The 131,101-nt window shown below is 46.2% G+C and overlaps 3 protein-coding genes and 1 non-coding gene across 20 annotated transcripts; 3 read left to right on the top strand and 1 right to left on the bottom strand.

Moving 5' to 3' along the window:
- Positions 1 to 17,277: 17,277 nt before the first annotated feature.
- LOC145529311 (cytochrome P450 1A1) lies at positions 17,278 to 23,706 on the top strand. 3 transcript variants are annotated; one of them, XM_081549462.1, is made up of 7 exons: positions 17,278 to 17,770; positions 20,170 to 21,032; positions 21,564 to 21,690; positions 21,779 to 21,868; positions 21,961 to 22,084; positions 22,230 to 22,316; positions 22,479 to 23,706. In XM_081549462.1, exons 2-7 carry the CDS (start codon positions 20,196 to 20,198, stop codon positions 22,762 to 22,764), a joined length of 1,551 nt encoding a protein of 516 aa, XP_081405588.1. In that variant the 5' UTR covers positions 17,278 to 17,770; positions 20,170 to 20,195; the 3' UTR covers positions 22,765 to 23,706. The 3 variants fall into 3 exon arrangements, with proteins under 3 accessions (XP_081405588.1, XP_081405589.1, XP_081405590.1); XM_081549463.1 differs by having other exon boundaries at positions 17,669 to 17,770; positions 20,106 to 21,032; XM_081549464.1 differs by having other exon boundaries at positions 17,670 to 17,770; positions 20,051 to 21,032.
- A 22,356-nt stretch (positions 23,707 to 46,062) lies between these two features.
- Positions 46,063 to 96,563, top strand: EDC3 (enhancer of mRNA decapping 3). 2 transcript variants are annotated; one of them, XM_081549461.1, is made up of 8 exons: positions 46,063 to 46,201; positions 56,278 to 56,395; positions 62,403 to 62,612; positions 65,229 to 65,548; positions 75,158 to 75,493; positions 87,005 to 87,158; positions 91,502 to 91,719; positions 94,097 to 96,563. In XM_081549461.1, the coding sequence occupies exons 3-8, from the start codon at positions 62,449 to 62,451 to the stop codon at positions 94,429 to 94,431; spliced, it is 1,527 nt and encodes a 508-aa protein (XP_081405587.1). In that variant the 5' UTR covers positions 46,063 to 46,201; positions 56,278 to 56,395; positions 62,403 to 62,448; the 3' UTR covers positions 94,432 to 96,563. The 2 variants fall into 2 exon arrangements, with proteins under 2 accessions (XP_081405587.1, XP_081405586.1); XM_081549460.1 differs by lacking the exon at positions 56,278 to 56,395.
- LOC145530678 (small nucleolar RNA SNORA70) lies at positions 79,486 to 79,626 on the top strand. The gene has a single exon (XR_014071990.1). It is a non-coding gene; the product is annotated as a small nucleolar RNA SNORA70 (small nucleolar RNA).
- Positions 96,564 to 97,013: 450 nt separating the features above from the next.
- Positions 97,014 to 128,892, bottom strand: CLK3 (CDC like kinase 3). Of its 14 annotated transcripts, XM_081549435.1 has the most exons (14): positions 110,508 to 110,548; positions 108,451 to 108,507; positions 107,161 to 107,312; positions 106,274 to 106,490; positions 104,335 to 104,431; positions 103,996 to 104,062; positions 101,603 to 101,719; positions 100,824 to 100,990; positions 99,510 to 99,604; positions 99,284 to 99,413; positions 98,954 to 99,036; positions 98,334 to 98,413; positions 98,070 to 98,160; positions 97,014 to 97,423 (listed from the first exon to the last, which is right to left on the bottom strand). In XM_081549435.1, the coding sequence occupies exons 2-14, from the start codon at positions 108,496 to 108,498 to the stop codon at positions 97,247 to 97,249; spliced, it is 1,521 nt and encodes a 506-aa protein (XP_081405561.1). In that variant the 5' UTR covers positions 108,499 to 108,507; positions 110,508 to 110,548; the 3' UTR covers positions 97,014 to 97,246. The 14 variants fall into 14 exon arrangements, with proteins under 14 accessions (XP_081405561.1, XP_081405567.1, XP_081405573.1 ...); XM_081549441.1 differs by lacking the exons at positions 108,451 to 108,507; positions 110,508 to 110,548 and adding an exon at positions 128,671 to 128,892; XM_081549447.1 differs by lacking the exons at positions 108,451 to 108,507; positions 110,508 to 110,548 and adding an exon at positions 128,671 to 128,876 and having other exon boundaries at positions 97,014 to 97,783.
- Positions 128,893 to 131,101: the final 2,209 nt, after the last annotated feature.

Raw genomic sequence — 131,101 nt, 5'->3', positions numbered from 1 at the left:
TTGTCCCAGAGGGTGCCTGCCTGGGGACCCTTCTTGCTAATACCTCCTCATACCCTGGGAACAGGGAGCTGCTCCCCTCTTCGCAACACTGATGGGATCAAGGTACCTGGGCTCATGCAAATGGCTTTTGATGCCCTCTTCCCTAGGGCATTCTTTATCAAGACCCAAAAGAGAGGACAAATCCTCATTCTCTCAATCTTTCTTTTTTTTTTTTCGACTGTGCAGCTCATTATGTGGGAATCTCAGTTCCCAGACTAGGGATTGAACTGTGTCCCCTGGAGCGGAAATGCAGGGTCCTAACCCCTGGACCACCAGGCAAGTCTCTCACATCTCTCACTGCTTTTAAATATTTATTTATTTGGCTGCTTTGGGTCTTAGTTGCAGTGTGTGGACTTTGTTGCTCTGTAGTATGTGGGATCTTACCTCCCTGACCAGGGATTGAACCTGCATGCCCTACATTGCAAGGAGGATTCTTAACCACTGGACCACCAGGGAAAGCCTCCTCTCACAGTCTTGAAGGCTGAGGTTGGGCTGCAGCCAGGCCAGGGCTATTCTCATGCCAGTTGGGGAACCCTACCCACCTCTCCACTCCAGTCACACTAAGGGTCCCTAGAGGAGGCCTAATCTAAGCTTCTCATTTAAAATTGGGGAAACTGAAGTCTGGAACTGGGCAGCAAGAACTAGAACTCAGGCTTCCTACACCTAACCCAGGATCCCCACATCCCTCCATCTCCAGTGATTCCCCAGATATATATTGGGGGATCCCAAGGGCTAAGAAAGGGGCCCAAGAAAGGTACCTGTAGAGGCAGGTGCTGGAGGTCAGCAGGATTGTGTGGGCTGATCCAGAGCTTCTGGCCCCAGCTGAGGGGACCTTTATAAACAGCACCCCTATCAGATTGGTCCTGCTGTCCTGGTCACCTGAGAGCAAAGTGGCCAAAAAATGTTGAAAGGATTAGCTCTTGGCCTTGGGCCACAAAACCCAGCTCCACCTACCTCCCAGGGCCAAGGGGCAGCTCTTCCAGGGATAGGTGTTATGTCCCTGGGGAGTAGGATCCAGCTCCTTTCAGGATCCAGAGTCAGGAGGGAATGCTTCCTTCTCACACAGGCAGGGCAGGATGCTGGGAGTGAAAGCCCTCTGGGCTAGTCCAGACCACTTTCCCATTGTCCCCATGAGGAGGGACCCTGCCTGGGCACTCCATCCAGGCTGATCAGGAGGGTAGGTACCTGTAATGCCCCTCCGACAACCTGTAAAACCAAATAAGGAATAGGCATGTTCTGGCCATCACTTCATGGCAAACAGATAGGGAAACAATGGAAACTGGCAGATTTTATTTTCTTGGGCTCTAAAATCACTGCGGATGGTGACTGCAGCCGTGAAATTAAAAGATGCTTGCTCCTTGGAAGAAAAGCTGTGACAAACCTGGACAGCATATTAAAAAGCAGAGACATCACTTTGCCAACAAAAGTCCATACAGTCGAAGCTATGGTTTTTCCAGTCATCATGTACGGATGTGAGAGTTGGACCATAATGAAGGCTGAGTGCCAAAGAATTGATGCTTTTGAACTGTGGTGTTGGAGAAGACTCTTGGGAGTCCCTTGGACTACAAGGAGATCAAACCAGTCAATCCTAAAGGAAATCAACTCTGAATATTCATTGGAAGACTGATGCTGAAGCTGAAGCTGCAATACTTGGCCACCTGATGCGAAGAGCCAACTCATTGGAAAAGACCCTGATGCTGGGAAAGATTGAGGGCAGAGAAGGGGACAACAGGATGAGATGGTTGGATGGCATCATCGGCTCAATGGACATGAGTTTGAGCAAGCTCCAGGAGACAGTGAAGGACAGGGAAGCCTGGCAGGCTGCAGTCCATGGGTTCACAACGAGTCAGACATGACTTACAACTGAACAACAATGTTCTGGCCACCTCTGAATTCCAGCCTGGGTCCTTAATCTGAAAACAAGAGATGATGAGGATCATATATTCTAAAGAGAGGCTCCCTCAGCCTCCTCCCTCTTGGTGAGAGATGGCAACAGTGTATGAAGAAAATTCATGCTGTGGACTCTTCTTCACAGCAACTAGGTTGGAATCTTCAAAGTGGTGGGTTTTATTAAGAAAAGAGAAAAAGAAGACAAGGGCGTTTTCTAGAGCAAAGAGACTAAAGAGACACAACTACCAAATGCAATATGTGAAACTTGGTTGGACCCTGGATTTTAAAAAATGTTTTTTTAAAGCTGCAAAGGACTTTGGGGGGAGAACTGAAGACATATGAACAAGGATTGGAGATTAGATGATATTATGGAATTAATGTTAATTTTCTTAGATACAAGCCTAGTATCATGATTAGGTGGGAGAATATTTTAGAAAATATTCTTAGGAGATTAATATTCTTAGGAAACGAATATCGTAAGGCTTTTTTGGAGGTGGTGTTTGTTGTTTCATTTTGTTTTTGGCTTGCCATGTGCCCGCACCAGACTGCCAGGGACGTTCTCAATACCATAATGTTTAGGGGATGAAGTGTCAGCATGATTTCTGCAATTTACTTTTAAATGGTTTTATTCAAAATTATACAACTATCTGTTTATAGAGAGGAGAGAGTAGACTTAAGAGCAGGATACCTGTGAGAAGGGAATGCCTCTGCTGTAAGTGCAGATGGGCAGGTGTGGGGTGAGGAAAACTGTGGCCTTTGTGTGTCTATCACACACTTTACAGCACTCCATGCTTACAGGCCCAGTGTTGTTATAAGAGCTTTCTATTTGTTAAAAAACATTCCCAGTAATCCAATGGAATGGAAATTAATACTACTGTCAGATTACAATGGAAAGAGAGGCACAAAGAAGTTATACAATTTTTTGTAGGTCACATAACTTCCCTGGTGGCTCAGATGGTAAAGAATCTGCTGGCAATGTGGGAGACCCGGGTTCGATCCCTGGGTTAGGAAGATCCCCTGGAGAAGGGCATGGCAACCCATTCCGGTATTCTTGCCTGGAGAATCCCCATGGTCAGAGGAGCCTGGCGGGCTACAGTCCACGGGGTCACAGAGTCGGACATGACTGAGTGACTAAACACAGCCCACAGCAGTGCCTTAGAGTTGAGACTCTAACCTTCAGGAGATTGTGCCCCAGACCACAGCATGCACCTGCTTGACACGTGTCCCTGGATCTGGGGGAGACTTGTGGACGTGGAGGCTGAGCAGAGCAGCCTGTGATGACAGGGGTAGCAGAGGGCAGCCTGCATAGCCCAAGCAGGGTACCTTAACAGGATGTGAGTCTCCGAAGGGCTGGGTGGACATGCTGAAGGGAGCTGGACTTGAACAGCATGGATGAGACCTGGCTACAGAGGGGAGGGGACCCCAGCAGTGACAGGCTACAGGGAGTACCTTGTGGGAATCAGCTGAGGGTGAGCAAGAGGTCAGCCAGAGTCCAGCAGCTGTGCTAGGAACTCTTTGGTGTGGAGGACTCGTTGGGGCTAAAAGGCACTTGATGAAAAGCTGGCAGTGGAATGTCTGCTACACACAAGGGCATTCGGAGCTAAGAGAGAAGATAAACAGCACCAGCCAAACAGAAAGAGATTGGCTCATCTTCCAGCATCCTGTCTCTTTCCTCTCCCTAGTGGGGGGTGAGGAGGGTGTGAGGTGGGATGATGTGGGGGGTCGGGACATGGTGGGGATGGGGGTGGGAGAGTGGGGAAAGAAAGTACAGAAAGAGACTGTCTCTCCCCTTCCCACAAACCAGAAATTTCAAGTGAGAAGCACATTTTGATTTACTTAGGACTGACTGGGCTTTTTAATTCCTAAGAACGAGAAAGCTGTGAGATCAACCTGTGATGATGTCAAAGGGCAAGGCTGGGAAATCTGACAAAGGCACAAGGCCTGTTGGAGGATTGTGGCTGAGAGGAAAGGAAAGCTGTTTTATCTTTGTATCTTCATCAGGTTTAGCTCAGTCTTATGAAAAAGATTGAGATTTGAGGTTAGGGTAGGTTTTGTAGAAATGGACTATTTCTGTCTCTCTCCCCTCCTGTCTTTTCCTTCCTCTCTCTCTCTAATGATCTAAAGTCATACTTTATTCAAATTTTTGTGGTTTTTCCTAATGTCCTTTTGTCCCTTCCTGTTCTCAGATCTCATCAAGGAGGACAATACGTTACACAAAGTCATTGTTTCTCTAGGCTTCCCTTGGTTGAGATGTTTTTCAGACTGTCTTTGTTTTTTCAGGAGAACTGGACAGATATTTGGTAGAATGTCCAGCTTTTGGGATTTATCTGATGCTTTCTTCAGGGTAAGACTGGGGTTATGGGCTATTGGTAGGAGGACCACAGGAGAAAAGTGCCATTTTCATCACATCACATCTTATCAATGGTACATACTGTCAACCTGACAGAAAGGTTGATGTTTGTAGTGATCCGCTGACTGAAGTAGAGTTTACCAGATTTCTCCACAGGAGCATCACTCATCCTCGCTCTCCATATTGTGCTGTTTGGAAGGAAGTCATGTGCACAGTCCACATCTAAGGATGGGGGTTCTGCTCCCCTCCCTGAGGATGGAATCTCTATGTAAATTATTTGGACTTCCCTGGTAGCTCAGTTGGTAAAGAATCTGCCTGCAGTGCAAGAGACCTGGGTTTGATCCCTGGGTTGGGAAGATGCCCTGGAGAAGGAAATGGCAGCTCACTCCAGTATTCTTGCTTGGAAAGTCCAATGGACAGAGGAGCCTGGTGGGCTACAGTCCATGGGGTCACAAGAGTCGGACATGACTTAGTGACTAAACCACCACCACTGCATAAGAGATGATTTATCTTTTTAAGTAATTTCTTAAAACTTGTTATTGAATTACAAGATACAGAAAAGTGCAAATAATCTGTACAACTCAAGGAATATTTTACAGACTTCACAAAAATCATGTAGTCAGTTTTCGCATTAAACGAATGTTAGGAGCACCTAGAATCTGTCCCCATGTTCCTTCTCCAAGGGGATCAATGACCCTAATTTCTAATGTCATAAATTAGTTGTGTCTGTTTTTGTTTTTCATGTAAATTAAATCATGCTGTGTACTTTTTTAGCATGGAATTTTTACAAAAACATAGATTTCATTTTTTGGTTGTTGATTGAGTTTATTGGTTATTTTTGTTTGTTGATTGAGGTATAATTTACCTATAATAAGATACAAGGATGATAAGTGAACGTTCAGTGAGGTTTTGATATAGGGTACACTCATGTATCCAATCCAATATATAAAGCAAAATAAAGAGTGTTTTCATTACAACAAAAACTTTCCTTGTGCCCCTTTGCTATCAGCTGCCCTCCCCACCCCTACAAGCAACCACTTTATGAATTTTTTAAATCATAGAATAGTTTTACCTTTGTTCAACATAAAATTTTTGAGATTTATCAAGGTTGCATGTTAGATTTCATTTTTTATAGCAGTTTTAGGTTTATGGAAAAGTTGGGTGAAAGAACAGAGAGCTCCAATATGCCTCTTCCTCCTCCAATCAGTTTCCTCAATTATTAACTTCTTGCATTAGTATGATACATTTGTTGCAATTGGTGAATGAATATTAATACAATATTATCAACTAAGTCCAGAATTTACATTAAGATGCACTCTTTATGTTGTACAATTCTATGAATTTTTTTCACTTTTAAAAACTGTGATAAAATATAAAACATAAAATTTATGATTTCAAACATTTTTAAAGTGTATGATTCGGCAGACTGTACTCTTTGGTTTCTGGCTTCTGTCACTTATTCTTTTTTAGATGACTCATCCACAATGTTGGGTGTAATTCTCATTGCTGTATGGTGTTCTAATATGAATACACATAATGCGGTCTCATATAGATACACAATGAATGTATCCATCCATTCAACTGTCGATTGACATTTGGCTTGTTTTCCATATTGGGCTATGATGCGCCCTGCTGTTGTGAACATTCTTGCACAAAATTTTGTATGTATTTCTGCTGTCTATGGACCTACGAGTGGAAATGCTAGATGACAGGCTAGGCTAACTCAGGCTAGCGCTAGAGTTCAGTGCTAGTAGATCCTAGCACTGAACAATCTTCTGAAATAGTTGAACCAATTTTATTTCCACTGGTTGTGACTGAGGGTTCAATTTACTTCTCATGCTCACCACTACTGGATTGCTTTTAATATTTTTGACTCTAGCCTTTCTTCTCTCTGGGTTATCACCCTAGCCAGAAACCTGGGAGCCTGCAAAGACTCCTTCTCTTATTCACCTCCTACCAAACTCTGAAGATTCTACCGACTGAACATCCCTTCTCTCCATCACTGTGGCTCTGTCTGGAGGTGACTCTCAGCGCCACTTCCTGCCTGCACTTTTGGTTCCCACTGTCTTTAACTGGTCTCACTGTCTCTAGGCCAGTGTTGTCCAGTAGAACTTTTGGTGATAATGGAAATGTTCTATGTTTGTGCTATCCAGTAAGGTAGCCACCAGCCACATGTGGCTGCTGAGCACTTGAAATGGCTGGTACAACTGAAATACTAAGTTTTTAATTCTATTTAATTTGAAGTGCAAGTGGCGAGTGACTACTGTATTGGAGGGCATAGTTCTAGGCTCCTCCCATCCCATCCCTACTATCCAGGCTGCATACTGCCCCCCAAATGAACTTTCTGAAATTGCACATCTGTGCAATCCATATGTGTGCTCAGTTATGTCCAACTCTTTGCAGCCCCATGGACTGTAGTTCGCCAGGCTCCTCTGCCCACGGAATACTGGAACGGGGTGGAGTGGGGTGCCATTTCCTACTTCAGGTGATCTTCCTGACTCAGGGATCAAGTTTGCATCTCTTGTATCTCCTGCACAGGTGGATTCTTTATCACTAGCACCATATGTAAAATCCCTTAGTACTGATATCTTAAGACATTCAGAAACCAAACTCAAATTCCTAAGCTCAGCATGTGAGTCATTTCTTACTCACTTCTTTCACCTCGTTTCTCACTACACTTTTCCTCTTGTGTATCTTTCCCGCCAGTCAGAAGGAACTCTTAGAATTCTAATTTTCTGTCTCTGTGCATTGTTCCCTCTGCCTGGAATGCCCTACCCTCCTCCCAACCACTTCTTCTCCATCCAACAAACACTCTCATGGAAATTAATTGCTTCCAGGTTAGAAATGCTCATTTATATTGCAGTACTATGATGCATACATGACAAAGTATTCTCATCTCTCCATTGAAGCAAATCCTCCAAAACTCAGTTCCAGGTCCACCTCCTGCAGGGTGTCCTGAACCCTACTCTGGGTAAGATCCTCCTCCATTGGGCATAGCTCTCTCGTGGCACAAACACCACCGTGCCGTATTACTTTGGTTTCATTTGCTCTCTCTAGACTAGGAACAACTTGAGGCAAACTGTGTTCTTATTCACTCTATTTTTAGTACAGTGCCTGTTACATAGTGGATGTCCAACTGTAGTCTTTGAGAATAAATTATGTTGCCAGCCACTGTTCTAGGAGGATACTTATAGCAGTGAATAAGACAGACCTTGTCTTCGTAGAGGAGAATGACAAGAGAACGAACAGATGAACAAGATTATTGCGGACCCCACTTGTGCTGAAAATCCTCTTTTTCCTCCACATTCACTACCCCCACCCCTTCTCTGCCCTGCTCTAAGCACTAAGAGGCTGATCTCTGCAGACTACGTCAATAGGCTCCCCATCTTCTGGCTTCTTGTTGGGTTCTGTCAATGGGAGGCATTGACATGAAATGGGAGGGTGGGAGGAGGGTGAAGTTGGGGTATTTTTTTCTCCAGATCCTCCTGCAAAGTCACCACACTAGGCCACAGCTCCTGCCAGGTAACTCTCCTTTACTTACAGTCTCTCCCTCTGGATTCCAGAAACAGATCCTTCCTCTTGCCCCTTCAGGCCCAAGATAGTAAGGGCTCCTCTCTGCTACAAGCCATATGGTACCATAATATCCTATGTTAGTTTCTCTATACCCTGTTCACACCTTTGTAAATAATCCCATTATTAAACTCTTCTCAGCGATCTAGTTTGAATGGATTCTGTTCTTGCAAGGAACTTGAATAATAAAATGATTCTTTGCAAATTTCTTTTCCACCATCCCTGGAATATCAGCCTTTCCCCAAACTGTCTCCCTTAGGGTCACAAGATGGCTGCTAAAGTTCCGGCCCTCATATCCAGACAGGACAAGGGTCAGAGGGAGAAGAGCGTGTCTCTCGTCATGTATCCCTTTTAAGAGTGAGGAAATCTTCCATCAATTTAGCCCCACCAGATCTCTACTATATAACATTGGCCAGAATCATGTCACAGATTCATCCAAGGCAGCTGGGCCACAATGACTGGTTCAGACCAGCCAAGACCCATTCCCTGGGGCCCACTTCCCAAGAAGCACATAACCCTGCAAAGAAAGATGGCAGATACTTGGATAAAATTGGGGTGGGGAGGGTGCTGGGAAGGAGGAAAAATAAAAGTGGAGGGAATGGCTCTTGGGTGTCCACAAATTGAGAAACAGTTGGGAAAGGATTCTAAAGTTAACTGAATGGCCTGCACGGGCTGGTAGGACAGCCAGGCTTTTCACCGATAGGTCTGAATAGGGCCACCTCCTTGGCAGAGACTGTGTGAACACGTCCAGGAGCACTTGGATGACGAAGCAGGGTCCTTGGAGAACTTGCTTTGATGAGAGGACTAGAACATTCATTATCAGCAAACCTCTGTGTTTATACATAAAAGGGCATCTCTAACTTGGAAACAGAACAGTCCCCTGAGCTGCTGAACTTCCCCTTCAGTACAGCAGTGCAAACATTTCCCTGCAAGGCTGGTTCACAATTCGTTGGCTCAGCAAGCATTTCTCCAACAATAAAAGCAACTGCCAACCAGAGCAGAATTAGTCAAATTATGATATCTAATGTGGGTCTAAATTAATCATATTTGATATTATTGAAGGAAGAAGTGAAAAAGGAAAAAGAAGGCCTGCCTTTATCTCCATTATTTTGTATCTGGAGAACCTGAGGGATATCCCTTAGCCCCTTCTCTGGGCAGTGTTCCAGGGTCTCCACCGTTGCAACCCTTCCCCACCCATCAAAATATGGAGCCCTCTTGTCCCAACCCTGCAGCGCTCTCTCTGCTGAGGGTAGCTACAGTGCCTGCTCTCTTCTGATTTTTGTGGTGGAGCCGGATTGTGGAGAGAGGAACCGAGACCTGTTGAGAGGAAACAGGCGGCTCTGAAACTGAAAGCAGTCGAGGACTCCTGGTGATCATGGCCATGTGGTCAACAGTGAGACACAGTCCAGAGGCCCTGGGCTAATGTGAAGGTGGCATGAGGCAGATGCCTTAGCTGGGCCAGGCTGAGATGAACTTCTTAAGACAGGACCATGCCTGATCACGTGTCTCCCGGCAGCAGGATGACTAGCACTCATCTGGCAGGTGCTGAAGAAAGGACCCGGATTTGGAGAGGGGTTCCATTCAGCTGGCCATCTTGGACTTGGTGCCCTGCCTACCAAGACCCAGAATCTCCCCAGGCCACTACCATTTCAAATCTGATATATTTTCCTATTTGGAGGTTTGACATTTTCCACTTGCTCCTTGGAAGAAAAGCTATGACAAACCTAGACAGCATATTAAAAAGCAGAGACATCACTTTGCTGACAAATGTCCATGTAGTTAAAGCTATGGTTTTTCCAGTAGTCATGTATGGATGTGAGAGTTGGATCATAAAGAAGGTTGAATGCCAAAGAATTGATGCTTTCGAACTGTGGTGCTTGGAGAAAACTCTTGAGAGTCCCTTGGACAGCAAGGAGATCAAACCTGTCAATCCTAAAGGAAATCAACCCTGAATATTCATTGGAAGGACTGATGTTGAAGCTGAAGCTCCAACACTTTGGCCACCTGATGCGAAGTGCCAACTCACTGGAAAAGACCCTGATGCTGGGAAAGATTGAGGGCAGGAGGAGAAGGGGGCAACAGAGGATAAGATGGTTGGATGGCATCACCAACTCAATGAACATGAGTTTGAGCAAGCTCCAGGAGATAGTGAAGGACAGGGAAGCCTGGTGTGCTGCAGTCCATGGGGTCACAAAGAGTCAGACATGACTTAGCGACTGAACAACCACAACAATTCATTTATTTAACAAATATTTATTTAGCATCCACAATGTACCAGTTTGCTGTTGATGAAGCATTGGGCACAACAGACAAAAGTGCCCGCTCTGCAGGCATTTACATTCTAGTTGAGGAATATAGGCCGTACAGAGCATTGAGAAGTAAAATACATAGCATGTCTGAAATTTTCAGCAGCCACATGTGGGGAGCAGCTACTGTATTTTTAAAAATTTGTTATTTATTTATTTGTCTGCACCGGGTTTTAGTTGTGGTACTCAGGATCTTTCAGCATTTGGGATCTTTAGTTGAGGCATGTGAACTCTTCTTTGCGCAGCATGTGGGATCTAGTTCCCTGACCAGGGATCAAACCTGGTCCCCCTGAATTGAAAGAATGGAGTCTCAGCCCCTGGACCACCAGGGAAGCCTTACATGGTATGTTCAAAGTTTGTTCAGTGCCGCAAACCTGTCAAACAAGTGCTACAAATAAATATCAAGTTAAGAAGAGGGATGGAGACTATGATTCAGGGTAACAGTTTTACATAGGATGGCCAAGGAAGGCATACTGAGAATGATATTCAGGGAAGTAAGATATGAGGATCCGGGGAGAAAGCATCTCCAGATGGCAGGAACGGCAGAAGCAAAGGCTGGATGTCGAACACATTGGTCGATATCGTCCACTTGCCTTTCCAAACCACTCTCCACCCTTCTACTCTCAGTCCCAGAGGACTGACTTCCATGGGCTACAGAAATGGACCTTCTGCTTTTTGGCTTCTAGCTAGGTTCAGTCTGTAGAAGGTACCAGTGGGACATCAGAGGGTGTGAATGGAATGAGGCCAGAGTATTTAGGCTCTCTCCCTGTAGGGTCTTGGCACACTATCTACAACTCTCTCTCAAAGACTCCAGCTCCTCTCTATAGCCTTACCACAGCCATCTTCTCTGGGTTCTGTTTTCTGCTCCTTCCCCCCATCACTTCTGGCCTTGCTGTTGCTTGCCCTGGGCTGCTGCATTGTCCTACTGATTTCCCTAAACCTCGAACCTTTGTGAGTGGTGCCTTTATTAAATTCTCCGCAATGACTCAGTTTGAGGGGATCCTCTGTTTCCTGAAAGGACTGGCCTTGACAGATATGGGGAGGGACTTGCCTGGAGTGTCTTAGGAAACTCAGGCTGCTCTGGTGCCTGGAGAGGAGAGAGCTGGGGAAGGGGGAGGGATAGGAGAGGAGGTCACAGAGGTCACGGGAGCCACAGCTGGAAAGGTCTTGCAGGCCATTATAAGGACTATTTCCTCTGAGATTCTTCAAAAACTTAAATTTGGGAAAAGGATGGTATATCTTTCTCAGCTAGCAGCTGGGAGAGCAAATAGGGCACCTTCCTTCCCAGGGTGTCTCCCAGCCAGGGAGGGTGTCCGCCAGCCAGCAGGGCTTGAACTCTGCTCCTAGTGCAGTGAGATGGCACAGACTCATCTGATGGTCTCTGCCTTGAGTGTGGGTTCTTTCCAGACACTCCCCAGCCAACACCTCCTCAACTCCATCATGGGGCCTTCTGGAGATAAAACTAGCCTCTCACAATGGTTCTGATGGTGGCATTGTTGGCACAGGGGCAGACCCATTGGCACAGAAGCTGTTAGATAAGAGTAACTTCTTAGGATTCTGTCCAACCTGCCCAGGACTTCTTGGATCTTCCTCAAGTGTTGAGGTTTAATCACTCAGAGAGCACTGTTGGGTAAGCCTCTCTGGCCTGCAGGTTTTGGCTCTAATCCTTTCAGTTGCAAGCCCCCAAACCCAACTCCTAGTAGAAGAGAAAGATGAAGAGGGGGAGGAGAAGGAGGAGAAAGAAGAGGAAATGGTAAAGAAGAAGGAAAAGGGGAGAAAGGAGAAGATGGGAGCGGTGGTGATGCTATCAATTCACGTAACAGAGAAGTTCTATGGTGAACTTCCCTGGCTTCAGGAATAACTGGATCTCGTTGCTCAGTGTCATCAATTCTTTCCCTCCCTCCCCTCAACCCTCAGTTCTGCTTTCCTCTAATGGGCTTCTTAAAAACAGCCACTGGTAGGTCCAGAATTGTTTTCTAACCAGCTTAGCTACTTCTGGCAGAAAGAGAACCTTGCTTTTCCAACAATTTCATTAAAACTCCCATAAAGGGTTCTCAGTGGCTTGGCCTGAGTCATGTGTTAGCCTGGGGGCCTGGGATGGGTTAGCTCCACCAAGCCTATCAGCTAAGAGTAGGGGTGGGGTGGTCCCCAAAGGACAAATGGAGTGACAGTTCCAGATGAAGAGAGGATGGATGCTGGGCACACAAAACCCCTCACAGGTCTTCTACTATCAACTTGGGTAACCACATAATGTATGTCCAAGCTAAGACTGTTTTTTTATAAAAATTTATTTATTTGGCTGTGCTGGGTCTTAGTTGTGGCACACTGGATCTTTGATCTTCATTGCAGCATGCAGGGTCTTGTTGGATCTAGTTCCCTGACCAAAGATTGAATCAGGGCCCACTGCATTGGGAGCCTGGAGTCTTAGCCACTGGACCACCAGGGAAGTCCCAAGCCAAGTCTTTTGAGAATGAAAGAGAGAACTTTTAATAGATAAGACAACAGGCTTAGACCAAGACTATCCTGAGAAAGTATCATTAGCCTGATTAGAGCAGCCAAGAGCCAGAGAGCCAGGGGCTGCCCCATTTGAGCCTTGGATCCTGCAGACTGAATCTCTCTGTCTTTCTGGTAGGAGAAAGATAGGAGAGAGGAAGGTGCTCAGGGCTCAGATCCCAGGCGGGGTGGTGGGTGGCTTGGTGGGGTGAGGGCACATTGCAAGACAAGTCCTATTTCTCCATATTCACTTAAACTCCACTCTTCTCAAACTGTCTCACGCCAACCTTCCACTCCCATGCTTTGTTCAATTATGGCCCTGCCTTGTGCCAGGGGTGCCCTTCCTATACTCCTCATACTCCAGGACTCTTCCTAGTCCTCTGCTCACCCCTAGGGCCCTCAGCCTTCTCACAGCTCCAGTAGCGTTTCCAGAGTTAGCCTAGTCTCTGTTCAGGTGTGAGTCCTGCTTCCACCGCTGGGGAGGGAAGTGTGTTCTGGGTCCAGTTGTCTCCTCATCCCCTGACCACAGAGCCCTCAGCAGTGCTGACTGAAGACTCTAGGCTAGGCTGGGCCAAAAACCCTCAACTGTGTCTGGCCCAGAGCCCTCTCCTTTCTGCACTGCCCACCCTTTCCTCTGTGTTCCTGGTATCGATTGCTAGGGAATTCTAGCCAAAGGGCTTCTCACGCAAAGGTATATAAACTTTGACCCAGGATTGGCTGTTCAACTCCAGGTCAAGGTCCTCTAACCTCCCGCCTGTCTCCCTCTTTGTCTGCCCCGTGCTCTGAGGGCCCCCTTCCGTCTTGTGAGCTGTTCCCCAAGACAGGCTTGGTGATGAGGGGTGCAGGGCCTCCCATAACCCCAGGGCATTAGACTCTTATCCAGGAAGATGGGGACAAGAGGGCACCCTAACCGAGGTGCTGAACCTGTCTACCTTTGGGCCCTGGGGTTTTGCTGGTAGTCTGGGACAATAAATCATGGTGGGAAGAGCTCTGGCCTGGAAGCAAGGGCCTGGGCTCTGCTTTGATTTGTCATTTGTCCTTCAGCTTTCTTTGTTCTGGTTTTGGTCTCTCCAGCTGAGAAGTGGGACAGGAATCGGCTTACTTAGCTAAAATTTCTTTGGAATCAAGAGTTCCTTGGAGGACTTCCCTGGTGGACCCTGGTGGTCCACTGGTTAAGAATCTGCCTACCAATGCAAGGGACACAGGTTCGATCCCTGGTCTGGGAAGATCCCACATGCTGAGGTGCAACAAAGCCTGTGTGCCACAACTACTGAGCATATGGGCCACAACAACTGAAGCCCATGTGCCCCAGAGCCCATGCTCCTCAACAAGAGAAGCCACGGCAGTGAGAAGCCAGAGCACCACAACTAGAGAGTATTCCAGGATTGCCACATCAGAAGAAAGCCTGTGCACAGCAAGGAAGACCCAGCATGGCCACAAAAAAAAAAAAAAAAAAAAAAGCCCTTGGAAAATGTGAGGAAAGCAATGTATCTTTTACCAAGAGAAGAGTTTTTGTCATGAGTCTTCTTTTATTTTTTAAATTTTATTTGTTTATTTATTTTGGCTATTCTGGGTCTTTGTTGCTGTACAGGCTTTTCTCTAGTTGGGGAGAGAGGACTAACCTCTAGTTGCAGTGCATGGGCTTCTCACTATGGTGGCTCCTCTTGTTGTGGAGCATGGGCTCTAGGGCTCCTGGGCTTCAATAGTTGAGGCACACAGGCTCAGTAGTTGTGGTTCCTGGGCTAGAGTACACAGGCTCCACCACATGTGGGATCTCCCTGAACCAGGGATCATACCTGTGTCTCCTGCACTGGGAGGTGGATTATTTACCCCTGAGCCACCAGGGAAGCTCTGCCATGATTCTTTAGAGCTAGGGCATTGCTGGGGACTTTGAGAGCCAAAGGAGAGATTGGGCTACAGAGCAGGGTGATGGATTTGGAAGTGCCTTGCTTTCTTGCCACGGCTTCCACATAAATTCTTTCCACTCTCTGTGGCTCTAGCTCCTACTTGGTATAAAGGATAGACCTTTCTTGAGTACTGCAAAAATTCTCAGACTGAGCCTGAGATGTAAAGGTGAAATGAATAGAAGGATGTTGGTCAGAATGGAAGCCCAGCAATACCTCCCTGTCTCCTGCCTGTTCTGATATCTAAATTCCACCATTATAACATTAGCACTATGGGCTCAACACCCTGGTCATGTGACTTATCACAGCTAGACTTAACCCCTTTATCTGTTATTAATATATTGCAAGGTCTTGGCTTATCAGATCAATTTCCCAAGGCTGATTTTCTGTGTTAGAGCATGGAGGATGGAGTGACAGTTTGGGTCCATGTCCTGGCAAGAATCAAATGTCCTGAGAATTACCATGAAGCCATGCTGGAAATAGACCAAGAGAAATCTAACTTGCGGTGGAAAGGATCCAGGAAGTGTTCTCAGAGGAAGAGATGTCTTAACTGAGGCTTTAAGTAGGAAAGATTCAAAGTAGAAGTGGGCATGCCTGTTAGGCTCTGCGAAAGATTCTGGTTTCTATCCAGATGGGAGCTACTGAAGGAGCAAGGTGGTGATGGAATGAGATTTTGCATCTTTGAAAAGACACTTGGGATGCCACAGGGTGGAGAAGTCAGATGAAAGTCAGATGGTACCCAGGTTGGAGGTTATTAGTACTCTGGGGAGCAATGATGAGGGCCTGGATGAGGATGGACAGAAATCAAAGTGGAGAATGGGTCCTTTACTCCTCAGTCTGTTCTCAGCACTGTTAGCCAGTGATCTTCCTTGACTCAGACCTCACAGTGTCTCTATCTCACACAAAGGAAGTCCCTTCTCAGCAGGGTGCTCCCAGCATCTAGGGCAAGGCTGTTCCCCACCCTCAGCATCCTCACTCCCAGCAAATTCCAGGAGAACTCCCCAGTCACAGGACATTGCACATTTCCAGTGCCCCTGGTACTGCTCCTTCTCTCAAGGACCACTGTGCAGGGCGTTGAACTTGCTGTTCCTTCTGCCAGTTGCACCCTTCTTCCAGAGATCTGTGTGTCTTGATTCTTGGCTGGGTGTCTGCCCTTCCTGCCTGGGCTGGGTGTCCTTCCCTCAATGTCCTTTGAATTGACAATCTGCCCCTACATGATTCCTACCCCTTTTCTGTCTTGTTTTTCTCCGTAGCACTTTTCATCCACTGAGACTCTCTAGGCATTTTCTGGCCTCACCTCTCACCGCCCCCCCGTGCCCCACAACATAAGCTACAGGCAAGCAGGAGGTTGTCAGTTTTGGTCACTTCTGTATTAGTCGCTGGCATCCGGACAGTGTCTGGTACATAGTAGGCGTTGGGTAAATATTTGTTTGTGCAGTGCCCGAGGTGGCATCTGACTGCAGTGGGAGGTGAGGGGGTAGGATGAGGCTGTTTTCTGGCATGGGCCAGCGGATGGCAGTGCCATTCCTAGGGCTGGGGAGCGCGGTTGAGTTCGGAGGGCGGGTGATGTAGTTAGTTGGAGACACATTGAGCTAAACAAGCTTTTTTTTTTTTTTTGGCCTTGACATCCTACATTGGGAAGGCTCGGCAGGGGCGGGGACAGACCAGCCGACCCAGGCGGTGCTGGGGCTGCGTGTCCCGCCACAGGCGTGGGCCAAAACTATGGACACACTCAGGCGCCCGCTTGTTTGCAAAAGCTCAGCTCTGCACGCAAACCTAGGCCCTTTGCACCGCCCCACCACCCATCCAGTCACGCACCCACGAGGGTTCGGTGGCTTGTCTTGCTCCACCTCTACCCCCACGCTCCGCTAGAGACTGGCCCTTTAAGAGCCCCGCCCCCGACTCCCCCACACACCCCCGCTCCCTGGTTCCCCCCCACCCCACCCCCCGCTCCCTGGTTCCCCCCCAACCCCCCCGCGCTCGCGTGACTGTGCCAGGACCCGAGCCGGGCCAGGGAGTTGGGCTGCTGGGTGGCTGCGCCGGCCTCCGGGTCCTTCTCACGCAACTCCTGGGCACCGCGCCCCCGGCCAGGTGGGGCTGGGATGGGCCGCGTGACCTCTGCCCCCTGGAGGGATGTACCAGACACAGGCACGCTAGCCTGGGGAGGCATCTACGCCCGCCACCACCCACCCCCCGCCCCCTTTAGTAGTCCCTGAGCTCCCTTTCTTGCTCCCCACTCCCACCCAAAGCCTCCTTCTAACCCTTTCCTCGGCCGCTGGGAGATCCGCTCGCCGCACGATTCCTCTGCCAAAGCGCTAGTAGCCCCAGGAACCTCAAGGGCTCTTGGGGCCTGGCTGGAAGTACCCTTGGTTTGCAGAGCGGTCCTAGGGGCGGCTCAACGCGGCCAGCTAGTGCGCGCTCAGCAAGGCTGCACATTCTCCATCCCTTCCCGCATTCCCGCCCTTCCATCAGGGAGCGCCGACTTCTAGTCGTCCGGGTTCTAGGGGCTCTGGGGGCTCTGGGGGTGGGGGAGGCTCTGGGGAAAGGTGCCAGCCCATCGGCGCCTCTGGCCTTCCGGCCCTAGTGACCTCGGGGCTGGGGTCGCTGTGCTTCTCACGCGAGCCTGGACTCAATAACAGGGGTTAGGAGGTCATCACCGGGCAGTTCTGCCCCTGCCTGCCGCTTGGTTCCTATCTGCTGGTAGAGAGGAGAAAGCACTCCCAGTGTTCAGTGCGTGCAAAAATGAGGGTGACTGGTCCCCGTGCCCCGGGATGGAGCACCCCTATACCCTCTTTAGGGCTATCATGGGATTTCTTCCCCAAACTCCTCCCCAACTGGGCTCTGCGCTTGTCCAGGGGTACCTTGGAACTGAGGGTCCCAAGTGTCCCTAGCCTTCACCCCTTTAAGAGCCAGCACTTGATCGAGGCATCCCCAGAGTTGGTTCTTACCTATCCCCCAGCGTCCTCTCTCGCCCCTCCCTCTCCGTCCCAGAGCTTCCAAAAGCGACCAGTTCTCCTCCCCAACCCGCCCCTCCCGCTTCCCCATCCCCGCTCTCCGGGAGGCGTGGCCACACGCCCAAGCCGCCTATAAAGGTGGCATTGCTTTCACCCTCACTCTGAAGGTGACAATTCCTTGGAGCCTTCCCTGATCTTCTTTGGGGTCCCTGGCTCCAGAGACCACTCTTCCTAGCCCAGCTCTGCACCCCCTCACAGCCGCAGGTGAGTTTGCTAGGGGTTTCTGGGTGGTCGCTTCCCTCCGCCAAAAGGAAAATTTTGATGCCCCCATGTCTTTCTGGTCTAGTACCTCAAAAAAAAAAAAAAAAAAAAGAGGAGGCTATGAGTGTCCTTAGTAAGGAGGCAGTCCAGCTTCCCTCACTAAGTGGGAAAGCTGAAGCCAGGGGAAGGGCTGGACTTGCCCAAGATTCCATGGCTAGTACCAGAACTGCTCCCTTCTCAGCATTCCAGGACCTAGGCTCCAGCTCATCCCCTACTGACTCCTGGAATGCCTGGGGGCTTCCCCATGGAGGTCACCTGGAAGGTTGGAATAGGACACAGGTGTGAGAGGCTGGGAGCCAATACAGCACTCCTTCAGGCTCTGTGAGGAGGAGGCTTCTCCATGGTCAGGGTGGATGAGGGGGCAAGTTGGGATCTTACCAGCTATACCCTGCTTTATCCAAAAGCTACTCCTGGCTGGAGCCACCCTCCCAAGGCATAGCTTGTCAGTGCTGAGAGGTGTTGGTTGGACAAGGGAGGGTGATCTGAGAGGGAGTCCTGGGCATTGTCCAGGGGCCTTCCCTGTTCCACTGTCTTCTCTGGCCTCTGCTAGGGGCTGATCAGTATAAGAGACTGCCCTCTGCAAAAAACTTGACTCTGAAAACTCAGCAATCACACCTCTCTTGGCCTCCGACCATCTTACTAAGGCTAGGGGTAAGCACCCACTGTGCAGAAGGGAACCCCATGGCATGCCAAGGCCTAGCAGTGTCTCCAGTTCACTCAAGGAGTCTGGACTCAAATGTGCTTTGGGGTTCAGCTCCTTTAGGAAGCCTCCCTAGACAGACAGCTATAGTAGTTCAGGTAGGAACTATACAACCTCCTCATCTTGGGTGGCTCTTCTGTAGGGAAACTTCACTAGTCAGACTATGCTTAACCTCATAGGAAAGATCTGAGTTTTCTCTTATCTGAGATCAGCTGGGCACCCTGAATCAGAGATCATGCCCCATCCTTTCTTGGAGGTGATGTGACTGAAGCCCAGAAGGGTAAAATGAACTGACTAATCCAAGGCCATGTCATAAAGCCTGGAACCCTTGTGTCCTGACCTCCAGTCCAGGGCATCAGTAAGATGCCCCTGTCATAGCCCCACGCCTCGAAAAGAGGAGTCGATGAATTTGCACACCCTTTCTAGACTGAACCTAGAGAGAGAAAGTATTGTGTCAGTGTCAGTTAAATTCAGCTCCATTCCTAGTTTCCCCCGATTCCAGTCCAGAGTTTTCTTACAGCCTTTGCCTGGTAGGATCCTTCCATTTATTCACAGCTCTAGAGTGACTGGCAAATGGGGGAGGTCCAGACTATTCATTCATTGAGAATTGAGCCCAGTGAAAACCTTGGCCTGGAACTTTGTGACCGGGAGCCCCAATCTAGTTGGCCTCCAGCTGCTTTTAAACTGTGAGTCAGCTGAGCTCAGAGAGCTGAGGCTAAGGCTTAGACAGTAAGGAAAGGGGGCAGCCCCCTGACCCCTCCCCACTGTGTCCTGGTGTCTGGCCAGATTCCCTAGATCCTGGGTTTGAACAGTAGAGAACTGAGGGTCCTGAGAAGATTCCTTTTCATCAGCTGATCTGACCACTCTTCAAAGAGAGGTAACTATGACCGGAACATAGGAACAGGGAAGACTGGGCCATGAATCTTCCCGGCGAACTTTCCCTGAGAGGTCTGAGTCCTGGCTCTGTCTGAGAGCTGGGTGCCTTTAGCCAAGTCAGTGCCTCCTCTGGAGGTCAGTTTCCCCAAATGTGAAATGAGGCTGAAGAAGAGGGGATCCTTAGTTCTTTGGTAGTGTTTTCCCAAGTTGGGTGGGTAATACTCAAGGGGAATTGGGTAATACACATCGATTATGTGCTTATTTTAATGTATGTTAGGGGAAAAAACAAACCTGTATTTTCACACAGATGTTATTGTGTGAAACGGTGCTAAGTGGGTGGATTTAAAGTTGATTTAGAAAAACATGAAATAAATAATAGTATAGGTGTTCTATGGAAATCACAGACTGACATTGAGATTGGTGTGGCAGTTAAGGTGTTCTGGAATTAGACAAATTTGGATTGGGATTTGGATTCTATTGTTGCTGGCTGTGTGACCTTGGGCAAGTTATGTACTTTTTCTCAGCCTCAGTGCCACCTAACACAAAGGCTGTGGCCAGGACTGAATGATGAATGACTGAAATTCTTGGTATGGAGTTGGCAGCTCAACAAACAGCTTCACCTATCTCCTCTCCCATTTCATGCCCAGTGAACAGTTCTGGATAAAGTTTTTCCTTTTCTTGACTGGTGTGCTGACATTTTAGGACACTGGCTGCTTCCATCTCCCCGTCAGATCTTTTGATCTTTTCCTCCCATCTCACCTCTCAGCAACCACCTTGGAATCTACGTGGATCATGTTTTCTGTGTTTGGACTCCCCATCCCCATCTCGGCCACAGAACTTCTCCTGGCCTCTGCCGTCTTCTGCTTGGTATTCTGGGTGGTCAGGACATGGCGACCTCGGATCCCTCAAGGCCTGAAGAGTCCACCAGAGCCCTGGGGCTGGCCCCTGCTCGGGCACGTGCTGACCTTGGGGAAGAACCCACACGTGGTCCTGTCGCAGCTGAGCCAGCGCTATGGGGACGTGCTGCAGATCCGCATCGGCCGCACACCCGTGCTGGTGCTCAGCGGCCTGGACACCATCCGGCAGGCCCTGGTGCGGCAGGGTGATGATTTCAAGGGCCGGCCCGACCTCTACAGCTTCACCTTGATCTCTGATGGCCAGAGCATGACCTTCAATCCAGACTCTGGACCGGTGTGGGCTGCCCGGCGACGCCTGGCCCAGAATGCTCTGAAGAGTTTCTCCACTGCCTCAGACCCATCATCCTCATCCTCCTGCTACCTGGAAGAGCATGTGAGCAAGGAGGCTGAGTACCTTCTGGGCAAGTTCCAGGAGCTGATGTCAGGGCCTGGGCGCTTCGACCCCTTCAGGTATGTAGTGGTGTCAGTGGCCAATGTCATCTGTGCCATATGCTTTGGCCGGCGCTATGACCACGACGACCAAGAGTTTCTTAGCCTCGTCAACCTGAGTAATGAGTTCGGGGAGATAACTGCCTCTGGGAACCCAGCTGACTTCATCCCTGTCCTCCGTTACCTGCCCAACACTGCCCTGGACCTCTTCAAGGACCTGAATCAGAGGTTCTTCGTCTTTGTACAGAAGATAGTCAAGGAACACTATAAAACGTTTGAGAAGGTATAGACTAGGGAAAGGCAGGTGGGTGGTAGGGAGCAGGAGTCAGAGATAGCTGGAGCAGAGTGGAGTTTGGCAGGCTCTCACAGGCCTTCAGCCTGGGATTTTGAAGCCAGTAGTGGAGGGGATGCCATCCTTGGCAGGAAAATAGAATTTTTATTCACCAGCTCTTCTAACTTTCCATCAGACAGCAGTATCTACTGTAGAGCCAGTCCATGCAGGACCCTAAGCTAGCTGTGGTAGGAACCAAGAAGAGTTAAAGAGTTGGTCTTCTGGCCTCATGGGAGAGAAAGGTGTAGAGGGCATGTGCAGATGATAATGTTACTAGACTCTGTGTCAAATGTCCTTTGAGTTGGGGCTGCAAATATTCTGGGTCAGGAGAGAGCCTTGGAGAGACAAGAGAAGCTGGGGTGGGGTGGGGTGGGTGTGGTCACCTCTTGGACGAAGATGCTAGGGATGGGAAGGGACCAGGTCTGGATGGAGAGGCAGGTCTGGGTTTGGGATCTTCCTTACCTGTGGACCTTCCCTACCCAGGGTCACATCCGGGACATCACAGACAGCCTGATTGAGCACTGTCAGGACAAGAGGCTGGACGAGAATGCCAATATCCAGCTGTCGGATGAGAAGATCATTAATGTTGTCATAGACCTCTTTGGAGCCGGTATGAATTACCCCATTGTGCCATTCCTATGGCCAGCTGCCCTGACCCACCCAGTACCTAACTTCTCCCTCTGTTCTCCCCTGGCCAGGGTTTGACACAGTCACAACTGCCATCTCCTGGAGCCTCCTGTACCTGGTGACAAGCCCCAGGGTGCAAAAAAAGATTCAGAAGGAGCTGGGTAGGTGGTGGCTTCCCTCAGAGTGCTCAAGGCAGGAGGCCCAGCCAAGGTCTGAGTGGCCCCTGACCTGTCTGGTCCTCTGTGCTCTGCAGACACAGTGATTGGCAGGGCGCGGCGGCCCCGGCTCTCTGACAGACTCCAGCTGCCCTATTTGGAGGCCTTCATCCTGGAGACCTTCCGACACTCTTCCTTCGTCCCCTTCACCATCCCCCACAGGTGAGGCCCCATGGATCTGCTGCTGTCTGGTGCTGGGCCTTACTTCAGTTCATGTACCTGATCAGAGTGGTAGGAGGGACAGGGTATGGGAGGCAGGGAGATCTCCTTGTGGCCCTGAGCCTGACTGAGCTTCCTCTCTCCCCAGTACCACAAGAGACACCAATCTGAATGGTTTTTACATCCCCAAGGGGCGCTGTGTCTTTGTGAACCAATGGCAGATCAACCATGACCAGTAAGTTGAGAGGGGGCAGGGAAAGCTCCCCGGCTCCTGAGCTTCACACTTTGCTGTCTCTGGGCCACTTGCCTGAACCCTATTCTTTTCAGCTGGGGCTCAACCCGCTTGATGGTTCCGAGTCCCCAGGCTGCCTCTTCAGCTGCTTCTCTCCGATTACAGGAAGCTATGGGAGGATCCATCTGAGTTCCGGCCAGAACGGTTTCTCACTACTGATGGCACCATCAACAAAGTACTGAGTGAGAAGGTGATTCTTTTCGGCTTGGGCAAGCGGAAGTGCATCGGTGAGACCATTGCCCGCTTGGAGGTCTTTCTCTTCTTGGCCATCCTGCTGCATCAGGTGGAATTCCGCGTGACCCCGGGTGTGAAGGTGGACATGACCCCCCTGTATGGGCTGACCATGAAGTACGCCCACTGTGAGCACTTTCAGGTGCACATGCGCTCTTAGGGGACAGAGAGCCCTGCAGCCTAGACTCTCTACTGGCCTGTCTGGGCAGCCAGGCCAGGGGCCTAACCCAGGGGAGCCTAAATCTTGACCTAAAACCTACAGATATTATCAGGCTGATTTTTTGCTGTCTGAGCTCTGGGCAAGCCTGAGAGATCATACCTGCCCCCCACCCTGGACTTGTCCTTCTGCACACTGACCACAGATAGCGGATACAGCAGGGGCCACACAGGAGCCAATGGAGCCCTTCTGAAGTTGTGCTGGAAGGGCTAGAGGGTCCTCAGGCCTCCAGAAACCTCTAAAGAGCTTTTGGAAAGCCCTTGGGCCCGGCCCACCAGCTGGCTAGCTTTCCACAGAGGCTGACTGGCTTGAGAAACATTCAGAGCAGTTCACACCAGGACCTGACCAATCTCTTTGACAATTGGGAGCCGTCAAGACTGAAGGGGAGAGGCAGTCTAGGATACTAACGTGGAGGTGGTCTCCCTGCTTAAATAAGGCTGAGCAATCTTACCACCAGGGTCTGGGACACTGTGCCGGGGAGATGACCTTCCTCTCTGCAGGCAGGGGTGGGGCTGCCACCTGGCCTTCCAAGGCCCCTGTTCCTGTCCAGGGAGGGCTGAGGACTTGTGTCTAACAGCAGCACAGAGCAGAGGGAGGGCCCAAATCCAGGCACCAGGACTGGATCAGGAGGGAGGGGGTGGTAATCGCGTCATCTTCTGCTGCATCTCCTTTCAATATACCCTGTGTTAAAAAGTCTTTTAAAAATGTTTGTGTGCAAGGACCTTTTCATTTTAGCCTGTGTTGTACTTGCATGTTTGTATTTACCATATACGAGAGCTTAAGAAAGCTTATTGAGAGCCGTGAAGAAAATTCTAACCCAGGTATCCAGAAATGTGTAGGAAATATCTATCTGCTTGAGCTAAATAAAGATATTATTCAGAAGTCCTTATTGGTGGAGATTTTTAAAATCTTGAATGAAGGCATCTGTGTGCCCAGTCTGAGCCTGGGCTCGTGGTGGGTTTTGCTGTGGGAGGACACAGAGGGGGAGGAGGAGGCGGTGCTCTCAGGAGCTCTCAGAAGCCACTGCTCTTAGGCAGCTCGCAGTCTGGTTTGGGCACAAGACTCTGTCATTTCACTGCCTTCCTCCTTCCCTAACTGATCACACACTGATGAAGAACATTCTCTGAAGCAAGCATTGGGGGAGATAAAGTGAATGAAAATGGTGCCTTCAAGAGCCTCCTAAGCTGGTTGGGGGAACTAACTCATTACCACATCATCCAATTCATTGTCCGTGCATGCATGCTAAGTCGCTTCAGTCATATCCGACTCTTTGTGACCCTATTGACTATAGCTCACCAGGCTCCTCTGTCCATGGGATTCTCTAAGCAAGAATACTGGAGTGGGTTGCCATGCCCTCCTCCAGAGGATTTTCCCAATCCAAGAATTGAACCCACATCTCTTATGTCTCCTGCATTGGCAGGTGGATTCTTTACCACTAGAGCCAACTGAGAAGACCCCAATTCATTGTGACCAGGTCTCTAATAGCCAGATACACAACAGGAGGGTGAAGCCCAGAGCCAGAGCGGGCTGGGTGGGCAGGGGAGTGGGTGCTGGGAAAGGTGACCAGGTCTTGGGGATATATGCACAGGGCCCTCCTTGAAAGATGGGAGGCAGACTCACTTGGGTCTCACAGCAGTAGATCTCAAGTCCAAGAAGTAGACTATGGTCACTGTATTGGGAGGGGGGAGGTTCTCAGCTCAGACGTCACAGTCTGCTTGCTCTTCATTAGCCATACCAGGCTCAGGTCCTGCACTATATTAGATCCCATGGCTGGTCACAGATGGAGAACAAGGTGTTTGATCGTTGGGTCCCATAAGCTAACTTTGGCCCAGCAAGAGGCCCATGCACCACAAGCAGAGAGTAGCTCCCACTTGTCACAACTAGAGAAAGTCCGTGTGCAGCAATGAAGACCTAGCGCAGCCAAAAATCAATAAAAAAATCAATAAAATAAAAAGCCTATATGATATAACATAAATGAGCCTTCGATTAATGGTGCTAAGTGAAGAAGCCAGAGACAGCAGGCTACATATTGCATGTTTCCATTTATATGAAATGTCTAAAACATGCAAATGTGGAGAGACAGAAAGTTTTGAATAGATTAGTGGTTGCCAAGGGATAGGGGGTGGGGAGAGTGAAAGGTACAGGATTCTTTTTTAGGTTTGGTGGAAATATTCTGAAATTAGATAGTGATGATGGTTGTATAAATTTGTGAATATACTCAAACCCACCAAATTATGCAGTTTAAAATAGTTGAAACAGTGAAAAAAAGAACATCTATACCAATCTTTATTCTAAAGAAGGGGAGGAATGGAGACAGCATATGCACGACAATTTATGGAACTGTTCTCACTAATCATATTGGTAATGGTAATATTAGTATTTTTTATTTTGAGACTATAGAGTGTTGTGGGTTAAGGAGGTACACATGTAACATACAAAAGATTAATTTTAAAAATATATTGCATATATGTAATATGTATTATACATTATTATATTATATATCATAGCTCAGTTGGTAAAGAATCTGCCTGCAATGCAGGAGACCCCGGTTTGATTCCTGGGTCGGGAAGATCCCCTGGAAAGGGATAGGCTACCCACTCCAGTATTCTTGGGCTTCCCTTGTGGCTCAGCTGGTAAAGAAACTGCCTGCAATGTGGGAAACCTGGGTTCGATCCCTGGGTTGGTAAGATCTCCTGGATAAGGGAAAGGCTATCCACTCCAGTATTCTGGCCTGGAGAATTCCATGGACTGTATAGTCCATGGGGTTGCAAAGAGTCAGACACGACTGAGCGACTTTCACTTCACTTCACTTCATATTGTATATAATATACCTTATGTATATATATTTCTAAATGTTAGAAACAATGACCAACTCAACAGTGAGCATCCTGAATGCCTAAATTACCATCCAAGGCTTCTTGGAGAAATGCTGGTTACAGAACCAGGGCAGAAAATGTAAAAGATGACCTGAAACAGTTGTTCATATCAGATAGCAAAGAAGCCACAAATACTATCGAGTCAATCAAGCCATTCAGGGGCCCAACAGAAGAACCGCCAGGTCAAAGATTGGACAACTTGACTGTCAAAAATAAAACTGCCATGGATGAAAACCTATCAAATATCTTTGAATCCATGAGTCTACAATGATATATATACATGCACATATACACATATATATTTAGACTAGTTGTTCATCTTCAGAAAAACCAATTCATTACCTTAAAAAATGAAAAACAAAAAGCAGAATCAAGCATTAATCCTATCTTTCCTATGTGAACTATACCTGCAGATAACCAAATAGTACATAAGAAGAAGCATCTCTTTTTTTTAATTTATTTATTTTTAATTGGAGGATAATTGCCTTACAATATTTTGTTGGTTTCTGCCATATTTCAACATAAATCAGCCATAGGTAAACATATGTCCCCTCCCTCTTAAATCTCTCTTCCACCTTTCACCCCAAGAAGAAACATCTCTTAATGAAAGTATTCCAATTAATAATTGAAAAAGGATTAATAGAATTGGATTATCACAACATTGTTAATTAGCTATACTCCAATATAAAATAAAATGCTAAAAAAAAGAAACAATGGAATTGGAATGTCACTATTTTGCATCCACCACTGCTTCCAACAAATGCCAGCATCATAAAAGGAGAGAAAACCAGATATGTGCCTCCTGGTAAAAGGAGCCAGTACTGCCCATGGTCTTTCCCAAGGGACTGAACCAGAGTCTGGTCAACTCTCGGCATCCAGCTGCCAATTTGCAATTAATATAGGAGATGAAGAAACACGCTGAATGGAAACATCAGGGAATAATCAATAAAATTCAGACTTTGGGAAAATCTACAGTTCAAAACCCCTGGGGTCTTCAACTGAAAAACAGTAAGGAAAAGAAGCAAATGGAAGGAAAACTTGTCAACTTAAAAGACATATCAATTTTTTTTTGGCTGCATTAGGTCTTAGGTGCAGCATGTGGGATCTAGTTCCCTAATGAGGGATCGAATCTAGGCCTCCTGCATTGTGAGCACAGAGTCTTAACCACTGGACCACCAGGGAAGGGTCAACAGATTGGATTTTAAGAAATGAACAATGCTAAACTATGGTGTCTAGGAATTACACACTTGGCTGTAAGCCTTGTAAGAATGAGGAAATAATTACTATGATAGTTTGGAAAATGGTTACTTTCACAGGAAGAGAATGAGTTATAATTGAAATAGGATGTATAGAAGGCTTTTTATGTTGCTCAGTCGCTAAGTTGTGTCTGACTCTTTGAGACCTCCATGGATGGCAGCATGCCAGGCTTCCTTGTCCTTCACTAAAGTTTTACTTCTTAACCTGGGTGTAGTTCAAGAGTGCTTGTTTTATAAAAATGAAAGAAATAATATAAATAATTTGTATTTCTCATTGCTTTTTAGAAATAGAATTTTTAACGTTTTTAAATTTTATTTTTTAATGAAGGATAATTACTTTACTGTATTGTGTTGGTTTCTACCAAACAGAAATATAATTTATATATGTTGTCAATGGCCTTCAGTCAAAGGCCACCAAGAACACACCTACTTAAGCAAGCTGGGTTTCTTATTCATCACAGTGAGAGAGAAAACACATCATGAAGAACTGGAGGACTCAGTAAAAGGATGTTAGGAAAGAATTTATATGATTTGGGCTTTGTGGAGTGATTTAGGGGAGGGTTATCTCTAGACTGGATGTTGTCAGAAAGTGGGGACAACAGGGTATTTGGCGGGTAGCATTGTGACCTTGCTTTTTTTTGTGCTTAGACAAAATTATAAAGTAGCTTTGTTTTTTTCCATTAAAAATGTTGGTAAAATATACATAGCATAACATTTACCATCTTGAACATTTTTTTTTCAGAGAGTAGAAGGCAATTTATTGTGAATTTGATCCTGGCTAAGTTCAGTGATCTGGAAGGCAGCAGAAGTGAGCATCACTGAGTTACTGATCCGTAATATATTTATGGAGGAACTAAAGAGCTTCTTGATGAAAGTGAAAGAGGAGAGTGAAAAAGCTGGCTTAAAACTCAACGTTCAAAAAACGAAGATCATGGCATCCAGTCCCATTACTTCATGGCAAATAGATGGGGAAACAATGGAAACAGTGACAGACTTTATTTTCTTGGGCTCCAAAATGCAGGTGATGACTGCAGCCATGCAATTAAAAGATGCTTGCTCCTTGGAAGAAAAGCTATGACAAACCTAGACAGCATATTAAAAAGCAGAGACATTATTTTACTGACAAAGTTCTGTCTAGTCAAAGCTATGGTTTTTCCAGTAGTCATGTATGGATGTAAGAGATGCACCATAAAGAAAGCTGAGCACCAAAGAATTGATGCTTTTAAACTATGACATTAAAGAAGACTCTTTAGAGTCCCTTGGACAGCAAGAAGATCAACCAGTCAATCCTAAAGGAAATCAGTCCTGAATATTCATTGGAAGGACTGATGCTGAAGTTGAAGCTCCAATACTTTGGCCACCTGATGGGAAGAACTGACTCATTGGAAAAGACCGTGATGCTGAGAAAGATTGAAGGCAGGAGGAGAAGGGGACGACAGAGGGTGAGATGGTTGGATGGAATCATCAACTCCATGGACATGAGTTTGAGCAAACTCCAGGAGATCGTGAAGGACAGGGAAGCCTGGTGTGCTGCAGCCCATGGGGTTGCAAAGAGTCAGACACAACTGAGCGACTGAACTGAACTGAACTAAATGCATTTATGGCCACACCTTCATGTCTCTTACACTCAAATCAACCGTCTTAACCAGTTTAAGTGTTTAAATTCATTCATAATGTTAGGCAATCATCAGCATCATCCATATCCATAGTATCAGAACCCTGAAACTCTATACCCATTAAGCAATAACTCCCTATTCTTTCCTTCCTGAAGTCATTCTACTTCTGTGTCTATGAAGAATTCATTTTATATGTTCTCAGAATAACCTGTATGGGACTGGTGTTCTGTGAGGAAAGAACCAGAGAAGGGGAGAACAAAATGGCCTAGGAGCACCAGAACAGCCTGTAATAATACTGTGTGGTCCAGCTGTGAGCATTGCATCAGTTCCAGCTGTCAGGAGCTGCTCTTTCTTCATCTTCCTTTTTGGTCAAGAAGAGACAAAGTTAGGCCTCAGGACACAGCTACATTATATTCAGATTTTCATCATTGCCAAGGTTTTGCTGATTAAGGTCAATTTGCTAATTAAGAAGGACAGCCACTGAATGCAATCAATCATTGAAATGGACCATCTGATACGACAATGGCTGCCCTACTAGCAGTGCCTCAGTGGTACTTAGATTCTGGTTAGGCTGTTTTGTTATGTATGGAACATAGGCAATTATCAGGATCAAGGTGACTATAAGTTTTTTGATAGGTCTGGAAGCCAAGGACCTAGATTATTAACTACTTGTAATCAAAACATGTCCCAGAATTCAACTGGATCTATTTCAGAGAATCAGGTTGCTCTCTCTGTTTGCCCTGTAGTATTTTTGGAGAAGGAAATGGCAACCCACTCCAGTATTCTTGCCTGGAGAATCCCAGGGACAAGGGAGCCTGGTGGGCTACAGTCCACGGGGTCACAAAGAGTCGGACACGACTGAGTGACTAACACACACACAGCAGTGTTGACTTGGTGGAGTAGAGAAAACCATGGGCTATATGATTGTCCATGATAACTCCTGTTAATTGATTTAGAGTATTTTGTGGGCTTTCAGAGCAGAAGTGGGGTCCCATATGATTTCTGGCACATCAGAGACAAGTTTTAAACATTTTTTAGCTGTGCTATTCCCACTCAAGGAACTGTAACTGGCAGAGTATGTATGAAGAGGGAATCAGTTATTCCTTTTGGGAATTCTCCTGAGTAATCTGTGCTTGCCTCATTATGGAGGCTTGTGTCCATATATCTTAGTATTCGTAAAAAGAAACACTCATATATCACTGTGAAAATGTACAATGATGTAGCTGCTTTGGAAAACAGTTCTTCAAAAGATTAAACATAGAATTACCATATGACCCAGAAATTCCATTTTTAGTTGTGCCTAATATTCTTAAAATTTTTCACATGATTGTTGTCAAAATACTACACAAAATATCACACAAAAATCTGCACATAAATGTTCATAGCAGTGTTATTCATAGTAAGTAAAAAAGTGGAAACAATTCACACGTTTGTCATTGATGAAAGGATAAGAGAATATGATACATCCATATTATTCACCATAAAAAGGAATGAAGCACTAATTTGTGAGATAACATGAATGTGCCTTGAAAACATTACGCTTAGTGAAAGAAGCCAGACCACACGTTATGTGCAGGTCACATATTATTTGACACAATTCATGTGAAATATCCAGAATAGGCAAATCCTTGGAGACAGAAAGTAGACTAGCAGTTGCCTGGGTAGAGGGAGGAATGGAGAGTGACTGCTAATGCATACAGGGTTTCTTTGGGGGTAAGGAAAGCACTCTGGAATTAGCAGTGATGGCTGCACATCTTTCTGAATATAGTATTGTAAAAGCCACTGAATTGCACACGTTAAAGGGGTAGAAACAAGACCTCCTATATAGCACAAGGAACTCTGCTCAGTGTTATGTGGCAGTCTGGATGGGAGCAGAGTTTGGGGGAGAATGGATACATGTATTTGTATGGCTCCATTGCTCTGCTGTGCACATGAAACTATCACAACATGGTTAATTGGCTATACTTCAATGTAACAGAAAAAAGCCTATACTACCTCATCCAAATAAATAAAGGGATGACTATTACAGTATACATATTACATATATCTTAATTTAACAAATCAGTGACCAGGAGGCCAGAATCAACAACCTTACAGAATGTTGAAGCTGTTCATATCCAGTGCAAGAGCCGATCAGAATTCTCTCTGCATATTCAGGGTAATATAAACAGTTAGAGGCCTGGCTGAAAGGTTTGTGAAAGATGGTATTTCGAAATGAATGCACAACTCTATTGCTTGGTAAGTTAAATAAATTCAACTTTATCTTTCTGCTGATCTGCTTATTTTAACAGGAAATTTCATCAAAATGAATGTCCTCACATTGTGGCAACCCCACAGGACCTTCCGTCTTTAAGCGCTCTATTCTATCTGAATACCCTTCATTGATTATTTTCCAATTTGTTGCTGGGTATGTCTTGAGGACAACATTGAGCTTCAAGTATTTCTGTTGAGTTCTCATTGCTGTATTCTGTTATCCTAGGATATTCTAGGCTCCTTTGTGGTTCTCTCTGCGGTTAATACCTTGGAGAGCATTAGGCAATCTTTTACTAAACCTGTTTGTCTTCTGTTACTTTTACTTGATTTGTCAAATGATTTTTTCCCCATTCCTTGGTAATTTTGCTCTGACTGTTATAAGGGAGCATTTTTTTTAGGGAATAGAGGCACAGACCTAGTAAGTCCCTTTCCACACTGGTGTCCGAGAGGTCTAATAACTTTGGGGACACACTTATACTTTAAAAAAATGTATTGTTTACAGCAGTCTAAATTCAGCTGGGCATTCTATGTTTTTATTTGCTGAATCTAGCAATCTTACTGAGTGTAGCTTCATCAGACTCATGGATAAACAGTGCTGGGCATTCTATGTCTTGTCTGGAGAAAAGCAGTGCCTTGGTGGTAGGAATGTGGTATTTCCTCCTCCACAGCCTTGCTACAGGATAACATGGTGGCTGTTGGAAGTGAAGTCAGAGATCTCTGCAACAGTATGGTACTTCCCAGCTGTGTGCTGGGTTCAAACCTCCCTATTTTGTTCTAATCATGCTATTTTCTTCCCTTATCTATTTGGGTTTGTCAGCATCTTACCTCAAACTCCTTTGGGTTAAATTCTTGCTTCATGCTCTTTCTCTTTGTAACCCTAATTCCTGAGCCCGTTTGGTTAAAATAGCAATTTTTCATTAAAGATAGTTTGAATCAGGGATTTCCCTGGTGGTTTAGTGGCTAAGACTCTGCACTCCCAATGTAGCGGGCCTGGGTTCGATCCCTGATCAAGGAACTAGATCCTATGTGTTACAACTAAAAAATCCTGCACACTGAAGATCGAAGATCCCATGTGCTGAAACTAAGACCCAATGCAGCCAAATAAATTAATTAATTAAAAAAAGATTGTTTGAATCACAGTGGTCATTTTTAGGGAACTTTTGTGGATTTTAAAAAATTACTTATTTATTTATCTGTTTTTGGCTGTGCCAAGTCTTCATTGCTTTGCGAGGGTTTTCTCTAGTTGTGGCGAGTGGAAGCTACTCTTCGCTGTGTGCGTGGGCTTTTCATTGAGGTGGCTTCTCTTGTTGTGGAGCACAGGCTCCAGCCGCAGGGGCTTCCGTAGTTGCAGCACATGGGCTTCAATAGTTGTGACCTGTGGGCTCTAGACCCTGGGCTCCGTGGCATATGGGATCTTCCTGGACTAGGGATTAAGCCCGTGTCTCCTGCATTGGCAGGTGGATTCTTATTTTATAAGTATCTTCCTCAAAACAAAAAGGAAAATAACTCAGTTTTTAAAGTCTTTTTGTTGGAAAGGCTTTCATTTAATGTACACTTTAGGAATATCTAATCCATTTAGGCAAATCTAACATTTAAAAAAAAAGAGAGAAAACTACTAAATCAGATTATAAGGTCCCTTAGAATCTGTAAGAGCTCCGTGTTATCTGTTAAGGACTCGTGTGAATGTATAATAAGAAAACTCAAAGAATTTCTAAAAGAAAGAGAAGATTTTAATGTACAGCATTTTAAATACGTTAATTCTTTAAAGACTTTAAAAAAGTTTGTCTTTCTAGCTGAAGCTGAACTCCGAAGGGGAAAAAAGGGAATAATTAAATTAAGTTAATGGCCTTGGTTAATAAGTTGTAGTCAGTCAGTTTAGTCGCTCAGTTGTGTCTGACTCTTTGCAACCCCATAGACTGCAGTACACAAGGCTTCCCTGTCCATCCTCAACTCTCAGAGCTTGCACAAAATCATGTCCATCGAGTCAGTGATGCCATCCAACCATCTCATCCTCTGTCATCCCCTTCTCCTCCTGCCTTCAATCTTTCCCAGCATCAGGGTCTTTTCCAAGGAGTCAGTTCTTTGCGTCAGGTGGCCCAAGTATTGGAGTTTCAGCTTTAACATCAGTCCTTCCAATGAATATTTAGGACTGGTTTCCTTCAGGATTGACTGGTTGGATCCAAGGGACTCTCAAGAGTCTCTTCCAACACCACAGTTCAAAAGTATCAATTCTTTGGTGCTCAGCTTTTTTTATGGTCCAACTCTCACATCCATACATGACTACTGGAAAAACCATAGCTTTGACAAAACGGACCTTTGTTGGCAAAGTAATGTCTCTGCTTTTTAATATGCTGTCTAGGGTTAAATACAGGTCACTCATTTACCACATCATTCTACTTAACTCCCCAAATTGTGTGTAATTATTTTATATTGTTAGGTTAATCATGTTCCCATTATGGCTTGCAATTGTAATGACCTTTTATTTTTTGTCTGGTTATTGATTGTGAAAACTGATGAATATCTTTTACTATTGTGATTATGCAACTATCATTCACTTTAATACTATCGTATCATGATTGGTCAACAGAAAACAATAGAATTGTGCATCACTAAAACTACCATTTAATAGAAAAACTTGTAATCACTTTTTAAAATCCAGATGCATAGCAGATTATCTTGGAATTCTTTGAAAACTACAAATGCCCAGGTATTGCTATTCTTCTCCAAAGCTCCAGATGTATTTCTAATGAGCAGCCATGTTTAAAAACAACTGGACTATCTGATGACCTTTTACTTTTATCTATTTGTTTCACTTCTAAAATTTCATATTCAGAGCTCCCATTTCATTTAGCTTGTTTTCCTATTTCTCCATCTCTTTGTTGTTGTTGTTCTTTCTTAAGTCTTTATCAAGAATAGTAAAAAGCTTTTGTACACACATACGTATATATATATATTATGTATAATATAATATATTATAGAAAGTTTATGAATTTTTCCCTAGCTAAAAAAAACTGTGACATTTTGATTCCACTTGCTTGACTTAGTATGAATAGAATGCTAGATCTCTAATTTATATTCACTCAAAACTTTGATATAGTTCCATAGATTTTGGCATCTAGTATTACTGCTAAAAGTCTAGAAAATTTATTATCTTAGTGATTAAAAAAAATAGTTTTTGAATGAGGCTTGAAACTTCTAATCCAGTTCTGAGAATATAAAGAAATACTATGTTGTAAAAAACAAACAAACAAACAGGAAATTGATAAGTGATACACTATTATTAACCAAAGTACAGCTTTTGCTCAAATTTCATAGAATTTTATACTAGTGTCCATTATTTGTTTTCATACCTTATTCAAGACTTCACATTGTATTTAATTGTATTGAGCAGCTTTGGCTGCACACAACAAATTCTGGTAAATTCTCTTTTCATTTTTATTCCATTGCAAGTATTTTCTAGTTTTCCTTGTTGTGGCCTCTTAGATATACGCATCATTTAAAAGTGGACATTTAATTTCCAAATACATGGGATTTTGTTTAAAGTTTTTAATATTAATTTCTCATCTGATACTAATTTATCATTTATGTGCTTTCTTCCCTGCAATCACTCTGTGGTTTTTTCAGTCTAACTTTATTGAGGTTTTCTATGGCTAAGTTGAGGATCTCTCTTGGTAAATGTCACTTTGCTCTTGAAAATACATGGATTATTTTCAAATATCTTTTGATATTAATTTCTAACATAATTCCATGGTGATAAGAGAACAGACTCTGTATGATTTCAATATCTTTAGACCATGAAATTTTTGCACCTTGTTTTATGTCCCTGTGTTCCAGTGACTTCTAGTTTACAGTCTATGGGAACTTGAATAGAATTTGTAGCCTACTATTCTGTGAAAATTGTATAAATGTTAATTATGTTGAATTGGTTCACAGCGCTTTTCAGGTCTACTATATCCTTCTACTTCTCTGTATATTTAGTCTATTAATTTTTGAGACTTTGATATTAAAACTCTAATTAAAAAATCTTAATTTATCTACTTAAAAAATTGTAATGTATAGTGGAACTATACGTAACCTTGTTCTGTATTTTCCAAGTCTCCTGTAAATGTGTTATCGTACTTTTATAATTTAAAAAAATAAAAATTTTTAAAAATCCAAAAACTTGAGGCATCTCACATTGTTGTACTGCAGAAACCAACACAACATTGTAAAGCAATTATCCTCCAATTAAAAATAATTTTAAAAAATAATTAAAAAATGGAGCTATGTGAATTCTAAAAATTTATTTTTTCTGGTAATTTTTCATATTAATATGTTTTAATTTTTTTACATAAATATTAACTGTTTTAAGTAACAAATTTAGTTTTTAATATCTATAACTGATTTTATCTCTTTAAAGTTAGTAATAATTATAAAATAAATAGGGCTTCCCTGGTAGCTCAACAGTAAAGAATATGCCTGCCAATGCAGGAGATGTGGGTTCAATCCCTGGTTTGGGAAGATCCCCTGAAGAAGGAAATGGCAACCCACTCCTTGTTCTTGCCTGGAGAATCCCATGGACAGAGGATCCTGGAGGGATACAGTTCATGGGGTCACAAAGAGTCAGACAACTTAGCAATTAAACAACAACAACAAACAATTATATGATTACCCAAGAAAATTAGAATTTAAAGGACAGTAAGAACAAATGTACTAAGTTAAGATAATAGCTTTTTCTTATTCTTTGGCTATATACAAACACAGTTATCCTTTATAAAGCTTAACCTTTCCCCCCAGCTTTATTGAGATATAACTGACAGGTAGTATAAGGATATTGGCTTCCCAGGTAGCACTAGTGGTAAAGAACCTGCCTGCCAGTACAGGAGTCATAAGAGATTTGGGTTGCATCCCTGTGTCAGGAAGATCCCCTGGAAGAGGAAATGGCAACCAACTCCAGTATTCTTGCCTGGAGAATTCCATGGACAGAGAAGCCTGGTGGGGTACAGTCCATAGGGCCACAAAAAGTAGGACATGACTGAAGCAACTAAGCATGCATGCACACAGGGACTTGCTAATGCAATCTTAAAAATTGTTTTCTGGTTATTTTGTATATCCCTTGTCCTTTTTCCCTCTTTTGTTGCCTTCTTTTGTGAATTGATGGTTTTCCGTAATGGTATGCTTTGATTCTCTTTTCTTTATCTTTTCTGAATCTACTGTAGGTTTTCATTTAGTGGTTACCATGAGGCTGACGTAGAGCATCCTATAGATTTAACAGTCTATTTTTTACTAATTAGCATTTTTTTTGTTTCAGCTTGAGTAGTAAGCAGAGGACAAAGATTATTATTTATTCTTGGTCATAATTTTCCCTTAGTTATAAGTCCCCTTTTCCTATCATATTTAAATTTTTTGCTTAGTAACATTATTATATGGATACATGTAAAGATTTAGTCATACACTACAATGTTGGATGACAATATTATTTAAAGTTTAAATTTAAAAATATAATTAATTTTATTAACTAATTTTATTAATTTTATTACTATATTATCAGATAGCACATATCATATTCACTGCCATTTCATATTAAGCCCTAAGTGAGATAAAGACTTTTCATAACAAACAAAAGCTAAGGGAGTTCATAATCACTAGATTTGCCTTACAAGAAATGCTAAAAGGAATTCTTCAGGCTGAAACAAAAAGATGCTAATTAGTAATATGAAAACATATGAAAATAATAACACAACACTGGTAAATGGGGACAATCATAAAAATATTTAATGGTATAAATGGCTGATGAAAGCTTTATAGATTTATGTATATTATTCTCAACAGAGATTCTACTTTCCCCGTCCTAGTATAGTTGAGTATTAAAATAAATTAACTGGAGCCATTCAGTCTATCATGCTCAAGTAGTTTCTGTTTTGTTTCCTTGCATTTGCCTAAAGGTCCCAGCTCCAAGTTATAGATCAAAACTCAGTCTTCTTGAAGGAACATCAAAAAGTTTCATCACAAATACTCGTCAGAATATACCAAGTGACCAAGTCAGGATCTCCAGGACCTTTGTAGTCCAGAGGCAGGGACTTCATGGAAGTTGACACCTCCACTGCAAGACTTTTCAATCAAGATCATGCCTAAGAAAAGGGCTACTGATTTACCTTTTAATTCTTTTGCTGGTGGTTTAGTCGCTAGTCATGTTCGACTCGGAGAAGGCAATGGCACCCCACTCCAGTACTCTTGCCTGGAAAATCCCATGGACAGAGGAGCCTGGTAGGCTATAGTCGCTAAGATTCGGACGACTGAGCGACTTCACTTTCACTTTTCCCTTTCATGCACTGGAGAAGGAAACGGCAACCCACTCCAGTATTCTTGCCTGGAGAATCCCAGGGACGGCGGAGCCTGGTGGGCTGCCGTCTATGGGGTCGCACAGAGTCGGACACGACTGAAGCAGCAGCAGCAGCAGCAGCAGCATGTTCGACTCTTGCGACCCCATGGACTGTAGCCTGCCAGGCTCCTCTGTCCACTGGTTTCTCCAGGCATGAATACTGGAGTGGGTTGCCATTTCCTCCTCCAGGGGATCTTCCTGACCCAGCAACTGAACCCAGGTCTCCTGCACTGCAGGCAGATTTTTTACCGACTGAGCTACCAGGGAAGCTTTTTAATTCTTTTAACTATTTTTAATTTTTCTAACTATTTTAAATTTTAATGATCAGAAAACTTGACTTTTTATATAGAGATAGCTCATTTTTTAGATTCAGCAGCTAGTTCAGGAAATGTAACTTACTGCTGGATTTCTCATTTGTCTATCCAAGAATACTGGTGAGATCCCTTCTATTAGTGTATTCTACTAAACTTGCTACCAGCTGCCATTATGATTAGGCTCATTCATGGAAATTAATTTCTGGATCAGACTGATGCAGAATTAATAACTTTAATGTAAAAAAGTACATAATACAGTTTGATTATATTGAGGAAATAAGACTAGTTGGTTGTAATAGTTTCAACAAATTACGTTGCTTTATTATTTAAGCATTACATTGCTTTATATAATGTATCACATAGATACATTGCGTGTGTTAAGTTGTCATTCCCCTTTCCTTGTTGAAAATCCATTGACAAGAAATGTATGGACTTATTTCTGGACTCTCAAGTGTAGTCCATTGACCTATGTCTGTCTTTCTGGCATCACACACTGTTTTAATTATTGTGGTTTTATAGCAAGTACTGAAATTGGAAAATATAACTCCTCCAACTTTGTTTTTCTTTTTCCCTGATAGGATTTTGCTGTTGTTCAGTCACTCAGTCATATACAACTCTTTGCGACCCCATGGACTGCAGCATGCCAGGCTTCCCTGTCCTTTACCATCTCCCAGAGTTTGCTCAAACTCAAGTTCATTGAGTCAGTGATGCCATCCAACCATCTCTTCCAACAGCAAAATTTCTCAGGATCTTATTATTTAAAAGAACAATATTCCTTAGCACTGTACTTGACGTTGATATAATTTCAATGAACATGATTTCTAATATCATACCCTTGATACTGATAACTGAAGAAGCATCATGTTTGTCCATTTTAAACCCCCCCCCCCCTTTTTTTTGGCCATATGTGGATTGTGGGATCTTAGTTCCCCGATCAGGGATCAAACCCTGGTCCCTGGCAGGGCAAGTGCAGAATCCTAATCACTGGACCATCAGGGAATTCCCTTAAAATCTTCTTTTTGAATCTTTTTAATCTAACATAAGAAAAGACCACAATATTCTGCTTCAGGTCTCCAAATCTTCATAGCTCTGTATATTCCTTCTGTGTGTCCAGGTGTCATCGGGTGTATTTATATTGAGATAATCCCATAACTGATCTTGTTGCTATCTCTGCAATGTTATTTGACAAATCAGTTTTCAAAATAGTGGTTGTACAGTAGCTTTTAAGACTCTGGGGTAAAAATATCAATTGGGACTATAAGGAGGGTTTGGAAAATACCTCTAAACTACAATTTAAGGTTTTTCCAAGACAAGGTCATGAGAATTGAGTTCAAACCTCAGCTCCTTCACTTACTGTATGATCTTCAGTAAGTAAGTCCCCTCATGTTACATTTTCTTAACTACAGAATGAGATAATACCTCTTACCTATTCTAAGAATGTATATACTGGATATATTATGGTAAAGCTGGTGAGGCCATAGGACTATTCAATAATAAGACCTGAAAGAAACAAGTTTTTTCTCCCCCCATGGGTCCCAGAGAGGAGGTTCCTGTTTGCCATCAGGGCCACAGGAGAAATGCCTGGTTTTGGCCAGGTGCAGAAGACAGAAAAAGAAAAGCCTGGGCCAGAGTCTTTATTTTGGTTTCCAGGGAAAACACAAGGCAGGACAAGATAAACATCTTAAGACTGGCTCCCTTGAATCATTCCTGCACGCTTCAAGGCATAGGGTGGTCTCTAATTGCTTAGTACCTGGTCCTGGAGTGTTTTAGGGCTGGAGATATATTTCCTTGGTGTGTGAGAGTTAGATAAGAAGATAGTTGTAGGATATGGACTCTGGATTGGTTAGTCTGTATGTGAAAAATGTGCTTTGGTCAAGCCCTTTTCTATCTGTAAGAATTGACTATCCTTAGGAGGTACAGTCTTTCCCAGGGTCTATAAGGCTCATAAATGACAGAGCATCAATAATACAGAATATAAGAAAATAGAGTTAATGTGATTAACCGATGTATGCCAAATAGAAAGATACGGAATCCAAGAAAATGCAGAACAATTGATTCTGTGGCTTTTTGTCATTGTGTTAAGGCAACACTGCAGTAATGATAATAGAGAGCTTAGAGAGCAGGGCATGAGTTGCCTAAGCAGCATAGAGCACCTTTTATTATGGGGATAAGAAAGGAGGAACACAGGTAGAAGAATAAGGAATCCTTGTGGGCTGGCCATAACTAAGTTTCCCATTTAAATGGCATTAGCCAAACCTAGATCTGAACTTTTTGGAGTTTTTAGTGATATATTGGTGGAATTGTGGAGTATATCAGAAATATGCTCAGTTCAAGGTGGTAGGTCTGAAAGTCATGTTGTTGGAAGATATGACCTGATAAGTTAGCAAAGTAAACATAAAGGTTAGTGGTATTGTATCTAAGTAGGGGTAGGAATAGTTGTAGTGTCAGAGACACAAGACAGAAGGTTGTGGTGGAAAGCTGGAGGAGAGTAGCAGGAGGAGGCACTGGGGAGTGAATGCTTCTCTTCCCGGGGGGGCCCTGGAGTTGACCGACCTAAGACAGCTGACTCCATAGTGTCCAGTAAGCTTCAGAATGGCACAGACAGTATTAACCTCTATCAGATTTCACTTAAAGCTTGAGAGTATAAGGGAGGGTCTATGTTTTGGCAAGGAATATACCAGGATCATGGGCTAAGCAGACAGAAGACTTGGGGAATATAATAGAATATAATAGAAATCCTTAGTACCAAAGAAAAGCAGAAATGTCCCGTGTCCAGTATGTGTTTTAGGAGAGGCAGTCCATAAGCTCTGCTGGGGTGGAGGTTTTAGCATCTGGGGTGAAGTTGTCTTGGACACAGGGGGTAAAGACATCTCCAACTTCATGGAAGGTCTTGGATTGGGGCGATGTCACCTCCAGCAGTGAGCTTACAAGCCAGGCCAGTGTTGTCTGGGATGTAGAACTTGGGGTATCCTTTCCAAGTACATAGCCACTTGAAAAGTATGTCTTAGCATTTTAACAAATTTGGTTGAAACAATGATTAGCTTGGGCTTCTGGGTTATAAATCACTGAAAGTACCCAAACCAATAGCAATCAGACTCTGTCAACACAATAGTGTGAAACTAAACTTGATACTCCTGTGTGAAAGCCATGTCCATGTCCCAGGCCTGGGACCTGGTCAACTACCCCAAGCACAGAGTAGCCCTTAGCCATTTACTATTTTGTTTCACTTGTTACTTCTTAGGAGTGGTCAGTTAATGGTGGCCCAATTTTTCTTTGCTTCCTATATCTATGTCCCTTGCAAAGTGACTTTCTACATCTCCTCCTGTAAAGAGGTATAGTCTATTTCCCCAGCGCTTGAATCTAGGCTGGCCTCATGACCACCTACGGTCAACAGAATGCACTGGAAGTGATGGTATGCTAGTTCTGAGCTCAGCCTCAATAAACTTCGCACATGTCTGTCCTCTCTTGGAATCCTGCCACCACCATGAGAACAAATCCAGGTTAGTCGGCCAGAGGATGACAGACCGTATGAAACGGGGAGTTAACCAAGTAAAGGCCACCTTAAAGCAGCCAGACCCTACTCAACCTTGCTTGAGTGAGTCCAGCCAAGACCAACCAAGCCTAGTCTAATTAGCAGAATAACCCAACTAATTCAAAGAGTAATGAGCTAAATAAATGATTGTTATTTCAAGTCATTAAATTTGGGGGGCATTTGTTACACAGCAATAAATAAGTGATACACTATGTTAATTTTGTTTCCTTTGTTCAACAATAAGCTTCCTCAGGGCAGGCCTATTTGTTGCTTCCATCCCAGCTTCTAGCTCTGGGGCTGAGCACATGGTTGGCATACCATAAATACTTGTTCGTTAGTCAGACTCTCTCTGATAACTTTATGGGTGACTTAGAGCATCTTGTTTTCCTCTCTGGGCTTATTTTTCTCTTGTTCACACCTCTATCTGATCTTTCCAAAGGATTAGGTGATGAGTAAAGATATATTATGGAGAAGGCAATGGCACCCCACTCCAGTACTCTTGCCTGGAGAATCCCATGGACGGAGGAGCCTGGTAGGCTACAGTCCATGGGGTCGCTAAGAGTCGGACATGACTGAGCGACTTCACTTTCACTTTTCCCTTTCATGCATTGGAGAAGGAAATGGCAACCCACTCCAGTATTCTTGCCTGGAAAATCCCAGGGACGGCGGAGCCTGGTGGGCTGCCGTCTATGGGGTCGCACAGAGTTGGACACGACTGAAGCGACTTAGCAGCAGCAGCATAGTCAGGAAAGGCAAGTGGGTGCTATTCACTGGTTTTACCTACAAAACATTTACTTCTTGTGTGTATCCTATAAATGTTGGTGTCCTTCAAAGTTCTGTCTTTGGCCTTTGACCCTTCTTATACTATGTGTTATCCTTGGATACTCCATTATTGGAAATTCAATTACTGCCTGATTATTGATGAATTCTAAACCTCATATCTCTCTCCTGAGCTCCAGATCTATATATCCTGTTTCCCACCAGATGGCCACAGGTTCCAGACTATAAAATGACCTACTCCTGGCACGTGCATGGCCAGGGCCAGAGGACACATGGAGGTCTCCATTCCCCTCCTCTTTCCTTCTCACTCCCTTCTATGGTGAGGGGTTTCTCAGGTTCACACGTGTGTTTACCTCAGCCTGAATTTCCACTCTTCAGCCTCACTCCTCCCAAGCAGCCCCATTTCTGGCTATTCCTTGGGCCTGGGGGCGTTGTATGATGGTGAGGGTCACCATCAGGAGGACAGGCCTGGGGATGAGGCTTGTCTACAGGCTGAAAGTGGGCTTGGAGCCATTTGGGAGACCGTTAGGGGATCCTAGGAAGGCAAAATGGAGCAGGTCTGGAAGGAGGGGTGTGAGCTCTGAGCAGTCTGTCACCTGAACACCACAGAAAAGTCTTGGCTCAAGGAAAATCAGTGGAAACTACCTACAGAGTGAGTCAAAGGCAAGGCCACCAGTGACCCAAATCTAAGGATTTTAACTGCTCCCACAGTACCTTAAACTCAACATAAGCAGACCAGAATTTATCACCTTACTGCTTGTCTATAAGATCTTCATCCTCTTCTATTCCGTATCTGAGTGAACAGCACCATTAAACAATCTTCAGTCTTAGCCATAAACCTAGGCATTGATTCTACTTCTCCTAAACCTCTTTATAAACTGTCTTCTCCTTATCAGCCCGACTTGCTAATGCCTTAGTGTGAATTATTGCCATTTCTCTCCTGATCTCACTCCCATCAGTTTTGTTTCTCTTAAGTCCATTCTCCATAACATAAGTCTGACCAGGACATTTCCTTGCTTAAAATTCTGCATTTGTTTCCCATTGCCCTTGGCATAAACCCAAGCTCCTGATGGCATGGAAGGCTCTCTGGCATCTGCCTCCTGCCTAACTTTCTGGATCAATCTATCATCACTTCCTCCCTTTACATTTATGCTCCTTCCAAGCTGAACTCCCTGTTTCCCTGGGTGGGCTGTGCTAATGCACATTTCCTTGGCCTTCTATGTAACTTTCCCTTTACTGAAATGATCTTTCTCCAAGTTTCACCTAATTAATCCCTGTTCATCCTTTGTACATCAGCCTAGATGTCACATCTAGGAAACCCTGTGCTCCCCTGTCTATGTCCCCTTCTCCCACTTCCTTGTCTTATGTGCTTTCATGGTGCTCTGTGCTTTTGTATCATGCTTGTCTGTAATTCTTTGTTTTTCCTTCTAGAATGTAAGGACCTTGAAAGCAGTGCTTTATTCCTATCCCAGTACCTAGCACACTGCAGGGCACTTAGTAGGCAGCTCCTCTACACACGTTTACCGAACCAATCAAAGAACTATGGAATCAAAATTTTATTTATATTTTTTAAATTTATTTTATTTTATTTTTGGTTGTGCTCGGTTCTCATTGCTGTGTGTGGGCTTTCTCTAGTTGCGGCAAGTGGGGGCTACCCTCTAGTGGCAGTGCGTGGGCTTCTCATTATGGTGGCTTCTCTTGTTGCAGAGCATGAGGCTCTATAGTGTGGGCTCAGTAGTTGTGGCGCATGGGCTTCGTTGTCCCACAGTATGTGGAATCTTCCCAGACCTGGAATCATTCGAGCCCTTATCTCCTGAATCGGCAGGCAGATTCTTAACCACTGGACCACCAGGGAAGTCTCTGTACTTTTAAAAAATACTGTTTCTCTATGCTGTTAATAAGTATTTTATATGCTATCAATTGCTATAGGGTAGAGAAGTTCTGAAATCAACTGCTAGCATGGTTTTTTCTGATGACAATCCTTAAATGGGTGTAACCATAAAAAGTGCCTCTGTTGTAATCAGCCTGGATTCCTCCTCTTCCAAACTCTATGTAACTTTTTCTGGTTGCCAAAATGTCCTGGGATGGTAATACCTACTGCCAGTCTCAGGCTGCCACACATATTTGTGTACTGGGTTTTTTTTTTTCAAATATAGATTTTCATTTCTCCTGAATAGGAGTGAGAGCACCAGGTGTATGGTTAAATATGTTTCCAATTAAGTTTTCAAAAATTATCATTAGTGACACATGGATCTTAATATATTTGATGAATTTCTATTATTATTGATGTCCAAATTGTCTTGCTTTTGACCAATGGGAGCCTCTTCAAGTTGGCATCTGAGTTATTTACAAAAATGTAGCAGTCTTTGTTAGCTTCTCTGCTATCTTGTACAACAATATGTTTCAGGCACATGGTGTGTATTTTTTGTCCCAATTAGTGTTCAGTTTTAACACACTGAGTCAAGTCTGTATATATGGTGGTTGTAGCAAAGATAAGGAGTTTGGAACAACATTATAGCATGACTCCCTGGCTTCCCTAACTCTATAAGATGCTGATCTTTAATCTGAATTTTTGTGCAATTTATGAACATCTCCAATTCTGCTGAGAGAACATACCATTTGCGTAAAACTGTGTGAAACAATTCTCCTTTCCAATTCTGAATATATTTGCCATTCTCTGTAGACCAAAGGAGAAACTCAATAATGCTTAAAAGCTTTAAGAAACTTAAAAGTCCGGGTGATTGATCTTTCCATGAGGTCAAAGTTCCAAAACAATACAGCAGAATTCTCTAAGCAGAGCAGTTCATTTAGTAGAATTAAGGCAGTTGTTGATCTCTTTTTCAAAGTTTAGTGGCTGACCAGCTCTGACTTCTGATCTGACTAGAGACTCCAGTTTGAGCTCCAGGGAAAGTCTATATAGAGGATCTATGGGCAATCCTTTCATTCATTCAACACACACTTATTTTAGCACTTACTATTTGTCAGGCACTGTGCAAGGTGATGGGGATGCAAGAGCAGGCATAATATCCAACTGACCTCTGGGGCTACAGCAGTGTTTGCTACAGAGAACAAGATGAAAGGCTGATTCTCCTGTGAGTTTAAAATATCATTTGGAGTGGACTATACTGAAGCGACATAGCACGCATGCATAGAACCATAACCAAAGGGAGGCACAAGAGAATTAACTATCCCCCCCTTTTTTTGTGGAATATCAATCATGGTCAGCAAATGTCATTAACTTCACAGTAACTGTTAGCTATTATCTCCAGAGAGGCACAGCTCCTTTGTAAAATGATAGTAATAATTAAAAAGAAAAGGTAGAGCAAAGATTCAACTCTGAGTCTGATACACCAGTGGTTCCCAAACCTTGGTTTGCTAATAATTGACTGGAAGAAATCTTTAAAATAACAGATGTCACGGCCTCTCCAGACCTACTAAAACAGAATCTTTAGTGTTGGAGGAAGGAACAGCTCTTGAACACAGAAAAAAAAATTTAAAGTTCTTCAGTTTATTTTGCAGAGCCAAATTTGGAACCCCTGCCCTACTCTATGCTGCCTGCTCAAGCAGTGGTTCCTAAACCAGGTGTCAGGCTTCAAGATGACCGTGCAAACTATAAACTTCCTCATTACATTCAGCCTTGATCCTAAACGCCTGCTTTTTTCAAAATCAAGACGACCGAGACTCTAAAATGCCATAGGAAGGAGAGTGGCCCTTTCCCATGCACTGAGTACTAGGGGTGGGAGTAGGGAAAGGTATTCAAGCACAGATTGGCTGACACTAAGCCCCAAACGAGCTGAAGCTGATAAACTTTGAAGGTCAACCACGAAGACCACGGAGGGAATTTTTTTTTCCTTTAATCCATCACGGGGGCCTACTAATTGCATCCCACAGCTGCAACTGATCGAGGATAGGGGCCACGAGAACAGAGGCAGCCTCCTAGCCAAAGTCTTCCGCTCTGGTTCGGCGATTAGCATAAGAGAAACTGGAAGGAAAGTCGGAACTTTCCATCAATACTACGAGAGGGAAGAGAGCTCCCCAGCAACGGAGCCTGAGACGCGGGCAGGACTCCAACTCGAACCCAGACTCCACCCGATATAGGTAGGCGGGGCACGGGAAAGCAGACCTAGCAGGCGCGGTTCTGGAAGGCCACACAGCTGGTCCCAGTAGTTATTGTTTCCAAATTCTCAAATTTCCCGGGCGTCCCGCCCCCGGGTTCCGAAGCGTCGCGCCGGAAGTGACCTCACGACGGTGGCGTGGAGACGCAGGGCGCTTCCGGCGGCGGCCGCGGCTGTGGGGGTGGGTGTAAAGAAGACCCTTAGTCTCAGGGTCCTGCGGTGCTTCGAGCAGGCTTGGTGTGGTGAACCGAGGAGGCGCAGACTCGGTGGCGTAGAGGTAGGCGCGACGGGGAGGCGGGTGGCTGGTGGGCGCTCGTGGGAGGGGTCTTCCGGGGTTGCCCGGAGAGTTTGCTTTTAGGCTTCGTGGTTCCAGGCCTTGCAGACTTCTAGAGCCGTGGGTTCGAGATGGGGGCCGCTTCGGGTGCGCGGGGGCCCATTACTAGGACTTGCCTCCGGGGTATGGTTTGAGGTGGAGGTCGAGGGAGCGGGACTCTCAACAGTCGAGGAATTGTGGGAGGTGCGAGGCATTAGCGGCCTAGGCTCTTAGTTTAGCCTTGTTAATGGCTCCTGCAGCCCGCCCACCCCCTCATTGCTCCCTGCCTCGAGTTTCCTTTTGCACAGTGGAGTAGGGTGGCAGGGAAGAACGCGAGTACTACATCCATGACAGATAACTGGGGGACGGAGATGACCTGGAGTCTGAGAGGAGAGGGTGGCTGAGAAATTAGATAACTGACAGGAGGCAGCTTCTGCTATTCCTGGAGACTTCCCCTTGATTCTTTACTGTTGTTAGAGTAAATCTTAGTTTCTTATTATCAGTACTCTTTGTGTGATATTGGTTGAATTGATCAGTAATTGACTTGTTGAATGGTTCAAGTGTTTTGGTGTGGGGGAGGCATAGTCCTCACCTCCTTGACCAGTTGGTTGTCAACAAACCTCCCAATTCCAGAGGTAGAAGGAATCCAGACAGCCCTCTCCTGCTGTTACAGATGAGGATCTCGAGACCCAGATTGGTTTTTGTTCTCTTTCCTAGCCACAGACTAAACTGATTTCAGTTTGTGGTCTGTCAAATAGAGGTCTTAATCCCATCAAAACTTAAGTGACTGCCTCTGAGCAAGTCACTATTTCAACTGGAAACCTCAGATGGATTCTAGTCTTTTATTTATGAATGGAAGATTAAGTGTACTGAGCACAGAATTCTTATTTTTTGGTTTCTCTGTATGAAATGGAAATGGTTACAAAAAACATAACTTTTTGGTTGCTAAGAATTTTTTGTTGAAGCCTTCTTGAGGACTGTGGGACTAATAGAGTGTCTCTAACCTTTTTGACCTGTGACCCACAGTTAATGTATTTTGCATGCTGACTCTTTGTGACTCCTGCATGCATAGAGTGTGTACACAGGAAACAAAAGTTTGCCTTCTATGTGTGTGGTACCCTCTAACATTTTCTATTTCATTGAAAGAAAAAAAAAAGTTGATTGTAACTCACTAAACTGATTCTGACCTGTATTGGGTCTGACTGCTAAAGACCTGTAGTTTGAAAATGTTTGACGAGAAAATGTTTAATTAAGATTCTTGAGAGTCTGAGATTCGTAAGTAATGCAAAGTGGAAAATACGGCTTTTTTCTGTTCTTATCAACCACAGGAGCAGGGTTATTAGAATTCTTCAATCAGAACAACAGGACAGGACGTCCATATTAGTATCCCAAAGGAGTACAGTATCTGTATTGATAATGTGTCCGAATTTTGGCAAGGCATTTGAGTCTTTTCTGATGACCTGGTGGGTGAGATGGGGTGGGAGATTTGCCCTATTGTGGTTAAATTAGGTGACATCATGACTTTGGGCATCTGTGTCTGTAGGAATTTGACTTATGGATTCAGGTACAGCTGGGAATTTGTTGAGGGTCTGTCACTTTTTTATATGCAGTGTGTATTTGAAGCCTTGTGTGAAGAGTGTTCTTATCAAATTTGTTGCCTAATGAAGTGAAGAGAGAAAGTATCATCTGGTTAATCTCAAGATTTGCCCAGTGTAGTTTAGTGAAATGGAAGGGTCATCATAAATTTAAGTAATTTAAATATTTAATTGAAAATGGTTTAGTATGTAATTTCTGTTAGGTTGTAAATATTGACTTTTTAAAAATAAATACAAAGTTTTCTAAATCTAATAGCAATTTGATGCTTTAAAAGTATATAGATAACCTTTCTTATAGTAAAAAAAAAAAAAAAGCCCTCAAAGATATGGCTATGTATAAATGGTGTATTACATTACCTGATTTTCAGATGTTAAGCCAGTCTTGTGTTCCTGGAATGGATTCTGTTGAGTCGTGGTGTATCCTACTTTCTATATATTGCTGAATTCAATTTGCTGATATTAAAAATTTTTGTGAGGAATATTGGCCTGAGGTTTCCTTTTCTTGTGATGTCTTTGGATTGGACTCAGTATCAAGAATAAAATTACCCTCGTAAAATGAGTTGGAAAACATTACTCTGCTGTTTTCTGAAAGAGTTTATGCAGGATTGGTAATTATTTCTTTCTTTATGTTTGATAGAGTTTACCAGCAAAGTCCTCTGGGCCTGGGCTTTTCTTTGTGGGAAGATTTTAAATTACTCATTCAATTTCTTTACTTGGTATAGGTCTATCTGGATTTTCTTTTGCTTTTTGAGTCAGTTTTGGTAATTTTATCCTTCTGGGAATTTGTCCATTTCTTATTTTTCTTTTTGAACTTGCATCCCACCCACAGAATTGTATCCTAAAACAGGAGTCAGCAAACTTTTTCTGTAAAGGGCTTGCTGGTAGGCTTTGTGGGCCATGTGGTCTCCATTAGTACTGCTCAGTTCTCTCATTGAAGTGCAGAAACAGCCACAGACAGTAAGCAAAGAGCTGTACGAGGTTCTGTTCCAATACAGCTTTGTTAGTAGTGGGCCAGATTTGGTACATGGGTGTAGTTTTCTGACCCCTGTTTTAAAGTAATAAATTTTATGGTTGAAAGTCTTTATTTGATATCTAGGTAGATTAGGTTTATGATAGAGTAGGGTGGAAGTTGATTCCCTTGCTTGCATATCTTTGTGTACTTCTAAGGGTATGTATATTCCAATTTGAAGATTGAGATTTCAATTCCAAGATGTTTTAGGAGTAATTTAGGCATTTTTGTAGTTTTGTTCAGGTGAGATGGAAGGTGACCCTTGTGTATAATTTTCTAAGGCCATAACTTGAATCCCCTATTTAGCCAGTATTCCTTCTGTGAAAAGGAGGTGTTTGTAGGACTTCCCTGGTGGCCCAGTGGTTAAGACTCTGCTCTTCCACTGCAGGGGGCATGGGTTTGATCCCTGATCAGGGGACAAAAATCCTGCAAGCTGCACACACAGAAAAAAGAAAGAGACATTTGAAATAAAATTTGTTACATGGTAGAAATTATATAGATTATCTCATTTAATCTTCACAATGGTTCTATGAGATCATTTAATTGGTATACAGTTGACTCTTGAACAGTTGGGGGCTAGGGCCTCCAACCATCTGCAAAGTTGAAAATCTGAGAATAACCTATAGTCAGCCCTCCATATATATGGTTCTTCTGTATCCGTGGTTCTGCATCTCACATTCAGAAAACTGCCCATCATGTAGTACTGTTTTATTTAGTGAAGGAAATGGGTGTTTTAAGTGGACCTGCACCATTCAAGCCCATGGTGTTCAAGGGTCAATTCTAATTCCCACTTTATAATTGAGACAGTTGAGACTCAGATTAGGATAATTTGCTCATAATTCTGGCCTTTAATGTCTGACTTCAGAATTCCATGCCCTTTTCACCATACTGCCTTTTGTGGAAGATAGGGACTTAGTACTAGGATTGTATTAGTAGATATTTTCTTTTAAGATCTCTGTCATTTGCAAGCTTTTGATTCTACAGACACATTTCTACATAGATATGTGGGAAAATATCTAGTTTTTCAGAAATCCATAACTAACCACTCATCCATAATTGTTGATTTAATTGTCCTTAGCAGATCAAAGGATTGGATCTGAATGCTGAGAGTTCTGTCTGATGTGGATGAGATGGAAGTTTGTAGCTCTGTAATCGGCTAATTGTTTTTGAATCGTTTCTGACAACTGCCTAAATTGCATGATGAGTGGAAGACCATTTAGGTCTACCTGACTTTGTTATCTAAAGGCTTCTTACAAGAGACATGATTCAGTAGAGTCCCATGGTGTGGCATTTGGTAGTCTGGAAATCCTGATAGCATTTGAGCAGAATTATCCTGTGTCTAGCATGTGTACTCAGTTGCTCAGTCGTTTCCAACTCATTGTGGCCCATGGACTTTTCCAGGTAAGAGTACTGGAGTGGGTTGCTGCTTCTTCCTCCAGGGGATCTTCCTAACCCAGGGATTGAACCTGTGTCTACCCCTGTGTAATATGCCCAGCATAAATGGGTGCATTTGTCCACTACAAAGGCATATTCAGAACTGTTTGATTCTCTATTCATAATAGCCCCCAAACTGGAAATAGTCCACCAGGAGTAGGATGGATAAATACGCTGAGGCATAGTTATGTGATAGAATACTGTATAGCCATGAGAAAGAAAGAACTGCTGCTTCATGCAACAAGGGGGAATCTCACAGATGTAACATTGAGCAAAAGAAGCCAAACACTTTAAAAGAGAACTTTTATGATTCCATTTATATGAAGTTCAAAAACAGGTAAATGAATCTTTTGTGATAGATATCAGAATAATGGCTACCTTTGTGGGAACACAGTGGAACCTTCTGGGGTGTTCAAAATACTGTGTCTTAATTTGGGTTTGTTCTCCCTTAGTGTGTTCATCTGATTAGAAATCCATATGTTGGCAGTCCACTTGTTTTAGATTTACTGTTTTCAGTTAATAAAGAAATTTTCTTTAAAACTATTAAAAATCCTACTTATTAGTTATTATTAACATAATATAAACTTGTATGTGTAATATCAGTGTCTTAAAGATATATGTTGAATGGAGAAGTAAAAGTCTTTTCCCATCCGATTGATTTCTGGCATTTCTAAAATTCCTATTACAGCTTTTCATTTTGCGTCAATCTCAAGTAAGCATCAGAGTAGGATTGTGATGGAGTATAAATGATAGGAAAGGAACTTCATAATTTTGTGACATTAAGTAGACAAAGGTCAATCAGGAAGGGGAAAATAAGCATAAAATCATGTGTATTTTGTCCCTTTTACCATCATCAGTATCGTGGAAATTGTGTTGCATTGGAAATTCACTTGATTTCTTAAATTCTTTGAGATATATTGACAATTGTTGCAACTCAGTGATGGGTATATGGGGTTCATTATGCTGTTCTGTCTACCTTTGTGTATGTTTGAAATACTCTGTAGTAAAAAACAAAAAAATTATGGATGAGCCTGCTAATGCATTATTTCTTTTATTGTCTGTTCTGTCAGCATAATTTTGTGATACTTGCTTAGTTAAATAATAGAGAACTACTGGAGTTTGTCTTTAGGTTTTTGTGTTTCTAATGAGACACTCCTCTTTTTTTTTTAACTGAAGGAGTGCTTTTTGTGCTTCTTCAAGTATATTTTTGCTGTTTTTCCTTTTTTAGACTAATGTTTTATGTAGATATGTTTCTGAAATTAATATCTGAAAATGGTTTAAAATGCCGTTCTATTTCTGTTCTATTTTTTGTGGAAAACACTAAGCCAGTGTTTCATTTTATGCTTAATATTGTATGTTATTGTTGTTTAGTTGCTAAGCTGTGTCTGACTATTTGCGACTCTATGGACTGTATCTTCTCAGGCTCCTCTGTCCATGGGATTTCCCAGACAAGAATACTCGAGTGAGTTGCCATTTCCTTCTCCAGGGGATCTTCCTGACGTCGGGGTCAAACTAGGATGTGGTGCATTGGCAGGCGGATTCTTTACCACCGAGCGACCAGGGAAGCCCCTATGTCACCTGCTGTTTGCTGACTTCCTTTTTTGTGTGTAGAACAGTGTTAGATTTCATATCTTACATAGAATTTCACATGGAATATGCTTAGGGATATTGTGTTTTTGGAGCCATTTCCAAGGAGAGCTAAGGCATTTAGATATAAATATTTAGATTACTCTAGATTTTGAGTGATTAAGTTCTGTCAGGTTTATTATGTCTCCTTTGATTGAATTAATATTTACTGAGTTCCTCTTCCATGCTAGGCAATCTTATTGGCTGAACAAAACAGACAAGGTCCCTTGCCCTTGTGAAGCTTACATTCTATTGGGAGTGACATATACAATATAAATAAGATAATTCATATGGTGAGTCATTTTGAATTTATAACAGAAAGTGTTGGAGAGTGATAGGGAGTTAGCCGCATTAAATTGGGTAGCCAGGGAAGGCCTCTTTGGTGTGGTGACATTTTCGAAGGTAACTGAAAGACAAGATAGAATTAGCCATCCATGTAACTGGGGAAAGCGTGTTCTGAAAATACCTGGTGCAGAATTTTAGAGGGAACAAGCTTGATGTATCTGAGGAACAGTAACAAGGTCGGTTTGTCTGGAGAACAGGGAAAAGGAGTGGTGAGAGATGAAGTTGTCTGTAGAGGTTAGTAGAAATGAGATCGTGTAGGGCCTGCAGTCCATGGAAAGGAAATTAAGCAGAATCATGACAACTGATTTACATTTTAAAATTTGCTCTGGCTGCAGTGTAGAGAAAGAATTGGAGGGGCAGAAGTCGAAGCAGAGATATAACGGGACTGCTGCAATTATGAGATGATAGTGACTTAGAGTAGGTAAGTGGTAGTGGAGATGGAGAGAAATGGACTTACCTTTGAGTGGTGACAATAGGGCTTATCGATGAATTGAATGTATGGGATGAAGGACAAGAAAGGAATCAAGAAAAGAAGACTTCTGACTTTTTCCCCTTTGTAAGCAGTATAGTGTATGTTGAGGCCATTTATTGAGATGGGAAAAGCTTGAGGGTCAGTCGCCAAGTTGTGTCCAACTTTTTGTGACCCCAAGAACTGTAGCCGGCCAGGCTCCTCTGTCCTTGGGATTTTTCCAGGCAAGAATACTGGAGTGGGTAATCGTTTCCTCCTCCAGGGGCTCTTCCCAACCCAGGGATCTAACCCACATGTTCTGCCTTGGCAGGTGGATTCTTTACTTCTGAGCCACCTGAAAAGCTGTGAGAAAAGCTTGGAAGGAACAAATTGGGGGATGTTGAGTGTTAGGCTAAAGAAATTAAGAATTCTGTTTTGGACATTTATGAGATGCCTAATAGAAATCTTTGCGGGGATTGTCCAGTGTGTGAGTTTTCATCTTTATGTTTTATGGAAAACCTTTCTGGGAAATTAATCTCTTCTTATTGAAGGAGTGACTAAATATTCTGTGTCATACTATACTGACTGTGTTGGCTGCATATAGTTTTCCTCCTTTTTTTTAAAAAAAGATATAGCTTGCATACAATAATAATGCACAGATGTTAAATGCCCAATTCAGTAAATTTTACTAGATGTGTATATCCTTGTAACTACTGCATCAGTAAAAACAAAGAACATTTTCATTATCCACAAGTCCCTCTGCCTCTTTCTAGTCAATTTTCCGCCGTATAGGTGGAAGACTTCTGATTTTTTCACTATAGTTACTCTTGTAGAAATTCTTATAAATAGACTCATATAAATATATCTGTGTGACTTTCAGTTTTTGAGTATCATCTACATTGTATTAATAGCACAAGGAGTTTGTTCTTTTTTATTGTTAAGTGGTGTTCTGTGGTATAATTAATACCATGATTTGTTTCCTCTCTTCTCCTTGTTTCCAGTTTTTGACTGTTGTTATAAAGGTACTTTGTACACTTGTGTACAAGCCATGATTTGTTTCCTCTGTTTTCCTTGTTTCCAGTTTTTGACTGTTGTTATAAAGGTACTTTGTACACTTGTGTACAAGCCATGATTTGTTTCCTCTCTTCTCCTTGTTTCCAGTTTTTGACTGTTGTTATAAAGGTACTTTGTACACTTGTGTACAAGTCTTTTTGTTAATAAATGTTTTTATTTCTCCTGGGTAAGTCCTAGAAAGGAAATTTTGGGTCACGGATACATATTTACCATTATAAGAACCTGCCGGCCTCTTTTCCGGAGCTTGTATGGTTCTACACTGTCAACAGTTACGAGTTGCTCCAGTGCTTCGCTTTGTCACAGACATTTGGCGCTTTCATTTTCGATCTGTAGTGGTGAATATAGTATCTATGGTGGTCTTTTCCCGATCTAATAATTTTTTTAATTGTGGTAAAGTATACATTTTTTCATACAGAATGAGAAAATGTATCATTTTAACAGTTTTTAAGTGTACAGTTCAGTGGCATTGAGTGCACTTACATTGTCATGCAGCCATCACCATCATGAACTTTAGCATACCAAACTGAAACTTTGTACCTATTAAATAGTAACATTTCATTTCCTGCTCTCCCAGCCCCTGGAAACCACCATTCTACTTTCTGCCCCTGTGAGGTTGACTGTTCTAGATACCTCATGTGAGTGGAATCATACAAGATATGTCCTTCTGTGTCTTATTTCACTTTCACTTAATGTCTTCAAGGTTCATCTATGTTGTAACATATATCAAAACCTTCCTTTTTAAGACTGAGTGATACTCCATTTTTATGGAGTGTTTATACCTGCATCCATGTTGGACATTTGGGTGTCTCATTGTGTTTCAATTCACGTTTCCCTGATAATTAATGATGTTGAACAGCTTTTCATATGTTTATTGACTATTCATATAACTTCTTTTGCCTGCTTTAAAAAACTGATGTTTTCTTTTTATTTCTTATTTGTAAGTATTCCTTATATATTCTGGATCCAATCTATTGTGAATATTTTCTCCTTGACTGTGGCTTTCCTTTTCTTTTTTTCTTTTCTTGTTTTGGTGTGGTTATAACAGAGGGCAGAAACATCTTTTTGCCATCATAAATCTGGGAATTTTCTTGAAATGCTTGATCCTTGGAGGTAGTCTTCATTGGGATGATGTTGAGATGGAGCTAGATAATATGGAATACCTCCCTAAATAATTTTTTTATAGTACCTTTGTTTTAAATGTATGATTATCTTAACCCATCCAGAGCATGATTTGGTTTGAAAAAAAATTGAAAATGATTTGTTTTGGAAAAAAGATAGTTTTCTACTATGGTGTATTGTAATCAAAGCTAGTGGTTTTACCTTTTGACTGACTGAGGCTTTATCCTGAGAAAATTATTCAGGACAAGCACTGAATGAAATTGATGATTGCTGCATTAACTATAATTGTGAAAAATTGAATTATCTAAATGTCCATTGAGAAAAAAACTGATTTGTGAATGCAGTGGAATAGCACATACACATGGAAAATACGCTATTTTATTAAGAAGCTGCCTTTATGCTCTGATTACAAGTGTGTAAATATTCATTATAATCTCTCTGTTGTAAGTTCCCCATCTGTAAAATGGGTTAGTAAAGTAGCTGTCTCATAGGGTTGTCATGAAGATTGAAGGCCCCTAAAGAAGGCCCCTACAGTTTTAACTCAGTCCCGAGACATAGTAAATGAGCAATAAACACTAGCTGCTGCTATTGTTACACAGTATGATGGTATGTGTGTAAAGGGTGTGGGGTTATGTGTGTTCCACTCACCTTTTATTTTCTTAATGGTGATCCCCCCCCCCCTTTCTGTTACCTATTACTATATTAAATCATTACCAAATTGAGACCATCACCTATGTCAGTCTTGGTCTTGAATCTCAACTTTTTCCCTTCTCCATTGCTTCTACCTATTCCAGCTTACCACAGTCTCTTAAATAGACTGCTCTAGTTGCCTCCCAGCATCTTTTTTTTACACCTCTTCCAATTTGTATTCTTTAATGATGACTTTTGATGAGCAGGACTTTTAAATTTTGATGAACTCTAACTCATCAAATTTTTTTCTTTTATGATTAGTACCTATTTGTGTTTTGTCTAAGAAATCTTTCTCTAAGGTAACTTAGATGTTCTGTTTTTTTTTCCCCCCAGTAGCTTTAGTTTTAACTTATGTTTAGATAGTTTATTTTGAATTAATTTTTTGTATCTGGTATGGGATAGGAATAGAAAGTTATTTTTTTCTCATATATATCCAGTTGTTCTAGCACCATTTATTGAAAAATATGTTTTGATTTTTCCATTGATTTATCTTGATACCTTGTGATCAGAAGTCAGTTAACCATGTGTGTGTAGGTCTGTTTCTAAACTCTGTGCGGTTCATCTGGTTATTTCCTTGCACCAATACCACATTGATTTCTATAGCTTTAAAACTTGAAATAAGGTAGTGTAAAACAACTGCCTTTGTTTTTCTTTTATATGATTGTTTTGGCTATTCTAAGTATTTTGCATTTCCATATAGATTTTAGGACCAGTTTTCCAGTTTCTCCAAAATGGCCAGCTGGGATCTTTATTTATATTTGATCTGCAGATCAATTTGAGGAGAACTGACAACATTAAGCTCTTCAGCCTGTGAATGTGTACGTCTCTCCATTTATTTAGATCTTCTTTTAATGTTTCTCAGCAATTTTTTGTAGTTTTTATCATAGAGGTCCAGCACATTTTTCATTAGACATGTTCCTAAGTTTTTATGTTTTTTAGTACTGTTTTAAATAGTGTTTTGCAGTTTCATTTTCGGTTGTTTGTTGCTATTATATAAAATGTTTATTTTATATTGAGCATGTATCCTGGGATCTTGCTAAAGTCATGCTCAGTTGCTTCAGTCGTGTCCGACTCTGACCCCATGGACTGTAGCCCGCCAGGCTCCTTTGTCCATGGGATTCTCCAGGCAAGAATACTGGAGTGGGTTGCCATATCCTCCTCTAGGGGATCTTCCCGACCCAGGGATCAAACCCGTGTCTCTTATGTTTCCTGCATTGGCAGGCAGTTCTTTACCACTAGTGCCACCTGGGAAGCCCTGCTAAAGTTATACTAGTAGGATTTTTTTTTGAGGGGGGGGTACATTCCCTAGGGTGTTCTACATGCACAGTCAACAATAAAGTTTACAAATAACTTTACATCTTCATTTCCAATATTTATGCTTTTTATTTCTTTTTCTTATTGCAGTAGCTAATACCTGTAATATAATGTTGAATAAGTAGAACTGGTGAGAGTAGATGTTCTTGCTTTGTCCCAGTCTTCGGGGGAAAGAATTCATTGTTTCATCATTAATATGATGTTATCTATAATTGTTTTATAGATGCCACTGCTCCATTTTTATATCATGGATGGATGTTGAATTTTGTCAGATTATCTTTCTGCATTTGTTGACATGATCATACATGATTTCCCATTTGCTTTGTTAATGTGGTAGAAGACATTGATTTTTTTTTTTAATTGACCTTTTTGTTTGAGATAGTTGTAGATCCATATGTACATATAAGAAATAATACAGAGAGACTCCATATACCCTGCCTGGTTTTCCCTATTGGTAACATCTTGCAAAACAATAGTACAGTGTCACTACCAGGATATTGACATCATATGGTCAAGATGCAGAAATGTTTTCCTTACCACAGGGATCCCTCATGTTGCTCATTTATGGCCATCCCTGTTTTCCTCATATCTCTGCCCCTTCTCTCACTCCTGGGAACCACTCTTCTCCATTTCTATAGCTGTCATTTCAAGAATATTACACAAATGGAATCATACAGAATATAATCTTTTGCGGTTGGCTTTTTTCACTTTTTCTCCATACCACAGTCTATGTTTAACCTTTGACACGTGGAACGTCATCTAGCCTGTTCCAGTTTGAGGCTATTAGAAGTAAACCTGGTAGAAACATTCAAGTACAGGGTTTTTTGTGAGTTAAGCCTTCCATTCTCTGAGATAATGACCAGTCGTGCAACTGCTGGGTCATGTAAGAGTTGCACGTTTAGGTTTTGTTTCTTATAGCCTCTGTTTTTATTATTTATATATTTTTGGCTGCACTGGCTCTTTGTTGCTACGTGCAGGCTTTCTGTAGTTGCAGTGTTCTGGCTTAGGAGTTGTGGAGATGAGCTTAGTTGCCCCGCAGCATGTGGATTCTTCCGGACCAGGGATCAAACCTATGTCCCCTGCATTGGCAGGCAGGTTCTTAACCACTGGACCACCAGAGATGTCTGTGTGTTTAGACTTTTTTTTTTTTTAAATAAAAAAATGGCTGCACCATTTAGTAGTTCCAGCAGCAGTGTATGAATGTATGAGTTACTCAGTTTTTCCACATCCTTACTTGTACTTGGTGTTGTCAGTGTTTTTTATTTTAGCTATTCTAGTGGGTATGTAGTAATGTATCATGTGGTTTTAGTTTACATTTCCCTAGTGGTTAATGTAATGATGTTGAACATCTTTTCATGTACTTATTTGCCATCTGTATAGTTCTTTGTTGAAATGTCTTTCGTGTCTTTTGCCCAGTATGGATTGAATTTTTTTTTTTTCCATCACTTGAGTTTTTTTGTTTTTTAATTTATTTATTTTAGTTGGGGACTAATTACTTTACCGGAGAAGGTAATGGCACCCCACTCCAGTACTCTTGCCTGGAAAATCCCATGGACGGAGGAGCCTCGTAGGCTGCAGTCCATGGGGTCGCTAAGAATCGGACACGACTGAGCGATTTCACTTTCACTTTCATGCATTGGAGAAGGAAATGGCAACCCACTCCAGTGTTCTTGCCTGGAGAATCCCAGGGACAGCGGAGCCTGGTGGGCTGCCGTCTATGGGGTCGCACAGAGTCGGACACGACTGAAGCGACTTAGCAGCAGCAATTACTTTACAATATTGTAGTAGTTTTTGCCATACATTGACATGAATCAGCCATGGGTTTACATGTGTTCCCCTTCCTGGACCCCCCCCATCACTGAGTTTTAAGAGTTCTTTATGTATTCTAGATACTGGTCTTTGTCGTATATGTGATTTGTAAATATTTTTTCCCAGTCTAACTTTTTTTTTTAATCCTCCTAACAAGGATCCTTTTGCAGAATGAAAGTTTTTAATTTTCAAGAAATCTGATCAGTTTCTCTCTTAATAGGTCATGCTTTTGGTGTCCAGTCTAAGAACTCATTGCCTCACCCTAGATCCTGAAGGCTTCTCTTATGTTTTTTCCTAAAAGTTTTATAGTTTGACATTTTACATTTAAGTCTATAACCCATTTTGAGTAAATGTGTATATAAATTATGAAACTTAGGTCAAGATTGATTTTTCTACTGATGAATATCCATTTGATCCATCACCATTTGTTTGTCTTAACAACTGAAGCAAGGTATACAGTATTTGTATTCTTTCACTGGAAATACTGATCAGTGGAGATACTGATAAGATTATTAAACTCAGTATCTATATTATTTTATTTTAAAAAATATTTGTTTTGCTGCTTGATTCATTACAGAAGATTGTATTAATTCTTTTCTGTTGACTTTTAAAAACTTATTCTTGACTATTTTATATACTTGTTTTATATTCTACATTATGTTTTGACATAATCGAATTACCTAAATGGAAAATTATAGCAATATACATTATTAGTGAGTTGTACCCTCAGTAATAATATATGTTGTTTAGGCATGAATTAACTCTTTTTATGTTTTTGCCTTACTCTTTGATCTGATGTTTTTATTGTAACCCTTTCATTTCTTTTATTTATATCGTTTGTTCAACTTAAAAAAATTTTATTCACAATTGATTTTTAGTGTTGTGTTGATTTTTGCTGTACAGCAAAGTGATTCAGTCATATATACATTCTTTTTCATTTTCTCTTCTATTATGGTTTATCACAGGATATTGAATGTAGTTCACTGTGCTGTACAGTAGGACCTTGTTGTTTATCTGTGCTATATATAATAATTTGCATCTGCTAATCCTAAATTCCCAGTTCTTCCCTGCCCTACAAGTCTGTTGGGCAACCACAAGTTGCTTCTCCTTGGCAACCACAAGTCTGTTCTCTGTATCTGTGAGTTTATTTCTGTTTCATAGATATGTTCATTTGTAGCGTATTTTAGATTTCACATTCAAGTGATATCACATGGTATTTGTCTTTCTCTCTGACTTATTTTGCTTAGTATGATCATCTCTAGGTCCATCCATGTAGCTGCAATTGTCATTATTCCATTCTTTTTATGGCTGAGTAATATTCCACTGTATATGAGTAATGTATATGTTTGTGTGTATATATACACACACACACACACATATATTTAAACATCTTTTTTTTCTTTTGAGATTTTAATGTAAAAAAGTAGAAACACAGATGGGGCACAAATGTGTACTTTATATCCAAAGATAATATGGATAATTTGGTTATTACTCATAACATTTTAACAAATTAATCAGAAATTTAGTCATTCACATTAGTAATAACGTATTAACGGTTATTAAAGGAGTTTCTCGTACATCATCTCCCAATGTGAGATGATGTGTGCAGTGAGCAGATAGGAACAAAAAGCAATCAATAAAGAAAATGTGATAAGTAATCTGATAGAGATAATACTGTTTCTAGCAGATAATATTGGAAGTGCTTTTTTAAGAATTTGTTTTTAATTGGAGGATAATTGCTTTACAATGTTGTGTTGGTTTCTGCCATACAATAGCATAAGTCATCTGTTATATATATGTCCCCTCCCTCTTGAACCTCCCGCCCGCCCACCCCCACCCCACTGTTTGTGACTGAGTACCAGGTTAAGCCTTGAAAAGGAACAGAAATCATTCTGTCGTTTTTGAGATTGCATCTAAGTACTGCATTTGGACTCGTTTGTTTCTATGATGGTTACTCCGTTTCTTCTAAGGGATTCTTACCCACAGTTGTAGATATAATGATCATTTGAGTTAAATTCACCCATTCCAGTCCATTTTAGTTCTCTGATTCTTGCAATGTTGATGTACACTCTTGCCATCTCCTGTTTGACCAACTCCAATTTGCCTTGACATTTGTGACATTGTACAAGAGGCTTTTAATCTTTTTTGATGTGATTTTTAAAAAGGATTGTCTGTTTACATCCCTTTCTGTTATTTCACTGTTAGTGTAAAGAAATGCAGCCAGTTTCTGTATGTTAATTGTATCCTGTCTCCTTGCTGAATTTGTTTATCAGTTCTAGTAGTTTTTGTCCATTACCATTTGTTGTTAAAAGCTACATTACCTCCTTTGAATTACTTTTCCACGTCATCAAAAATCAGTTAGGCATATTTGTGTGGGTCTGTTTCTAGCTTTTTTGGTTCTAGTGATTGTGTCTATTTTACGCTTTTATCACTTTTGGTAACTTGTTTTTCAAGGAATTTCTTCGTTTCATCTGAGTTGTCAAATTTACTGGCATAAGATTATCTTTTAATGCCTGTGGTGTCCTGTTGTTCATTCTTGATATTGACAACATATGTTCTCTCTCTTTTTCTTGGGTTAGTCTAGCCAGGGATTTATCAGCCTCATTGATATTTTCAAGAGAATTGATTTTTGGTTTTGTGTATTTTTCTTTTTTCCTATTTCATTGATTTCTACTCTTTGGTTTCTTTCTAATACCTTTGATTAATTTGCTCCTTTTTGCCTAGCTTCTTAAGGTGGAAGCTTCAATCATTGGTTTGAAACCTTTCTTCCTTTCTGATACAAGCATTTATATTAGAAAATATAAATATATAAATTTCTTTTCAAACACTTTTTTAAGCACATCCCACAAATGTTGGTATGTTCTGTTTTCATTTTCATTGACTTTGGACTATTTTCTAACTGTCCTTTCGATTTCTTCTTTGACTCGTTGGTTATGTAGAAATGTTTTGCTTAATTTCCAGATATTTGGAGACATTTTAAAAATCTTATTATCGAATTCAAATTTAATTCTGGTTATGGACAAAAAGTATACTCTGTCAGATTTCAGTCCTTTGAAATGAATTGATACCAGTTTAAGGCCCAGCATATGCTGGTGAACTTGAAAAGAATGTATGTCCTGTACTTGTTAGGTTTAGTGTTCTGTAATGCCTTCAGTCAACTTTTCAAAAAAAATTTTGTCCAGGATTTTTCATTATCATTTAAGTGATGTCTAGGTGGCAACCCACTCCAGTACTCTTGCCTGGAAAATCCCATGGACGGAGGAGCCTAGTAGGCTACAGTCTATGGGGTCGCTGGGAGTCGGACACGACTGAGCGACTTTACTTTCACTTTTCACTTTCATGCATTGGAGAAGGAAATGGCAACCCACTTCCGTATTCTTGCCTGGAGAATCCCAGGGGTGGGGGAGCCCGGTGGGCTGCCGTCTATGGGGTCGCACAGAGTCGGACACGACTGAAGCGACTTAGCAGTAGCAGCAGCAGGTAAATATCCAGTACATATGGTTGAAAGTACTTATAAGAACTATATACATAACGATATTGCTTATTCATTAATATGCTTATTCCTAGTGGGAAAAAAAGGCTTTATTTTTAATGCTTTATTACCTCAGTTAAGGATGTGAAAGAGTATGTGTTACTAAGCAGCACCTATTAACCTGATATAATGTTTGCTGAATTTTACTAAAGATTTGTCTGTTTCTCAAGGTACACTGCATGGTTCCTCTCTCCACGGTAATCTCACATCTGAAACATGGCTACAGATTGGCTGGGCAGTATTGTGTCCATCAACTGTGGAGATAGCTTGGGTGTCTATCAGGGAAGAGTGTCAGCAGTGGATCAGGTCAGCCAGACCATTTCTCTCACCCGGCCTTTCCACAACGGAGTGAAGTGCCTTGTGCCAGAAGTCACCTTCAGGTGAGTGTCCTAACTGATTCTTCAAATCCAGTCTGGTGATCTGTGGAGCTTGACCTAGGTCTCATTGCCAGTATTCTCTTGCATAGGACTACTTTTGTCAGGGGAGAGATTTTACAACCTTAGATCTTCTAGTGAACTGCTGCTGTTTCAGCAGAGACTTTGTGTAGTAATTAGCTTTCAGCTGGTGATGCAGGGTTTGTTATCTCTGAATACACACGCACACATTCAATGGCAATAACATTTTTGTTATCTCTGTCAGACATGCAATATTATATTTAAATGTGTCAAATTTAGAATCATCTGTTTTCTTTTACGGTTTCAGATTTTCTCTCTCAGTTTTGTATTATTTGTGCTTTCTTATATCTAAGGTCTTTATTGACTCCCTCCTCCCCATCCTCCCACATAACTATCTCTCTTTGTAGATTTGTATTATAATTTATCTCTAGAGACACACTCTAGCTAGTAGCTAAAGTCCTTAGCTATAGGAATGTATTTTTTTTTTTAGTGTTTGCCAATAGATCTCAAGCTTAGATGTTGTCTTCACATCTCTCTTTTCACAAGTTTCACAGAAACCTTCCTTTCTTAACGTTTTTGTAAAAAAAGACTTTCTGGCAAGAGCTTCCTTGACTTCCTAAACAACACCCAGACCTAACCTTTTCTGTAGGTGTGTATCCATCCTTATCGCGTACCTCCTCTGAAGTCTTCACAGAAGAAATACCCTTTGTGTTCAGGGCTCACCTTATCACACATGCTTTATGTGTTATTGTTTTCTGTATCCTTTGAGGCCCTACTCCTTTTCTTTTGTGTCTTCACTTGCAACCTTTATACTGTCTCTCTTCTGTTCACATTCTGACATTCCCAGGCCTCCCCCATAGTAAAAACACTCCTCCCCTTACCACACACACCTTGCATTTGCCACTAGGCATTGCCCTGACTAATGACACCTTTCACCCAGGTTAGAAACTTAAGAATCATAATGAATTCTTCATTCTCTTGATCTTCATGTTCAGCTAGTCACCAAATTCTTTGGATTCCAAATGTTTTTTTGGTTCCATCCTCCTTTCTCTCTTTGCATTGTTACCTGCTCTGTACATCCCCTCTTATTTCTGCCTCATCTCCAGCTGGTGCCCCTGCCTCTAGTTTCTTCACTGTTCTTATAGCCACCAGAAAAATCCAGTGTGATTATGATCTGATCCCTAATTTCTTCTACAGCCTTACCTCCCAGTGGCTCTCTACAAGCATTTGTCTCTTTAGTAACACTATAACATTTACAGTAACAACAGTAACATTTGCAGTTCCTCACATGGCCTCAGTCTGTGAGCATTGCCTTAGGTGCCCCTCTGCCTCCCATACACTGCTTGGCCAACTCTTATTTTCCCTCCCCAACCAGACTTAGCTTAAGTGCTTCATCCATCTCTACCAGACTAACATGTATTTTGCTTTGGGGGGCTCTAGTCCCCAGAACACACCTCTGTCATAGTATTCAACACTTTTGATTACCTACCTGAATTTTCTGCTGACCAGATTTCAAGTTCTGTGTGAGCATGTATTGCTTTTCATCTTTATATACCCCACTCCTACTGCAGGGGTTACCACATAGTAAGTACTCTGTGTATACCTATTGAGTGAGCAGGTAGGTAAATGAATGAAAGAAGCCATTAAGCATTCTAGAAATCTAAGATGTTAATGATGGTTTTATGATTAACAATAGGTCTCTTTATTCTTTATTGAAGTATAGTTGATTTGCAGTGTTGTATTAATTTCTGCTCTACAGCAAAGTGACTCAGTTACACACACACATTCTTTTTTATGTTCTTTTCTATTATGGTTTATCCCAGGATATTGACTATAGTTCCCTGTGCTATACAGAAGGAAGTTGTCCATCCATCTATATGTAATGGTTTGTATCTACTAACCCCAAACGCCCAGTCCATCCCTTTCCCACGCCCTTAACAATAGGTCTCTTTTTTGTTTTCCTTTTCTAAGTTTTTAATTTATTTTTTGTTTCTTTTTTTACATATTTATTTTTAATTGAAGGATAATTGCTTTACAGTATTGTATTGGTTTCTACCAAATGTCAACATAAATCAGCCATAGGTTTACCTATGTCCCCTCCCACTTGAACCTCCCACCGACCTCCCTCCCCACCCCACCCTTCTAGGTTGTTACAGAGCCCCGGTTTGAATTCCCTGAGTCATACAGCAAATTCCCATTGGCTATCTGTTTTACATATGGTAATGTATGTTTCCATGTTACTCTCTCCATACATCCCACCCTCTCCTCCCCCCCCAAGCCGTGTCCATATGCCTGTTCTCAATGTCTGTGTCTCCGTTGCTGCTCTCCAAATAGGTTCATCAGTACCATCTTTCTCGATTCCATATATATGCATTAGTATACGATACAACAATAGGTCTCTTCTAAAGGTCAGTGCTGTGTCCATTGAATGTTGGTGGCTAAGTCTTGTCTTTAAGTACGCCACCATCTTTTTTAGGTTTTGCCTCTGATGACTCATTGAAATGAAGCCCTCCAAAGGTGTGGCTTGTTGCTGTTGATCTCAGTTTCATCACTGTCATCACTATTATAGTTTTGAGACTTGGACTCTTTTATGTATTTCAGGGCAGGTGACATTACAGAATTAAAAATTCTGGAGATACCAGGCCCTGGAGAAACCCAACATTTTGGAGACCTTCATCAGACAGAATTAGGCCCCTCTGGTGTTGGATGCCAAGTTGGTATCAATCAAAATGGCACAGGCAAGTTGGTCAAGAAGCCAGCCTCTTCTAGCAGTGCCCCTCAGAACATCCCCAAGAGGACAGATGTGAAGAGCCAAGATGTTGCCATCTCTCCCCAGCAGCAACAGTGCTCAAAGAGCTATGTGGACAGGCACATGGAATCCTTGAGTCAGTCCAAAAGTTTCCGTCGTCGGCACAACTCTTGTAAGTTGGATTAAGTTAATATCTTTTCTTAACCTGATGTTTCATGTCCACTTATCCACTGCTGTTCTTTAAATAAGTCCTTTATTACCCTAATAAAAAAAGATACTGGCAGGGTTTTGCAAAAATATAGCATGGTTCTTTTATTCCAGTGCTATTTCCTCAAGATGTTAAAGGGAAAGGAAATGAGCTGAGACTCACACCTGCTCCCTGCCCTCTCCCACCACTTCCTTTCCTTCAAAAAATGTCAGTGATCTGGCTCAAGTTCACATAGACAAAAGTGATGTTGTTTTTGATCTGGTAAATGGTGGTAGTAGTGATGTCTAAGTTGAACCTGCATTCAGGCTGTTCTAGGGGATTCTTGAATAAGTTTTGTTCTTGTGATTTGACTCCCATCCTCAGTTAGAGGAGAGGAAGGGATGGGCCTAGACATCTCTGTGATTTTAGTTTCCTACAGACAGTTTTAAATTTACTGTATTCACTGTCCCTGCCAGCCCACCAAGGAGAGCATACACTGGTGTGTGTTGATGCCCAGTTCTGTGTGGTACTGACAAATTGTCAAGTGCCATTTGGTTATTACAGAACTGTAGTTAATTCACTAGAATCAGGTATGCTCTAGAACATATTTACTAGAATAATGTTATGCAATGGCAACCCACTCCAGTCCTCTTCCCTGGAAAGTCCCATGGACTGAGGCGCCTGGTGGGCTGCAGTCCATGGGGTCGTGGAGAGTCGGACACTACTGAGCGACTTCGCTTTCACTTTTCACTTTCATGCATTGGAGAAGGAGGTGGCAGCCCACTCCAGTGTTCTTGCCTGGAGAATCCCAGGGACGGGGGAGCCTGGTGGGCTGCCGTCTGTGGGGTCGCACAGAGTCGGACACGACTGAAGTGACTTAGCAGCAGCAGCAGCAGCAGTGAATTATAACAGATTCACTAGAAATTTATGTGGCCCTTCAGAAGCCAACATTTAAAAAATTTTGAAGATGCCTGATTTCCATGAATATAAACTATTGAAATTTTGAAAAAAAAAATAAAGGTATTTCAAGGCACTTTTCCTTCAGTGCTTCTCAAATAACTATCTGAATTGACCTGAGACTGAAATTGAATTGTTAGTTCTTCTCTATCCTTTGAAAAACTGTAGAATGCTTGGATAGAAAATGACTTTTTCCATTTAGACTTTAACCTTCTCTATGTTGCTTTATTCCTTCTTTAAAACAAAACAAAAAACAAACACCTTTTTTCTTTTCCAAAAAATTGACTTGTTTTTTAAAAGTTTGAATGTTTAAGCAGTTTATAATCTCTCATGCAGGAAGATAATCTTCATTAGCAATTTGCAAATTATTTTTTCCTACATATTTTCCCCACTAGTAATATTTTACATTACTATGGTACATTTGTTACATTTGATGAACCGGTTTTGATACATTAACCGAAGTCTGTATTTTATTCAGATTCCCTTAATTTTTACCTAATGTCCTTGTTACAGGCTCTCATCCAGCATGCCACGTTACATTTAGTAGTCATGTCTTCTCTTGGCTCTTACAGTTTCTCAGACTTTCACTGTTTTTGATGACGTAGACAGTTTCGATGAGTACTGGTTAGATATTTTGTAGCATATTCCTCAGTTGGTATTTGATGTTTTTTCCTCATGATTAGACTGGGGTTATGTGTTTTGGGGAGGAAGATGCACAGAGATAAAGTGTCGTTTTCATCGCATCATATCAATAGTAGGTACTGTCAACATGGTATGACTTCTTTTCTTGGCTGCCCTCGGTCTTGTTGCTGCATGCAGGCTTGCTCTAGTTGCAGAGCATGGAGGCTGCTCTCTTGTTTCTTTGCGCAGGCTTCTCATTGTGGTGGCTTCTCTTGTGAAGCACAGGCTCTTGGGCGTGCAGGCTTCAGTAGTTGCAGCACATGGTCTCGTAGTTGCTGCTCACGGGCTTAGTTTCCCTGTGGCTTGTGGGATCTTCCTAGACCAGGGGTAGAACTGGTGTACCCTGCATTGCCAGGTGGATTCTTAACCACTGGACCACCAGGGAAGTCCCACATTGTATTTCTTTTGACATTGACCTTGATTGCCTGACTGAGGTTGTGTGTGTCAGATTTCTCTTCTGAAATCAGTATGTGCAGCTCACACCTAAGGAGCGGAGAGTTACGCAGAGTATCTACATAACTTACTTAGAATTCCTCTCTACTAGAGATAGGTCTCTTCTTTCTCATTTATTTATTCAGTTGTTTATTTTTATCAGTATGGACTTAAAGGGCTTCTCTAGTTGCTAAGCAGTGAAGAATCCACCTGCAATGCCGGAGACGTAGGTTCGATCCCTGGGTGGAGAAGTTCCCCTGGAGAAGGAAACTGTAATCCACTCTAGTGTTCTTGCCTGGGAAATGCCATGGCTGGAAGGAGCCCGGTCGGCTGCAGTCCATGGGGTGGCTAAGAGTCGGACACAACTTAGCAACTGAACTACAACAACATGGACTTACAAGTGTTTATCTTATACTTTGGTTTATAATTCAATACCACTTTGTTTTGGTAATCAAATTGTTTCAACTTTGGCCACTGCGAGCTCTTTCAGTTGGCTCCTGTGTCCCTTGGACATGCTCCCATCATTGTGGATGGGATCCCCCTTCCCCAGTACTTCCTTACTATCTAGCACTACAAGATGCTCCAGGTTTATCTTCTGTATTTCCTGCCCCAGCCCTAGACTCAGCCATGTCTCCAAGGAGTCCTGTCTCCTTTAATTGGAGAATGGTATTACAAACCATTACTAGATGTGCTCCTTGCTGCTGGGTGTCACCCTTTCAAAAGCTGACAGAGCAGGAAAATATATATGTATATATTTAACCAGCGTAGATACATGTATCTATAAATACTTCTGTATGTAACCATCACTACTAAACTAAGCTAAATATGAGTTCATGAAGTGACCAAGTCTAATCCATTACCACATGGATCATTCTAGCCTCCTCCTTATCTGTAACCTCTCCCTCCAGCTGTGAGAAACCCATACTATCTGCCATCCATTGACTTAAATTATTCAATTCCGGTATACGTATCAGAATTACAGTGCTAACTCGTAAGGTATACCCCCATTCCCTTCATTGATTTGTTTCATGTATTTATAACAGATTGTTTCCTTGCATTCTGCATCCCATCTGGGGATCCTCCAACCTCCTCACTCTTTTGCATACATTAAGGCTCACTCTGTACGCTATAAAAAATTCTGTGAGTTTTAACAAATACATATCTTATATCTAATATCTCTACAATACTGAGCAGAATTCCCTATGTTTCACCTATTTAGTCCTTCCCTTTTTCCCTCCCTGACTGCCTGCCGCAACCCTCGTCCAAACAGCTACTGATCTTTTTACTATCTACCTCTGTAGTTTTGCCTTTTCTAATCACATAATTAAAATCACACAGTATATCGCCTTTTCAGAGAAGCTTCTTTCACTTAACATTATTTATTTAAGATTCATCCATGTCTTTTGTGGCTTGATAGCTCATTTCCTTTTATTGATGAATAATATTCCATTGTATGGGTATAACACAGTTGGTTTATCCATTCACCTTTTGAAGGACATCTTGGTTGCTTCTAGCTTTTGATGATTATAAATAAAGCTGCTGTAAATATTTGTGTGCAGGTTTTATGTGGATAGGACTTTTTAGATGAGTTGGGTAAATACCCAGGAGTATGATTGCTGGATGTATGGTGAAACTATCAGTTTGTTTCTTTTTCTTTTTTTCCCCTGATACTAACAGTTATAGCAACTCTTTTGAAAGAGTACAGTTAACTTCAAAACAAGTAATTTATTTGATGTTTAATAAGTCACTCTGATCTAGTAAAAAGTGGGGTCACTCTCAGAAATATACTCTGGTTGGTTGATGCTTCTTTTGCTGTTTGATCCATTCTCGTTTCCTAGATTATTACTGCATGTAAATAAGGTTAAGAGATCATAGACAGTAAAATGTTGGATTCTCTTTCCACAAATTTCTTTTGAATCCAGATTTGTGTGGAAGATGGCCATGGCCTGGGAGTTCGGTGATTGGATGTGACTCAGAATTGGTTTGTGATGGAAAGCGTAAATTTATTTATTTGATCAGCAAACCCTGTAAAATAAGAAGAAAGATCTGCTGGGAATTGACTGATTTAGCATTTATGTAGCATTTTAAGGATTCCAAGGAAGTCTGTTTCTCCACTGATCTCCAGTAGCATATTGGGCACCTACTGACCTGGGGAGTTCATCTTTCAGTGTCCTATCTTTTTGCCTTTTCATACTGTTCATGGGGTTCTCAAGGCAAGAATACTGAAGTGGTTTGCGATTCCCGAACTGAAGGAAGTATATTGGTTTCTTCCCAGCACAGTTGTAATGTAGACTATTAATGTTTTTTTCCATTGATGGATGAGAAATGGAGATTAAGTATTTTTCTTATTCAGTTCAGTTTAGTTCAGTCGCTCAGTCGTGTCCCGACTCTTTGCGACCCCGTGAACAACAGCACGCCAGGCCTCCCTGTCCATCACCAACTCCCGGAGTCTACCCAAACCCATGTCCATTGAGTCAGTGATGCCATCCAACCATCTCATCCTCTGTCGTCCCCTTCTCCTCCTGCCCTCAATCTTTCCCAGCATCAGGGTCTTTTCCAGTGAGTCAGCTCTTCGCATCAGGTGGCCTACTTCGCATCAGGTATTGGAGTTTCAGCTTCAGCATCAGTCCTTCCAATGAATATTCAGGACTGATTTTTTTTTCCTCATTTTTCTCATTAGAGAGCTATAAATCAGATTTTCTCTGTTGTGTGTAGATTGATGTTGAGACTAGTAGATTGATAAAGCTATAAGAATGTAATTTCTCATAAATTCTGGCTTTTAATTGTTTTCAAAGTTAGTAATGAGTTGTTGAAGGATTTGTTGGTTCTAGTTACCTAATCCAGCATTGATGAGAGATTTAGCACAGGCAGATTTAATCTCTTCTTTTAGGTTGGGAGTTGGGAGGGTGGTTATAAAGAATAGTTTCTATAACCTTGGTCACTGAACTAACACTCAAGAGTATTTGTCAAGTAGGTGACTGGAACATCAGTTCCAGGGAGCAGAGGGAAACTTCTTGAGTCCTCTTATATGGTCTGTTTAATGTAACAGTGATCTCACCATCTAAGGTCCCAAGATTATTTTTTGCTAAGTTTTCATGGTCCTTCTGAGGTCCTAATATGACTTCATTACCTCCTTGGATGTGCTTCATATAGCCAACAAACTTGAAAACCCTGGTGCTGCTGCTGGAACCCGAGAGGTTGATTGATTACTGCTGCTGCTGCTGCTAAGTCACTTCAGTCGTGTCCGACTCTGTGCGACCCCATAGACGGCAGCCCACCAGGCTCCGCCGTCTCTGGGATTCTCCAGGCAAGAATACTGGAGTGGGTTGCCATTGCCTTCTCCAGTGCATGAAAGGGAAAAGTGAAAGTGAAGTTGCTCAGTCGTGTCTGACTCTTAGCGACCCCATGGACTGTAGCCTACCAGGCTCCTCCGTCCATGGAATTTTCCAGGCAAGAGTACTGGAGTGGGGTGCCATTGCCTGATTGATTACTAGGGTCTAGAATTTGGGAATTGAAAAGAAGGTATTAGATAACTCTCAGGAACCTCTTCATAAAGCCCATTGAGACTGGCACTAAAACGTTTGTAATTTGACCTTAAGTGCCCTTTAGCGTGCTAAGTGCAGGACAGAGTTCCCCTTTACAATACGTGTGTGACAAACTCCAATAAATAAGTAGCACTGAGTGTTACACAACAATGGGTTTGTTATAAGTTATCCTGGCCAAAGAGCCTCTGTGCCAAAGGCTGGCAGCAAAATGGCACAGGAAGGCGGCCAGCCTCTAGTCTTAACACACACTTGGTCCTGGTAATTGAAAGGTAAAGAAATCTGGGAAGCACTGTTTATCATTTGCAAGGGAGGTGCTTTTCTCTCCCAGGGGCCAAAGGCCAGTTTAATACAGAGCCAGGCCCTTTGGGGTGAGTAAGCCAAGTTTTGAGACCGCTTATTCACCTAGGACTTCCCAATTTTTTTTTTTAAAGTATGAGGAAGGGGAAGAATAAGAGACAACTAAGCATGTTAGCCAGCCTTCAATTTGCCTTACATTCTCTTCATCTTTTTTCTTACTGACATGTGATGTCAGTATTTCCTCTTAGAAGGAAATTTTTTTTCGCTGTCTGCTTTCTTGAAAGTATTTGGAACATAGCTGATCCTAGTGTATCTTTGTCGAATGAATGAGTGGAAGTTCTGTATTCAGCGGGAACATGAGAAAATACCTGATACTTTCTAAAGTAAGAACTGTGGGTTTGTGAGTTATGTTTGTAGAGTTTGTGGTCAAGCCACAAATGATCTCCCGTTTTGCTTCTTTCCCTCCGTCTTCTTTCCCATTGGTTAATTGCTTGTCTTCATCTGTCATTGCGATAGGTTCAGGACAGTTTATTGTCAGTTCACGCTGGACTTGACTGAACTCCTTTCCTCTGAAGTCCTTGCCTCATGCTCCCTCTTGTATTGTTGTTGACAACTTCATCTTCCTGTCCTTTTCAGTCACGCAACATGCTTGGCATAGTTTTTGATGGTTCCCTTTCTTTCTCATAAGTTAGTCTCAAGTTGCCTTTTCTTTTATAAACCTCTTTAGAGTTTTTTTGTTTGTTTGTTTGGGGGTTTTTGCTTTTTGATGTGGCTGTTTTGAATTTTTAATTCATCAGAGGGGTTTTTTTTGTATGCTTATGGGGTAGGCATAGTGCTGGCTGGCAGATCTGAATGACAAGTGACAGACTTAACACCTTGAGTAAAACAGAGATTCAAAGAATTATGGCTAAGTGCAGTTAATTTCAAGAAAAAAAATTTTTTTTCTTTTTAATTTTAATGTCAGCCTTAGCTAGAGAAAATACTTCTGAGAGACATGATGTAGAGCAGAGTGAGCAAACTTCTTCTGTAAAGGGTGAGATATTAAATATTTTAGGGTTTATAGGCCATAAGGTCTCGGTCTCAAACATTTAACTTTGTCTTTGTAGCCTTAGACAACATGTAAACAAAGGAATGTAACCATATACCCATAAAACTTCATTTACAGAAGCAGGTGATGTTTGGGCTGGATTTGGCCCCAGGGTTATGATAAAGAGTATACACTTAGGGTGAAGTGGTAATCCATATCGATTCATGTTTGGAATAACTTTGTTTATTTTTTAATTTTGGAGGCTATCTCCTTAGGTCTGGTTAATTTTTAAAAACACTGGTTAAAGAAGGCCTGTAAGAGAAATAGAGGAAATGTTATCTCTGCCATTCTTTTGTTCACTTACGATTGCGTTATTGGTATTATCTTTACTGCATAGTTTTTTTTTTTTAAGGCATTTTTTTTTTAAAGGCATCTTTTAAAGCCACTTACTCATTTTTGTATGCTTCAGTAGTTAAAAATGTATATAGTTGTACAACATGAATGTACTTAATACTGTTGAACTGTACACTCAAAATGGTGTAAATGGTAAATTATATGTTATGTATATTTTATATGACAGTTTAAACATTTTGATGTAAATCCACTTGTTGTTACGGAACATCACTCATTCCTCAGGTAGCTCAAATACTGCCAGTGATTGGGTAGCATGAAACTTCTTAACGGTGCTGATTTCCATCTGTGCCTTAAGTTCATAAGGCTTAAATTCTTCCTCTTTTTAGTTAGAAGAAAAAGTAAATAAAATATTCAGTATCTTTTCCCCACATCATCCTTTGTGGGTCATCAGTGGGTCATCCTTTGCTCTCCTGGGTGTGCACACAACCACTGGAGAGATACCACTGGGCCAAAGACCAATTTCCTAATATTGATTTAATATTGAGGCAGTACAGTGATAGTCTTGCAAACTGGACTTTTTCTCTGTTTCTTCCCCTGCCTGCATATATTGCTAATGGTGTTATCCTGACCATGTATTTTCATGCTTGTTCTCCCATTCCTAATCCAGCTCTGTTTTCTCATCCATGTTTCTATAGCACTTTATATAAACTTCTCATTATATTGTATTTTAATTATTATAGCTCTCCTTCCTTTTGGGTAACTTGTCTTGATTATGTACTGTATTCCAGGTGCTTAGCTGTGGCACACAAAATGCTCTCATTAAATGTTTTTGTCAAATTATTGAAACTAGAACTTCACCCACACTTTGACAAGCTTCTCAGTGGTTCATAATCTCAGCTTTTTATAGTGACTCAGCCAACTCTTCCTTCCTTTTATAATTTTGGTCAGCCTTAGATTTTTCTCTGAGGCCTAAATCTCATCTTTACTGCCAGCATAGCCCTTTTCCATGTCAATATTTGGCATGAGGAAGATTTAGACATGAGTTACATATGCATAGTATACATCTTTCAGAATAATTATTGTAATTAATCTTGCTGATGTTGATTTGTTAAATATTTATTGATGGACTGCTGTGTACTAGAAACCCTGTTGGGGTACCATAGTGAGCATTTTACATACAAGGAAATTGAGAAGTTGGATGATTGATATAAGATTATATAACATGTTAATAACAGAACTGAAACTAGGTCCTAGGTCTCCTGGCGCATGGTCCACTCCATAGAAGGGAGTTGCTGTGAGAAGTTAGAGCAGCATAGTTGGGATGATCTGTATGAGGGGGTTTGCTCATGATCATCCCAGCCTCTACTTGAGTGTTTTAAAAATTGAGGCGCTCAGTCTTACAAAAGGAAATTATGTTTATTCAGACTATGTTGAAGGTTCTGTTTGGCATACCAGTCACCTGGTTCATCCTTTCGGGGTGGTCAGATGGGGATCAAACTATAAATTCAGTTCAGGATTCTCTGGGAAGGCGTGGTTTGGAGAATTCTGTGGGGTCTTTGCCGCTGGAGGAGTAGTTGACTGACATGTGGTGGCCAAATAGAGTCTCAGAGACAGCGAGTGACTGAGTGCTGTGGTGTTGATGCGTACCTTGGTGTGGCCTCTGCAGGATTACGTCAGTATGGTCCTTGTCATCATTTGGTGGTTCAGAAATTGCTAACCCAGAGTGATAAATTTTTAAGAAAAGAGATCACATTAACCAGAAGATCTAAAAACAGGCCTGTAAGTCAAAATATATCAACTGAAAGTGGCAGATGTATATCCGTCTCAAGATCTGGAATCTGTCTAAACCCAGGGATTCCCTTCCTACTGAGGTCTAGCCTGAGACTGAGTTAAAACATCAGAAAATGGCTTGCTTGGTAAGCATGGAATTCAGAGCCACTTGGACAGAATCTTTCTTTGAACTTCAAGTTATGAGGACTTGGCCTTCTTTTACTCTGGTTATTTCTCTCTTAATCAATGGCTGGACATTCAGAATCAGACCACCTGGACTTGTGTGGAGCTACTGCTGTGTTCTTGCCCTCCACTTTTTTGATATAGTCAGTTGTCAAAAAAGCCTCGATGGTTACCAATTCCCTTATGAAGGGCAGAGCTTTAGATTTTCAGGAGTACTGCTTATTTCATATTCACTGTTACTTGGGTACTTTATGAAATCTGCTATTCCATGAGATTTGTGGTAATTTGTGCTCCCCACTGAGCACTTTCTGTGAGCATACTGACTTTAGTCCCTTTTTTTTTCTGCAGGGTCATCTAGTAGCAGGCACCCAAATCAGGCAACTCCAAAGAAAAGTGGCTTAAAGAATGGCCAGATGAAGAATAAAGATGATGAGTGTTTTGGGGATGATATTGAGGAGATCCCAGACACAGATTTTGATTTTGAAGGGAACCTGGCCCTTTTTGACAAGGCAGCTGTGTTTGAGGAAATTGATACCTATGAGAGGAGAAGTGGTACCCGTTCCCGGGGCATCCCAAATGAGCGGCCTACTCGGTACCGCCACGATGAGAACATCCTAGAGTCAGAGCCCATTGTCTACCGTCGGATCACAGTGCCCCAAAATGTGAGCAAGGAGTTCTGCACAGGTAAGTTAACCCCACATCCCACTGGCTGTTCTCCGCTTCTCCCCCACTTTTTTTTTTTGGTACTTGAAACAGAATGACCCAGATTCTGAAGTCAAGAGTCTTGTAGTAGGAAGTAGCTTAAGTGGCATGGTCATTGGCCCATTATATTGTCTTTTAGAGATTGTGGCCAGTTTATCATCCTGCCTACCACTCGATTGGGACGGGGGCTGATTTTTCTACATGTCCATTTATATCCTGCACCTGGCAGGATCTGGTCTGCTGTTTATTGAGTATGTTATGGTTAACAACTAAAGGCCTAGAGGCTAACTTTCTAGCTTGACATAGTTAGATCTGTTTTCACTTTGGCTTTCCTGTTACTGCCTGTAGATTTTACCAGAAGTTCAGCTTTGTTGCACTGGTTGTTTGCTGGGGTAAGAAATAGTCAGAGTTGAGTGGTTGAAACCATTGGCTAAAATTAGGGTTTCCACAAATTACATTTGTTTACTAGACTGTCCTCATTTCCTGCTAGCCCTGGTCATTGAGGAGCTAGTCATAAAGTTCAGTGACAGTAGTACCTTGGTAGTTATGTATAGGTCACTGTGTATGATAGCCTAGTCTCTTAACTCAGTAATTTTAAAGTCTTTCTCTTTTTTTTTAGCGTAAGAATCTTTTCTTCAAACATGGCCTTTGAGGCAGCTGTGGGACAGGTGGTCTGTGTCATCCCTGTCTCTGTCCCCCCCAAACTTATTAACTGGGCTTCTTGGAATACAAATAGAAACTATCATTATTGAGTGATTTAGGAGCTAAAGGGGGAATCATAATCGTTTTAATAAGGCTAATAATCGTTTTGGCTTGAAGTCTTGAAAATAGGGTAGCAGTAGCTTGAAAGCTAGTAGCAGTTACAGGGAGATTTATGGAGACAGCTTAATTTTATTTTGTGGAAAATCAGATAGGCATGTCATTTTTGTAGACATCAGTGGGGCTCTGTTGTATTTGGTTTTGCTGTGTGTAAAAGGTTCCATGTGAAAAGAAAATAAGCAGATTGTCAGTAGAAGACAGAAGTTAGTAGTCTTTCTTAACCTTTCAGACTCTGGTAGGCATGCCTCTTTGCTAACGTAGATTGCTTAAGTGATACTGGCAGTGTGACTTGCTGGACTCCTTTAATTTTTTCTTTTTTTTTACCACCCGTGTTAAGGCAAATAATGTAACTCAGAATCAGACTTCATTTAAATTGCCAGGTTTTAAGCTTTTCAAAGGCAGCTGTCATGCAGCAGGCTGGTAGTATGTATACTTAGATCCTGCCATCCATCCACTTCTGACTGCTCTCCATTTTACTGCCGTCAGTGACAAAATAAGCTGCTTCTACTGGTAACTCTCTGGAAGCTGAGGTGGTTGGCTCATGCTGTATGTGACTTCCCAGAAGTTCCTAAGCTTGGGGAGATTATGGCCTGCCTCGGAGTGAAGTGGCCAGAAAGGAGACAATAGCAGCAAGAATCAGGAAAGATTATCAGATCCAAAAGAGCCTAAAAAAACATTTGCCAAAGTAGACAACAGAAGAAGTGGGAACTTTTTCTTACTGTGTACTCCATTTCCCCAGCTTAGTCTTCACACTTTGTTTAGTTTAATGAAAGAAATGAAAGTTCCCTCTTCTCATATTTTTCCACAATTGTGATTAACAGACATACTACAAAGGACATGTGCTAGACGTTGGCCAGGAACTCAGATATGGTGGCTTGTGGTGTGTAGCAACCAGTTGGATTTCACTGGAGCATTGACAGTGAAGGGAGAAGAGGTCCTACAGCGTCATCCATCTGGTTTTTCTCTTTGTTCTCAGGAGTGATAAAGAGTGGAATTGAAGTCCTTTTGTCAGGCAGGGTCTATGCTGGAAACGAGCAAGCAAGCAGTTAATCTTGCTGAGCAACTTCTCCCACAAGTGATTTTATCTCTTCTGCTGCAAGGCTTGTGCCTTGAAGCAGGTTTTTACTCAGTGTTATTTATGTAGTGCCTGGCTGGGAGCACTTTTCCAGTTGGATCTACTATCCAAATGTTAGGATCAGAATAAGGCAAAGTATCTGGAAAATATGGGGAAACACGCTAGGACCAAAAAATGTTAGGTTACTTGATCACCTAGTGTAATTTTCTCATTTTTACAGATTGAGGACTTTGAGGTCCAGAGAGGCAAAGGCACTTACAAACCTTATCTGTCACTTTTCTTTTCCTTTTCTGAATGTAGATAAGTTAAAGAGAAAGAAGGATATGAGGATAGTTTAATGGCACTTAGATTTTAATATAGTCTTTTCTCTTTACTTCCCTTAGAAGTAGACCAACTTAGATCAGCAATTGTGGAGAGTGGCTTGGCTTGCTCCCCAGTCTAGCCTTGTGGCATTCATGTCCTAGAACTCCAAACCAATTTTCTGCTAATACCCAGAGCAGCAAAAGAACAACATGTTTACTACCCGTTTGGTAATGGTTTGGGTGTCAGGAATCTGGCAGCTTGCTGCTGGTATCCTACACATTGGCTGCATGCTAAGTGGTGTTGACAGTTTCTAAGCTGTTCTTCTCTCATTGCTCATATTCCTCTTGGCAGTACTCTTTGCCAACTGTGTGTGTGGTGGGGGCAGTGTTATAAAAGGTCTATTGATTGGGAAAACACATTCAGGAAGCAACTAAATTTAGCTCTTTGTTTAACCCAAATCTTTTCTCTCTGGAAAGCCCCTTTGGGTCCTTTAACTGAGCTGCTGTCTCCAGCAGATTGTCGGACATTCCTCCAGCTTGGACCTACCCTGCTAAATAATGGTATCCAGCAGTTGCAGACATGTTGGTTAAGTTTGGCTATAAAATGCAAGATGTGTGTGAGCACTCTATGTTCAGAAGTGAGAGGTCCCCAAAGAACACCAGTTAGGAGAGTGGTAAGTCTTCAGAGAAGAATCTTTGCTCAACATTGATAATATTGTAAAAGTAATATTTAAGATAGATTGGGCCAGTCAAAATGCTGTGCTTATTATGTGTAAGTCACTCTAAGACAATCCTTGCACCCATGTTATTAAGATGTACCAGGAAATGGGAAGATACCATATATGCCTGAAGTCTAGTGAGAATGTGGACATTAAATCCACGGGGTGTTGAGAGGCAGGAGAGGTACTGAAGGTGGGGTGATCAGGGAAGGCTTCACAGAAGGAGCAGGGCAGAAGCCTTGAAACATGGGCAAGATTTCATCAGAGAGGAAGAGGAAGATATTTATGGGTAGGCTGGGCAGATGCTGGCGCATAGTGTGAGTAAAGGACTGTGTGGGAGATTGGCTGTTGGCTGGTTTGACTAGGGTAGAGATTTTTGTGGGGGGTGGAGGGCGGAGTAGGAGTTGAAAACAGCTTTAGACCAGAGCACAGAGAGCCTTATGTGCTAATGCTGTCCCCTGTTTTATGATCATGAAGAGCAACTGAAGGATTCTGAAAAAGACATGATCCGAAATCTGTTTTAGAAAGATTTATTAGTCTTTTTGAAGACAGGTCTTATATAGAATTCAGGTTAGAATTTAAGGAGAGAGACCAGAGCAGGAAGAAAAGTGAGGCTGATGATACAACTCATGTGTCAGGGGTTTGGACTTCTGAGTGGAAAAGAAGACAGAAATGTGAGAGAAGTGACAAAGGGGAATTTGATACGATTTCATGATTGAAAACAGACTGAAGAGGGTTGAGTGAGCAAGAGGATTCAAAGGCATAGTATGTGCAGGGCATGAATGGCGATGAGAGTCTAGTTGTGGTTAGATTGCATGTATTTAGAATAGGCCAAGACTACATGTTTTTGTGATTTTCTTCCTGCACTGCTATTTGGCTGCGCCCTAAGAAAGCAGATAGTAGTGTTGCCACACTAAGGGACTTACTAATCATTAAAGGCTTCCATGAAGAGGCTTCTGTAGGCTCAGAGAATTGAGTTATGTAGCCGCGTGAGGACTCCTGAACCTATTTCCTTATCTACAAAGGGATAATACTTGTCATTTAAATGAGGTCATGTGATTGCAGCCAGTTAAGCTGACTGTGCTCTTTTCCCCACTCCCCACGGGGCCTGGTGTGCAGTGGCTGCAAATAGCACCCTCCTCGGTAGGGCATGCAGTCTGTTGCCTGCACAGGTTGCCCTAAGGGACTTTGGAGATAGCCCTTTCCCATGGACACTCATGACTGCCATGCTGTCATCAGTCGAGGCTCCAGACTTGTATGTTAGGTGCCTTTGGAAAGCCCCAGGTCAGGGCACAGTGACCAGGGTCCACACTGGCCAGGTCATAATGTCCATACATACCAGGCTTCAGAACAAGGAGCATGTGATTGAGGCCCTCTGCAGGACCAAGTTCAAGTTCTTTGGCCACCAGAAGATCCATATCTCCAAGAATTGGGGACTTGCTAAGTTTAATGTGGATGAATTTGAAAACATAGTGGCAGAAAAGCGGCTCTTCTTGAATGGTTGTGGGGTCAAATACATCCCTAATTGTGGCCCTCTGGACAAATGGTGGTCCCTGTACTCATTAGAGCCTTGGTGCTGCCCCTCCTTACTCATGCTCACCAATAAATCCTGCTTTCCTGTCAAGGAAAAAAAATGAGATCATGTAGAAAGCAGCTAGTGCAGTGTCCAGCTTATAATTATTGTTCAGTCAGTAGTGTGAATTGCGGAGACACTCACAGTAAAGTTACTTCAAAGCATCAACATTTATAAAAATTTTTACTAGGCACTATTCTGGATCCTCTGGGTAAGTCATTGTCTGTCACCTCAGGGGCCTTAGAATATAGGGTAACCAGATGTGTAAACAAGTAAATTATGGAAGTGTTTGCAAGATTTAGAGGTGGCAGAAAGGGGAGGGGAAGGAGAAACATTATGATTGATGTCATAGTATTGGATGTTTGGGGGTATCACCTGTATCCTGGGCACCATTCTAAGCTCTTCACATGCTTATCATAGTTTTCGTAGCATCTCTGGGGTTACACTGTTATACTCTTTTTATGTATATATATTTAAAATTTATTTGTTTTTGGTTGTGCTGGGTCTTCACTGCTGTGTGCCTGCCTTCTCTAGCTGTGGCAAGCAGGGGCTGCTCTTTGTTGCGGTATGCAAGCTTCTCATTGGGTGGCTTCTTGTTGTGGAGCATGGGCTCTAGGCCTGCAGACTTCAATAGTCGTGGGCTTAGTTGCCCTGCAGCATGTGGGATCTTCCCAGACCAGGGATTGAACCTGTGTCTCCAACATTGGCAGGCAGATTCCTATCCTCTGTACCGCCAGGGAAGTCCCAGAGTTTTAAGAGTTTAAGTCCAAACTAAGGGCTGGGGGATCTGGAGCCATCACATTATGCCCTGACACTTGAGTTTTCATCAAGGTATCAGTTCATCATTTTAAAAACTGAATTGGTCTCTGCAAATGTGACCTTTTTGCTATTGTATGCTCTTTGCCATTTCACAGCCACAAGTGTCTAGCCAGAGCAAGAAACGAGTTTGATTTCAGTGTATCCACCATCCTGCTTGAATTCAATATATCAAAGCTAAGTTAGTCATTCACCCCCACCCATATCTTTGACTCCTTAGTATTCCCATTTCTTTCAGTGGAATCACCATTCTTTTAAGTGTCCAGAGTGAAACTTTGTGGCCATCTTTGCTTCTTCCTTCTCATAGAAATTCATGACTAGAAAGAACCCTGGAAGCCATTTTTTTCTGATTTAATAACACATTGATTCCTTCTGCAGCAGTTTTGACAAGGAGTTTACCTTTATCCTTGGCATTCATTGACTCCAGATTCTCTTCTTGCTCATGTGTGGCCCTTGAAATTGTCGTGACCTTTTAGTTTATAGTGCTACCCTGCAGGCTCCCTTTGTCTCTTGAAATCAATTCTGTATAACATCATCCTGTATGAAACAAGGTGGCTTACAATGCCTTCTGACGTCTGGCCCCGCCCACTATTCTAAGCTAGTCCTGTAGGCCTTGGGCTCCAGGCAGGGAAGTTTTCATCTGCTCCTGTCACACCCGTTCCAGCCCCTGGAACTTTGTTCATAGCCCCTCCCCCACCCTGAGTGTGCTCTCTTTCTATCATTGTGACTAGGATTCTGCCTGTCTTTCAAGCATGGTTCAGATTGAGGATTTGACACTACCTGCAACTCCTGGCTTGAAATCCACATTTTACACCTGTGGTCAGGATAACACAATTTTGTGTTCTCTGATATTTGCACATGTGTATATTTTTCTTCCAGCTAGATTGTAAGACTAAGAATGTGGTTTGTTCTCATATTCTTTTTATTTGCTCTGTTTCCTGCCATTCCCCACCCCATCACTGGCTTGATGTATTATTACATTTGTAAACATTTGTTGATCATATTTGGATCTTTCTTTTTTCTCCCCAACTTTAAAAAAAAAATTATTTTTATTTATTTGTAGTTGTGCCGGATCTTAGTTGTGGCCATGTGGGATCTAGTTCCCTGGCCAGGGATCTAGCCTGGGCCCTCTTCATTGGGAGCATGGAGTCCTAGCCACACTGGACCACTAGGGAAGTCCCTTCCCAACTTTTTATATTGAGAAAAATTAAAAATTTCAGAAAAGTTGCTATAATAATGTAATGAACAAATGTGTGTCCTTCATTTAGATTCACCAATTAACATTTTGCTACATTTACTTTATATAAATACATAAACACACACCCCTGAACAACTTGAGATTTAGCTGAACTCATTATATTTTGTTTTTTTACGTTTCACCCCTACTTACGTATGTATTCAATAGGATGTTGCTCTCTTCAGTCATACTACAAGATTGCTCTGAGAAAATTTAAAATTAATACAGACGTATTATCTAGTATACATTTCATATGCAGAGCTTTCCTGTTGTCCCAGTTACGTCCTTTATAGTTGTATTTTTAATCAACCATTGCGTGTTACATTTATTTGTCAGATCTCTTTCATATCCTTTAATCAGGACAGTTCCCACAACTTTTGTTGTCTTTTGTGATACTGACATTTGTGAAGAGTCTAGACCAGTTGATTTATAGAGTACCCCTTAGTTTTGATATATTGATTGTTTCCTTTCGATGTGTTTCATGTTAAACATTTTTCCCAGAGTTTGGTGGTGCTCTGTCTCTTGTGGGATATCACATAGTAAGAGGACATAGCATCAGTTTGTCCTGTCCCTGAGGCAAGTTTGATCACTTGGTAAGGTGTTGTCCAACAGATTTCTTCTTTGTAAAGATACTTTCCCCTTTGTAATCAATGAGTCATCTTATCAGGAAGTCCTTTACCTCTTGAGTCCAAAGCTTGTTCCACTAGAGCTTTAACCTGAAGGAATGAGGTCCAGTGAGGCTAGGAGGTTGGTCTCGTTGTTAATGGGGGAAGGAACAAGCGGGGAGTCAGAAACATCTTATCCACGCTTGCCTTTGGTTACAGCTGGACTCTTATCCAGCTGCAGAATGGAATGCCCCAAAGCTGTTGCACAGGTTTCCTTCCCATTCATTCATGAATTCAACACATACTTCTGTAGCCCCTCCACTAGGCACTGTGCTAGCACTGAAGGCACAGTGGAAAAGGGGATATGGCCATGAACAAGGCAGAGTTACTGCCCTCGTGGAGCTTACAGTCTAGCGAAGTAGATAGTCCAAAAGGAAGGCAAGAGTTATTTGCAAATTGTATTAAGCACAGTGAAGGAAGTAAGCAACATGCTGAGACTGAGGGATGTTTAAACTGAGACCTGAAGAAGGAGGAATCAGCCGTGTGTGGTGTGGAGGAGCATTGAAAGAGAGAGGAGAATGCCAGAAGAGGGAAAGCACGTGAGGAGATGAGCTTCCTAAGCCCACAAGGAACCTGGAATACTTAGGACGCAGAAGGCAACCAGATGCCTGGAGCCTCTGGAGTTGAGGTCCAAGGTAAAGGAGCTGTAGTATGCGGGGCCAGATCATGAGAGGCCTTGTGGACCCTTATAAAGAGTATTAGGAGTATTTAGCTGTCTTGTAACAAATTCTTCTTTCAAAGATACACCTGATACCAAATTGTGTTTTATGGCAGCCTTAATATAAGTCTACAGGGGCTGTCTGTACATTGTGGGTCTGAAGGTGTGAATTTACCAGTGGTTCTATACTCCAAAAAAGAACTCATGATATCGCCACCCAGTTATGTGATCACCACAGGGTGGAATAAGAATTCCTAGTCCTGGAGAAATCCCAGTGCCCGTAAATGAGCTCTGCTCCTCATTGATAAGACATGGGATACACACAGCCTTTCCAGGTATAAGTCCCTGCCAATGTGAGGATAGAGTTTGGATTGGAGATGACAGTTTGCCGTGGGAGCCTTGTTATGCAACAGAAAGGCAGGGAGGTTTGAAGGAGCAGGAGGGATGTACATGCTGAGGCTGTGGAGGAAGACTTGGACATGACGCTGGAAGGCTTCTGAGGGTGGGGAGGTGCAGTGGAGGGTGTGAGGACATGTCCGTGTGTCCATAAGGGAGGGAAAGGCCCTGGATGGTGTGTGGTGGAAGGAGCAGTGTGAAAGTGACAGAGACACGAAGAAGGGGCAGCGTACATGACGCTGGGCCTCAGGGCTTCACGGCCCTGCCTCCATCTGTGGGGTGAGCTGTGTGGGGAAGAAGCATCTTCTCTCCTGGCCTGTACTGGGTGTGCTTAGCCGTTTTCCTTGATATCCTAAGGTTAATCAGATCCTAAGAAGGGCTCTGCTTGTCACGAACTGGCTATAATTATATCTCTCTTATTTCACCGACAGCTGTAAAGAACATATTAATATTAAAAGAAGCCCTACCCACTAATGTTATTGCCTTGGTTCCCAAACAATTAACATCCACCTTCCAACCCAAACATAACTGGGCTTGGCCCATGTTCAGGCTTCAGCAGTGTTATTGTTTGCACTTCACACGCTATGTTCTTGGTGTCCTTCCTTCGGAGTTTATTTTATTCCCTCTGCCTGTTTCTGATAAGCAAGTCTGCTTGTTGGACTTTGTGCATAAATGTTGAAAAGGAACATTTTGTGGTGTTGGCATGTTCCTTTCAGAGATACAGAGTAGAGTACAGTGAAGTCCTGGATGCCGTGACTGGTAGACTGAACAGAAAGGATTCCTGGCCAGATCTTTCCCTGGGCTACAAAAGGTGCCAGTTCATCAGGGCCCCTTCCCCCTGTGGGGAGATGTAATAGATACAGTTTCTGGCTACAGCAGCCAGCCATCCAGAGTGGGGTAAGCTCTCCTCCTGCTGTACCATCAGTCATATACCTCTAAGAACTGTGAGGAGAAAGCAGAAGATGCTCAGCCTGCCCCCGGAGAGCCCTCAGAACCGGAGAGGAGGCACCTGCACGTGTAGTGCAAGACCAAGTTCCAGAAAGCAAGTTTGATTAGTGGAGCGGCAGGCACAGGATGCACTGCCCTGACCTGTTTCAGATTCACCAGAAAAGGGAATAAGGAGGTAAAGAACTGCACAGACTGGAGGGAGAGCTCGCCTTGCGTGACTCTGTAGGTGAAGAGGGTGTTTGAAGTAGGCAGGTTCGTGACTTGTCTGACAGGTTTAGGGTTGTTAGTATCTTAGGATTCCTGAGAATTCATTCAGCTTTTTCGCACTGCTATCAGTGGTTCCCAATTAGTTCTGATAATATGTGCTTGTCTGAAGTCAACCATAAAAAAATGACTGTTTAATCAGCTGTTGACATGCAATCAGGCTACAGCCCCCAGCATCGGCATTTGGGGTATCAACAGCTCATGTTTCAGAAGGGGCGGGGGCGAGGTGAGGCTCACTGTCTGTCGTGTCTGCCCCCAGCAGGAGTAGGACTCAGACAGGTGGAGGAGCTCAGTTAACCAACAGGATAATGTTCATTTTGTCATGGAGATGGTTTTTATTATTACATTATTATTTTGCCTTTCCTTGAGAGAATACAAACGTGGGTACTGTAAGTTCAGTCTTTATGCTTGGGTTTCTATTGTTAAAATGTATAGCCACAGCCTGATTCTCTGTGGTTTTAGGGCTCTATGTAGGCAGGACTGGATACCTGATAGAACCTCAGGAAATTGATCCTGAAGTCATCAGTGAGGAAGAGAAATTTTTCTATACAGGGCTCTGGAACCAGCAGGATGGTGATGAACTTTCTGATGAAAACTTCTGCCTTAGAGTTCAGCCACACAAGAAATGGTAGATTTGCATCATTTATATGTTTGAGTACCTGATGACATCTTGCCTCTGTTGGTAAATAAATACAGCTGAAATGACAGAACTGAGGTGGGGGTCGAGAAAGGAAGAGGCTTATTTCCCTACTTTGAGGGGTTTATAGTGCAGTACAGATGAGGACACAGGATCTAAAAAGGCACCTGAGGGACTTCCCTGGGGGGTCCAGTGATTTAAGACTCTACGCATCCAATCCAGGGGCCCCAGAGTCCATCCCTGGTCAGGGAACTAGATCCCACATGCCAGCTGCCAAATAAATTTTTAAAGGGGTGTAGGGGGCATGTGATCCATCCAGACAAAATTAGATACATGCAAAATCCCTCGATAACTCGCTGATTGGAACCTGTGTTTCTTGGTCTGCCAGTGAGCCCAAATAGGGCTCTTTGGCAGAGAGTTTGCTCCTTTGGGGCCAGTCCAGTGGCTTTAACCTTTGTAAGGTGGCATTGGACGTCAAGGCAAAAGATCACAGTTTTTGACTTTGCTGTTTCTTTCCTGTCCTGGTTTTCTGGGCTCTGAAACAGCACCTTGCTACTGTACATATAATGCTATAGACTTCTTCAAGTGTACTGAGCTACTGAAGACTTTGATCTTGTAAAACCAAGTATTTTTGATGGTGTACTTTCAGTGACTATGATTCTCCCTAATCTTTATTGAGTTGCAGTTCGTTTATGGTGAGTAAAAGATTTCTTCTGAGTAGCTTAAAGCAAACCATAGGTTACTTTCCATATACTCTTTCTCTTTGGTAAGAGTTTTAGGTTACAGTCACCCAAAGAGGGGAAAACAACAACTTATTTGAGAAAGCAAGTTTCTAGTTGAATTTCTTTGGCCAAACGGAAGGGCTAAGTAGAAGAAAGTAGGAGGAAGAGGATGTGGGGAGCAGGAGGGATGAACAGGTCATCCTGCCTGAAAATTGAATAGCAGGGACCAGAGGGTCAGGAGGGTTAGCTAGTGTCTGTTCCACTCTAGGCAAGAATAAGGGGTCTGGTTATGAGGAAAACCTCACAGCCAGGAGTGGCATTTCCCCTACTTTGAGAAAAGCATGTTCTAATGTGGTTGGCAGCCTTTTCTTGATAGTACCAGGTATGTGTTGGTGGATTTGGCCTTCACTGTCTAAAGGTAAACTTGTAAGAGAGGTCAAGTTCACCCCTGCTCTATGGTAGCCTGAACAGGTCGTTATGCAGTTCCATACCCACTGCTTGAGCTCTGGAGAGCTGCATAGCGTGCCGGTGTCCTGGATTATACAGATGGGCTGAAGAGGGTCAGTCTTAAAGTCTTGGCTTTCGCAGATCAGCTCCACCATTTGAAGAACTGGTTTCCTGTAATCACTTTGCCTTTTTCCTTACCTCCTTTCAAACTGCAGACTCTGGCCTGGTTGTCCCAAGTATTTCCTATGAGCTGCATAAAAAGCTGTTGGCTGTGGCTGAGAAGCATGGCTTGACTCTGGAGCGGAGACTGGAGATGACAGGCGTGTGTGCCAGTCAGATGGCATTGACCCTGCTTGGAGGACCCAACAGGTAAATGCCCCCAGGTGGGCGGGGGCTGAGTGTGGGGTGACGCTTCTCTGCCTCGGCACCACCTTGATGCCTCACACATACGGGGTTCCGTTGCTGCTCCTCTAACGTGAGTCTCTGTGAAGTCACTTTCCTGGACGCTACACAGCTTGTGTTTGCCATTCTCACCCCTGTCCTGGGAGTCCTCATTATTCTTCTAGTGTTTATGCGTGCTCAGTCGTGTCTGACTCTTTGTGACCCTATGGACTATAGCCCCCGCTCCAGCTCCTCTGTCCATGGGGATTCTCCAGGCAAAAATACTGGAGTGGGTTGCCATGCCCTCCTCCAGGGGATCTTCCCAACCCAGGGATTGAACCCACATCTCTTATGTCTCCTGCATTGTTGGCAGGCGGATTTTTTACCACTAGCACCACCTGGGAAGCCTCTTCTCCAACAAACCACTGTTTGATTCTTCCTTCCTGGTAGCAGTTGACTCTAAGACTCCTGCCAGCTACCAGAGGCTTGCCTTCTAAGAACCTCCAGAGACTCAGTTTTGGTACAGCTGAGTGATAGGGAACTTCTGAGGGTACTTCAGTAATGCTATAACATGATTAGTTTTGTGTTTTAAAAACTTTGGCTGAGTAGATTAGCAGAGACAAGGTTGGAGGCCATGAGACCAGTTAGAAAATTGTAACAGAAAACTGAGCCAGGGGCCAGGTGATGGTGGTCCCAAGTAGGGAAGAGAGGATCAGAGAAGTGGGTAGATGAAGGAACTTTTTAAGGTAAAATCAAGAGGGCAGGGTATTGAGTGGATATGAAAGGTGATTGAAAATAAAGTGTCAGTGATCACTGAACTTAAAGCACTCGAGCCTGGACACTGGGATGGACAGTGATAGCAGTCACTGTGATAAGGAACGTGGAAAGAGGAGCAGGCACGGAGGAGGTGGTAGGTTTTGTTCTGGATATGTTGAGTTTAGGACTGTGAGACATGCAGATGGACCATTAGCAATCTGGATCTGGTACGTGGTATAAGAATAGGCAGGCTCCGTTAAGGAGAAGGTGTGGAGAGAGGAAAGGGCCTGGGGTCCTTCCTCTTTGGTCAGCTTCTTGTGGTTTACTGTCCTTGTGCCTGTCTGTTCTCTCAGTGTCTGAGCTCTCAGAAGGGCTGACAGTACTGTTGTTTGCAGCAGTTGCTGGCTTTCCTTTGAGAAAAATACCTCCGTAATCACTTTAATGTATGTTAATTGTTGTTCAGTCATGTCCGACTCTTTGCGACCCCATGGACTGCAGCACACCAGGCTTTCCTGTCCTTCACCAACTCCTGGAGCGTGCTCAAACTCACATTCGTTGAGTTAGTGATGCCATCCAACCATCTCGTCCTCTGTTGTCCCCTTCTCCTCCTGCCTTTAATCTTTCCCAGCATCATGGTCTTTTCTAATGAGTCGGCTCTTCACAGCAGGTGGCCAAACTATTGGAACTTCAGCTTCAGCATCAGCCCTTCAATGAATATTCAGGGTTGATTTCCTTTAGGATTGACTGGTTGGATCTCCTTGCAGTCCAAGGGACTCTCAAGAGTCTTCTCCGACACCACAGTTCAAAAACATGAATTCTTTGGTGCCTTCTTTATGGTCCAACTCTCACATCCATACATGACTACTGGAAAAGCCATAGCTTTGACTAGACAGACCTTTGTTGGCAAAGTAATGTCTCTGCTTTTTAATACACTGTCTAGGTTTGTCATAGCTTTTCTTCCAAGGAGCAAGCGTCTTTTAATTTCATGGCTGCAGTCGCCATCTGCAGGGATTTTGGAGCCCAAGAGAATAAATTCTCTCACTGTTTCCATTGCTTCCCCATCTATGTGCCATGAAATGATGGGACCAGATGCCATGATCTTAGTTTTTTGAATGTTGAGTTTTAAGTCAGCTTTTTCACTCTCCTCTTTCACCTTCATCAAGAGGCTCTTTAGTTCCTCTTCGCTTTCTGCCATAAGGGTGGTGTCATCTGCATATCTGAGGTTATTGATATTTCTCCCAGCAGTCTTGATTCTACCTTGTATTTCACCAACCCAGCATTTCGCATGATGTACTCTGCATATAAGTTAAATAAGCAGGATGACAGTATATAACCTTGATGTACTCCTTTCCCAATGTGGAATCAGTCCATTGTTCCATGTCTGGTTCTAACTGTTGCTTCTTGACCTGCATATAGATTTCTCAAGAGGCAGGTAAGGTGGTCTGGTATTACTGTCTCTTTAAGAATTTTCCACAGTTTGTTGTGATCCACACAGTCAAAGGCTTTGGCATAGTCAATAAAGCAGAAGTTGATGTTTTTCTGGAACTCTCTTGCTTTTTCTGTGATCCAGTGGATGTTGGTGATTTGATCTCTGGTTCCTCTGCCTTTTCTAAATCCAGCTTGAACATTTGGAAGTTCTCGGTTCACGTACTGTTAAAGCCTTGCTTGGAGAATTTTAAGTATTACTTTGCTAGCTTGTGAGAGAGTGCAATTGTGTGGTAGTTTGAGCATTCTTTGGCACTGCCTTTCTTTGGGATTGGAATGAAAACTGACCTTTTCCAGTCCTGTGACCACTGCTGAGTTTTCCAAATTTGCTGACATATTGAGTGCAACACTTTAACAGCATCATATGTTAAGTGATAGGAAGTACCACGGTATGTTAAGTATCATGCATTTTTTCACTGTGCTTTCACAATAGCATTTAATTTGCTCCTCATTGCTTCACCTCGAAGGTAAATAGTAGCCCGGGTTTTAAAATGAGCAAGCTGGGGCTCAAGAGAGCAGAAAGACTTGGCCCACGTGACACTGGTGGTTCACGGTGAAGCTTGGTCTCCAGTGCCTGGATTCTGACCCCTGCTGATGGGTCTGTGGGTGTCGTGGTCTGCTTTGAGTCCTCAGATGGGGGATGCATCTGTGAGAGGAAGAGTTCATTTAGGGAATAAACCCAGGCGAGTCAGATGAACTCCGCAGTTATCTGTGAGCAGGGAGAAGAACTCACCTTATTTCCTTACGATGCAAACATGGTGGGGAGGAATGAATGACTTGGTGTATATGAAAGTACACCACCAAATTCCCCTGAATTTATTTGGAGAGTGAGGGTTTCCTCTTTGGCTTGACAACATCTGTCTTCCTCTCTTTGGGGAAAACCCATAAGTGACTGTTCCTGCTCCACCCCATGCAGGGACCTAAGCCTCTTTCTGGCTGTTCATCTCCCCTGCCTTCCTGCCCTGGGGGCAGATGGCACTGCCTGGGAGTTGGGCACAGCTCTAGGGCTAATCTTAACCCCCTTATTTATGGCTTCTCTAAGACCAGAGGGGTCTCAACCTTTCTTTTGGGGTGGGGTGGGGTGTCTCCACTTTGAATGGCCTAAAGCTGAAAGTGACTTCATCAGAAGTGAGTGTCCAAGGCAGCTCTTCCAGCTGGGAAGCCCGTAGCCTTCTGGCTTCTCTGTGACCAGAACTATAATGATACCAGCATCAGTTGAGTACTTTCTGTGTCGGTTCCTTTTCAGAGTGCTTTACATCCATTCATCCACCCAGCAGTCTATGAAATGTAGTAGCTCCAGCATTGCCCTTATTAGCTTACTGGCAGCTCAGAGAAGAGAACTTAGACTGGCAACTAATTGAGTATGATTTACAACTACCCTCTCTGGTACTTGCTGTGAGTCTCTTAGGAGTTGAACCAGAGTGATCCTAGAAGGAGTGGGTCAGAGATTCATAAGTGAAGGGCTTTCTGAGCAGAAGCAAGAAAGAACCTTCAGATGCAAGAGAGAGTGATGAGACCAGTCTTGCTGCAGCAGAGCAGGCATATTGGGGAAGAGTCAAGAAGGCTGCGGAGAAAAAAAAAAAAAGGCTGCGGAAGTGGAAAAACCTCTTTGCCGAGAAGTGTTTGATGTAATAGGTCCTACAGTGAGAACAGAAAGTGTTCTTGGTTAGAAAGCAGTGTTCTGGCAGCGGTGTTACACGGAACAAGGTCAAGTGAACTACCTAATGCATGCTAAGTCGCCTCAGTCATGTCTGACTCTTTGCAACTCTGGACTGTAGCCTATCAGGCTCTTCTGTCCATGGGATTCTCCAGGCAAGAATACTGGAGTGGGTTGCCATGTCCTCCTCCAGGGGATCTTCCCGACCCGGGGGTCGAACCCAGGTCTCATGTCTCCTGAATTGGCAGGTGGGTTCTTTACCACTAGCGCCACCTAAGAGGACCCAAAGATGAAGTGTGGGACAGTGGGAAGGCCACCCTGTGAACTTGGCCTGTAGTGGATTAGAACCTGGGCCCTGAGAGCAGCAGGTGCCAGGAGGTGTCAAAGGATTGGCAAGTCTTGGCTGATGATGCTTCTTTACCTTCTGTTCCAGGCTGAATCCCAAAAATGTTCACCAGAGGCCTACAGTGGCCCTACTATGTGGGCCTCACGTGAAGGGGGCTCAGGGTATCAGTTGTGGAAGGCACCTAGCCAATCATGACGTCCAGGTCATCCTCTTTCTGCCCAACTTCGTGAAGATGCTGGAATCCATTACCAATGAGCTGTCTCTCTTCAGCAAGACCCAGGGCCAACAAGTGTCTAGCCTCAGAGGTGAGCACCTGCGCGGGGTTGGGGCCGTGCCCTCCTCAGTGCTTTCGTGGTCGGGTGGTGCCACCCAGTGGCGACAGGTGGAAAAGCACCACAAGTGTAAAGAGCACTTTGCTCATTGAGTAGTCTTAGAATTTTAAGGAAATAAATACCTTTGGTGTTGACTTGCCTACTCCCCATCTCTTCACCTTCTCCCTCCTCCCACCACTCAGATGGAGAGGTGGGGATCCATTTATTTGTTTCACAGATAATTACAGAACGGGTGCTGTTCCTTTTGTGGCGCTTACATTCTGGTTAGGACAGATGACAAGTGACATTTCTCTCAGGTCAGATGGTAGTAAGTGCTATGGAGACAAATAAAACAGGGAAGGGAGCTCATGAATGTTGGAGGGTTGGGTAGAGGGTAGCAGTAGACTTAAGACATTTCAGGGTACAGTCATAAAGGGCCTGTGGATCTTTATGTAAGGTTTGAACTTTTAGTCTGAGTGAGATGGAGAGTCACTTTAGGAATAAGTACCAGGACGATATAATCCAGCTCGGGTTCCAGACGATCATTACGTCTGTTGTTTGAGTGCAGACTGTAGACTTACACAGAATTATTAAGGCTGTTGTAATAATTGGAACGAGAAGTGATGGTGGCTGAGACAGCATGAAGGTGATGAAAGGTGGTTCGTTTCTGAAGCAATATTGAAGATAAGAGTTTATAGATTGGCTGTAAAGGATAAGAGAAAGAGAAGGGTTAAGAATGACTCCAAGGTTCTTGACCTGAGTAACTGGAAGGATGGAGGTGCCATCACTGAGATGGGAAGAGCTGGGGGAGGTTTGGGGAAGAAGAGCAGAAGCTCAGTTGGAGATGCCCATTGGATAGGCAGGTGGAAATGTTGATTGATGGAGATGAGTCTGGAGTTAAGTGAAGGGATCCAGTCTGGAGTTACAAGTGTGGGGGTGGTATTTAAAGCCGTAATGAGCCTGGATAAGGTATCTTCTAGGAACAGAGAATAGATAGGTTGTTAGAGTGAGTTCTTTGGATAGAATTTTAAGAGACCAGCTAAGAGACAGGGAAAGAGTGGTCATTGAAGGAGAAGGAAAGCCTAGAGAGTCTGGTACCTGAAAAGCAAGTAAAGAAAAGCGGGTGTGAACAGCTGTGTCAGCAAGCCTTTCTAGGTTGAGTTCAGATGAAGATTGAGACTTGACTACTGGATCCAGCAGTGTGGAAGCCCCTAGTGATCTTGACAGGAGCAGTTTCAAGTGGTATGGTGAAGTGTGGTCTGATTGGAGTGGGTTTAAAATGAGAACAGGGGAGAAGTGGAGCAAGCAAATGTGGCCCAGAGAAAGGGCCTTGCGAGGGATCGGATGGCAAGATGGGGCCAGAACCTCAGTCTCTTAACTCGCAGGTCAGGCTCCTGTGGGCATGAGGAAGGGAAGATGCCATTCCCACTCTCGAAAGCCTCGGAGCTCACAGGGACACTCGCATCCCCACCCTTAGTGGCCTGTTCTGAGACTCTTAATTGAGGTATGTCAGTACATAAGGCTGAGACCTGGGAAGGGGTTCTCATACATGGGTTGCCCCTCTTAAGATCTGTAATATGATGCCCTTTTTCAGGCAGTTATTCTTCCTCTGCTGCCCACAAGGCTTCCTATCCCAGTTGCTCCAGGATGTTCACCCTTGAGTTTGGTCTGAGTTCCACTAGTCTCAGTTTAACCTCTTAGGCTGGTCAGGACTTATGTGCTTATTGAGCCATCTGTTCTTACACTGTGCCAGAGGCTTGGTGAGAGCAGAGAAGGCTTTTTAAACACCTGGGAGAAGTGAGAGATTCCTTCCCTATTCTTAAGTTTGGGCTGCAAGAAGGACTCATTTCTATAATAGTGAAGGGCCCAGCAAGGCCAGGCTGTGGGAGCAGGCCAGCCTGGTGTAGAGTGAGCACGCTCTTGCCTAATCACACTTCTTGGTCCAGACAGCAAATGGCAGTCAGCCCAATTCTCCTGGGCCCTGGTCACATCCTCCTCCTGAAGGCTGACTTGGTAATAGAGCTCACCTTCCCAGAGCTTATAATTTACCAGGAAGTTAGATGTGCAGAGGAGGCGGGGCCTTATGCCCTGAGAAGCTCTGCTCACCCAGCACGACAGTGCTTCAGCTTGGGAGCTCCACGAGGACAGTGGTCCATTGGGCTGACGTACCCTTGGTCTCCAGCACCCAGCGCAGCTAGGTCTTGGAACTCCTGGAGCCTGAGTCCCAGCCCAACCTTGAAAAGCCTGGTCTCTGCAGAGGCATTGGAGTGGTGTCTGAACAAGACATTCTTGGGGTCACCGAGGTTCTTGTCCCAGACTGGACTGCTCTCTACTTTATAGGGGTTACAGATGGCACTCTTTCCACCTGCAGATCTGCCCACTAGCCCTGTGGACCTGGTGATCAACTGTCTGGATTGCCCCGAGAATGCCTTCCTGCGGGATCAGCCCTGGTACAAGGCAGCTGTGGCCTGGGCCAACCAGAACCGGGCACCAGTACTCAGCATAGACCCTCCTGTGCATGAAGGTGAACAGGGCATCGATGCCAAGTGGTCACTGGCTCTGGGCCTGCCCCTGCCTCTGGGGGAGCACGCGGGCCGCGTCTATCTGTGCGACATCGGCATCCCCCAGCAGGTCTTCCAGGAGGTGGGCGTTAGCTACCACTCGCCGTTTGGCTGCAAGTTTGTCATCCCGCTGCACTCCGCCTAGAAGGGCTCTGGGCAGGCTGCACCTCGTAGTCCCCTGCTGCTCTTGACAGCGAACGCCTTAAGGATGTGAAGCTTCATGGACCTTGTTGTTAAATTTTTTCTCTTTTCATTTTGTTTCTTTGAAAGAACAGATCATATTTAAAACTGACCTGTCATGTGCCCTGAGCCAGGGAAGGCTTTCCCACTGGGGGCACGGGGCTAGTGGCAGGCTAAGTGCACAGTGGCTCCAGGCATCTCTCACTCAGCCCCCTGCATGGTCAGGTCGGGCTTTGTTTACAGACATAGGCAGCTTACAGACTGTATGTCAGGTTTACAGCCACTGGGCCTGGGCCGCTGCCTCGCGGGGTGGGGCCGTCCTGTTTGGGGGTCTGTGCTTGCTCTGGTTCAGAGCTTGTGGCTTTGTCTCCCCTGCTTCCTCCAGCCAAGCAGCCCCTCCTCTGATCATGTAGAACTGGCTGCACTGCCGCTGTCCACTAGAGGGCAGACTTGCATTCTCGGTTCAATTTGAGGGTTTTTGAGGCCTTCCCTGAGCCCCACCGCAAGATGATTTGGGGGCTTTGACCCTTTCCTTTCTCCTGAGCTGATCAAGTTTTACGCTAGTTTTTTTTTTTTTTTTTCCCAAGGGTCCTTCCTCCTTTCCACTCCATCACTCTGAGAGGCAGGGAAGGGAGGCAGGGTGGCATCTGAATGGTTACTGCATTGGGATTTTTTTTTTTTTTTTAATCCTGTTTTTCTGTTGTCTTCAGCACAGGTAGTATAAGCTTATGTTACTGTAGAACCACAGTGCCCATCTTGCCAGCAGTGCCCCCCAATCCCATACTCTGTAGCTGGGGACTGAGCCTTTGCCTAGTCTGGGGCCAGACCCCTCAGGGTGCAGCTTTAATGTTCAGTATTGGGGAGGCCCCTGGGGGAGCCTGGTGCTGAACCAGAGGAGGCTCCCTGGTGCTTCTGTCCTAAGCCACCACTCCCCCCTCCTCCTTGCCTGCACACATACCCCTACTCTCTTCTGCTCCCTCTGCCCTTCACTTGAAATGGTCCCTTGCAACTGTGGGCGCATGACCCTCCCATGTGGGCTCTCTCCCCACCCACCCCCTCCAGCTTTTACAGTGTCTGGGCCTTGAACCCTTTGATTGTCCTCTCTGGATGTGTAGGCTCAGGGCCAGCACGCTGTCTCAAAGATGCCAAAATGAGGCTAGTTCTGGATGAGCTAGCTGGTGGGACGCAGCCTTAGGAATACAGTGCTGCTCAGATCCTAAGGCACTGAGCCCCCACATGTTCACAGGCCCCGGAAGTTGGCAGAACAGGAGCCATGTCCTGAAGTTCCCGAGAGGGGCCCTTGCAGAGGCTTGTGCTTTAAAGCCTTTTTCAGGGGCTTCAGGCTTCCTTCTGCTCTGTGCCCACCCAGTATGGTTAAGGGGGTGAGTGGAAGGGCTTGCCAAGGATCATGGACGCAGGGTAGGCCCTGGTACCCTTGGTTTCAGGATACTTACCACTTTCCTTATAGGAGCATAGCTAGGGCAGATTAGGGCAGAGAGGGCTGGTCCCTCCTTTCCTCCCAGCCTCCCTCAGATGCTCAGTTGTCTCCAGCGGTGGAAGGCGGCCAGCGACTGTGAATCCCGTGCTGTGTATCCTTCCTGAACCTCTGCTCACTCTCAGGGCCGAGAAGCTCCTGAAGGAGGCCCTCTCTCTAGAGGTGGGGCTGTAGTTTGAGGAGCAATGCTGGGTTACAGGCATTTTAGTAAGCAACCATTCAACAGGTTCTGGCTGGCTGTTAATGCAGTGAGGTCTCCTCATTGGGTCCAGTGAAAAATGAGCTAGAACCCTGGCCCAGAAGACTCCCCTAGTAAGTCATGGGGACCCTGTGGGTGATGGCCTTGGGTTGAGGGGCCACTGGGAGCTGGTGCCCAAGCCTCTATTTTCTCCCCAGGTGGCACTGGAGCCTCTTCCTGCCCTCAGCCTGGGGCTGCCCCAGTGGTGGTAAAGATAGCATGATTCCTCCATCTTCACCTCTTTTCAGAGGCATCCTACCCACAGTGCCCAGTCCCCATGGGGCCCCAGTCAGGTGGCCAAAACTCATTCATGCAGCTCTTGGGGAACCAAAAACCAGCACTAAAATAAAGCTGAATGACGGGAGTCTTGTGTGCTGTGGTACATTGCTCTGTGGGCTGCAGTGCAGTGAGGTACTGCATCCCCAGCCCTAGAAACCTGCCTTGATCCTCACACTTCACCTCAACAAGCCAGTTATTGGGCATACACACCCTGAAGTCTCAGTCAGAGACAGGGCTGGAAGGACAGGTAAGCCCAGTGGGCCATTCCTGGTATGTTCTTTGGGGCTGAGAGGTACAGGGGCCAGCAGGGAAGCAGGCGCAGGACAGAGCCCAGGTGCCTTTCCAGACTGTTGAGCAGATCTGCCGCTGCTCTTCTGGGCTCAGGGGGACACCCGAGCTTCTGGCTAGCTTTTCCGGGCCTGGCCCAGTTCACACGTAGCTCTCCACAAGCGGCACTGCTAAGAAAGACTTTATTAATAAGGTAGGGAGGGGAGCAGGCAAGGAGCCTGGAGATGGACACACTGGTACCAGGGGCTACAAACAGTAAGAAACACTTTATTATAACTTTACAACATATAAATAGCTTGGGTCAAATCTGTGCTTTCTGGCAGATGGGCATCAGGTCTCCTCCCCTGCAGGCTCCTGCCTTCCTTCACATTGCACTGTTCACGGGTGGCTCTGGCCCTGGGGCCGGTGGTAGAGGTTGGAGGAAAGGGGCCGGGCAGTCCAGTCCCGCTCTCCATCTCCGATGCAGTGGCTGCACGCCTGTCATCTGCTTGGGTTGCGGCTGGTGTGGAAGGACCGCTCCTCAGGGGTCAAACCAGCAAAGAAGGGGTGCAGCAGGGCCTCCGCCAGTGTGATGCGCTGGGCAGGGTCAAATTCTAACATCCTCCTCATCAGGTCAAACAGCTGTACGTGCTCCAGAGTGTCTTGGAGCATATAACTCTGCTCAGGGACACAAGGTGCCTCAGTGTGATGGCGGGCCGTGGGAAGCCACAGCCGGTCCCCTTGCCTCTGGGAAGCTTTGCTGCATGGCTGAGGAGGCAGGATGCCCTCCTGGAGGACTACTTCTGCCTTCCTGGACAAGGAGCAGATCTTTGGTTTTCCTGCCTGTAATCATGTCTGCTCTGAACTTGTCAGGCTACTGGGTGTCTTGCTGGCTTGATGCCTCTGCCCCCATGTGCAAAGTTCTGACAGGTGGGTAGATAGCACCTCTGTGAAATCCACTTGTCCAAGCACCAAATGCAGTTGACAGAGGCTTCTTGGCCATGTCTAGGTCTTCCCCTACCCTCCCCTCAGTCCTGCCTAGTGAGAAAAAAGGGAGCGGGAAGTAGCAGGGTCTCGGACATCTGGCTCTTCCGGATGCCCCTTGATTACATCAGAGCCACCCTGTGGGGAAGGGGAAGAGCTAAGGGCCCTTCTAGGGCAGTCTGCAAGAAGCCTCACTGCCAGCACCCGGCAGCCTTGGGCACAGCCTCCCACAGAGCCGGAACGAGGAGGCCGCTTTTAGCTGCCTGGCCTCTGCTGTGTGTTTGCCCAGTGCCTGGGGTCTCCTTGGCATGAGTTGAGCTGGGGGAAGCCAGAAACTGACCTTCAGAGGTTTGCAGTTCTCCTTCACATACCGGCCGTCAGAACTGTTCTCATCCCAAACCAGGCCCCCTTTGTAGAAATATTTCTGCTTCCTGAAAACAAAAGACAGGAAGGGTGGAGTCTTAAAAGTGGGAAAGACAGCAGCAGTGTGGAGAACAGCAGTAAAGCAAGGCAGGGGACCCTGGCCTGCCCCAGCAGGAAGGTCTGGGCAACAGCTTTGCCAGGTCACTCCGAGATAGGAAAGCCCTGAGGGAGCAATCCTTACCTTGTCCGGTGGATCATGTGTGACGGGATGGGCCCCAGGATCTTCTCCATCATCACCAAATGCTCTCGGTTCTCGTGGGTCTGTGGAAGGGTGAGGGACACAGCAAGTGGGAATCATGACAGCCTCCGCCCCCTCCAAGTCCCTCAGAGAATAAAGGATAAGAAAGATGGTCAAAGTCTCCCTGCCCCAGGAGATGCAAACCCACTAATGGGATAGCAGTTGCAGCCTTTCTGACCGGGTGGCAGCCTGGGACCAGGGAGGAAGCCAACCTGTTCCCTCAGGGTGAGACTTCTCGACCCTTCAGGTGTACTGCATGATGACACACCTCATTCTGGCTAGTTCCTCTCTCCCCATAAAGTGCCCTGCCCTAGCCCATCTCCATGCCCTCACCCACGCTGTGCCTCTTGCCTGGAACACTCCTCCCACCCCAATCCTCCACCCCTGATGACTGACTGCAAGAGTCCCTGAGTGTTCCAGCTACCTTGACTGACCTCTTCCTTCCCAAGCACCTACAACCCTCTGGAGTCTAATCTCACAACATGCTGATGGGTGGGTGGGGGTCCCTCCCACACTAGGCCTCTGCAGCTTAGGGTAGGGGGCTGATGAGGGAGAGGCCTTACCTGGAAGAGTGTGAAGCCCCGGTAGTACTCAAAGAGAATGCAGCCGATGCTCCAGACATCGCAGGGCTGTGCCCAGCCCAGCTCTGAAAGCCAAGATGGGGTGGGCTATGAGACTCAGCTCTGTGCTCCCAGCCTAGAGGTCACAGGGCCACTACCAGGCTATCTGGCAAGACTCCTGGCCAAAACCCAGAAGTCCCTTTCTTAAGACCAAGTCAACAGCCACAGAGACTCAGGACACTGGCCCCAGGTGTGGACAGGCACCACACTCCCTGTTTTCATAGCTTGCCAACAACTGCCTGCTTTATCGGGCTGGGAGCTGCAGTCACTCACCAAGGATCACCTCAGGTGGACGATAGTGACGGGTGGCCACGATGGTCGTGTGATGCTCATGGTCAAAGGTAGCACTGCCGAAGTCAGCCACTCGGATGCTGGTGTTCTTCACTGACTTCTCCTCACAGCTCTGAAGGGCAGGGAAGGTGAGCCAGGTCAGGAGTCTGTACTGGTGGGTAACCGACTCCTGGAACAGGGCCTCGATCTTTACCCCATCAATAAATACCTTGTGCTCATTGTAGAGGGTTTCAAACTCAGAATTCACAAACAGGATGTTCTCTGGCTTCAAGTCTGTGTGGGTCAGTTGGTTCTCATGTAGAACTGGGGGAGCAGGAGGGAAGCAGACACTGAAAACCAGGGCTTCCTCTCTGGCCCGCCTGCCAGCGCTAGGCCAGCTCCCTCCTCCAGAGCCAGCCTGCTAGAACCCTCAGCCCCTAACCTCAGCAGTGTAACAGGGAGAGGAGCACACTGCCTCTGCTCTGGCTTCCCTCAAGGGTTCTCTGTACTTATGAACTCAGAGGGTTCTAATTCTTGAGGGGGCAGAGGAGATGCCTTCCATTTAGAAAACCTCCTTCCACCTGAGGGGACCAGGTCTCTCAGCAAAGCTGCAGTATCAGTCTTGGGGTGGTTCCCTCTCCCAAGCACCAGCTACACAAGGCCCAAGGCAAAATGAAAATGTAGGTCTCCTTATTCAAAAGTTACTTAGACTCTCAAGATGGTAGTAGGAGAGCATTAAACCAAGCACAGGGCTCCCTATGAAACAGTGAAGCCAGTCCTGCCTTTCTCCCCTCACCCCCAGCCCCGAGCAGGGGGAAGTCTGCCTTTTCCCTCCAACCCTGTCCCACCGATGGTTGTACCCTGCCACTCATCACTTTTCCCATCTGGCACTCAAGACCCTTCCAACGGTGTAGCCCACCTCTCTTGACATGGGCCCTTTCTTCACCACAGTGAGCTGCGGCACATGCTAGGCTCTGCGCCAGCGCTGGGTGGCTCACCTGGCTTGGAACGCTCTCCCCAGTCCTGTCATCTATGCAGACCCTGCCAGTCTAGGTCTAGGTCTAGCCACCTCCTCCAGTGAGCCTTTCCAACCTGTTTCAACCACTACAAATCCTGCAGCACTGGGCACAGGTACCACCTTAGAGGTTGGCAGACAGATGGGAAATGATGGTGAGACAGATGGTGTCTGTGTTGATAGGATCTGTGGGTGGGATCTACCAGGTCAGTCTGCGACCTCTTCATCCTATGCAGGAAGGTAGGAATGGGGATGGTATGGGGCTAATCCTAGAGCAGCTCTCTCCCTTTTTCTCTTCCGGAGAGCCTGGGGTCAGAGCTCAGCTCCAGAGGCCCCTGGAGGGGACTGCAGCCTCTCCATCCTCACAGATTCCTACTTGAAGGCCTTTCAGCCAAAGGGGCCCTAGTGTCTTGGGCCCAGCAGAACAGTCAGCAATGTGTTGGAGCAACTGATGGGAGGGCAGGGCCACCAGGTGCCTTTGCTGCAGACAGGAGGCTGCCCCTGCTCCACTTGAGGGTGGGAACTTACATCTAAGGGCGTGGCAGAGCTGGTAGGCCATGTGCCGGACATGTGGTAGAGGGTAAGGCTGGAAGTTATTCTCCTTTAGGAACTCAAAGGTGTTCTTGCCCAGGAGCTCAAAGGCGATGCACATGTGACCGTGGAAGTTGAACCAGTCAGACATCAAGACGCACAGGCTGGAGAAGGATGGATGGGGCTCAGGGTCTGTGCTGGGGGGCTGGCTGCCCACCTGCTCCCTCAGGTGAAGACAGTCCCCATTCCCTCCCAGGCTACTGGGTCACACACAGGATGCAGATTCACAAAGAGAAAGAAAACTATGGGCACAGTGCCTGCTCTCAAAGAAATGTGGAGTAACCAGGCCACTCCACAGGACGAGCGCCCTCCGCCAAGCTTCTTGAGTCTGCAGGGCTCAGCGCCACGCTTGCGGAGGGGAAGGCTCCATGCCTGTGTGCTCCTCTGGGTATCTCTGACTACGTGAGCACCCTAAACAGTTTTGGGTTTATATCTTGTCTAATGCCCACCACAACCCAGTGAAGCCTCTAATTCACAAACGCAGGGCGAGGAGGCCACCTCAGAACATAGAGCTGGTTGCAGTGAAGCCTAGACTGAAACCCAGATGTTCCTTCCAACAAGACTTACTCGCTGGACTGCCCGGCTCAGGCTGTTGGGAGAAGGCGTGGTGCTAGCCCAGCCAAAGGGCACTGCTCAGTCCCAGTGGGTCTGGGCCACTGGGCTGGACTGACACTGACCCCTAGGAAGCTTCCCACCTATTCCCTGCCGACACTCACAACTTGTTCTCTTTGTCCTTCTCCTTGATCTTCTTGAGAACGTTGATTTCTAGCCGGGCGGCCTCCCGGTACTTGCCTACATTGCGGATGATCTTCAGGGCAACCTGAGACTTCCCTCTGGACCAGGAAAGGAAGCAGCAGTCCTCATGAGAAGCTGTGCAGCCCTTCCCCCACCCTCCACCCCAACTCAGCAACTCCTGGCAAAGGCTACTTAGGGCTCCAGGAACAGGGCTGCCCTGAAGACAGCAGATTCTTGATGCCCAGCCTGCCCCACACAACTCCAGACCTCTACCTGTGCAATACCAAGTTGCTGTTGACAACCGTGCCCATCTTAGGTTTTTACGATCTCAGCCGCTGCCAGCTCCCAGGGGGAGTGGACAGAGGAGCAGAGCCCTATCCTGCTGACCAGCACCAGCCCTAGAGCTTGGTCAGTAACCTGACCTGGAGGCCAGTCAGTCCTGACCCTGGCCAGGCCATCCCACTCAGAACCCTCTGCAGCACCTCCTGACTTTCCTGAGCACATCACCAACTCTACACAAACTGTTCCTCCTGGGGTTCCAGCGGGGAGTGAGAGCCTGGCAGGAGGGGGAGGTGCCAGCAGAGGCTCTTCCCCTCACTGAACCCCAGGACGGATCCCTCAGTGCACCTCCTGGCCCCACCTGCCTCAATACCAGCCATAACATTTGTCAGAGACCCCCGAGTGCCAGGAAGCCTTATTCAGTGTCCATTGAGGATTTTAATAATTCCTGCTCCACACCTCCCACCTTACCCCCAGCACCACCCCTGTATGCCACGTGCAGGTGCCCAGCAGAGAATAACTGGGGAGGTTAGGCTGCCAGGCCCAACACTCTCGGGAAGGGAAAGCCAGTGCTCAGATGCCCAGTGGGAAACTAGAGTGATAAGCCCTGGCCTAAGGGTGTGGCCTAAGACCTCTGGGAAGCTGGCCTTGGTGCCAGAAAGGTTCACAGGTTGAAGGGCAGAGGCATCTTCTAGAACACCCTGCATTCTTCTCATCCCATTTTCCCAGATTTTCACGGTAGGAAAAGACCTCAGAGGGAAAGCCACAACTCCAGACTTGTGGAACAGCATCCCTCAATAGCATTCCGACCCTTGAGACGAGCTCATCACTTCCACACAGCTACTGCCAGAGCTGGGCGGCCCTTCCTTTTGTGGAGCTGAATTCTGCCTTCTCACAAGCCCACTGGCTGACTCCCTCTGGACTCCCTAAAGGTTCCCTGAGCCCTGGGCCTGCCCTTTAGTGACTTCAAAGGCTCGCTTCCCATCTAGCTGCTCAGAGTGACAGCCCAGAGAGCCCCCAGGTGGCAGAGCTCTCAGACCTGCCACCTCTCACCACTGTACAGTCTACATGTCCCTATGCCCACTGGTCCCAGCCCTAACTTCTTGGGACACATGGGGTCTGAAGGGTGTTTAAATGGGAACTGGGTGCCCAGGGAGGCTTCATTGGTAATAATCACTACCTTAAATTGGGGTCACATGGCTGGCTGAATTGCTAGGTTTAACTGTCCTTTCCAGGCACCCCTCAACCTGGGAGCGCCAAGCAGAGCAGGACCCAGCTCCTCCATTCGAGAGCTGGGGGCACAGGCAGACTCTGAGCATGTTTCTTCATCCCTAAAATCACACAAGAGTCACGTACAGGCAGCACGTGGCTCAAATGAGACAGCAAGGACATAAGCACCTTCTGGCCAAAGTGCCACACCAAAGAGAGGCCATTTGAGGCTTGAAGGCAGTGGGCTCACAGGCGGTGGCCTCCCAGCCTAAGGGAAAGGAGGCAAGGGTTCTGGTCTCGAGGAATGGCAAGGGACAAAAAAGTTTTTCACTGTTCAGCCTATAAGGGAGCAAGGGATCCCCAGCAGGATCCCAACACACACAGGTGTACCCCTGCTCTACCTGAGCACATTCAAAGGGGCCCAACCCCTAGCCACACTGCAGAAGGCAGCAGCCCACTTGGTGAGAAAGCCCAGGGTCTTGCTCCTCTCAATGGGGGCCTGCATGGCCTCTCAGGCAGACCTCCAGAGGGTGGAGGTTCATGCTTGAGTTGGGCTCAGCCGTATGCTCAAACCCCTGCCAGGCACCTGAAAGAGCTCACAGGAAGCAGATGCAGACCATGGAGAGGCCAGGGTCTTGCCCTGTTCTGATCTCCACCACAGCCCTGAGGGAGAGGGGAAACTGGAACAGCACCATTCAGTGACCACCAGTTCTTAGGCAGAGATGCCACATGCCCATGAATCCCAGGAAATTGTCCCTATTTTAGGGGATCAGCAAAAACCCAACATGCACAGGAACTTTGGTGCTACTCTTCAAAGAGAAAAAGGTTAAGCTCTGCCACCACCTTCAAGAACCTTGGGACAGCTCTTCCCAGGAAGACAGCTCACCTGGCATGGTCCAAGCACTCCACCACCTTGCCAAAGGTGCCTTCACCCAGGTTCCCCACGATCTCATCTAGGAGAGAAAAGAAAGAGGGCATGAGAACCTGGAGGACAGAGGGCCGGCAGCTCCTGCAAGTTCACAGCATTCAAATTCTCAAAAACATAAAAGGTTTCTTTCTCACTGCTACACTCTTAAAAACAGAAGTTGCTAGCGTCTGTGTCATTCAATTACTGGTGGCCCCTCTAAGGCACCACGCGCAATAGAGGCCCCTCGGGCAGGAGAGGTCTCGTCTAACAAGGGGGATAGAAAGTAGAGAGGTAAAGTTTTACGAAAGGTGGCTGTACATCGCTCTTGGAGCCAATCGCCGATCCGGCACACCAGGTGGCCCTCCTTGTCATCTTCCACACTCCGGCTGCTGCGCTTACTGCTCTGTTGGCTTCTCTGCATGCACCGCCCCCCGAAACGCCATCCGACCAATCGCATGGTAGGCGGTTCCGATTGACAGATTGAGGTGTCAGTCAAAGGCAGAGGTGGAGACGGTGAGGAGCCGGTGGGTTGGTTGATTGGATTTTCCAGATCCCAGCATTTCATAAGGCACACAGCATATATAACGATAGGGATATTGCAAGGGACACGTCAAGACACAAACTGACTTCAAAAACAGAAAAGTAAAAACAGCTACAGGTATGTAAAGAAAACTCGGATATTATCTAAGAGAAAGGCGCCGCAAATGCTCAGAAAGACACCCAGCCTCTGCTGCTAAGGGACTGGGCCATGTGGAGAGTCGCAGGCTTGACTCCCTCCTCCAATGAGTCTCCCCCTCCCGGCCCTCCCGTGTCGGCTTCGGCCAGGGTGAAGACGCAGTGAGAAGGGTGCAAGAAGACGGCGGGCCGAGCCTCGGTCCAATCATCCAGAATGGTCAGAAGCCACTCTGGTTCAGCTGCAGAATGCCCAGTCTGTCTGCCCTCGCGGTCCTGCACATGCCCGACAGCTGCCACCTGCCCCTAGACAGCATCTGTGGCCAGACTCAGCGTCACCAGCAGAACCAGCCTTCCGTCGGCAGCCCTTGCACCACCAGCCTCGAGCAGAGAAGGAGCGCTGGATCCTCTGGGCCGGTCGACTCTCCAAGGCCTACCACCATGATGGCCCACACAGGCCCCAAGCCAGCTCCTGCCCTGGCCTTGGCACCGAGGTGACCCACAGGCCAGACCCGACCTGAGCCTCATGACAACAAAGGGCACCAAAAAGAAAAGAAGCAGAGCCACACACCTGTGGCAGTGTGCAGAGAGGGTACCAGGCCATGCCGGGTGCCTGGTCAACCCTCAAACCACGGCTACTCAGAGAAGTCACGGGAAAGCTCAGCAGAGAAGACACCTGGCCCCCCTCCACTGCCGCACCACTACTCCTCAGAGGCCTTGCGGCCGGGAGCCAGTGAGGGATGGAAGAGGGCTGGGAAGGGAAGACAAGACGGCATATACCCTCCATGACACACAACTGGCCTTCCTTCCCAGAGAGCTGAGCGCAGAGTACGTTCCTGGTCTCAGCAGAGATCTGTACAACACTCCATAATAAGAATGCTTCCAGGCCCTGCTCTGGGCATGTGACCTGCAACTGGACACGGCCTGGAGCTGGGGGCCTTTCTGCCATTTCTTCACATGCCCCACCCCACAGGCAGCTCATCCCCCTCGCCTTGACTGCCCCTCACATGAAGAGGCGAGGCTGAAGAGGGCGTGCCTGAAGGTCAGAGGGCAGGTCCCAGTCCAAGCTCATTGACAGACGGACCCCGCCCTCCACCCATGGGCACTCCAGCCTCCAGGCCTTTGGTGAGGGGTGTGGAGAGGAGACTGCAGAGGTGGATGCAGTCCACACCAGTCAGAGCACTCAGCTGTGTGGCGGGGCAATCTCTGGGTGGGACGGACCAGGTCAAACAGCTCCAGACCATATACCAGCAACCCTATTAAGGATCCTGAAGAAGTGTCCCTGGCCACTCGCACACGTGGCCTATGCCTGGAGCAGTGTGGAGACAGGGAGGCCAGGGGCCAGCCAGCGCCGGAACCAGAACCCCTAAGTTGCCATTGCCAGTGGGCCAGAAGACAGAGGAGCTGGGCCCCTGCTCAGCCCTGCAACTGGACCAGACAACAAATACACACACACACACACACACACACACCAAATGCGCGTGCGTATGGCTGGCAGTACTCACCCAGACCAGCCAGCCTGAGAGAAGGCTAGAAAGAGACGGGGCCTTCAAGCCCCAGCCAGCACACTCTGGCCACCACTCACCGAGGAGGCGCTGCTACAAGACCTGGTGCGGCGTTTGTGGCAGTGGTGGGCATGCTTGCGGGTCCGGTACGGCTCCCTCTCCCGTGACCGCCGGCGATGATGGCAACGTGAAGATCCATAGTAGTCCTCTCCAAAGGATGGGCTCCGGTCTTCACACCGGTATGTGTCGCTGTCACGGTGCTCCCGGTATCTCCTCTGGTAGGGCAGGCGGTCATGGCTGCCAAGAGTCAACTGGTCAGAACTTCTTCCCCCCAAGCAGGCTCCTGTTGCCAGGCAAGACTTGTGTGGTGGGGTCCTTGCAAAGGGCTCACAAGGGTCGCCTGTTGGAGCAGAGGCATCCAGACTATGGGAGGTGGGGAGGGGAGCACATGTATGTGAACTCCAGTCTCCAGACCTGGGGCTCCTGACGGCATCCTTCCAGGGCCGCAGGAGGCAGAGCATGGGGAAGGTGCGCATGGCGGAGGGCCTGTGAGGGCTCCCCCATCACAGAGCTCTCTGTGGCCTGCTGAAAATATAATTTTGGCCTAGGGGCTGCGATAAGACCAGAGACCAACCTCTGGAAAGGGCTGAGATTATGTTCTTAACCCACACTGAGGAAGGCTTAGAGGTTACCAGGGGAGATGCTGGCCTACAAAACGGGGAAACATGTTAGGAGAAGGAAGACTCAAGGACAGAGAAAGAAGGGGTGGCAAGGATGGCGGTGAACTGAGGCCAGGGAATGCAGGTGAGATCAGAGAAGGAGATGGAAGAGGACGGGGTAGTGATCCAGGTGCAGCCAGGCAGAGGCGGCAGTCACCTGAAGAGGCCCAGGGTGCCACAAGCCTCCAGACTATCTCCCTAGCCCAAAGAGGGAAGGAATCCTTTCTTCCAACCTAATTCCCTCTCACCTTCTAGACCGAGATCTCCGGGGCGGAGGCTCCCTTCGGGATGGGTATCGCAATCTCCCTTCGTGCTCCCGACTGTAAGACCTCCTCCTCTTCCATCGGTAGCTCAGGTATGGGTCTGGCTCAGGGGAGCGGTATCGCTTACAGTGATGCATCTAGGCCACGAGAAATAGAAAGCCCTGCTGAACACTCAGCCAGCCACTGGACTGCCTAGGCACTCCTCAAGAAGAGGCCCATTGTTCTGTTTGGGGGCAGCCCCTCCCAGGGGTTTATGAAGTGATGAAGAACTCTGAGGTCACACTGGTTAAACAGCAGACAATGGGTAACACCCTTCTCTGCTGGTGAACAAACAGCTGCCTCCCCAGCACAGCATCATTGGCCTGGTGGCCTGAGCACTTAGGGAACCAGGTGAGCCAGGACTGGTGTTGAGGCAGAATGCAAGAAGGGACTGGTGAGCACCACAGAAGACCCCCAAGAAGAAAAGGAACCTCTTGTGCTCAGTTCCCTCCTGCTTGTCTGTAGGGTCCTATGAAGGGCCTGTTCTGTTTGAGCCAGAGGTCAGAGTCAAAAGGCTGCTGGCAGGGAGCCAACACGCAGGAGCGAAGGGTGAAAAAACCTTGAGTTTGAGAAGCCAAGTTGCCTGGTTGAGGCCCTGAACTGTACCCCACTCAAGGGAGCAAGGACCACAAATCAGTGTGAGGAGCCACAGGCAGAAATGACAAGACTAGCCCTCAGACAAAGAGGGGCCCCAAAACATTCCCGAGCCCACCTGATGGTCTGGTCAAGCAGACATGGGGTCTGTCCAGCCCTTGTTGGTCTAAATTCAGTCTCAGAATCAGTAAAGATGCCAGGGGTCTTCAGAGCAACCAAGTTAGCTGCCTGAGGCCTATTCAGCACCCTTAGACCACCTGCCACTGGGGCCATGGCCAGGCAGTGCCTCACCCCCAACAGGACCATTATTGTTCCCTCTTCTAAATCCCCTGCGCCAGTACCCTCTTCTGTGGCCATCTCAGGAGGAGCCAGAGGCTGTCTGTCTGGCAGGCTCTGTGTTCAGAGAGGCAGGCCAAAAGGGCCCCACCTCACTATTCCTAGTTCAGTGGGAATTTAGGTTCACCACAGGAAATTGCCAGGTTGGTTCAGCCATGAGCTATGTGAAGCCAGCTCCCTGTTCCACCCATACCCCAAAACCTGACATTGCCTCCTTGGGAGGGCTCGGTCAGAGACTATAGCCAGCCTCCCTCCCAATCCTTCACTTGGCCATAGCCAACCAATGGTGGTCAGTCCTGGGCTTGCCTGATGAAGCACATTTTGGACAAATCCATTGAGGCTGCCCCATCTCATGAGAAGGGTCTGTCTGGAGGAGAAAAGGATGGAACAGCTCTCCTTGAATGAGCAAGTCACCAAAGCATATCTGACAAAACACCTGGGAGCTTTCCTGGGATCCCAAGAAAGTCACTGCCCTCAATCTCCTGGCTAGCAGCTGTCTTCTGCCCTCTACCTGAAAGTCGAGGCCCCAGTAACCCTTGGAGATAAATATTTTGTAACAGTTCAAGAGCTCAGACCGCAGTTCTGTTTTGGTGACTTATTAATGTTTCACTGTTTCCCTGCCATTATGGTTGGGTCAGGTCCCCAAGTAATGGAATGAAGGCAGTATCTCACATCTCACTAAGTGACACGGAAGATGCTCCAGTGACCAGAACAAAAGCACTGCCCATCCTCACTGGGCAAAGCATCAGACCTGGAAGACCTGGTCTAGTCCACAACAGGCCAAAGACTCCCTCTTGGGACCTACAAGATTCATGTACAGACATGGTCATGTTAATGGAAAGAGCACAGCTTCAGAGTCAGAGAGAAGTCAATCTGAATCCTGGCACTGCCACTTCCAGCTGTGCCTTTAGGCAAGTTATTAAACAACTCCAACCTTCAGCTTCCTCTTGCAACACTGGGATAGTAATTTCTTACAGAGCTCTGTGAGGATTAAATTATGCCACCCTTTAAGTAACATCCCTAGTACATGCCTTAAGGTCAAATGCCTAGCACAGGTCTGGGCCCACAAGACATACTGAAGGCAGTTTTTCATTAACAACATTAAAAAGGTTCCAGGTAACACCTCTGGGTCTGTGTTAAATGCCTTAAGAGCACTGAGTGTGTGCATGCTAAGTCAATTCAGTCATGTCTGACTCTGTGACCCTATGGGCTGTAGCCTGCCAGGCTCCTCTGTCCATGGGATTCTCCAGGCAAGAATACTGGAGTGGGTTGCCATGCCCTTCTCCAGGTGATCTTCTCCACCCAGGGAAGGACCTGCATCTCTTACATCTCCTGCATTGGCAGGCGGGTTCTTTACCACTAGTGCCACCTAAGGACATTTTAAAAGTCCCTTCCAAGGAACCAGAGAGGAGAGAGCTCTGGTTAGAAAACCCTGAACAAAATCCCAGTGCTGCTGCTTACTGGTCTCTTAACCTTATACAAGTCACTCTGGGCCTTGGTTACCATATCTGGAAAATGGAAATAACACGATCTCCCAGCCAACTTGGCAAAGGAGAGGACAAGTATAAGAGCTATATAAAATACAAGGCAATCATAGAGAATATAACTTCCTTTAACACATTCTAGGCAGGTGAAACATTGGAAATACCAGATGCTCATTATTTCCAGCTAGGGCTCTAGGGCCCATTTCTCATCAATTATCTCTAATTCTTAGACCTCTGCAAACAGGTTGTTAAAAGAAGGTAAGGGCCACAATTATGCTCTGGAAGGCTCTGCTCTGCACAATGAAGAAAAAGGTAAGGCAAAGAAAACCAGGCAGAGGATGCCAGCTTTTTTCTGAGCACAGGCTTACATCTCATTTGCTGCTCCTGGCCAGAGAACTGGGCTGACAAGAAGAGCAGCCAGCCAGGTCAGCGGCTGCCCTCCCGGATCCCTGCCACCCCAGCGCCCCACGGTTATTTTTGGCTGACGCTGCCCCACCACTGCAACCTCAAACCTGCCACCTTGCAAGCCGCCACCACCGGGTGAAACGCTCCTCCTTTTCAAGGGCATGGAGGAGGGAAGCTGGAAGGCTGCCAACTCCGCTTCGACGGAGCCCTGGCTCAGGCGATTCCCACCCCAGCTCCACACCAGGACACCCGCACCCGGAACTAAAGCACAGAGACTCCCGGAGCGAGGAGCAGCCCGGGCATTTGTACTGTCAGCTTGGCCTGGCCCCTCCTCAGGGCTGGAGAGGATCCATCATCACAACAAAACAAGCAGGGGGCCTGCGGCCCTCGCTCGCGTCCCTTCCTGACGCTCGGGTCCCAGAGATCTCATAGCCCCGTCCCCCGTAACCGCCGCCAGTGGAGGCGAGGGGAGACCTGCGGTGGGCGGGTGGGGGGCGGGGGAGGCAGGCCAGCTTGGGTCGGAATCAAACTCCAAGCCGCGCGGGGAAGAGGTGTTTGCGAACTAAGCCTCGAGCCAGGCGGAGGGGAGGGTCTGAAAGCCCCTCCAGCGTATCCCAGGTAGGGCCCCGACCCCATTCCGCGGGCAGGCTGCAGGGCCAAAACCGGATGGATCCCTGCAGGGGCCTCAGAGGCCTCTCATGCTCGGACGCCGACACGCGGGAGCAAGCGGTCTGGGTCTGTGGTGATCGCCCTCTGGGGAAGAAGCGGCGGGTCAGGGGTGAGAGGTCGGGGCCGTGGCCTGAGGTGGGCCGAGAAGAAAACGAAAGGGAGTAGCCCGAGACCGAACCAAGAGCCCCGGGACCCACACCTTGCGCGCCCGCCCCGCCGACTCACCGCCCGCCACTGCTCCCGTCGCGGGCCCGGGCACTACACTCACAGTCTCCCAGGCTCAGGCTGCTGCTAGGCCCCACTCCCCGCACCGATCGCCTCTTCCGCTTCCGGCTCCGGCCTCCGCCCGTGGCAACCCCGCCCCTCGCGTGACGCAGCCGTCCTCAGCCCGAGACTAGACCCGGCTCGGCGCCAACCACCCCCCCCCCAGCCCCGGCCGCTCTAGCCCCCGACTCGAAGGCTCTGGAGGACCTATCTTCTCGGTCTGGCTCTGTGGGGCAGCGGCAGAACCTGGTTCCTGTAGGGTCGAGGGGAAGTCCTTGACCGCGGTCCGCCCTCCCGCCGTGTCGCGTCGCACGTAGGCCCTAAAGACGCGACAGGGGCCCGGTCCGCGGCGGACTGCGCCGAGAGCCAAAAGGTGGAGCCCCAACCCCGCCCGTGCCCGTCTGTCCCTTCCTGCGCGCCGGGAGGAGGGCATTGTTTCGCTGTCGCCTCCGTGAAACCAGACTAGGCTTGAGCGCAACGCCTGGCTCCGGGGCCCAGGAGGGCGCTAAAGGTCACGGAGGCTCGAGAAGACGGTCCCAACTACCGGTTATGTGGAAGAAGCAAATGAGACCTTATTCTTTGTGCAGGTTTTTTTTTTTAAGCCGTGGCGGCACACCCAAGCCCCCCTGTAGGTGTACAGCAGTTTGAGCAGATACCAGACAGTCTTGTACGCGGGGTTTCTGATGGGACGGGGTCTGGAAGAAAGGGTTGGTGGTGTGTGTCCTTTTCCTAGAGCATCCTTGGAGGATGGCAGTAAGCGGACCAGCATTTTTTCTCAGTTCGTAAGCCCCCACCAAAGAAAAGCCCTGCGCCCCGCCGCGGCCAGACCCGGTTGCAATTTCGCCCGGAGTCACTCGGTGAACCTCTCTACCGCGGCTCACCAAAGCCCGCCCACCTACAGTTCCGCTCTCGGCCAGGGCGGGTTAACGAGGCCCTGTTTTCCAGATGACAAAAGTGAGGTCGGGTCTTTTGGGTTTATGAGCGTGCACTCTTCGCCCCCGGGCTCTCGCTGGCGTCGCTAAGCGAAGCGGCCTCTAATTGTCCCCGCGCCACGCCAGGGACACAAAATCCCTCCAGACCCCGCCCCTCCCCGGGAGACCGCGCCGCGGAAGCCCGGTACCCGCCAGCCCTCTCCCTGGCCCCGTCCCAGTCCCGCACCAATGAGAGCTGGGCACGCCCCTGACGCGAGGCGTTGCCTCCCCGCCAACCAAGCTCGGCAGGAGCGGAGCCGCCCCCGGAGCTCTCCAGTGTCTAACCTCTGGCTCTTCTTTAAACTGGCGTGTGACGGCGTGGCTTGAGCGAGTGCTTAGTACCCCCCAAATCTCCACTAGTTCCACCATTCCTACTGGAAATAAACAACCGAAGTTAAGTAAAAACGGGGTGCTTGCTACACTACTGCAGCCTGAAAACCGGCTCCCGGTCCCCCTCCAACCAAACGCACCCAGCTCCCCAGTATAGAAATTCAGGAACCGCTTCTAGTGTGCAGTTGGTGACCGAGAGCCCGGAAGCCTGCGCCCCTAGATCCTGAGCCTTTAGGAGTCCGAATTGCCATTCTTGCCTCGGCCTCGAAGCTTGCCCCATGGCCTGTGGCCCTAACAGCCAGGTTTCATCTAAGGGTTTCATCCACTCAGTCGCGGTGGGAGGACTCTGATATCTCCTCCCACCTCTTCGTGTTGCCCACAGATCCTGTGGCTCCTGGAAGCCGGGATCACGTTGGCAACTGAGGGAGGAGCAGCTCAAGAGAGGTTCCTGTCCCTAGCCCTGCCGTGGGCACCAGGCTCTGAGGGGGTAAGTTGGGCCCTCTTCCCACTAGCCCTCCTACCATGGAGAACCCAGGAAAAAAGCAGAGCTTTCTTTTTCAAAAGTAAAATAGAGGACTTCCCTGGTGGATAAGACAGTGGATAAGAATCCGTCTGCCAATGCAGGGGACATAGGTTCAATCCCTGGTCCAGGAAGATTCCACATGTCTTGGAGCTCGAGTTAGAGCTCTAGAACCCTAGAACTGCAACTACAGAAACCTGTGCACCTAGAGCCTTTGCTCTGCAACAAGAGAAGCCAAGCAATGAGAAGACCGTACACCCCAAGGAAGAGTGGCCCCCACTCACCACAACTAGAGAAAGCCCGAATACAGCAAGGAAGACCCAGTGCAACCAAAGAATTAAAAAATCATAAAATTCTTTTCTCTTTTCAATTTCTGGTTATACTTCTGGAGAGGGTTGGCATTATAATTTACTTTTTAACTTTTTATTTTGTATTGGGGTATAGCCAATTAACACTGTTGTGATAGTTTCAGGTGAACAACAAGGGATTCAGCCATACATATAACATGTATCTATTCTCTCCCAGCCAAACAGAATGTGGCTTTTCTGGTACCGGTATTGAAGGCAATTAACTTAAAGGAGGGCTAACCAGGTGACTCAGTGGTAAAGAATCTGCCTACCAATGCAGGAGACGCAGGAAACGTGGGTTCAATCCCTGGGTCAGGAAGATCCCTTGGAGAGGGAAATGGCAACCCACTCCAGTATTGTTGCCTGAAAAAGTCCCATGGACAGAGGAACCTGGTGGGCTAGTCTATGGGGTCACAAGAGTTGGACACAACTGAGCGACTGAGCATGCATTCTCCACCAAACTCCCCTCCCATCCAGGCTGCCACATAACATAAATTAAAAACAAAATTTTAAAGTAGAATAGGTGCCATCTCCCAGCTCCCTCTCTAAAATCTTAAGTCTAGCAGCTGTCCTGCCTGAAATTCTACCTTAGAGCCTCATTCTTTTGTTTCTTTGTTCCTAAAAGAACTCACACCTAGAAGAAAGAGAGGCAGAGTATCAGGCACTTGGAAAAAGTAAAGTACGGGCAACTGCTTCACCCCTAGTTCACACACCCCACACCCCTCATTCCTCCAGTGCTGGATGGTTGAGACCTTGGCAGTGGATGGCTGAGAAGCTCAGGGCCTGGGCCACCTGCAGAGAAGGTTTACTCCACATCTTCCACCCCTTAGGTCTAAGCTCTTTCTCAGAGCCTCAACCCATATGCCCACCAAATCTTTTCTGTGCCACACCAAGGAGATGCCTCTGCCCCACACCCTGCCACTAGCCACCTGAGCCCCACAGCAACTCTGACCCCTTTCATCTCCCTTGTGCCCGCCCTGGGCTCTTGGCCCAGCTTACCTCTCTCTCCAGACCCCAGCTTTTCTGATCCCCTCCTTGTCTTGCTGTTCTTGCTCTGTCTGCCACATCCATCTTTACCCTTTCCAGGACAGTTAATTCACCTTCAGGCCTTAGCCCAAGGGTCACCTCGGGAAAGCCTTCCTGGGAGCTCCCAGGGAGGGTCAAGCTCCCTTCTCTCTGCTCCCACAGCCCTTGGTGGGTGTGCTTCCTCTGTGCTGGCCACACAAGCTCAACAGCCTGGCCCGTGCCACTCCTGCTGCAGTAAACCTTCAGTCCTCACCCTCAAACCAAGCCAGGCAAGCTCAAGGTCTCAGTAATGGCTGGGGGCTGCCCATAGAGAGTCCCTGCCTCTAAGTGGAAAAGACAGAGCACCCAGCCAGGGTGGAGTTATGGGTGCTGTGCCAGGACGTGGGAAGTGGGGGCAGGGGCTGGTCTTCATGGTCCATTTTGGAGATGATTTGTGTGATGGTGAACCCAAGGGAGACAGCTGAGGAGGGAGCTATAGGAACCTGAGCCTGGAGTCTGGAGAGGAGAGTCAAGGTGTCTAGAAGGGAGAGGGCCTGGTGGGTGGAGGTACATCCTGAGCAGGGGCGGGTTGGGAATGTATGTGAGGAATAGGCAGGTCAGTTGTAGTTAAGGCCCGCATCTTACAGTTGAAGCCATGAAAGCCAGAGAGGTGCTGAAGCAAGGACTTGAACCAAGGGCTTCTGACCCCCTATATCAGAGCTGAAATACAACATCTCCCCAAATGTTCCCTTGCCTCCTGCCACTGCTATACTCCCACACTAGGAAGGAGAGCAGCGTAGTTGGGGAACGTGGGCCCAGGTCGCGGTGGACTGACTACCTGTATGACCTGGGGCAAATGAGTACCAAACTCTGAACTTCCGTCCCTCTACCCCAAACCCGGGAGGATCAAATGAACCCGTGGTTGTTCAGCATTGGCTAGGCCATAGTCAGCACCCACAGATCATGGAATCTGTTGGAATTGAGAACTGTTCAGTGAGGTTGAGGCTGGTGTTTATTTGAAATTTGAATCACCAGGGAGCATACTGGGCAAAAGGTTGGGGTTGAAGGGTTTAGGTGCCCACTCAGCCCCAGGGCCTCAGTTTCCACATCTGAGGAAGGGACTCCCCTTTGTCCTGCTGTCAGGATCCATGGAAGCAGAACCCCATGAACTGATGCCTGGCTCTGCCTGCTGTCCCCAGCACTCCCATCGCCCCTGGCCACTGGAGTGTGCTTGCCACTGAGCCCCACTGAAGGATGCAGGTGAATGTAGGGGAGGTGGGTGTGGAAGGCTCTGGGGCCCCTGCCAAAGCCTGCCTGCTCTTTTCCTGGCAGGTGCTCAGACAGGGCCCCTGAGCAAGACTGGAGGCAGAGACGGGTGTAACTGGCAGAGAGCAGGTGGCAGTGGTAGATGGCTGCCTGTGGGCAGCACTGGAGGCCCTGTCTGATCAAGCACAGGCGCTGCAGAGGTGGGAACATGAGCTGGAACTCAGCAGGGCCTAGTGAGCTGCTGGCTCTGAAGCAGAAAGTAAAACTCTGGTCTTCTCCCCCTGATCCTCCCTGCTGCTCCAGAGCTTCAAGGATGTCACCTGAGCAAACAAACTCCCCTTACTAGACTGAAAACCCCAGAATGCTCAGGGCTGGGGCCCATGTCTGATGTCATGTTCCCAGGAAGAAGTCTTGTCAGGGTCTAGGTCATCCAAAGGAGACAGAGGGAAATGGAGTCCCCACCAGGGCTACCATGTTGAAAGTGTCATCTGTGAATGGACCCCTTGGAGGTGTCTGGTGCATTGCCTGGTGAGGCTGGGAGCAGCAGACAGACGCAAAGGACGGACCAGGGAACCTCTGTCCCTCCCCTCCCAAGGAGAGTAAGAGGGAGGGAGGTAGTTGGTTTTAGCTCAGTGGACAGGAGAGTTTCCTCATAAGCCCAGTCACCCCTGGTGAAGCTTCAGTCCCCAGGGAGGGAGAGAGGGTTATGCTAACTGAGGCTTCTGGGGGAGATATCCAGCACCCCCGTCCCATGTGAGCTACCTATGATGGCATAGTTACCTAAGCCTTTAGTGGCCTGGGAGTCTCAGCCCACAACTGACCCTTCTAGAGCCATGGCTCCCTACCAGGCCAGAGGGGACCCTGGGGACCCAGTTGACCTGCCCGCCAACTCTCCAGCATCCCACAACAGCATCCCCTGTACTTTTCCTGGAGCTCCAGAACCATGAGGAGCTGGGTGGAGAAGGGGATGTGTCTTGAGTCCAACTGGAGGTGGAGGGTTTCACATCTGGAGCCAGCAGTGATAAAGGCTGGGCAGCTCCTCAGAGCCTCAGGGCACAGGTCCATACTGGGCCCCCAGCTAGGCTTATCACAGCTGGTGGGGTAGGCAAGACCTGCTTTATCAGGGGCTACAGACACTGCCCTGCCGGTATGGGGGATGTGTGTGGTGAGGCTGGACCCGCCCTCTCCAGGGGCTGGTGCTGCCTTCAGCCCTCCCCTGCTGTCCCGTTCCACACCCCCCTCCCCCCTCCCCCACCAACCCAGCAGGTGGAATGCTCTGTGGCCTGCCTGGAGCAGGAGAGGCACCAGCTGTAGCAATCACAGGGACAGAAGGAGTGGAGGAGGCCAGACAAGGACACGGAAGACAAGAGATGGTGCCGGGAGATGAGAGAGGGGTGGAGTGGCAGAGGATGGGCAGAGAGTCCCTTCTGTTTCCACTTTCCTGCTACTGTAGACAGAAGTGGAAAAGGCCCATGTGTGTCTGGGCCAGATGAGCTGACAGTCCCCTGGCCCTGGGGGCCCCTGAGGTAGGGATGACCAGAGGCCCCCTTCAAGTGGGAGCCTGGTATGGCCCTGAACACTAGCCCTCCTACACCTTCAGCCCTCCCTATACTTCATTCCCAGGTCTTCATTCTTGGAGCAGTAGCTAGGGAAGGAGGGTGGTGCAGGAGATGCTGTTCAGCCCAAGGGGACATCCCCCTCCCTACATTTGGGAAGACCTTGCCATCATCCAGCTGACTTCTCTCCAGGTTCAGATGGGAAAACAGTCGAGAGGGCAGAGAAGAGCTTGTTCAGGGTCCTAACAGTGGGTCTGAAGATGGGGAGGAGCCCCTAGACTGAGTGTACCTGCAGGAGATGCTGGTACTAGGCCAGGAGCCGTGGTGGGAGGGCCTCAGGGCTCAGACAGAGTCTTGATGGGGGCAGCTGAGATGCCTGTAGATGCTCAACCTTCCTGGAGAAGCCGCTGTTGATGCTTACCCTGGGGGACCACAACAGGGAACCTGTCAGCCCTTCAGGGAATCCAGGTACTAACTCAGCCAGGCTATACCCACCTATGCCGGAGGCAGAGAACCAGGGGGGCCTGGGCCCTGTCCTTGGGGATCCTGAGGTTGAGGGGCCCTAAGGACACCATGGAAAAAAGAATGATCAGGAGGGACAGCTTGGAACAGGCCCCCTACACAACTCTACTCTGGTGAGCATGGTTCACATTGTAGGTCCACTGAAACAGCACCCTCTGCTGGTGGGCATCGAGGAACTGTCCAGCTTTAAATCATTTGGTCCAGAGTTGAAGCCTGGAGTTCTGAGAAGACTTTGTGGGCTGGGATGGTCAGAGGAGGGCTCCGGGAAGGGTTGAGTCTCAGAGGATGCGGAGGTCAAGAACTCAGGAGGAGGAAGCTGCAGGCGTAAAGGCCCACGGGCTAGCCTGAGCAGACAGATCCCAGGCAGGGGAGCCACTCCCTGGCCCTGAGGCTGAATCATGACTCTGGGCAGAGTGGGGGTCTTCACAGGTGAACAAGAGACTCTCAGAGGAACTGGGCCAGGGCCACCAACAGCTAGGGGCCTGCTTAGAGCAGCTACGAGGTGAAAAGACAGCCTTGTGTGGCCCTGGAAGCAGAGCATGTCTGGCTGCTGGGGGAGAAGTCAGTGCTGCTAGCAGCGCCAGGGGCAGCCCTGGGTCAGGAGGCTGGCCCACCCCTCAGTGTCCAAGCTGGTTGGGGTAGGGGTGCTGTTCTCACACTGGTGGGATGGCCTGCGGGCAGGAGGTGAGCCAGCCTCTGTCACCACGGGTAAAGGAGAGGAGACCAGAGCCCCAAACCCCAAATCATGTGGCAAAGGCCAGATGCCCTTTCCCAGGTATCAATACTCCTGGATATCACATTCTGGATCATTCTTGGGAGCATGTGGGAGACCTGTCAGCGCCAACCCGTCCTGGCTCCCCTCCTCATGGCTGAGCCCCACCTGTCAGCCCAGGGCCAGGCCAGAGGGAGGTGAGGTAACCTTAGCTGCTAAGCTCAAGTCAGGATGCTTGGGAGTGGAAGTGCTCAGAACAGAGGGCTTCATGTGTGCAGGGAGGCATGATAGAGCCTTCTGCCCCACTCCCCATCCCCGCCATCAGGACATAGTGAGGACTTCCATGCAACTTGGACAGGAATCACTGAACATGGGTAAAAACAAAGTGATCTGAGGTCCATGTGGTGCCCAGACTGCCCCATTCCTACTACTGCACACTCAAGGTCTAGCAGGTACCCGTGCCCCTCAGGAAAGAGTTGGAGGAGGAAGAATCACATTCCAGCCTTCATGAGAAGGTGGCTGAATACTGGAGGGCATGCTGACAGCAGGTAGCAGTGGCCCTGAAATTTACAGAGGAAGAACCGCAGGGGCTTCAGAGGCAGAATAAGGTCTGGCCTCCCCGGATCCGTGCAATCTGTCCACCCCTTTCCTCTCTCTCCCCATTCTCATCTCCACTGTCCTGTCTCTCCCTGGCATGCCAATGAATCTCTTCCCCCTTCTCAGGATGCCCCTGGCTGTGTCCTCCACTTCTTTCCTATCACTTCCTCGTCATTGTGCCCTGTCAATCTCTGCTCTTTCTTGCAGCGTGCATGCACCAGCCACCCACTACACACTGACCCTCTTTCTCACACAGAAGAACCGAAGTCAGAGCAGACCACTCCCTGTCCCCCAAAGCTTCTGGTATAAGAGGGGGCACACATCAGGCAGGCAGTTAGAATTTAATGTGCCTGATGAGGGGAGAGGCACTCTGAGAGCTGCGGGTGGGGCGGCAGACAGCAAAGTCTTCCCTAGAGAGGGGGTTTCTGGGCTTCAAAATCCTCACTGAGGGATGACCAGGCATCTTCAAGGAGCAAAAGAAAAAAGGGCATCTCAGGACTTCAAAGAGTAGTCCAGAGGTTAAGACTCTGCGTGCAATACAGGGGGCGTGGGTTTGACCCCTGGTCGGGGAACTAAGAGCCCACATGCTATGAGGCATGGCCAAAAACCTTTTTTTTTTTTTTTTAAGGGTATTTCAACAAGAGGGAAGAACTATTGAAAAGGCCCAGAGAGAAGAGACATGGAACCGGGCGTATTGTGAATAGTCCCTGATCCAGATGAAAAGTGGAGTAGGTGAGGAGTTGCTGTGATAGGTGGGACGGGGCCAGAGCACAGGGTCAGGGATCCCAGGTCCTGTCCACCAGACTTCAACTCCAGCTCCTCCTGGGGGTCCCAGGCTCTGTCCACCTGACTTCAACTCAAGCTCCTCCTGGAGGGGGCCTCTTCCTGGCCAGCACAGGCAGACAGACTGTGGGACACGCACACATACCAAGACACACCTCAGACACTCACCCAGAGACACATGCACGTCCTCCCAGATGTGCGCACACACAGACACAGAGCAATAGATACAGACGTTGAGGAGACGGCAGAGAGACCCAGACGGGATGTGTGCTGTGCAACAGGACCCTGACCAGAGTCGCTCGGTTGCTGTGACTGAAGCAGAGGGACAGGGCATCTCAGCCGCAGCGATGAGCTGGCCTCAGGCCCCAGAGAAGGTGGCTGTGCTGTGTGCTGTGCTTAGTCGCTCAGTCGTGTCTGACTCTTTGCAACCCCATGGACTGTAGCCTGCCAGGCTCCTCTGTCCATGGAGATTCTCCAGAAAAGAATACTGGAGTGGGTTGCCATGCCCTCTTCCAGAGGATCTTCCCAACTCAGGGACTGAACCCAGGTATCCCGCACTGCAGGCAGATTCTTTACTGTCTGAGCCACCAGGGAAGCCCCAGAGAAGGTGGAGTTGGTCTAAATCAGTGGATCTCAAACTGGGGTCCAGTGCTGGGCTCTGAGAAGGCTGTCAGTTCCTGAAGGAAGCAAATTTGCAGTACCAGTTCTGCCACTGCACATGTGTACAAAAAAAAAAATCTCGGCTTTTGTCTGTTTCTCAGCCCAGACTACTGAGGGTCGGAGACATCTCCGTGGGGGCCTGAAGACACACCCCCTCTTTATGGGGTGTGCAGTGGCTCATGTCTGAAAGAACACAGTGACCGAGGGCTGGGCCCTCTGGGCAGATTCAGGCTCTGGGAAGGAAGGAGGTAGACCCAGGGGAGCCCTGTGCAAACACTATGCAGATGGCCTGTAACCAGTGTAGATGTGGGCCGCAGCGCTAAGGTCTCCCAGCCTCGCGCCCCTGTCCTGCGATACCTCGCTCTCTCCAGTCCCTGGGGGCCCCTCCGAGGACTCACCTGTGAGCGAATGTGAGCCCCAGGCCCTGTGCTTGTGCAGAGGGGGTGACCTAGAAGTTGGTCCTGCATCATGAGGGTCCTGTGTGGAGTGGCCGATGGGCTAAGCACAGCAGGGAGAGGGGGCAGCAGCTGGACAGGGTCTGACACTGCACCAGCGACTGGCTGCAGGGGCTGTGAGGGGCGCCCAGGGCCTCCAGCACTCTCCACCTCTAGTCCCATCCCCCACCTCAGGCTCCTTCCACCCTCCTCTTCTCAGAGTCTCTACCTCAGTCTGTCTTCCTTTTCAATCCCAGGATTCTGTGGGCTTCACTGTCCCCAAAATAGAGCTTAAGAATCCACCTTCCAATGCAGGGGATACGGGTTCAATCCCTGGTCGGGGAACTATCATGCCACATGCAGCAGGGCAACTAAATCTGTGCACCACAACAATAAAAGCCCAAGGAGGCAAAAAAAAAAAAAAAAAAAGGACTGTGGGCTATGGAAACTGACTACTGGCTCATTAAATTCTGCCCCACATTACACTATTGTATGCCCACATTGTGTACTCCACCTCTCTGGGAAGTGAAGTGAAGTGAAAGCCGCTCAGTTGTGTCCAACTCTTTGCAACCCCATGGACTATAGAGTCCATGGAATTCTCCAGACCAGAATACTGGAGTGGGTAGCCTTTCCCTTCTCCAGGGGATTTTCCCAATCCAGGGATCGAACCCAGGTCTCCTGCATTACAGGTGGATTCTTTACCAACTGAGCCACCAGGGAAGCCTCTTTGGGCCTCATCTGTAAAAATCAAGAAGAGTAACAGTTTTCCTCCCTCAGCAGCTGGCTGTGAAGATTAAACTGGGCAAGCCTGTGAAAGGCTCAGTGCTGTGCTGGACATGTGGCACATAGTCCTAAAATGTTAGCTGCTATTGTTACACACTTCACACTCCTGCAGGCCTGGCTGCTTTGAGGCTAAAGTTCCCCTTGTGAAGCAGGGTCCCTTTAGGGCCAAAGAGCTGCCGTGGGGCTTTGATCTTACATACCCTCTGGGTTAGCCTGTTAGGGCTGCCACCCTCCCTCCTAAGTTGCTTCAGTTGTGCCCGACTCTTTGCGACCCTATGGACTGTAGCCCACCAGGCTCCTCTGTCTATGGGTTTCTCCAGGCAAGAATACTGGAGTGGGTTGCCATGTCCTCCTCCAGGGGATCTTCTTGATCCAGGGATCGAACCAGCGCCTCCTGCGGTTACTGCATGGCAGGCAAATTCTTTACTGCTGAGCCACGGGGGAAGCCCCAAGAGCTGCCATAACCCAGTACAAGGTGGGACTTAACCTACAGAAACGTACTGTCTTAGCGCTGGAGGCTGGAGTCTGAGATCAAGGTGTGTCGGCAGGGTTGGCTCCTTCCGAGGCATGTGAACAAGGCACTCTCTCTGCACCCGTGTTTTCAGATTTCCCCTATTTATAGGGTTTGATCCCTAGGTCAGGAAGATCCACTGGAGAAGAAATGGGAACCCACTCCAGTATTCTTGCCTGGAAATCCCATAGACAGAGGAGCCTGTTGGGCTTACAGTCCATGGGGTTGCAAAGAGTCAGACACAACTGAGTATCTAAGCACAGCACAGGGCCCACTCTACTGAGCTCATTTTAAATTTACTTCCGTACAGACCCCAACTCCAACTGAAGTCCCACTCTGGGGCACACCTTTTTCTTTCAGGGGGCACAGTTCAACCTACAACACCTTCCAATGTGCTTCCTGCTACCTTCTTTTATAATTCTTTTTCATTCTTCTTCCTTTTATAAAAAAAAAAAAAAATTGCTTATTTGGCTGTGCTGGGTCTTAGTTGTAGCACGTGGGATCCAGCTCCCTGACCAGGGATGGAACCCGGACCCCATGCACTGGGAGTTCAGAGTCTTCGCCCTGGACCACCAGGGAAGCCTCCCTACTGCCTTCTTGTTGGGTTGGGTTGGGTGTGACTTGGGATCTTGGGGACCCAGCTGTTCTTTGTCTTGTTTTTCCCCTCCTTTAATCCCAGGACCCTGACACAGCTGCAGAGGCTGGCATGTCCACAGGAGGGCCCGCTTAGTGAGCCCCCAGACACCTCATCCACATAGTCGTGGGGGAGGCAGATTGGGGTCCAGGTTGGAAATTGGGCTTCTCTCTGCAGGCCAGGCCCTGCCCAGATGGAGGAGCCTGTGTGGGGGTGTCTGTTGGCATTAGGGGATGGGGGTGGGGTTCCCCTCAGATGGGGCTGCAATCTGTCCTTCCTTGCCTGGCCCTGGCTAGTGACAGGAGCAAGATGCAGGCTTTGGAGAAGAAAAACAACCAGAGGGCTGCCAGGATCCAGATGGAAGGTGGAAGGAGCTGGGAGCTGTCTGGAGTTGGGGGAAGAGGGGCCCACCTGGAGACAGGACCCCCAAGAAGCCCTTCCTGAAGACCCCAGAGTCTTCCCCAAGCCAGAAACCAGGGACCTAGTGCAAAAAGCAGGCAGCCCCATCTCCGTCATAGGGACTAGCCCCTTCCCCTCATGGGGCCTCAGATTTTCTGTCTGTATAATAGGTCCCAAACTCCTTGTCCGGGCCTCTGCAGAGCTGGGGGTTCAGGTCCAGAGTGTGGAGCCTCCTGGACTGAGGCAGCCCTTCTGCTCACAAATGGACAAGGGCTTCGCACTCTAGGCTGAACGGGATGACTGGGGGCAGGAGCGGGACTCCGGGTGCAGCTGGCACTGGAAGTTGCAACGTGAGCTACTAGGGGTGAGGGTCTGTGCCCTCTGGTGAGTGTGACCCAGGTCTGCCCACACCCGAGGACGGGAATGTGAGAACCGGGAGAGTGCAGCCGGCCAAGGAGGGTGGCCAGCAGCCCAGATGTTCCCAAGTCTTCCGCAGCCGCCCCCTTCCCCCAGGCGCAGGCTCTAGCAGAGAGCCCAGGTGATCTCTTGGAGTCTGTGCAGGCAAGGTGGGCTCCAGGCCTGTTGGAGGTCTGGGCCCAGCTTGGCTTCTCTTTGGGGACCAGACTTTTACATTTACTGAGTGGGCACCAGCCAAGCCAACTCCCCTCAGCCTCCAGTCCACTGTCTGTGGAGGAGGCTGCTGTGGAATCCTCCCTGGGTCTCTTGGCAACAGGCTTTCAAGAACACAGAGATGCGTTGTGGCCTGCTGGCCTTGGACAAACCCTCTGCTGACTCAGGGCTCAGGTCCCCATCTGTGCACTGGGAGTGTACTGGCGGGACTCAGGGGTTCTGACCCTTGGTGATACCATGACCCTATTTGGTTTATCCATTGGGTTGCTGTCCCTCGGTCACGCTCTCTCCTACTCTTTATGGCCTGCTTCCCAGTGGAGTGGCCCACTGGCCTTGGTTGGGTTAAGGAGGTTCAGAATGAGATGAGGGCAAGGGGCCAGGGTCCTGCTGTCCCCACCAGGCCCCAGGTGCTGCCAGAGCCGAGGCCCACAACGGAACCCAAGGAGTGTCCAGGGTGGGCCCCCGACCCCAGAGACAGAGGAGAGAGCTTGGGAGCAGGCCCCCGCCCACCCTCAGAGAAGGTGACAGCTGACGTGGTTGGTCCTGGCTGCCCTCCCTCAGGGCTGGGGATGGGGCTGGAAGTAGGGCCTCCCAGACAGAGGATGCAATGGTGTGGGCCAGGCCCTCTAAGACTACACTGGGTCCTTGTCCCCAGGAAACAGAGGGTCTGGGACAGAGGCCAAGGCCACCTGGGAGGTGAAGGTAGGGTGAACTCTGGAGGTGGAGAGGAGAATGCTTGTGAATCGGGATCAGGATGTCTCTACTGTGGGCCAAGATCTGAGCCTTGGGGCCCTTGCTCCGTCTTGGGGTGGCCCTGGATGGGGACCAAGCACTCAGTCCTCACCGGCACAAAGCAAATGCATCAGGGTCAAGGCTTTGTGGGCCCGACCTGGTGCACAGGGACTGAGAAAGGGAAGGATGTGGAGATTGAATGGGATTTAGGGACTTGGGCTTGCCCTCAGGCAGCTCTCAGGTGGGGTGGAATCAGTCACACAGGAAGCACTGAGGGAGTATCACCCATCAATATTTTTGGATTCAGAGAAATTTTTAGTCACTGAAAAATTTGGAGGGGAAGAAAACTGACCACTGACAACTGACTAGGTTAGCATGAACAAGTCCGCCCTCTCTAAACCTCTGTTTCTTCATCTGCAAAATGGGGATACTGACAGTACCTACCTCAAAGGAAGATGTGAGGATCACGCAAGACCTGGGGCACCGTGCCAATTTCTGGTGCCCCTGAGCTTCTTTATACCTGGGGTCCAGTTTGGGTGTCAGTATTAAAGCCATAAAACCAGAGACCCAAGATCAACTGTGTAGGGGGGCTTTAGCCACATAATCTATCCATTGTTCCACCAACAAGGCACTGTTCCCACTTCTTTTTTTTTTTAAAGAGATTAGGAGAAATTTTATTGAAGATGATTTTCCAGAAAATTTACACAATTAATAAGGCAAAGTATGTCAAATAAGGCATAGGCAACAAGGGGGCCCTGAATTTACTCTAGAAACGCTGCCTAAGGCACTACCAAAATAGACAGTTGTAAATCCCTGATCTGACTTTAAAGTTTTATGATTTTAAAATTTTCAATTCCAAGCACAAGGTGACACGACCATACTAATTGCTAATCTCTCAGTACAGGCAGATGTGAGAAATATTACATCCATCCAAGGCACTGCCTCCCTCGTATATGTTTGTAATATATCTGTTTGTATGAGGTATGAAAGTCAACTTGGCTATTTTTTTCTTTAAATGCATTTTAAGGACTTTAATGGCACTTGAATGAATGGTAGCACAATAGGGAAAAGGACTATTTTAATATAAAACAATACTAAATCAGCATGTGATGACATAAAATGTTGAAGTATAAGAATTTTATAAATGATAATTTAGAAATTAGAAATGCTTTTATTCAAAACTGCAAAAAGGTATCAATTCCCCTAATCCACTAGAATCATAGGTCTTATGAATAATAGCACTTACTGATGAACCAAATCAAGAATGCATAATATAAAATTAATTTTCAAAAGGGAACAATTCTGGTTAAAATCAGAATGTAAAATTATGAAGACCAAATCAATGACAGTGGTGACAGAACACTTGACTTGGCCGATGAAAGCAATGCATGCTTATGCCCAGCGGTCCCCAGGTGCCCTGTGCAGGATCGGGTTCCGGAGACTGAGGAGGGGGCCCAGTGAGCCCGGGACCCTGCCCCAGCTTCAAACGAGAACCTCTACTTCTGTCTTACAATACACTGAGATCACATGCAAATCATTTCTTTTAAAGGCCTCCTATGTTCAAAAAAGAAAATTCTGAAAACCAAAGCAAAATCTACATGCTGTTCCCCAGCACACAAAGAGAACTGAAACTAGGACATCTTAGACAACAAAGGCCCCAAACTACTGGAAGAATCATCAGTTTATGTTCCCACTTCTTATTAAGTTCAGGAAACAATTGGATATAATGAGCAGCCACCAATGACAGACAACGTAGCATGTTCATGGCCTGGAGTTTATGTACTGTTCATGCTTGGATACCACACTAACAGTGATCAGGCCTCATCCTATGACTCTGCATGGAGGAGTTGGATGGGGGCTCCTGTCCTTTGCCTCAGCTGCTCTCTGGGGATCCTGAGCAAAGGGGGGGCGCAGATCCATTAGTGGACCCTCAGGCTGGGAACTATGTCCTCAGGAAGCAGGAGCTGGTGCAGCTCTGCTGTACCAGTGCTGGGAGGACAGGCACCTCCAGCCAGCTCTTAGCTGAAGGCATCATTTGGGGATTCTCTAGAGGGGCACCCCCTACCTCTGTGTGGGACTCAGGCCCAGTTTCTCTCTTTGCCCTTGTCTCTCCGTCTGCAAACTGGAGGGAGAAACAGAGGCCTGAAGGGTCCTTCCAGTGTGGGCCTTGCCTGGTTCGCCTGGCTTCCTCAGCTGCCCGCCCTTCTCTGGACAGGGCTGGGGCTACTCCATACCTGGTACCTGCCCTGCCCCTGTGCCCTCTGTCGGGGGAAGCCTCTGTCTTATCCACTCCCGGACCTCAGCCACAGCCCTGGAACCATAGAGGAGAGGAGTATCTCAGAAAAGCTGGTGGCCAGGGCCAGTGCCCAGGCTGGGGAAGAAAAGTGGTGTGGGGACTGAAGCCCAGAGCCACCAGGAAACAGGTTCACAGCCTCGCCCTGCAGCACACGATTGAGGTCAGTCCCCAGCCCAGCCCCAGTGAGCCGGGCAGTCCTAGCACAGAGGGTCTGGACTGACAGGCCTCAGGAAACCAAGGAGGGGGAGACAAGGACCCTTGGGGAGAGGGGAGGACCCTGTGGCTATGCCTTTAGCCCCCAAGGACAAGCTCTCTGTCAGCCTATTGTAGGTAGCTGCAGTCAGAGGCTGTCTTTGTCCCCCACCTGCCATGGGGCCTGCAATGCTCATGTGCCATAAGGTTCCTGACTTCGTGGGTGAGACTGCCTGGCCCTTTCCCAAAGGGACCCTGTGGCTCAGAGTAGAGCTGGGCAGGGAGTGGCCAGTGGGGATGCTGGGATCCTTGTGGGGCTTGGGTGGCTCACTGATTGCCCCTGTGCCAGGTGAGTGATGGCTAGGATCCTCTGTCTCACTGCCTTGGCACTGGGCTTTCGACTTTTCACAGTGAGTTTTCATTTACTTGTGCTCTACAGTGTCCATTTCACAGACAAGAAACTGCCCAGAGAAGGGCAGTAACTTGCCTGAGGTCACACAGCAAAACAGCAGGTCAGTCCCCTGGTTCCCTAACCTGTCCCAGAAGGGTGGTTTCTTATTTCACACTGTCTATTCTGAGCTTGGTAGCAGGGCCACCTTCAATGTCCACGGGCCAGGCCGCTTAGGGTTACATCCCCTTCGAGGTCATCTGGCTGTTTTTCTTTTTCTGAACTTCCCTCCCTACCTTCCTGTATGCTTCCTTTTCTCACAGAGCTCTGTCAACTGGGCCACATGCCCCCAGAATCTTCCTTGATGCTGTCACTGAACACTCCCTCCATCAACGGCCTTAAGTGAAGCAGGGTTTTGCCAAGGAGGACTCTGGCAGGGTGACAGGACAGAACATCTCTGGGATTGTTTCCCCAGCATCATCCTCTGCAAAATGTTCTCCACCCTCCCTGCCATATACAGGCCACTGTGCGGGCTGCTGAATTCTCCATTGAGAGATCCAGCACTGGGTACCGAACCCAACTGAATCAATGGTCTCCTTCCTAGGGTCACTTGACTTGGCACAGAAGAGTAATCCATCCAAGGCTGAATACTGGACACATAAAACTAAACTGGGGATCCTGTTTTTCTCTGTGGAAAAAGCTGGATTTCAGTAAGAGTAAATGGAGCTGACAATTCCCAGAAAGTTAAATTGGGACAGAGAGATTTTGCTTCAGCCTAAGGGGTCTCAGGCTTCCTTAGTGGTTCAGATGGTAAAGAACCCCCCTGCAACGTGGGAGACCTGGGTTGGGAAGATCCCCTGGAGGAGGGCATGGCAACCCACTCCAGTATTCTTGTCTGAAGAATCCCCATGGACAGAGGAGCCTGGCGGGCTACAGTCCATGGGGTCGGAGAGTTGACAGACTCAGCAACTAAGCGCACATACCAGGGTGTCTCATGCATGCAGAAGACATAAACTTGACCTTTGGTCTGGTCCTCTCATTTTGTTCTGTAGCTCAGGCAGCAGGTTGGGCTGGTCTTTGGGAGGGCAAAAATACCTTCCATGGGCAGTGCTTCTGGGTTCCAGAACCTTCCTGGGGCCAGCTTGAGGTCCCACTGCCCTAGGGCTCCTCCACACATTCTGGAGTCGGACAGTAAATACCCATCCATCCTGCTCACATGGACCTGTTTGGATCCCTTACCAGTGAAAACATCGTCAATGCCTCCAAACCAGAGGACTGCCCCCTGTCCCAGAGGTCCTCCCTGGAGGCCGAGCATTGCCCTCCACTGGCTTATCTCAGACCCGGCTCCGGCTTGTTCCCTCGGTACAGACCACCCCACCACCCTTGGCCTTCTTTTGTGTCCCTGTGTCCTAGCTGCTGCAGGGCTTTGTACTCACCGTCTCCAAGCGCAGCCGGGTCCTGCTGGTCTGGTCGGTTCCTTCTCCCCTTCCTTCCCGTGGTGGTTACAAACCTTCTCTTCCAGAAGCCCCAGGCCACCAACTCCTCCTTCTTTGCGGTCAGTAACTTGCACTCCATTTCTCAGGGACGCGGGCGGAGACGCGGTCTGCGCTGGGGGCTTCCCTCCACTCACCGCGCGACTTTCCCAGTCGCCCCGCCCCTCGCCCCATTGGCTGCGCGGAAGGCACATGCCCAGCCCTGACCAATGAGGTGAGGGAGGCTGCGGAGAGTGGCTGGGAAAGCTGGTCCCCGGGATGCTGGAGTCCTTCAGGTGATTCCCTGCTGTGCGCGGCGTGGGGATAATTGGGCCAGAACGATAATCAGACCCACTCTCTACGCTCTGCTTCCTTCTCATCACCAGGCTGGGTCACCCCAGCCCTAAGTGAAAAAAGGCACTTGCGGGAGAGGTGGGACAACTGCGTAAAGTCTGTTCCCAACCTGCGGTTCAATACATGTGACCTCGTGCACATTTCTGCTCTTTAGTTTCTTCATCCGCAGAATCAACAAAGTCACTGCCTCACACGTCTGTGGGTTTAGTGTTACATACGACACTTGAGTACAGAGTGCTTTGCCTCGCTCATGGTTAGGGCACAGACCCTGGGCTCCGTTGCCACTGACTGCTGCTCTCTCCGCTCTGGGACCTCATTGCTAGTTATTCAACCGCTCCGTACCTCCCATCTCATAAACATGTAGAGGAGCAAACGAGTTAATTCCTGCAAAAAACTTAAAAGCACACCTGACCTACACCAATGTTCAGTAATTAGGACTTTTACAGCCTCCCTATCACTGCCAGCTACACACATCCCACGTCTGGGGCACATGTGCAGATTTCCTCTGGGGTACAAACCTGGTAGCAGAATTGCTGGGCCCCGCGACATGTTCATGTTCCACTTTACTAGGAAAAGCCAGTGTCTTTCAGAGTTAGGCTGATTTACACTCCCCCCAGCAGTCTGAGAGCTCCCATAGCTCTCCATCTTGGCCTGGAGTTTGTTTTGTTTTTTTTTGGCCATACTGGGTCTTCATCACTGCCGGCCGGCTTTCTCTAGTTGCAGCCATCAGAGGCTACTCTCGAGGTGACTTTTCTTGTTGCAGTGCTCACTCTCTATAGCGTAAGAGCTCCATAGTTGTGGTGCAAAGGTCTAATTGTCCCTTAGTGTGTGTACTCTTCCTGGACCAGGGATCAAATGTCCCTTGTTTTGGACCACTGGACCATCAGGCAAGTCCAAGGCCTGGTATTTTAAGACTACAGCTTGTGACAATCTGATGACAGCGAATGTTTTTTCTGTGTTTCCCTGATCACTGATGTCCAGTCATTTTATTTCCCCTTCTGCAGAATGTTTATGACTTTGCCCCCTCTGCTCAATCTTTCTTTTTCGCTTTTGTCTTCAGTTCAGTTCACTTGCTCAGTTGTATCTCTTTGCGACCGCATGGACTGCAGCACACCAGGCTTCACTATCACCAACTCCCAAAGCTTGCTCAAACTCATCTCCATCAAGTTGGTGATGCCATCCAACCATCTCATCCTCTGTCATCCCCTTCTCCTCCTGCCTTCGATCTTTCCCAGCATCAGGGTCTTTTCCAATGAGTCAGTTCTTCACATCAGGTGGCCAAAGTATTGGGAGTTTCAGCTTCAGCATCAGTCCTTCCAATGAATATTCAGGCCTGATTTCTTTTTTAAATTATTTTTTAATTTAATTGGAGGCTAATTACTTTACAATATTGTAGTGGTTTTTGCCATACATTCACATGAATCAGCCATGGGTGCACATGTGTTCCCCATCCTGACCCTCCCTCCTACCTCCCTCCCCATCCCAAGCCTCAGGGTCATCCCAGTGCACCAGCCCTGAGCACCCTGTCTCATGCATCAAACCCAGACTGGCGATCTATTTCACATATGATAATATACATGTTTCAATGCAATTCTCTCAAATCATCCCATCCTTGCTTTCTCCCGCAGAGTCCAAAAGTCTGTTCTTTACATCTGTGTCTCTTTTGCTGTCTCGCATATAGGGTCATTGTTCCCATCTTTCTAAATCCCATATATATGCGTTAATATACTGTATTGGTGTTTTTCTTTCTGACTTATTTCGCTCTGTATAATAAGGGCCTGATTTCCTTTAGGATTGACTGGTTTGATCTTAAGACTGCTTTTTTCTTAATAAACATTTAAAAAAAATCCTGACTGCTACTCCTTCGTCAGTTCTGTATTACAAGTATCTCCTTCCAGTTTGTCTTTTTATTTTATGGTATCTTTTGATGAACTTTTTTTTTGGAGGGTCTAGTTTGAAGAACTCTTTTCTCAAGGTCTTAGGTATTCTCCTATATATATATATATATTTTTTTCTTTTCTGTTAATTTAGAGTGGCATGG

This window comes from Giraffa tippelskirchi, chromosome 12 (genome assembly GCF_054371585.1).
Source record: "Giraffa tippelskirchi isolate mGirTip1 chromosome 12, T2T-mGirTip1v1.2.pri, whole genome shotgun sequence".
Classification (NCBI taxonomy): Eukaryota; Metazoa; Chordata; class Mammalia; order Artiodactyla; family Giraffidae; genus Giraffa; species Giraffa tippelskirchi.
This window is presented reverse-complemented; position numbering and strand designations above follow the sequence as displayed.

Coding starts and splice junctions, on each gene's coding strand:
- LOC145529311 (XM_081549462.1), top strand. CDS start 20,196: ATGTTTTCTGTGTTTGGACTCCCCATCCCCATCTCGGCCACAGAACTT. Junction 21,033..21,563: donor ACTATAAAACGTTTGAGAAG/GTATAGACTAGG, acceptor TTCCCTACCCAG/GGTCACATCCGGGACATCAC. Junction 21,691..21,778: donor CATAGACCTCTTTGGAGCCG/GTATGAATTACC, acceptor TCCCCTGGCCAG/GGTTTGACACAGTCACAACT.
- EDC3 (XM_081549460.1), top strand. CDS start 62,449: ATGGCTACAGATTGGCTGGGCAGTATTGTGTCCATCAACTGTGGAGAT. Junction 62,613..65,228: donor GTGCCAGAAGTCACCTTCAG/GTGAGTGTCCTA, acceptor TATGTATTTCAG/GGCAGGTGACATTACAGAAT. Junction 75,494..87,004: donor GAGCAAGGAGTTCTGCACAG/GTAAGTTAACCC, acceptor TTCAAACTGCAG/ACTCTGGCCTGGTTGTCCCA.
- CLK3 (XM_081549435.1), bottom strand. CDS start 108,498: ATGAGATGGGGCAGCCTCAATGGATTTGTCCAAAATGTGCTTCATCAG. Junction 107,313..108,450: donor TCCAAAATGTGCTTCATCAG/GCAAGCCCAGGA, acceptor CTCGTGGCCTAG/ATGCATCACTGTAAGCGATA. Junction 100,991..101,602: donor AAGGACAAAGAGAACAAGTT/GTGAGTGTCGGC, acceptor ATCCTTCTCCAG/CCTGTGCGTCTTGATGTCTG.